Source organism: Danio aesculapii, chromosome 15, assembly GCF_903798145.1.
Source record: "Danio aesculapii chromosome 15, fDanAes4.1, whole genome shotgun sequence".
In the NCBI taxonomy this organism is placed as follows: Eukaryota; Metazoa; Chordata; class Actinopteri; order Cypriniformes; family Danionidae; genus Danio; species Danio aesculapii.
The window spans coordinates 47,536,221-47,672,956 of NC_079449.1; the positions used below are offsets into that span (position 1 = coordinate 47,536,221).

General features: G+C 38.3%; 17 protein-coding genes and 1 pseudogene across 17 annotated transcripts; 12 read left to right on the plus strand and 6 right to left on the minus strand.

The window, feature by feature from the left end:
- Nucleotides 1–2,947: 2,947 nt before the first annotated feature.
- On the minus strand, nt 2,948–3,865 carry LOC130242340 (olfactory receptor 51L1-like). The gene has a single exon (XM_056474419.1). The coding sequence runs from the start codon at nt 3,863–3,865 to the stop codon at nt 2,948–2,950; it is 918 nt and encodes a 305-aa protein (XP_056330394.1).
- A 6,257-nt stretch (nt 3,866–10,122) lies between these two features.
- LOC130242343 (olfactory receptor 8-like) lies at nt 10,123–11,040 on the minus strand. Its single transcript, XM_056474423.1, has one exon. It carries the CDS (start codon nt 11,038–11,040, stop codon nt 10,123–10,125), a length of 918 nt encoding a protein of 305 aa, XP_056330398.1.
- A 4,735-nt stretch (nt 11,041–15,775) lies between these two features.
- Nucleotides 15,776–16,693, minus strand: LOC130242354 (olfactory receptor 51L1-like). The gene has a single exon (XM_056474439.1). The coding sequence runs from the start codon at nt 16,691–16,693 to the stop codon at nt 15,776–15,778; it is 918 nt and encodes a 305-aa protein (XP_056330414.1).
- A 4,132-nt stretch (nt 16,694–20,825) lies between these two features.
- On the minus strand, nt 20,826–21,755 carry or62c5 (odorant receptor, family 62, subfamily C, member 5). Its single transcript, XM_056474059.1, has one exon. The coding sequence runs from the start codon at nt 21,753–21,755 to the stop codon at nt 20,826–20,828; it is 930 nt and encodes a 309-aa protein (XP_056330034.1).
- Nucleotides 21,756–30,668: 8,913 nt separating this feature from the next.
- or64a1 (odorant receptor, family 64, subfamily A, member 1) lies at nt 30,669–31,613 on the minus strand. The gene has a single exon (XM_056474453.1). The coding sequence runs from the start codon at nt 31,611–31,613 to the stop codon at nt 30,669–30,671; it is 945 nt and encodes a 314-aa protein (XP_056330428.1).
- A 12,132-nt stretch (nt 31,614–43,745) lies between these two features.
- LOC130241400 (olfactory receptor 142-like) lies at nt 43,746–45,867 on the plus strand. The gene is made up of 3 exons (XM_056473124.1): nt 43,746–44,660; nt 45,194–45,211; nt 45,841–45,867. The coding sequence occupies exons 1-3, from the start codon at nt 43,746–43,748 to the stop codon at nt 45,865–45,867; spliced, it is 960 nt and encodes a 319-aa protein (XP_056329099.1).
- A 1,757-nt stretch (nt 45,868–47,624) lies between these two features.
- Nucleotides 47,625–48,563, plus strand: LOC130242301 (putative gustatory receptor clone PTE01). The gene has a single exon (XM_056474378.1). It carries the CDS (start codon nt 47,625–47,627, stop codon nt 48,561–48,563), a length of 939 nt encoding a protein of 312 aa, XP_056330353.1.
- A 5,031-nt stretch (nt 48,564–53,594) lies between these two features.
- On the plus strand, nt 53,595–54,533 carry or63b1 (odorant receptor, family 63, subfamily B, member 1). Its single transcript, XM_056473050.1, has one exon. It carries the CDS (start codon nt 53,595–53,597, stop codon nt 54,531–54,533), a length of 939 nt encoding a protein of 312 aa, XP_056329025.1.
- Nucleotides 54,534–59,626: 5,093 nt separating this feature from the next.
- Nucleotides 59,627–60,565, plus strand: LOC130242335 (putative gustatory receptor clone PTE01). The gene is given in 1 exon segment (XM_056474414.1): nt 59,627–60,565. A coding segment is annotated over 1 exon segment (939 nt).
- Nucleotides 60,566–65,002: 4,437 nt separating this feature from the next.
- LOC130241834 (olfactory receptor 10T2-like) lies at nt 65,003–71,139 on the plus strand. Its single transcript, XM_056473797.1, has 3 exons — nt 65,003–65,374; nt 67,020; nt 70,583–71,139. The coding sequence occupies exons 1-3, from the start codon at nt 65,009–65,011 to the stop codon at nt 71,137–71,139; spliced, it is 924 nt and encodes a 307-aa protein (XP_056329772.1). The 5' UTR covers nt 65,003–65,008.
- An 8,922-nt stretch (nt 71,140–80,061) lies between these two features.
- LOC130241921 (olfactory receptor 52E8-like) lies at nt 80,062–89,098 on the plus strand. The gene is made up of 2 exons (XM_056473914.1): nt 80,062–80,075; nt 88,144–89,098. Exons 1-2 carry the CDS (start codon nt 80,062–80,064, stop codon nt 89,096–89,098), a joined length of 969 nt encoding a protein of 322 aa, XP_056329889.1.
- On the minus strand, nt 80,697–81,686 carry LOC130241920 (olfactory receptor 52D1). The gene has a single exon (XM_056473912.1). The coding sequence runs from the start codon at nt 81,684–81,686 to the stop codon at nt 80,697–80,699; it is 990 nt and encodes a 329-aa protein (XP_056329887.1).
- Nucleotides 89,099–102,406: 13,308 nt separating the features above from the next.
- Nucleotides 102,407–103,363, plus strand: or55a2 (odorant receptor, family 55, subfamily A, member 2). Its single transcript, XM_056474096.1, has one exon. The coding sequence runs from the start codon at nt 102,410–102,412 to the stop codon at nt 103,361–103,363; it is 954 nt and encodes a 317-aa protein (XP_056330071.1). The 5' UTR covers nt 102,407–102,409.
- Nucleotides 103,364–107,044: 3,681 nt separating this feature from the next.
- LOC130241401 (olfactory receptor 52K1-like) lies at nt 107,045–108,013 on the plus strand. The gene is given in 1 exon segment (XM_056473125.1): nt 107,045–108,013. A coding segment is annotated over 1 exon segment (963 nt). The 5' UTR covers nt 107,045–107,050.
- Nucleotides 108,014–110,689: 2,676 nt separating this feature from the next.
- or55d1 (odorant receptor, family 55, subfamily D, member 1) lies at nt 110,690–111,634 on the plus strand. Its single transcript, XM_056474559.1, has one exon. It carries the CDS (start codon nt 110,690–110,692, stop codon nt 111,632–111,634), a length of 945 nt encoding a protein of 314 aa, XP_056330534.1.
- Nucleotides 111,635–116,647: 5,013 nt separating this feature from the next.
- or55e1 (odorant receptor, family 55, subfamily E, member 1) lies at nt 116,648–118,379 on the plus strand. The gene is given in 2 exon segments (XM_056474022.1): nt 116,648–116,762; nt 117,370–118,379. Coding segments are annotated over 2 exon segments (1,125 nt in total).
- A 4,703-nt stretch (nt 118,380–123,082) lies between these two features.
- Nucleotides 123,083–124,036, plus strand: or55c1 (odorant receptor family 55, subfamily C, member 1). The gene has a single exon (XM_056473048.1). It carries the CDS (start codon nt 123,083–123,085, stop codon nt 124,034–124,036), a length of 954 nt encoding a protein of 317 aa, XP_056329023.1.
- A 1,429-nt stretch (nt 124,037–125,465) lies between these two features.
- Nucleotides 125,466–127,921, plus strand: LOC130241402 (olfactory receptor 52P1-like; annotated as a pseudogene).
- The last annotated feature ends 8,815 nt before the right edge of the window (nt 127,922–136,736 follow it).

Sequence of the window (136,736 nt, forward strand, 5' to 3'; positions counted from 1 at the left end):
CCTCCCGTATTGTTCTGTCTCCTGGAAAATTCCCGGAATTCCCACCCCCCCCGCTCCTCAACTTTTTTGTACAGTCCCCATGCGCACCAAGGCGCAACCATCTTGATAGCTGCTCTTCAGTTCGCGCGCACCTTCAACCCCGCTCTTCAGTTCACAAGCAACTTCCCCCCGCTCTTCAGTTCGCGCGCAACTCCCAACTGCAACCCGCTGCCCGCCCGCCAGATCTGAATGACAGGAAAGGATGTGGAATTTCTGCCATGAAACTCTATGCACACACAGGTGTATAGGTCACCTAATCTGCTCCTGCGTCATTGTTTTAAGAGTGTTACATTCACTTATTTGATTAAACGCCAGTGTGCTACTTTGTTCATCTAGCCAGAGTATCAATCTCACAATATCCATCCCAGTACTTCAGGAATCAATTTACTATAAGGGTACAAAAATAATTATACTTAGCCTTCCTTACAGCAACCTTAAGATTCTAATGCATACAAGTAAGTTTAATTCAAATCACAAATCACTGAGATTGCATTGGAAATATCTACTGAAGACTCTCTGGACTAATTACATACTGTCAATCTTCATCAGCATCTCAACGTCATCAGCCAATTATCTTGGTGATATATTATTTTTATATGTCGCTTTTGTAAGTATAACTAGTTGACTTGGGTTATTATTATATGGACTAAGTCTACTGATTCACATAAAACCTGGGGCTAAAAGTGCTTACCTGACAGGCGTTTTTGGTAACTATTCATTAGTCTGGCCTTTTGTCCAGTTGGAATTTCTTGCTTCTTTTTGTAGTGATTGGAAGTTTGGATCTTTTGCAAGAACAGGATCTTTTCAGGCATTTTGTGTCAATGAACCGGTCCAAAAACCAGATCACGAGTCCTTTTGTGCTGCAGTGTGGTGGCATCATCCATGAGGATATGGTGGGGGTCCTCCCATGTTGGCACTTAATGTATCAGGAATGTATAGTCAACATAGTTTCAGTCAGTTTAGACATCACAATGATCTGAGGGGTTTCTTGCAATTGGGTTTTGCAACCCAGGTGAAGCATGATTCACTTACTATTTGAATTCCAGATTCTCTCATTTGAGCTCTCGGTTTGTCTGCACTGCTTCTTAATGCTGCTCCGGAGCTTTCGTGCAGTGAGAGGTTTGCGTCTTTAATAAACTATGACAGTTTGCGTTCATTTTACAGTAAGAATGATTAATAAACACATATGAAACAGTCACGTCTCGCTTTCAGTTTCGGGCTTTGGTGCGTTTTGCACTCGCACACAAGCGTACCGCCCCAAAGCCCAAGTGAACCGGGCTCACCTCTTCCAACCAGGCCAGGGCCGGCCAAGTGAACCATGCCTGAGCCCAATTCAGAGTACTCACACTTCTCAAACGATCAGGGAAACGGGCCTGGGCACGGTTCGGATAGCATAGTGTGAGTACGCCCTAAGTCAAAGGTAAGTTCCACTGTCCTGGTTGCAGTGTCATCAGATAGTAGTTTTTTTATACTGTATATATATTTGTCTGATATATCTCCTGTCTCTCCTTTACCTCAATCTCTCTGCTATTACATCTAAACACTCCTTAGCTATCTCTGTATCAGTGAATGGCTTCTTTTTTTGCCTAGTACCCAGGCCGCATGGAAAGATTCATCTGTGGCTCTCTTTTCCTGTCACAGCTCTCACAAGCAACTTATTGGTTGATTCACATGAACAACTTAGCTGTTGTAGTTTTGCTGCCCTCACAACACAATCTCTCTGAAGGCCTTGTCACATCTTTAACAGTAGTAATATGCCTAGCCTTTGCTTTTACCTATATATTTTGTCTATAGAACTTGTTTTGACTGTCAGTATTTCTTGCTTGAAAGGTTTTGTGCAGTTTTGTCTCATATGAATAGAAATGAAAACAGTGAGAATTAGAAAATTAGATAATAAATTGACAACACAAGCAGATACATTGATAAATTGGGCTGACACACTGGACACAGGACAATTATTTAGCGTTTCTTCCCTGCAATTAGCCATGCCCGGCTTGCCACAGCTAAGACAAGTCTCCAACCAATGCATTCTCCCTAAATGCCTGCACCAGTTAATTAAATTGTACTGCTAGTTTTCTTATACACTATTGTAGCTTGTTAATTATACTAGTATTACTCCTAAGGTCTCTTTTGTGTTGTGCTGTTTTTTCTCTCTCACCACCAGTAAGCCAGTAATGCCCTGAACCATCCAGCCTTGCTGACCATCATAAAAGATGCCCTCCTGCCTGAACATGCCAGCAACTCACAGCACCTCATTACCATATGTATATATATAAACTGCTTGTCAATACATGACAAGCTGAAAACCATCAGCATGGAAGCAAAGTCAGCAAAGCATTTTTATTGGTAAGAGTTTATTCAAATGATCTGGTTCTTTTTAGAGTTTTAGACACTAACATCACGGATATAGGAAACTGTCAGGTTTTACAATATTGTGTGTATAGTTAATATAACAACGAGCTACATTAAATGAGGGGATGCAATTCCAATCTAGATTTGTCTACACCAAAAGCCACTAGTCTGTGAGTTTTATTATAATTAAAGTAACAATAATAATAATAATAATAATAATAATATAAATCAAGTGTCACACTTTATTTTAAGGTAAAATTATCGCTATTAACAATAAACTTAATAAACTACACATTTTCTGCTTATTAATAGTAAGGTAATAGGAAAGCAGAATTTGGGTTTAGTTATTGGGTAGAATTTGCGATGTAGTATAAGATCATACTTTATAAGTACTAATAAACAGTCACTGTCTTAATAATAAGCAGGTAATAAGCCAGTAGTTACATGTAAGTAATATGACAATGCAGTAATATAAGTAATGTCACACGAAAGACATAACTTTAATGAGAGTGCGCAACATGTACTGCATCTGAAAGCAAATGAAAAACAAAAATTACTATTTCAATGTCTTTATAAGGCTGATCATTTTTTTGCGGATATCAGGCAGGTTAAATGCATAAACTAGGGGATTGAGTATGGGTGGTACAATGAGAAACTCAAGTGAAAGGAAAACTGACAGACCTATAGGAATTTGCAAATTCACAACCCGACTCAAAGTGACGTCACATGTTACAGCAATTGTGAAATTCAAAAGGACCACTATGTGTGGAATACAAGTTTGAAAAGCTTTGCCTTTAAACTGTGCCGAGCTTTTCTGACAAATGACTAGAATTTTTACATAGGATAATAGTATTAAACCTAAAGGGATGATGGTAGTTATTATTAATAAAAACAAGCCAAAAGCATTATTGATTATAATGTTGTCACAAGAAAGCTTGACTACTTCATAGCTATGGCAGTATACCTTAAATAGTTTGTTACCACACATTTTCAGTTTGGTAGTTAAAAGTGCAGCAACACCAATCAAAATCATTGGAAAAGTCAGGTGTATAACTATTAAACAAGCAAGAAACCTTAGTGTAACTATGCTGTGGTAATGTAAAGGTTTACAAATTGCAGCAAATCTGTCAAACGCCATTATCATCAATATTGAGAACTCATTTGCTATATATGTGAAAATGACAAAAGACTGGGAGAAGCATGCTTCACGGGAGATTGAGTGTGTTTCAGACAGCAAGTCTGTCAGAACTCTTGGGAAAAAGCCAGCTGTACCAAATAGAGAGTTGATAGACAAGCATGAAAGTAGAATGTACATAGGCTGGTGTAATGTCCTTTCCAGAAGTACCGCAAGCATAATAAGGACATTAAATAATATTATAGAAATGTACAGAATAAAACCCAAACTGAAGAGAGCATATCTTATGTACCCAAGATTTTCAAACAGCATGAAGTTAAAACCGGTATAATTTTCCATTTTGCTTTAGGAACCAAGGTTTTCCATCAGTGACCTGAAGAAGAAAGTACAGAAAAATATGCAATTAACTACAGTGTTACAACTACCTGATAACAATGAGGTTACATTTGTTAAAATCAATGAACAATTTACACCATACAATCATTTTGGAGACATCTCTGAATACATTTCTACACAAAATAACATTAGTTGATGGCTTGTTCCCAAACTGAATATTACATCAACAGGCAACCTAACATTAATTTTCCACCTTACACAAATGAAAACACTTTTTTAAATACCATTTGTGATACATCTTGACATGACCATTGCTTCGAAATGTGAGTGAAAAGGGGTTTAGAAGAACTGTGAGTCTGCAGAACTCTAGAGTTTTTATAGGGTTATCACATTTCTCAGGAGCCTTTGGTCTTTTGCATAAAAACACAGGCACCAGTTAGATTTGACTTGAATTATAATATATTACATATTAAATGACATTACATGTTGCACCTCACAAGTCCTCCCTCTGTCAGAATTTTGAAAGAAATTAATAGTAATTTTTGGAGAAATGTTTAAAATAATTTACAGAATCTATCAGCGGGTTAAAAAATCTGTTTAAATACTCATGATGGTCAGTCAGTCAGTCTTTATTCATTTCCCGAAGGCAATTTGGTTGCAGCATACAAGCATATCACACATAATACACAAATGCTGATTTGATTCAGACAGGGCTGGCGCGTCCATAGAGGTGACCTGGGCGGCAGAATAGGTCCTCACTTTCATCCGCGAACCCGCCACTTTTTGCTCCGGCCCTAGATTCAGAAGGTCACTTGTTTGTCAGACGGCTCACCTTTCAGGTATACATCAGCGCTAAAATATCAAGGTGAAAGTCATCATAGCTTGCGTAGAATAGACCCAGCTCCCAACTCCACTTTGAGAATAGATTAACGTCGATATTAGTCTCGCGCGATAAAAGTCTTGCGTTAATGCCAGTAATGGCCCACCCCTAATATATATATATATTAGTTGTTCAAGCGTAAAACGAATTGAAAGACCACTATGTAACCATTAGCGCCGTCAGTAGCAACAGGCTAGCGCAGAAATTTCATTGAAAATATTGGGGTAAAGTAAACTGTCATATTTTAAACACATGCAGCATGGTGGCGCGGTGGGTAGCACAATCGTCTCGCAGCAAGAAGGTTGCTGGTTCAAGGTGTTTGGGTGTATGGTCTATGGGTGTTTCCCAGTACTGGGTTGCTGCTGGAAGGGCATCCGATGTGTAAAACGTACAGAATGCTGGATAAATTGGCGGTTCATTTCGCTGTGGCGACCCCTGATAAATAAAGGGACTAAGCTGAAGGAAAATGAATGAGTTTCAGGATTCTTTCAAGACAAGAGCTTTGGAAAAGACCATTAGGACAAGTACTTTTGTCTGTGATGTACCAGCCTGATCTCACAAGAAAACGTAAGTATTTTACATTTTGTCAGTTTAGTAGCTAATTCGTACGAATTGTACGATTTTAAAAAAGGAGGCGTGGCACCTAACCCCACCCTAAACCCAACCGTCATTGGGGGATGAGCAAATCGTACTAAATTGTACGAATTAGATCGTACGAATTCATACGAATTAGCCACTAAATCAAAAAGTTACGAATTGCCGTGAGATTGTTAAATGTACTGTACCAGCTTTTAATCCAGAATGGTTTATTGTTTACAAACAAAAAGCTTGGCCATGTCAAACCATTCGGAAGATGGATGAAGGGTTTTGTTTCTGAGTATATGCCATGATTGTAAATAAAATCCAAGTTATCACTTTTCTAATCTCTACCATACTGCTACAATAGCTCTATAGATTAAATACAATAACCGTGGCTTTAGCCAGACAACACTGTAGTAAGCATTATACATAAGTAGTAATTGTTGGGACTTACTGCACATACAATGTTTAAATGAATGCAGGTTCTCAATCCACACAATGTCCACAATTAATTCCTGAATGCTGTTATAGAACCACAAGATCCCAATAGAAACAAAAGCGTCTGACTAATTGAATGTTGGTTAAGTCAAGCTAAAAACCTATTGTAAAATGGCTTAACATATATTCAAAAAGGCGACAACACCAAATCAAAAATGACAATTTATTCAATTAAAAAGGCTTTTTCAAAGTGTATACCGTTTCATCAGACAGTTTATCATAATAAGTCGCTCCACATTAATAAATTATACATCTTTGATTTAAAATGGCTTAAATTGATTGCATATTAATATAAAAAGTTGCTAATTATAGTGAAATCGCTTTTACATAAAAGAAAATCAACACATTTAATTCATTGCTTACTCGAATACTCCCACTTGTTTCTTGAAAAACAGTCTCATAACTTGTTGAAGCACTGTTGTCAGATTTAATCCGTAAATAAGGGGGTTTAAAATGGGAGGCATGACTAGGAATTTTAGGGCCATGAAATTTCATACAGCTTGAGGGAGATTCTTTGAGCCATAGCGACTCAACAACACATCAAACAGTAATTCTATAGCCACAATAAACAATAAAAACAGATGTGGTATATGTGTGCATAAATTTGTGCCTAACCTTAAATGACTATATGAACAGTATATCAATACTGCATGCCCAAAATATTCTATAATTACAATTAGGGGTGTCAAAATTAATTGTTTCTTTGGTGCACTCCGATCCAGATGCGGACAATTCGGTATCGGTTCAATAATAATCATTTTCTCTCCTATCTTTTCCTCTCGGCTGTATGCATTCAGGCGCAGGAATAAATTTCCTAATAAAGCGCAGGAGCGGTCGGTAACTCTGGTGTAATTTTAACTAGGGCTGGGTATCATTCCAAAATTTTCGATACCAATACCCGGAATTCGATACCGGTTCCGAACAATACTTTTTTCGATACTTTTATTTTAGGAAATATATGTTAACAAGATTACATAACACATAATCTCAGGGAAACTTTGGTTTTATTTTTTCAGGATGTTTGTGACACTTTTCACAGCAGGCTTATCTTTAAGACCAATAAACAAAGGAACAAAAGCACAAAATGAACAAAGTGTAGTTACAATATATTAGTGCAAACAGTTTTAATAAAGTTCAAGCACTTTTAAGTCAATCAATTTGAAGTATTTGTGAGGCTTACTGCTGCTTAAAGGTTTAGTTCACCCAAAAATTGAAATTCTGAGCGCTGCGTTTCAAGTACAAAGATGCATTCTGCCTGAATGTGTCCTAAATACTTTATGAATTCATCAGTAATATCTTTTTTAAAAATCTGAAAATAGACAATTTAATTTGTCATTACTGCAGACTAGGTAGGTGGGCTTATTTTAATGCATGCCATCACTGTCCATTATGACATTTCATATTTATATAGACAATAATTATATATATTTTTTTACATTTTAATCTTTTAAAATGTTCATATTTAAACCTAATTTTTGCTGCTTATCATGTGTGTGAAATAAGCAACATTTAGGCTAAGCGCATTGGACCTGCCTATCACTAACACGTTCTTTAAATAATCAAATATATCTTGTGTCATTAAGTTTAGACCAGCTTTTAGTCGGTCAATGGTCTATTTTAGTTGTCTCAAAAAAAGCAATGTGCCTTAACATGCCTTTAAACTTGAAGGGATGTGAATTTGGCAGGGTACAGAAAGGGTGGGAGCCATCTCCATCCCCTGTGCCAAATCCATCTGCATTTCCCTTGACTTTTACTTCCGTTCTGCTTCAATGTGCCATAGGCTCCTTCTTAAAGAACCTCCAGGCAGCCGCAGAGTGCAAAGCCACGCTGCTCAAGGGGTGACTGTGTGTGCTTCGCCCTGAGACTCTCAACACAAAGCTCATGTGTGTCTTCGGCAGTGATGAAATGAGGGCACAAAGGAGGACACAGCTCAACTCTTCTTTTTGCCATAATAACAATGCTTTGCAACAATCGATTTGAGAATCAGTTTGAGAATTGTATGCTTGTGAGCCTATAGTATTGGAAAAGGACAACATTCACACACAATGCTTCTTAAAGGCAGATATGTTAGAGCTGATTGATCAGCTCAGTCTTTGTTTCTTCCTGGTTCAACATCATGCATGCAGGGATCACCTATGAATTTCATTGGACTGATTTCACTTGAGCTTCAAGAAGCTTTATTAAAGCTTGAGTTTCCTTGATAAAGAACAAATAATTGCCACACTGCAAATGATTTCTATGTGCCACTACAGTGCAGTTCATGTTATGCTATATTTATTTATATTTTATTTTTGAGGACAGCTTTTAACAAGGTACTAACTGTTTTGCCAACAATCTACATATATAAGTTATATACACATCTCATTTTGATAGGAGTAACAATAATTGTACAGACTGGGAAATTATTAAATTATTATAAGACCTGATTGATAGAACCATCTTCATACAAGCATCCACATTCATACAAAACCAGGAGCTAACATGATTTCAATCATGTGAGCAGTGTCATTTCATATTCTTTACTCACTCACTATCCTTTAGCCTAATCCCTGATTTTTCAGGAGGCATCACAGCGGAATAACCCGCCACTTACTCTGGCATATGTTTATTTGAGACAGATGTCCTTCCAGCCACAAGCCAGCACTGGGAAACACACACACACACACACACACACACACACACACTACAGTCAATTTAGTTTATTCAATTCACCTATACCAGATGTCTTTGGACTATGGGGTAAACCAGAACATCCGGGGGAAACATGCAAACCCCACACAGAAATGCCTCCAGCTGGGACTCCTACTAGCAGCCTTCTTGCTGTAAGGCGATAGTGTTAGCCACTGAGAAAAATAAAATTAATAAAACTACATACTAAACATGTAGATAAAAAGCATGCTCAGACATCTATGGTGTGATAGTCCTTTAAAGGAAAAATATGTTAATTTCTTCTTTTTTTTTTTTTTAGAAAAAGAGGATCTTAATAAAACGAGGTAGACTAGTGGAGACTGGGGATAGTTAGAAATCAGTTAATTCTCTTCACATATACTCATGATATTCATTATTCCACATATGACAATGCGTCAGCCAGAGCAAACTAAATTTGAAAGAAAGAAGTATTTTTGTTGCTTAACTTACTTGTGGGATATTTCTTACTCAATTCTGTGTCTGTGTAGATATTTGGAGGGCAAATTAATGGCTATACAACTCCTGCTTAGTTATACCACCAACCCCAAGCAAATTTAAGTGTATGTTTTACATTCAGTATGTCTATAGATCTTAGAAGAAAAAGACCTTAACAACAAAATAATTTGGGTTAGGTGTTTGCCTGTGGGCTGTTGAAGTCTGCACACACATAGTGCGAAATTGTTGCTAATGCACGTTATATTCAGCATTGCAGCACAGAGACACACACTGATTATGCTGAAAGCTCAGTGATGAATAAACACGCTTTAAAATCCATTTTTGGGGTTAATAATTATTATTTTACCATGTTACATCTCTTACACACCAGACTATGGGGTCAATTGCAACATTTCACTCAACTAGTTTGAAACTAAACTGCTATTTTTGTTCGAGCTGCAAAGATAGAATCAAAACAATTTAGTAGCAGACACTTGTAACTAGTAAAGATATAGAGAGAAATGTAAAACAGTTTTACAACTATCCCCAGTTTCCTCCACTCCACAATTTGGGGCCGACCATAGGAAAAAGCCAGATCTCTTTTTTCCTTTAACCTTGATCTGGGAACCTTTAACAATTTCTGACTTGATGACCTAAAACATCTAGCCGATATGTTAGATATGTTAAATTTAAGATAAATAAGAATGTGCCAGGCTATTTAAGACCTTAAATACAAAGAGCATCATTATAATCTCTATTTCTAAACATCGGCTACTCTGAATGTAGGTTTGAGTTTTGTAAATAAAAAACTAAATGGAGAACACATTATGTTTTTATTTTAGCTTTCATTCAATTCAATTCATCTTTATTTCTATAGCGCTTTTTACAGTAGTGCCAAAGCAGATATAGACAAAGAGACTAAAAAGCCATAACAATATTTCAGACTGGAACATTCCAGCATACAATATGAGGCATTTAAGAAATCTCTTTAATATGCCTGTTAACATATTAATTCAATATGCCATACAGATAAAGGACATTAACATTTCTGATACATTTAAATATTCTACATTGAAATTCATATATACTGTAGCATGAAAGGCATGGCATTATGAAGCTTGGATTTGTTTCTCAAAACTACATTATTAATGCATTGACTTTTTTACAGCCAAACTAAAATTCACCTGGATACATTTCTGAAGCAGATATTTTTTTTTCTTATATCTGACAGACTCAAACCATAAACAAGAGGATTGAGGATGGGGGGTATTAAAAGAAACTCCAGTGATACAAAAATTGACAACCCTACTGACATGTTTAAATTGACAACTCGACTCAAAGTGATCTCAGATATGACAGAAACTGAGAAATTTAAAAGGACCACTATGTGTGGAACAACTGTTTGGAAAGATTTCCTCTTGAACTGTGATGAACTTCTTTGACAAATGATTAGAATTTTCACATAAGAATATATAATTAAACTTAAAGGAATGATTACAGTTGTTATCAGCACATACAAGCCCATAATATTAACAATAATGCTATTTACACAAGAGAGTTTAGCAATTTCATAGTTGTGGCAGAAAACTTTCCACAGTTTGTTGCCACACATTTTCAGCCCTGTAGTAAAAATGGCAGCAATTCCAATACAAAGTATTGAATATGCCCAGTTTAAAAGAAATAAAAGAGTCAGAAACCTCTGTGTAATTATGCTGTGGTATTGTAAAGGCTTACTTATTGCAACAAATCTGTCAAGTGCCATTAACATTAATATTGTATTCTCATTTGTTATGTATGAATAAATGACAAAAGATTGTAAGAAGCATGCTTCACGAGAAATAGAGTGTGTATCAGAAAGCAAGTCTATCAGAACTCTCGGAAAAAAGCCGGCTGTTCCATACACAGAGTTAACAGACAAACAGGAAATCAGAATGTACATAGGCTGGTGCAATGTGCGGTCCCAAAATACAGTAATAATAATAAGACCATTAAATAATATGATAACAAAGTACAGAATCAGTCCTGTAGTGAACAAAGCATATCTTATGTACCCAAGATTTTCAAACAACATGAAGTAAAAGTATGTCCCGTTATCCATTTTCACACAAGCAAATGATAACTTAAACACCTTAAAGATCAATACTTTAGCCTAGATATGATCTTTTAAGCTTTAGTTCATATTTTATATATCAATGTTGTATTAAGGCATACATTATTATCCTTGTATAAATACAGTTAAAAGTATCATCAATGCATTATCAAGAATTTGAAGGAAGTTAGCGCTTCTGTTGCCGAAGAACTCACACCTGTGCATACCAGCATTTTTATAGTATCTAACTTGTCTCAGGAGGCCCCTTTTACTTGTTTTGCATGAAGAACACAGATCCCTTCTACACTTGCTTCAAAATGAACATTTGGGACTGACATTTGTGATTTAAATAAATATTGTTTGTGTTGGTGGAGTGGTTGATGTTCAGAAGAAAGATTGGTTTACAAATTGATCGCCATTGTGGAGAGAATTATTAGAGCAATCATTAGATGGTATTGTACTGACATAAATATAACAGTTTTGTCCAGGCTGGTATACTGGCTAGTATATTAAAATCAGAACTTACACCTATGTTTGGATTTATACTGTATAAGATTTTTCTTTTCTCTTCTTACTGCATTTACAAGAATTTTTTTTTATATAATTTGATATTATTGTTTGAGTCACATAATTTTCTGCACTGTATGTTGTCAGCTTGACAAGGCAAGACGAGGCAGATAGACAGATATCTGGCTTGCAACACATCTGGCCCAAATACCAAGCCAGATCTCTGCAAGATCTGTCTGATAGTGTCTGTGCCAGAACTGGGCCACATAAGGCCATACAATTTTTTAACAGGGAGTGGGCCAGATCTAAATGTATGTGTCAGTTTCTAGTGTATGTGCACTGACTTTGGTCAGAGGACCCAGGTGTACAGTGAGCGGGAACATATGCCAGGTTTTGGTATCTAGGTAATGTACGCTGGATTTTACACTCGCAATGTCCGATTCCATATGAAAAATTCAATGTATTTCATTACGCTTGGATTCTGGACTTTGAACCTTGTTGAACATTGGGAAGTAAATAATGCATTAGTCTGGAATGTATTCACAGTGCTTCACTTTTTTCCCCACCTATTTTTACAGCCTTCTTGACCCGAAATGAATTACATAAATTATTTTCCTCAAAATTCTACAATAGCATCAAAATTAAAAATAACCTTTCCTTCTTCTAACTAACCTATCCCCCCTCACCCACCCCTAAACTTGTCAAACTCTTGATCACATTTGATGATGATTGATGATCCTAGCAAACTGAACAGGCCATTTATTCCCGGTTGCTTTGCACTCGTCCTGTCTTGTTGATATGATTATACACGGGACTACCGGGACATATTAATAAGCGCAGCTGTCAATCAATTCGGTGGGCGGGGGAGTTGCGGTCGATCTGAAAACCGATCCAATTGGTCCACCGTTTATATGTTGTTAAATTGAGAAAAAAAAAACACTGGGTGTGTCTATATCACCCCAATATGATGGTCTATACACTATATCTACACATATGTCTGTCTAAACAGCTTGACAAGTAGATTTTTCACCATAGGTACCCTTTAAGGCTCAATCCCAACTCTACCCCTTGGCCAAAATTTCGCGCGCTTTAATTCATAATCATAAATCCTGTACAGCAGTCCCACAACATTCTGACACTCGAATACCCTGTCAGTGAAGTCTAGTGGCTAGGAATGGGCTTTTTACAGTGTCTGCTATAATGTTAATGTTGTTTTGGTGTGTTAACGTTACATAAGCGAATATGGCCACTGTGTAAATGCACAGTATAATTACGATCTTATTGGCACATTATATCATTATGGTAACGTGATATATGCCTTCAGTGATTTCCTAAAGATAAATACCAAAAAATAAAACAACTGGAATAACTACAGCAGTCGCCATCGTCTGATCTCATATGAAGCAAGAGATCGCGATGACCTATGAAGGCGTGTGCAGGTGCTGTAGTGCTGTCCCAATCCTTAGGGGTAAATGTTGAAGCCCTTCGGAGTAAGGGTAGGGGTACAAAAATAGATTTGTGATTGGGCCTAACACTTACTCCAGCCATCTCTCATTAATATCAGCCAGCCCAGGGAACTGCAAAATCCATTTAGGCACCATGCATCTCAGCCACACCATAAACGCTTGCTCAAAAGACCTTACCCTTACACTCTGCGGCAGCGCTCACGCCAGGAATTGTTGCCCGTACAACCCAACCACCATACCCGAATGACTACTAAAGCATCTCAGCACACCAATCAAGGTAAAGGCCCTAGTTACAGCCTTATCACATCATCCTGATAGACAGTTTGTAAATTTCATTTCCAATGAACTTAAACTCGCATTCCATCCAGGCGTAGAAAACAAACCAGACACTTCCCACGTCTCCCCTAACCTCAAGTCCGCTCTCTCCAAGCCTAACATAGTCGACACATTAATAGCAAAGGAAGTCCAAGAAAGGATTCATGCCTGAATATGACAGCCATTTCTGGAGACCGCGAAATACGTCCCGGGAGGTACGTATTTTTGCAGTTTTTGTTTTCGCAAATCCTACGTTTTCAGAAACAGAGAATAGTATAGTAATATACTATTTATGAAGCTTTTATTGACAGTCTATACTTTTCTCTATACTCTACGCTGACAGAAACTGTCAAGTCAGCTTCCTCAGCAGTAAATACATAGAGAAATTTTAAACAAATGTTATTGTAAGTAAAATAAATAGACCATTATGGTAAATAGAGTTAAAAATTAGATTTAAGACTTTTTAAGACCCTGTAGACACCCTAAGAGAAGTTGACGGCGCTTCTGGACACTGTCAACATAGTGCTTTCTTTTGGCGCTAACTAACATTTGTGGATGTAACTACATATTCTGGTACTTGGAAAAAAAGGTTTCCCAAAGTAGTCTTGAGCCCATGTGGTGATATCGCTTATAGATGAATAATGATTCTTGATGCAGTGCCGCCTGAGGGATTGGAGATCACAGTAGTACAGCTTAGGCTTGCTCCCTTGTCCTTCATGCACTGAAATTCCACCAGATTCCTTGAATCCTTTTAATGATGTTATGCATTGTTGAAGGTGCAATATCCAAATGTCTTCCTATCTATCTTTGAGAAACATTGTTTTTAAACATTTCAATAATTTTCTCATGTATTTGTTGGCAAACTGGTGATCCTCGACCCATTCTTGCTCCTAAAGGACTAGACCTTAGATTCTGCTTTTGTACCAAATCATAATTACAATCACCTGTTTGTAACAGAGGCCAGCTAGTAAGTGCTATGCAGATAAACCTTGCTCCTCTGACCTCTAAAGGTGCTCAAGTGACAGACGCAAGAGGCTGTGGTCTTTAGCTTCCTTGGTAGAGCAACCGACTCCCTTGTGGAAGGTTGCCGGTTCGATCACAGCCTGGAGCTGGTTGGGTGGTGTAGGACCAGCGGGGTTACATGTTGACATTACCTGTTTCTAATCACATCATTATTTAACCAATTTACCTGATTACTATCCCTAAATTGCTCCTGTCCCACCTTTTTTTGGAATGTATTGCAGATCTGAATGACAGGAAAGGATGTGAAATTTCTGCCATGAAACTCTATGCGCACTCAGGCAAGAAATCCCCTTCAGCTGCCGCTCAAGAGAGCAAAAGGAATAAAGGGAACAGGATACCTCATCAGCTCCGACCCGACAGTGTGGGCCGAGGTAAAGGCCGCGGAAACCAATCTGACTCATCTTCGGGAGTGCCTGGAAGTACTCCTGGATCTGCCTCCGGAAAGAGACTTCACCGGGCTAATACAATAATTCCTACAAGCAAGCTGGGGTACTCGAGTGGGTCAAGATTCGGCTCTGGGGTCTGACGGTTCCCAATTTTAGGTTTCGGGTGTGTGTGTTATTGTTCAGCGTGTTCTATGCTGAGGTTCAAGGAACTTGCGTTTAATGAGCATACATGGAGAAAATCCATATCTAGTTTACAATTATTTCATCATTGTTTTCAAAAAAGAGAGAGAGAAAGAAATATTATTGTAATTGAAATATTACTTTGCTGGATTTAACACTAATTAAATTTTTTCATAGTCTCCCTACTGAAAAAAAAAACAGCTTAAACCAGCCTAAGCTGGTTGGCTGGTTGACCAGCCTGGTTTTAGAGGGGTTTTGGCCACTTCCAGGCTGGTTTCCAACCTTTTCCAGCCTGGTCTTAGCAGGAAACTAATTCCAGCTATGTCCAGCTTAAACCAGGCTGCTCAAGCTGGTTTTAGCTGGTCATCTCCCAACCTGACCAGCTAAGACCAGGCAACAATATAACAATATAATGGTCACATTTATTTAAGAAACATCTCTCACTATTAACAAGCCTTCAACTAAGCCTTTTTAAGCTCAATAAAGTACTCATTTGCTGCTTATTAATAGTGAAGATAGTAGTTTGCTTTATGTGCTAGATAGAATTAGGCATGTAGAAGATCTTAATTAAAGGCAGGTAAGGAGCCAAACTAAAGAGTAAAGTAATTTCTAAGACAAATATCAAACTGCTGATATGTGAAAGCAAGTTGTAACAGTAAACCCACACTGTTTATACATCTTTTTTTTTCTTGGCTTTGCAGCATGGTTTTCAAGTAAGCAGTGTATTATGAATGTTGTTTTGGTTGCTTTTGCAAATACTAAAACATGTCAAATGCAGTAATATGACAATGTAACATGAAAGACGTAACTTTAATGAGAATGCGCAACATGTATTGCATCTGACAAGAAATAAACAAACGAAAAAAATTACCTGAATGTCTTTATAAGGCTGATAATTTTTTTGCGAATATCCGGCAGGTTGAAAGCATAAATAAGAGGGTTGAGTATAGGTGGTATAATGAGAAACTCAAGTGAAAGAAAAACTGACAGACCTATAGGAATTTGCAAATTCACAACCCGACTCAAAGTGATGTCACACATAACAGCAATTGTGAAATTCAAAAGGACCACTATGTGTGGAATACAAGTTTGAAAAGCTTTGCCTTTAAACTGTGCCGAGCTTTTCTGACAAATGACTAGAATTTTTACATAGGAAAATGATATTAAACTTAAAGGGATGATGGTAGTTATTATTAATATAAACAAGCCAAAAGCATTATTGATTGCGATGTTGTCACAAGAAAGCTTGACTATTTCATAGCTATGGCAGTATACCTTAAATAGTTTGTTACCACACATTTTCAGTTTGGTAGTTAAAAGTCCAGCAACACCAAGCAAAATCATTGGAGAAGTCAGGTGTATAACTATTAAAAGACCAAGAAACCTTAGTGTAACTATGCCATGGTAATGTAAAGGTTTACTAATTGCAACATATCTGTCAAACGCCATTAACATTAAAATTAAATATTCATTTGCTGCATACGTAAAAATGACAAAAGACTGGGAGAAGCATGCTTCACGAGAAATTGAGTGTGTTTCAGACAGCAAGTCTGTCAGAACTCTTGGGAAAAAGCCTGCTGTACCAAATAGAGAGTTGATAGACAAGCATGAAATCAGAATGTATACAGGCTGGTGTAATGTCCTTTCCAGAAGTACCGCAAGCATAATAAGAACATTAAATAATATTATAGAAATGTACAGAATAAAACCCAAACTGAAGAGAGCATATCTTATGTACCCAAGATTTTCAAACAACATGAAGTTAAAATTGGTATAATTTTCCATTTTGCTTTAGGAACCAAGGTTTTCCATCAGTGACCTGAAAAAGAAAGTACAGAAAAATAGGCAATTAACTACAGTGTTACAAATAACTTACAATTTACAGCATATTATAATAGTTAATGACTTATGAACAAACATGAATAAATAGTATGTTTACAGATTGAACATTACATCAACAGACAACTTAAACATTATAGTTCAACATTACACAAATTAAAACACATGGAGTAAATACCTTATGTAATACATCTTGGCACCATTGTTTCTTTACATAATATGTGAAAGGTTTAAAAGAACTGTGAGTCTTCAGAAATCTGGAGTCTTTATAGTACCCATAACTTGTCTCAGGAGGCTCTGGTCTTTTGCAAAAAAAAAAAAACACACAGGCGCCACATAGATTTGACTTGAATTTTATTACATTAGATATTAAATTAGATTACATGCACATTATAAGTCTTCTCTCATTCAAAAGTGTATAAGACATTAATAGTGAATTTGTTTTTAGAAAAAGATCAAATCATTTACAGAATCTATCAGTATTATAATAAAATCTTTTTAAATCCTGATGAAGGTCATGAATAAACAATACTTGTGAAAGCGCTGTTAGCTAATATTCAATTCAATTCAATTCAATTCAATTCAATTCCCCTTTATTTGTATAGCGCTTATACAATGTAGATTGTGTCAAAGCAGCTTCACATAAAAGGTCACAGTAAATAGTAAATAGGAACTGTGTAGTTCAGTTTGTAGTGTTTAAGTTCAGTTCAGTTGAGCTCAGTTCAGTGTGGTTTAATAATCACTACTGAGAGTCCAAACACTGAAGAGCAAATCCAACGATGCGCAGCTCTACAGATCCTGAACCATGCAAGCCAGTGGCGACAGCGGAGAGGGAAAAAAACTTCACTAATTGGCGGAAGTGAAGAAAAAACCTTGAGAGAAACCAGGCTCAGTTGGGCACGACCATTTTAATTTCTCCGCTGGCCAAATGTCTCGTGCAGAGCTGCAGTCTCAGTGGCGGAGGTTGGAAGCTGGCCTCAGCGAAGACTCGTCTGTCTCTGGAGCGTCACAGGAATCAGTCTCATGTTCTCCACTCCTCCATGACCACCACAGTAGCTGCTCAGGATACGGCCCGGTCCAGGATATGGAAACCTTGGGATCATCTCGTCGTTGGTCTTGGATCGAATCAGTGACTCCGCATAGTCTGAGGGCCTCGGGAAGAGTATCCCCAGGTGGAAATGGAGAATAAAGAAGATAATTAGCGTAGCTGATGTTCACAGTGTATATCAGCAAGATGCATAACCTGTGTGGAAGCCCCCTAAGTGGTGCACTGAGTGTATGCTTTACTGAACAGATAGGTCTTTAATCTAGTTTTGAATTGGGAGAGTGTGTCTGAGCCTCGGACGTTATCAGGAAGGCTATTCCAGAGTTTAGGAGCCATAAATGAGAAGGCTCGACCTCCTTTACTCGACTTTGCTATTCTAATTGCTACCAGAAGCCCTAAGTTTTGAGACCTTAAAGAGCGAGTTGGATTGTAGCGAGACAGAAGATTGGTTAGATAAACAGGAGCTCGATTATTTAAAGCTTTATATGTAAGAAGCAATATTTTAAATTCAATACAAAACTTAACAGGCAGCCAGTGTAAGGAGGATAAAATTGGGGTGATGTGATCAAATTTTCTAAATATTGTTCCATATTCCATATGCAGCTTAATTGAAATACAGTGGCCAATAGCAATAGCATAGCCTATGCTCACAGTACACAGAATATATACAATTCTTAGAGCGCCTGAATCACCGGGAGGCCCCACGGCTATTAATGTTTAAAAATAATGAACATATTTGTCATTGATTTATTTTGTTTTTGGCTTAGTCCCTATAATAATCAGGGGTCGCCACAGCGGACTGAACCACCTTATCCAGCATTATTTTACACAGCGGATGACCTTCCAGCTGCAACCCATCACTGGGAAACATCCATAAACACTCATTCACATGCAATCACTACGGACAGTCATACAGCACATGTCTTTGAACTGTGGGGGAAACCGGAGCATCAGGAGGAAACCCATGCGAACACTCTTTTTGAATATGAAGCCACAAGTTTGGCACACCTGTCTTTGTGAATTTTAGCCCATTCCTCTTTGCAGTAACTCCTAAGCTCTATCAGACTGGATGGGAAGCGACAGTGTACAGCCATTTTCATATCTCTCCAGAGATGTTCAATAGCAGTTAGATCTGGGCTCTGGCTAGGCCACTCAAGGACATTCACCGAGTTGTTGTCAAGCCACTCCATTGATACTTTGGCTGTGTGCTTTGGGTCATTGTCCTGCTGGAAGATGAACCATCACCCCAGTCTGAGGTCAAGAGCACTCTGAAGCAGGTCTTCATTCAGGATGTCTCTGTACATTGCTGCATTCATCTTTCCCTCTATCCTGACTAGTCTTCCAGTTCCTGCTGCTGAAAAACATCCCAACAGCATGATGCTGCCACCACCACGCTTCACTGTAGGGATGGTATTAGCCTGGTGATGAGCACTGCCTGGTTTTCTCCAAACGTAACGCCTGGCGTTCACTCCAAAGAGTTCAATTTTAGTCTCATCAGAGCAGAGAATTTTGTTTCTTATGGTCTGAGAGTTCTTCAGATGCCTTTTGGCAAATTCCAGGTGGGGAGTGTCTTCTGTCTGGCCACTCTACCATACAGGCCTGATTGGTGGATGGCTGCACAGATGGTTGTTCTTCTGTAAGGTTCTCCTCTCTCCACAGAAGAATGCTGGAGCTCAGACAGAGTGACCCTCGAGTTATTGATCACCTCCCTGACTAAGGCCCTTCTCCCCAATCACTCAGCTTAGATGGCCGGCCAGCTCTAGGAAGAGTCCTAGTGGTTCTTAACATCCTCCACTGACGGATGATGGAGGCCACTGTGCTCATTGGAACTTTCAGAGCAGCAGAATTGTTTCTGTAACCTTCCCCAGCCTTGTGCCTCGAGACAACCCTGTCTTGGAGGTCTACAGACAATTCCTTTGTCTTCATGCTTGATTTGTGCTTTGACATGCACTGTCAACCCTGGGACCTTATATAGACAGGTGTACGCCTTTTCAAATCATGTCCAATTACCCGAATTTACCACAGGTGAACTAATTAAGCTGCTGAAACATCTCAAGAATGACCAGTGGAAATAGAATGTACCTGAGCTCAATTTAGAGCCTCACGGCAAAGGCTGTGGATACTGATGTACATGTGATTTTTCAGGTTTTTTATTTTTAATGAAATTGCAACAATTTCCAAAATGTTTTCACATTGGCATTATGGGTATTGTGTGTAGAATTTTGAGGAATAAATTAATTTAATTCATTTTGGAATAAGGCTGTAACATAAAAAAATGTGGAACAAGTGAAGCGCTATGAATACTTTCCGGATGCACTGTAGCAACCTAACACACTGTCTGTAGTCTGAATAGTGTACTTGCATACTGTACATGTGCTCTAATGAACCCATATAATGGGTTACTGGGTTATTTTGTAATTGATTTGTGCTCATAATATATATTTCTATATTTTAGTACAATATTTATAGGTGATTATGTGTGTCCACTCTCTGGGAAATTTACTTCCCTCTTTAAACAGGAGTTTGTGCCCCATTTGACATATACAGTATATATATATATATTGTAAAATGCAATAGATTTTAACTAAATGCCTGCACACTTGGTCCGTCTATGTTGCAATGTAAAAAGAAGCAATTTGTAAAAGAAGTGTAGAAATACTAAAACTGTGAGGGGAAATTAAAAAAAGGTTTATTTAACATTTAATTTAAAAGTAAGCTAGGAGTGTTGGGTCATTTGTTCAGTTATCTAAAGTTCTACTAAATATAGGTAAATACATACAAATCATGGAAAACTTGACAAAAAGTTAATTTCACACCTTAGAGTCTGTGATTTTAAGCTTGCTTCTTTTATTAAATAAATAAACAAATGAAGGAAATTAATCTTAATGACCAAATCTATCAAAATTTGTTCATTGTTTTTTGTATAGTACAATTTCCCTAACACAACCTCAAAAGAGATGCTCGCAAGCAACTTCAATGTTCAAGATGCCAAAATAGATTTTGATTTTAAATGACTCATTCAGTTGTCTCTATTTATTTTTTGAAAAAGCACCTCGTGACTTCCCTTCGTAGTCTTGTCAGATTTAATCCATAAATAAGAGGGTTTAACATGGGGGGAACAAGTAGAAATTCCAGGGACATGAAATTACGCAAATCCTGGGGCAAACTCTTTGAGCCGTAACGACTGTACAACACATCAAACAACAAAGCAACAGTTACATTAAGCAATGCAAGCAGATGCGGCACACACGTCTGTATGAATTTGTGCCTGCTCTCTGTTGACTTTCTGCATTTCACAATCAAATATATGTATGAGCAAAATATTAATACCGCATGCCCAAAATATACAATAATGATTACATACCCAATCACGTTATTCACTGTTGTAGAAAAACAGGAAAGTTTAACAACTGACCAATTTTCACAATACAGCTTTTCAATAGTAGAGCCACATAATGTGAGTCTAGCTGTTAGTACAATAAGGACAGCGATGCAAAAAAAAGGAGTCAGCCAACAGAAGAGGATACATTCAACAATTCTCTGATCAGTCATTATTGAATGATACTCCAGTGGTCTACATATTGCCACATACCTGTCATATGCCATCACTGTTAGTGTTGAAATGTCACATAAAACAGATGAATAAATGACAAAGATCTGAATCAAACATCCAGCATAAGAAATCACATGATCTTGGGCTAATAAATCATACAAGAATTTAGGGTAGAAGCCAGCAGTGCCGTAGAGTGCATTAACACACAGATTGCATATAAAGACATACATTGGCTCGTGAAGCTTCTTATGCGACATTACAGCGTAAAGTATGGTTATGTTGCAAAACACAATGAATGGATAATACAGTGCAGTCAAAGAGAAGAACACAAATCTGTTTCCCATTGTTTCGTTTAGTCCAGAGAGTGTAAATACTAGGACAACTGTCTCATTCTTTAGTAGCGGCAGCATCTGAAATAATATGTAAAGTCAGATGAAAATTATATTATCCATTTATTACAACATTCTCTGTAAGTACATTTTAAATGAAAGTTTGGCTAATTTTAAACATCACTCAGATATACATCTGCTCAATTGCATTGTTTATATTTTAATACACTGAAGATACCATGACACTGTTCAATAAGACAGAGAATGAAATGATTCAAAAATCTTACCACATGCAGTGTGTGTTGGACAATCTCTATGTTTGACAGAGTGTTGTGTAAGCTTGATTTGGTGTGATATATATACATTGAGACTGGTCTCATGCTAATTTTCCTTTTACGAATGCACAAAAGGAGCTCTCTTGAGAAGCTGAAATTTATGTCAGCCAATATTAAAATTGACATGAACATTGTATGTGGGGGGGGGGTGTATAAATAGATGGGATGTGTATCGGCAGATATTAGGCCTATATAGCCTAATTTTTGTGAGTAAATGAAGATCAAATAACAGAACACATATACCCAATTCCTTTTTAAAGCAATGTAAGCTTTATTATCATTGTAAACTTTAACTACACTGCGGATTCATTTTGGAAATCAAAGCGAAAGAATAAATAAATAAATAAATAAATAAATAAATAAATAAATAAATAAATAAATAAATAAATAAATAAATAAAATAATGGAAGTAAATGCATAAATAAATAAATAAATGCATAAATAAATAAATAAATAAATAAATAAAATCATGGAAGTAAATGCATAAATAAATAAATGCATAAATAAATGCATAAATAAATAAATAAATAAAATCATGGAAGTAAATGCATAAATAAATAAATAAACAAATAAATAAAATCATGGAAGTAAATGCATAAATAAATAAATAAACAAATAAATAAAATCATGGAAGTAAATGCATAAATAAATAAATAAATAAATAAATAAAATAAATCATGGAAGTAAATGCATAAATAAATAAACAAATAAATAAATAAATAAATAAATAAAATCATGGAAGTAAATGCATAAATAAATAAATAAATAAATAAATAAATAAATAAATAAATAAATAAATAAATAAAATCATGGAAGTAAATGCATGAATAAATAAATAAACAAATAAAACAAATCATGGAAGTAAATGCATAAATAAATAAATAAATAAATAAATAAATAAATAAATAAATAAATAAATAAATAAATAAATAAAGCAACGTTTGATATTTTAAAGTGACAATATGTCTAAGTGTCACAATGACCAGCGATCATACTCCCAAGATCACTGGATCTCACACACATTCACATGGACTACAACTAATGGACTACATATTCAGTCATGCCACACACACACACACACACACACCTGCTCCAGGTCTCCACTGATTGGACTCCCACAGCTGATGCTGCTTCTGGACTGATTGCACACACTGCTTTAACAGCACACACACTCACTTCCTGGCTGAGTCTTGTTATCTGTAAAGTGACAATACAACTTGTTTCTCCTAGTCTTGTTTTCCCGTGTTTTGACCTTAGCCTAGTTTGTCTTTTTGTCCCTGTCTGCCGCCTGCCTTCCGACCTCTCGCCTGTTATACTGACTACGATTCTGGATTGCCTTTATACATCTGTTTGCATCGTTGTTGACCTTTGCTTGCTTGACTTTGAATAAACCTGCACGTAAATCCAAACCTCAGTTGTCTCTGTCACTCCTCGTGTTACACTAAGACAGCCAATACATACACTTTGTTTTCATTTACATTTTCTTTGTTGATCATATGAGTATACGTGACGTGTAATAGAGCTATTACTGAATGTCCATTCACAGCATCACTGTTGCCAACTATTTAATGCAAAGGCGCTAAGATCTGCACGAAAAGTCACTAGATTACGTCAATTTGCATATTACTGACGTCATGTTCTATCGTTTCTCTTTGTCTAACAGCCTATATTTAATAAAGGGGTATTTATATTTGCACTACGCTTTATGCATGCATGCATGTCAACCCTGCTGAAAAATCCAGCTTAAACCAGCCTAGGCTGGTTGGCTGGTTTTAGCTGGTTGACGAGCCTGGTTTTAGAGGGGTTTTGGCCATTTCCAGGCTGGTTTCCAGTCATTTCCAGCCTGGTCTTAGCTTGTCAGGCTGGAAAATGACCAGCTAAATCCAGCTTGACCAGCCAAATCCGGCTATGTCCAGCTTAAACCAGGCTGGTCAAGCTGGTTTTAGCTGGATTTAGCTGGTCATTTCCCAGCCTGACCAGCTAAGACCAGGCTGAAAATGACTGTAAACCAGCCTGGAAATGGCCAAAACCCCTCTAAAACCAGGCTGATCAACCAACTAAAACCAGCCCACCAGCCTAGGCTGGTTTAAGCTGGATTTTTCAGTAGGGAATTTAACTAAATATATTGCTGTTTGAATACAGTATATCAATATAGATGTGTAGTAAATTTGCAGTAATCTCCAAGATGTAATAAACTCAGAAGTTCTGAAACTGTCACTAAATTATCTGATTGTGAACAAGAAAAGGATTAACGGTCAAATTAAATTGTTTAAATAAAGGAGAAGCAGATCGGTTTGACTGTACAATGAAAATACCTCACACTGTCAGTGCTAAATCATTTGCCGTCCGTACGCAGAGGGCTGATCTGCTCTCAGGCTGCAGGTGGGAAGACTGCTGTATTGGCTCGTTTCCACTGACTGGTACGCTCGTTATTATATGTATTTATAATTCCGCTGTAATCTCTCGCTGTGTATTTCAAACATGGCGGGTTTTTTGTTTTCATTCTGGCTTGTTGCGTAAGCGAATGACGTATCTCTGTAAACCAATAGCGTTCAGCTGCGCGTCTAGCTCCGCCTTTTGGTACCCTTTCTCGTGTTTGGTACCCTTTCGAAAGGGTCCCGAAAAAGTGGTACGGTACGGTTCGGTTCGGTACGCTTTTTGACAGTGGAAACGGCTATAAAAGCGTACCAAACCAAACCAAACCGTACCGTACCACTCAGTGGAAACGGGCCATATGAGGACTGGGCAGCCTGTCAGTGCTCTGAGGCGGGGGATGGGTTGACGGCATCACCCACAGCACGTTGAGAAGAGTAGGGACGGTAAAGTATGGACGCATGAGAGTCTACAAAAAACTCCAGTAACACACAAAGTCGCTAGATTTGTTGCTAGTCACTTTTTAGAAAATATGTCACTAGGGGGTCTCAGAAGTCACTAAATTCACTAAGTTGGCAACACTGAAAAGTATGCACTAAGATAATTATTTTTTCTAAGATGCTGTGTTGTGCAAGTTTAGCATATATAGTTAGATTGACACTTTCAGTTTAATAATATGTTAGCTGGAATGTACACACATGGAACTTGATAGCTCACTTTGTCTGTTCCTTTGAACTGGAGCTGTTTCACAAAAATGAAATCAGCTTGCTGTAAACTGGTCACTTTTTTCCCCATGTAGTCTTCAGTCAAAACTGTGGCTGTGATTTTTGTTTGCAACCAAAGGCCAGGTTGTTTGAATGCCAGATTTCAAGCATCTGCAAAACGGCATTTTTCATCTTAAAAATGGTGTGAAACTTTGACATATGCTAAGCATTAGTGGATCATCCATTTAGGCTGCATTAGATCTTGAAAGTCACTTCTGATATTTTGACTACCATTTTTTTTGATGACCTGCTTACATCATCTTTTAAAAGTGACTTGTTTCTGATGTCTGCAAAAAAAAATCTCTTGCCAGGTGAAAATCCACCTGCTTACACCACAGACATATATATGATTCATATTGGCTAAATTTCCACATATGAATGAGGCCCGAATGTGACTTGAGTAAATCTGAATCCATGTGATATTTTCCTGCTTACACATACATGAGCCATATCCGATCAGAACCACATGGGAGAAATAAAATTGGAATTGGTTCTCTTGAATAAGGCAGTGTAAATTTAGCCTCTGTCTGTCTGTCTGTCTGTCTGTCTGTCTGTCTAGCTGAAAACTTTCTGTACCTGTACAGAATCCCCTTTTGGAAAACAAAGTCAACATTTAAATATTTAACTTAAATGACATTTGCTACCACACAATCTGCACATTTGTTTTATTTAATTAACTAAACAGCAAGGGTGTTGTTTACAGCAAGAAGGTTTGAGATGAGCCAGAAGGCCTTTCTGAATTTACATATGTTTTCTTTTCGAGTTTCCCCACAAGGTTTATACAGTAGTTAACAGAAACAGTTTCTATGATTTTCTCAAATATCCTTCAATTATATTCATCTATGAAGAAAAGTTTTAAAAGTTAAGGGGGTTAATATTTTATAAAGAATAGGTTTGATTGTTCATTTTAGGGCTAAAATCATCATGTGATGGCCCAAGGATGTAAGTCAAATGGGACCTCATATGGCCTAATGTGACCGCTTTAAACATGTTTGTTGAACATCATTAAATATACCCTGAAGGTTTTTACTGACCTGTGAACATATCAAATCAAAAAGTTTATTCTTTAATGGAAAATAGTTTCAAAAATGAGGATATTACCAAATGCTTTATTACAGTCCAAATTAACTTAAAAAATCATAAAAATACCAAACATAATCAGATCCTATTATTTTATGGAATTTAACAAACTTTTTTTGTCTTTTTTTTGTCTGTGTGTTTCAAACCAGTACAGCAAAAAAAAAAAAGTTAGAAATTTTGCAATATAATACAATGAACTGCTAATGAAAGCTTTTTATTTTAATTTAAGGGTACAACATTTTTAATGGTTTCTACAACAACAACAACAACAACAACAAAATCTATCCAAAATGTGTTTTTGTAAATGTTCTTAATCTACCATTTGTCAAATCGGTGTATATATATATATATATATTATAGGTGGGCATAGATACATTTTTTTTTATCTAGATTAATTTCGAAATTAATCTAGATTAAAATGGCTCATTTGAATTTTCCCGAAGGCATTCAGAATATGTGTGCTACCCAAATGATAAGTCTTTGAGAACGGGTTTCTCGAGCCAGGTGGCGTATTAGACCAGGGGCTCATCTCCTCTTTCCAAAATGCATCACAAACTGCTTGAGAAACTGTTCTACTATGATAATTGGTGAAGAAAATAAATGATGTTCAATAAGATCTACTTGTGTTTACTAACTGTTTATTCAGTTAAACATGAATTATGAACTGTAGGCCTACATAAGCTCCAAACAGCCATTTCATACTTGCTTTTGATGCACATACAGAAAATGCTGCTTCTCAATGCCAAGTCAGGCATCCTGCTGATTTGATTCAGAAGGGCACTTGTTTGTCAGACGGCTCACCGGTCAGGTATGCATCCGTGCTAAAATATCAAGGTGAAAGCTTGCGTAGAATAGACCCAGCTTCCAACTCAATTTTGAGAATAGATTAACTGGGATATTTTTTTATCGCATGATAAGAGTCTCGCGTTAACGCAGCAAGGTAACGCCGATAACGGCCCAGCACATATATTTATATATGTTGGGAGAGGAGAGAGAGTATTTAACCTGATCTACACTTCAAACCACTGTTGGTGGTGGCTAGATCGTGCAGTGGCTTAACTTTTCTCCACATACAAACCTTGTGGTTGTTAAAGCTTTCAAAATTTGGTTTGACTTCAATATTTACAGTGTGGTAAAGTTATTTAAGTCAGACTTCTACTTTCAGTGATCTTCTTGTTAACATCTAATAATTCACCCAAAGAGAAGTGAGTCTGGTTGATTTGTTTGTTTGTTTATTTTGAGGGTTAAGTAGGAAGGTGGGTGCCATTTTGTTTTGAATCAGTTTTCTCCTGTTTATGTTAGTAGAGGGAGTTAGTTAGTTTATGTATTTTTGTTTCTTTTTATTTCAGATTAGCAAAAGTTCATATTAGGAGTTGTTTTGGCCTTGCCCCTTCTGAATTAATACCCTGTTTTCTTTGTTATATTTTGATATGTAAATAAACTTCTCTTTTCTTGATTTGACCTTGTGTTTAAGTCTCTAGAAATTCTGTTTGAGGAGATGAGTTATCAATCTCTCTTTTTCCAGCCATTGCACATCACCCACCACCAATCATTCATTTTCTGTTGCGGTCACATCCCTAGACCTAAAAATGTTGTAACAATATATATATATATATATATATATATATATATATATATATATATATATATATATATATATATATATATATATGTGTGTGTGTGTGTGTGTGTGTGTGTGTGTGTGTGTGTGTGTGTGTGTGTGTGTGTGTGTATAAAATGTATGTTCGTGTTTAAAATAGGCTGGTCATAACCTATATAACACATTTAAATACTTTGTCGAATGGCATATAATAATTTTTACAGATATTTAGCAATTTAGCAAATAGGTTGACAGCTATAATTCTCAACATGTTCTGTATCAGTCAGTCATAAGTATCTTTGAACATGAAGCTCAACTGAGGCTAACAATGAATTGGATCGTCCTTCTAAAAATGAGAAACAATTTGTGTGTTTGTTCTCATTTATTAGTGTCTATGTGTTTATAGACATGGAGTCTGGTTCATTCGCCTTTTCAGATACCTGTATAAGCAGTGGGTCTGTATTTCACACCACATCCACCAAAGCATTATGTTTAAACCAGACTAAAATAAACTTTTCTAATAGGCTGCCCTTCAATATAACTGTAAACAAGATCAACCTTTGATTTTTTAAAATTAATTACTACAGTATGGTACTTTCTGTATAGTATATATTTTGAATTGTATATTATATATTTTGATACATATGTTGCATAATGTTTAATCAATATATACACATCCTAATAATCAAAACTTTAAAATGATTCATTTGTATGGCATCCTATTGTGCACCAACAAATGACGAAACACAAAACATGTAATTAGCTGGCTGTTAACTTGTTTTCATTCCTAATACTGTCCCTCGACTATTCCAGAAAAGCATCTTGACCACCACATCTCCCAGTGGGTCTAGATAAATGGACCTTCAGGTTTAATTAGACCTTACAACAATAATAATGTCCCTCTGGGCAAAAGGGTCAACAGCCCAGTCCCAGCAAGGCTTATGACTGATGTTGTGCAAGTAGAATATTGCATCATTGTAATCGACAATGACACAAACAGAGTGATGGAAACCATTGTGTATAATGTTGAAATTTAGTTATGTTACATATGTTTTATTTATCTGGGAATTTTTTAAATGTATTAATATAATAAAATTAGGTAAATGCTGCTTTCAGCGTCTAAAACAAAATCCCCAAAATAAGGGGATTGAGATGTTTGATTCCATCTGATTCACATCAAGCAAAATACAGAAATTGAAATGCATATGATTATTTAACTAATTAGAGTAATTAGAGATTAATGGAAATGTTACTCATAGGTTGGGCCATCCATGTTTGCTATTTCTGCACAGAGTTTTGCAGAAATCAATGAATTTATGTGGAATAACTTTGAAAGTATAGTAACTAAAAACATAAACTTTTAACTTTTATTTAAGGTACACAATGCAAATCCAATCAGATTCAGTTGTTTTGTAAACAAAGCAAGTCTCATATAAAGCATCTACTAATAGACAGAAAATATGAATTTACAAACTTTATTGCAAATAAATCATATAAATTATTTGCAAATGAGTTTGCAAATTGTATTAATGAAATTAGAAAAAAAAAAGAATCAATAATGGGCTAAAAATCTGTGGAAATCCGTTTGGGCAGATTCTGTGTGGGCCTACCAATAAGGAATTAAAGTTTAAAACAAAACTGAAATGCCTGTTCTATTATAGTAATATCATAAACCTACAAAAGCATCCATCGTGCAAGATCTGAGCATTTAAATATGTAATTTTAATTAAAGCTTAATTAAAAAGCGTATTAAAGTATAAGTAGCATGTTTCATTATATATATATATATATATATATATATATATATATATATATATATATAATTTTTTTTCCATTTCAAATGTGGGTAATACTCAGTGTAATGAAGAAAGCTTTAGACTGTGTTTTCCTCTGAAGTGTAAAATTAAATTCTCTTCTATACATGTGTATCATTTCTCAGTGGCAGTATGCATACTGAAAACAGCAAAACGTCTAAAACAGATCCTTACAGCGATATTTAGCAGCACTGAATCAGTTCCTTGTTTAAATAAACAAAATGGTTAACTATTATATCCCTGAATACCTAGTTTGTTAGCTATCTGTTAAATGCAGCACTAAGATCAAGTAAAACTAGTACTTGATACAGTAGTTTTTATGCACACACCGTACAAGTGAGTGCATTGTAATTGTAACACACTTGAATTTAATTTATTTGCAGTTACACAGTTTACTTTATTCCAAATCTACCCATAACACTATTTCTAATTCTTAAACTTAATTCTTCAAACTTAAATGTAAATGTGTAAATAACACATACTGTTGCTACACATTAAATCTGTAGTATTATTGGTATGTAATTTACGTTAAAACGTGACCTATAATTTAACTGGGGTTTTAATTTACAGTATGTTAATTCAACAACAGTCATGTACTAGTCCTCAGGAAAGAAATAAGCCATAAACTCTTGTTGTATGAGGGAATAACAGTTGTATTTATCCAGCACGAACACGATGCATAAAAACAGAAAATTGAAGTATAGATTTTTACAATTTTAGCTATAGGCTACATTTTGTACATGATTTCAAATATTAAACCCCCACATAAACTGTTGCATGATTATTTATGAATATTGTAACCTTATACACTTATAAACACATCTGATTTAAACACAGCTCATGGTAAGATTAACAAACAAAGTACATTTCGTTTTGTTATTTAAAAAAATGTGCACAGTAGAAGGAAATATAATAACTGCTACAATAATTTAACTGAATATTGTTACAGAACATAAACAAGATTATGAAATCAATAGTATGTAATGTTGTCTGTGCAAAGGAAATTAGCATTCAAAAGTTATGTTCTCTTATTCGATAAAATGGGCAATTTTTGACCGTTGAAACAAGCATGCAATTTTTTTGCGAATTTCTGGCAAATTTAGCCCATAAATTAGAGGATTGAGAACAGGAGGAATAACCAGAAACTCAACTGAAAAAATGATTGTCAAAATCTTGATTTGATCTGAATCATTTCGACTTAGAGCAATATCACAAAACGATGCTATCGAATAGTTAACAAAGCTTATAATGTGAGGAAGACATGTTTGCAGTGCCTTCCCCTTAAATTCTTTGGAGCTTTGTTGACAAATAATCAAAATACGGATGTATGTATATAGAATGAAGAAGGCAGGGAGAAATACAGCTGTGATTGTGACAAAAAACCCTATTATGTTGTTACTCAAAGTCGAAGTCCCGCAAGAAAGACGAACCACAGACCAGTTGGAGCAATACAGTCGAGTCACATCAGTCCCACACAAAGGCAACTTGGCTGAAAAGAAAATAATGAGAGCCATGGAAAACACTACACAAACCGATGCCATTGCCATGTACCGAGCTGTTAACTTTAAGCTCATGATCTTGTGATATTTCAAAGGATTACATATAGCAACATATCTGTCGTATGCCATCAGGGTCAATATAGTGTATTCAGACATCGCATAAGAATAAATGATGAAAATCTGTACAAAACATGCTGGCCTAGATATAGCATTTGTATCTGAAACAAGATCAGCAATTAGCCTTGGAAAGAAAGCAGCGGAGCCATACAGATCATTAACAGACAAACATGATATCAGTATATACATTGGTTCATGAAGAGATCTCTCTTTAAACACCACAAACAAAATGATGGCATTGCATACTATAATTGTCAAGTAAACTGTAAGTGTCAGCGTTAGGATGAAATATCTGATGTGTACAAACTCCTTGAACAAAGTGAAATAAAAAGATGAAGACATGGTTCCATTTTCCATTTGTTGCTCAAAACAGTAAAAGCATGACCAAAATAAATATTAGGTTTCAGATTTCTGGTATTTGAAGAATAAAGCATCCGAGTCTATTGTATTGGATCTTCTTTGTTCAGTTTTTCTTTGCTCCAGGTATATTTTTTTGAACAACAATTGAAATGCCCAGACTAGTGAAGGACACTACCTGCCTAGTACCTTAGATCTGAGGTGACTGCTGAATTTGCTGTTTAAATAAGACCAAGAGAACATGGGAATTGGCTTTTTTTTTTTTTTTTTTTTTGTTATTCAATAAGTCTGATAGCAGGCAGTAGTCATATTTAAATCTGTTGTAAAGCACAAGACTGAACGCCCATTGACATTTTGCATAATTGAATAATAAATGTACTATGCAATGACATTAGAAATTACAAAGCAATGCAAAATAAGAGATTTTCCTCACCGTTTCTGTTGAATCAAAATGATTGATTCCTAAAGAGATATTCAAAACCAGTACAATCAATTGTGACATGGCAAAGCAGATTTTCCAGCAAATGTGTAACTTTTGTTCTGTTGCCCAACAATGAAATAGGCCATTCATTTCAATTTGAGCTTTGATTGTGCTCAAATTTACAACCCCAAATCAGAAAATGTTTTCTTTCCTGTCATTCAGACCTGCATCACATTCCATAAAGAGACACAAGCATTTTAGGGCTAGTAATTAGATAAATTGGTTAAATAAAGATGTGAATTGAAACAGTTGATGTCAACAGGTGATTGTAAGTATGATTTGGTAGAAAAGCGGCATCAAAGAATGGTCTAGTCCTTTAGGAGCAAAGATGGGCAGAGGATTATTTATGTGAGAAAATTAATTAAACATTTAAAAACGATGTTCCTCAAAGAAATTTGGGAATACATTTGAATATGTCACCTTCAACAGTGCATAACATAATTAAAAGATTCAAGGAATCTGGAGGAATTTCAAAAGACAAGGGCGCAAGCTTATGCTGAACAACTATGATCTCCGATCCCTCACATGGCACTGCATCAAGAATCGTCCTTGATATGTGATATTACCACATGGGCTCAGACAAACCTTTGTCAAGTACCACAAAATGTGTTACATCCACAATTGCCAGTTAAAAAGTGTACTTTGCCAAATGGAAGCACTATCGGAAGCACAATCGGGCTCTTGGGATAAACCCTCACACAGTGGAAACATGTACTGTGGTCAAATGAGTCAATGGGCATCGTTCAATGAACAGTCAATGAACATCGTTGGACCAAAGGAGAAAAGGATCATCCAGACTGTTACCAGCAACAAGTCCAAATGCCAGGGTCTGTCGTGGTCAAGTGCCCTCGGCAAAGGTAACTTGCACTTTTGTAAGTGAAACATTAGAGATTTTCACAATATGCTGCCTTCAAGAAGGCATCTTTTCCAGGGACACCCATGCATATTTATAATGCAAAACCACATCCTACACAGATTACAAAGTCCTGGGAGGAAGAGGATGCAAGTACTCGACTGGCCTGTCTGCAGTCCCGACCGGTCTCCAACAGAGAATGTGTGGCACATTTTGAATCGCAAAATGAAGACCCTGTAATGTTGCCTACATTACGACTGGTTTGCTGGAAGAATGGAACAAAATTACACCTGAAACATTTTACGATTTGGTGTCATTTAAGTATTGTGAAAAGGAATGGCAACATTACCAAGCGGTAAATGCTTTACTGTTCCAACTTTTCTGAAATGTGGTTCTAGTACCAAAATTAGAATACATGTTTATTTTGGCGGAAAAAATACATAAAAATCATGAGCACTGGACACTTCATGAACACTTTTGTATTGAATACAGGTTAAAGTTCTTTTAGATATCACTACTTCTTTTATTTGAGTTTTCCATACTGTCCCAACTTTGTCTGATTTGGGGTTGTCCACAAAATGGTGTAATATCTATTGTTACACAAAATAGCAAGACGGTTGGCACTAAACAGGGGCGGTTCAACTTTGGTTGGTCATTGGAGTCTGAAAAGGTTGGCAAAAAGGTCAACTGAGAACTGACTGTGTGCATTGTGAGTGCTCTGCTCTTGCTGGACATTTTTGAGGATGGCAGCCAGCTTTGCATGCCTCACAGATATAGCACCACTTCTGATATCATGGGTTTTGGAAATGGATTTTTTTGCAGAATTTAAAACTGTCTTTAGCCTTTCTCTGTTTGGCCTGCTAAATCTTATACTCTGTGTTTGACAAAAGCCCGTTCGGCCTTCCAAGGCTCATTCTGCATTCCATGTCTTCCACCTTGAAGCCGGAGTCCAATGCTTCAGAAATATAACATGAAGAGCTGGATGTGCAAATCGTTGATAAATGTCACGTCATGAATCTGAATCACACATGTCTGAAACATGTCTTACAAATTTATAATGGTTTCTGAGCAACGTTTTAAAAATTAGACCCCAAGACAGGTTATGTTACAAAGGTGCCCGCTATGGTGTCAGGGTCCAAAGTATAGCAGGACTTCTGCTCTAATTTGAACGAGGAGAGGCTTAATTTAGTGTGTCCATTGCAAGCACTTGATGGCTTTGTCCGCCTTATTGAGGAAGATTGAACCAAGTAGATAGTCAAAACTATTTCACATATGACTTCTTTGAGTTCTGGGTTTCTCCCAAGGTCTTTTCCAGATGGCAAACAATGTATACACAGCGAAATTGAGTTTATTTATGTATACTTTTGAAGGAAGGTCAGTTTTGTGTAAAATTGTATAAAATAGCACTTCTAGGTTCCATGTTTTGACCAGTTTTATTTATTTGTTTGTTTATTAATTATTTTTTTGTAGAATAAATGAATTTATGCTTATGTAACAATGACCTTTTTTTCTAATAATTAACTTGATATTTATTTGCATTATTGTTTAACGGTGCCAGTCAAAGGTCACTCTGTGTAGGAAAAGACAGGATGTCGCTATGTTGAACAATTACCAAATGATGTAACTGGACTAAGATAAACATGTTATTAACAGGTCATTAAGGTGTTTTTACTTCTAATATGGTCCCTTGACCATTTCAGCAAAGCAAACTGTTGACCTTGTTTCCCACTGCTCCAAGACAAATGGACCTTCAAGTTAATTAGACATAAATCTCTTTAATTGAGTCCCTTGGTAAAATGGCGAAAATGAGCGCCCATGAGACGGTGTTTGATCAAGAATATTGCATCATTACAAACTAAAGGCCAAGCAGATGCATGGTACTAAATGCAAGAATGGTGGTAAAACAAAGTCTTATTTTAATTTAAACAGAATGTCTAAAAATGAAATGAGCCCAAATATAAAATGTATCACTATAGACAAGACACACTAAAATGAAAAGTGAAATCAATAACTACACTTGTAACGTACACTTGCTTGTAACACAGAGAATCAACCTGTGACACTACTGCTGAATGGTTAGTACAGTTACTGTTGTACTCAAATAAATATCAAATTGATAACTTGAAACTTCAAAATGTGATCAAATCTGACAGGCAGACTTGTGAAAAGTGGATTTGCGACATTTAAATGACAGACAGGGTGCAAGATCTGTTATTGCCAACATACAGTAAAGCCAGACCTTCACAAATCATACATTTCTAAATGCTAAAATTCCAAAGAGAGGGTTTTATAAGTTGTGTCCAAAAACTAATTTCAAGAGAAAACAAAAACTCATCTCATCTTATGCAGTAGAAACATGGAACCAAACTAAAATGGTTCCATACTAAAATGACTGGACCATCAATATAAATGAAGAAGACTAATGTATATATATATATATATATATATATATATATATATATATATATATATATATATATATACCAACCCAGGCTCATTCTGAGAATGTAGTCCCGGGGACATTTCTGGAGACTACGAAATACGTAGCCGGGGGTACGTACGGCTGCATTTCATTTTTTTAAGCGAACGCTGCGGGGCGGTGTGACGGCCTTCCCTTCGGCGCTTGCTGGCCGGCCAGCCGGCCGCTCACCTCCGTGTGGAGGGCTTTCCCGCTGCAACCAGTTTGTCCGGTTAGCTCTTCGTGAACTCTGGCGGACTTGAGGTGCAGAGAGGGGCTGACCACGACGACGACGACCGGGTTCGAGTCTGGGGAAGAGCGGTTCCAGAAATCAGGTAAGAAAACAAAAACAAAATCCAAAAAATGAAGTGAACAAGTTCGTCACAGGGTGAGAATGTGGTCAAAATCCAAAAACGTGGAAAAAATCAGACGAGGGCTTTTCTTTTACTGGACGGCTTTTGTGAATCGTCGTTGGTTGGGTTTAGGGACGGAGGAGGATGGGTCTGCAGATTGGCCGGTCGCACGGTCAATCATTCTGTCATCCAGACAGACAGGCGGAAGGTCGTTCGGCAGCGGCCTCCAGCGGGTTTACGCGAGAACGGCGCGGGGAAAAGCGAGCACAGCAGCCTCTCGCGGACTCGCGAAAACAAAAACTGCAAAAATATGTACCTCCCGGGACGTATTTCGCGGTCTCCAGAAACATCCCCGGGACTACGTTCTCAGAATGAGCCTGGGTTGATATATACACACGCAACATATTTCTCCAGATTGTTCTTTTGCTTACATTTGTGTGTCTCCTTGTTTAGTTTTGTGGCCCTGTTTCTGCTGTAGCTGGTGTATTTAGAGAAAACTCTCCCAGCACTTTGTTTGTAGTGTGGTCCTGAAAATGTTTAGTTTGAGTGGCGTAATGGCTTTTATTTCTAAGTCCCCAAACAAAAGAGAATTGGGACACCCCTACCCTTTCACGTGAACGTCCAAAACTAGGGTTAGGGGTCAGGTGAAGAGCTAAGGGGTAGAATTGGGATTAGGCCTTAATCTTACATGTTTATGCCCAATCCCAATTCTATTTTTCTACCCCTACACCATGGCCATCGAAACATAGTGTGAAGAGGAAGGGCTTCAAAATGTATCCCTAAAAATTGGAACACCACGACAACACCTGCACACATCATCATATGTCATCACAATATTTTGCTTCATATGAGATCGACGATCACGACTGCTGTAGTTATTCCAGTTGTGTTATTTTTTGTTATTTGTCTTCAGGAAATCACTGAAGGCATATATCTTGTTCCCATAATGATATAATGTGGTAATAAGATCGTAACTGTACTATGCATTTACACTGCGGCAATTTTCATCTATGTAAACATACAAAAACAACATTAACATTATAACAGACACTGTTAAAAGGTCATTTTTATATTTTATGTCATTTTTATATATTTTATGTATGATATTTTATTCGAAAATAAATAAATCAAATCAAATCTTTTCTGTTTTTTCTCTTTTGTTTTTTCACGCTTCTCTCGCGCGTTTGTCTCGTTCTGACAGGATATCAGAGTGCTTCAATAATCACGCGCAAGTTATTAATATGAGCTCTAAAAGTTCATTATTACAATAAACACGCGGTGAGCTCTCTGGAGAACCACTCGCGCTTTAGACGGGCTCGTAAAACAGTAACAGGACACAGCAGATTTCGTTCTTCTTGGCTTTGTGTCTGTACATCCAGACGATGACAAGGTTTGTTTGAGCTCGTGTCGACTATGGCTTGTTATTATATGTATATATTATTACGGTGGAATGTCCCGGCTGTGTTTTTAAAAATGGTATTTGTTTTCATTCTCCTGCTTTTGACCCATTGGGCCTGTTGGTACCCTTTGCAAAGGGTGACCAAAAAGTGGCATGGTCAGGTTTGCTTTTAGGTACCCTTTGACAGTGGAAACGGCCATAAGAGCGTACCGAACTGTACCACTCAGTGAAAACAGACCATAACTGTGCATTTGTGCTGGGAAAACATGAAAGAATTGTGTGGAACCCTGCATTTTTATTACTAATATTACTTGACATTGACAATAAACATGGCACGTTTTTTTATAGAAAACTATTTGTCATTTATTTAGCTTTTTAACTACAGTTTTACTATACAAAACATTAAGTTATAAGTATACATTTTACATATATAAAGTTTTCTACACATTCATATGTCCTCCATTTTATAAGGTTCATTTATCTAAATGAGGACAGTAGTATAAGGCCACACAATTTAATTGTATTATTAAGAATTACCATAATATAGAGCAACATAGGTAATAATTTTATAGACCTTTTTAAAAATAAAGGTTACAGACCATACAACACTACAGGGACCACATGTTTATCACCAAATGATGTAACTCAACAGAGATAAACATGCCATTAATTGGTCATTTCTTAATATAGTCCCTTGGCCACCAAAGGAAAGCATGTTGTCCACTATTTCCTCAAGTGGGTCAAGATACCATTAGGTTTAATTACACATTGCGACACTTTAATTAAGTCCCTTTGGTCAAAAGGCTAGTCCCAATGGGATTTACAGCTGATGTTGTGGATACAGAATGTTGCATCATTGCAGTAGACGGTCAATCATGATACAAACATGAAAGGTTAATTTCTAGATTGAGTGACACAAAAAGGGACAATAATTTGTGTAAAAATAAATGATAAATAAATCTATTTATTTATCTTATTTCGTGTGTTCATTAGGGATTTTTTACTAATTCTTTTCACAATTAATTTTTTTTTATGGTATTTTAAATGTCTCATTAACATTCTCATTCTATTTTTAAATGTCATTGCTTATTCTACACCTAAAATTATTATTTTGCCTCACACTTTTTGTCCCCTCATCTTTGAAAATCAGACAAAATAACTAATGGTTTACTCACTTAAGCCTGTGTTACCATTTGCATGCAATGATTCAATGACCACTGAACCAATGAATTAAAGATGTATTAATATATTTATACAAGTCAGGCCTTGGAGTACGGTGAAGTCTCAAAGAGGACTTTTTTCCTCTACTTCTATGACTTCCAATGTTAATTTGAGCACAGTTTATGCAGATGTACATCATCAAGGCCTTACAGTTCACAAAAGCAGAACAATACAAGCCAACACTTTAAAAGCAAGGTTGATCTAAATCATCTTCAGTTCCATCTTGGATAATTAAAAGCAATTCATTCAGGGAAAGCAGGTGTACTTACTAATTTACAAGTAAAAACAATGAATTTACAATGAAAACATTTAGTGCCAGGTTTATGTACAGCATGTGTTAACGACTAACGAATGGCATTTATTGCTAAAATGCTAAATTAAGGCGAGGCTTGTTTAAAATTAACCATTCAACACATAGTGGTAAATCGAAGTGATGATTTTTATGACATTATCATCATTGTTTAATGCCCAAAACTGTGTCCTAATCAAGTTTGTGCACTGAAAAACATTGTGTTGCATGCAAAACTATTTATTTGTGTTGAATTTAAACAAACAAATTAAATTGAGCAATGTTCAACTTAATTTGTTTGTTTAAATTCAGCCCAAATAAATTGTTTACAACCACTTAACGTAAAATAATTGAGTAAATCCAAGGAATCATCTTTGAATATTTTTTTTTCAGTGTGTCTGTGTTGTAACTAAATTAGCTGTATTTGATTATAATTGGCTGTGTCATTTTCATTGCCCTCAGTAGATTGTGCTTGTCATTGAGGAAACAATAAAATGTTCTATTGCCATCATTATGGGATATCTCATGCTAGCTTGCCCTGTTTAGTAAACCTGGCCCTAAGAACTGAGAAACTATTTAAAATGCATCACAGTAATATAAGAACATATGTAAGGAATTATCATCTCTATTTCTGGGACAACATATCTTATTTGTGGTCATCAGAGACCTTTTTTCCCCTAATTACATTTCTTTCAAGCTGCTACTATCCTATTGTCATGGACCATGTGTTTTTTGTCCCTCACCAAAAAGGGTCCTCTTTTGTTGAGACTTTTATAGACTCAAGTAAGAACACAGACAAGACTTGTAAGTTTCCGTGAGCCAATTGTCATCTGGTCTGTGGCACTAGACAGAAGTGACTGGTGTTTTGTGATGGCTTATAGCTCCACGACCCACTGCTATAGCTGGGTCACCACTTCTTCCTCACCTTTACCCACCTGGGCAACTTACCCACTCAACCATAGCCACTCTCTGACTGCCTGAAATAGGATCCATTCCATCCACTCTCACAAATTCCTTGGCCCATGTCTTGCCAATGAGCTGGTATATTGGCATTGTGGGAGTCTGGAACAGTATCTCAACTGGTATCTGGTCATTTATGATTGGACTTTTTTTGTCCTGGATGTGCTTCAGACTGTCCCGGGTCACTTACTTAAAATTTTTCACTAATAGAAAAAACAAAAAAGACAAAAGCAGAAAGCTGAAGGACTGGAGTGACTTGTCAGTATTAGGGTTGGGTATTGTTTGGGTTTATTTCAATATCTGTGCTAAATCGATACTTTTAAAATGGTACCGGTTCCAAAACGGTTCCTTAACCCACTGTTTCCCAACCCTGTTCCTGGAGGCACACCAACAGTTCATGTTTTGGATGTCTCCCTCATCTGACCCATTAACTTCAGGTTTTGGAGTCTCTTCTAATGTTCTGATGAGTTGATTCAGGTGTGTTTGATTAGGGAGAGAATGAAAATGTGTACTGTTAGTGTGCCTTCAGGAACAGGGTTGGGAAACACTGCCTTAACCGATTCTTTTTAGCCACAAAATTATTTGACAAAATATATATATTTAATAATTAAGCAATATAAATATATATTTATAATAAGTATAAAGTAAACATAAATTCATATTTTATATATTTGAATGGCATTAATATATTTCTTTGATCATTTGTTTGTTAGCATGAATGCAAGATTCGCATTATGCTATTAACATTACATTAGCTTACTACTAACCTGTGGAAAGGCTGTCATCAAAATCAGGGAACTCCTTTTTCTGGGTTTGTGGCTTGTGACTACTTTTACATGTACATCGGTGATCCTATGATTTGCCTTAATCTGAAAACGACAGTAATATGATTCAGGTGTTTACATGAGATGCTATTTTAATGTTACATTCCTGATTCCCAGTGTTATACATGTTATAGCACATAGATCAATTAACGTCACTGCGTCACCAGCCTATAAATGTTTCCTTCACAGTTTGCGTCTGTAGTTCTTTAAGATAGTCAAAAATCTCTGTTTACATGGTAGACTCTAGATTAGAGTATTGCCTTAATCATATTAAAATCAGAGTATTGGTGTCCATGTAAACGTACTCACTGAAAGTGCCAGATGATGTCACAAGCTGTCAAAGACAGTCTATTCCTCACCTTTAAGTTGATTCCATGAGCCCTCAAATGAATAAATAAATATAGCCATACTTTAGACCACTTAGTTTAAGCATATTAGATGAATGCGATCATGCGTGTTGATGAAGGGAGTCGCTTACCGCATGCGCCGTACTGCGCGCTTTGCCTTCTATAAGCAATAAGAACATACGCCTGACATTGCGGTGTCCGTATCCATCAAAGCTGTTTAGAATTAAATATTTAGAGATGGTGTGACGCAACGCGTACTTATGTGTGGCTTTGATGCACCCCTTAATGTTTCTTAAGGGCATCACACACCGGATGCACCGCTCAGAGCCGCGACACGGCGCGCACATGACAGTTGAAAGTATCACACACCAGACGCGCACATTTATTTAAAATTAAACTATTCAGATTCCGCTCTATGGCGCGGCAAAAATATGAAGTGTCCTGAGTCGTGGCTGGGCGCTGCGGACAGCTGCCGACTTGGGGCGCCGGTGTGTTTACCCAGCTAGAAACCTATGTTTAAAATTTTAAAAGGCATGGCACGATGCTAAGCTGAGCGGCGCTTCTGGTGTGCGACCTACTTTACGTTCTTGTCGCAGCACCAGTGGCACTGAAATTAGGCACCGAAATTTATATGCTGATTTAGTCCAGTGCATACCAGTTAAAAAGTTACCGGTGCCATTACACTAGTCACTATGTGACAGTAACAAAACATGCTTACCTCATGGGTTGAGGAGTGATTCTTGACTGGCATTTAGCAAACACCATATCTCATGATACTTGCTGTGCCCTGAAATAATTCCTGACACATTTTCTCCTGGATCTCAGTGACAACCATGTGCTTGTATTGTATCTAAGCCCGAGTAGCTACTGGGAAGCTACATGGGCCAGATCCAGATTATGATCCAGATTAAGATTTTCTGACCTAGCGTCTGTCCTAAGAGAGAGCTACATGCAGTTTCTTTCTCTGAAAGGTGAAAAATGTTTTTGAAAAACGTTTTTTTTGAAACCTGCCAGAGTAGCAGCGCATATTAAAGGATCATTGGTCATTTTTAACAGTGCAGTTTTGTTCCAATGACCTGAACAAAAACCTGATTAATATAGATAATTTAATATGCAGAGAGGCAAGAATAAAGCTGCAAGGCATGAAGTTTAGAGACAAAAAGAAGGTACTGGCAGTAATGAAGTTATCAGTATAGATGGGTCAGTATAGATCAAACCAAGGTGATGACAGTCTCAGTCTTCTAAGGGCCCATTTACACAGTCAGGTCTTGATGCCCAATTCCGATTTGCTGCCTATATCAGATTTTTTTTTTTTTGCCTGCCCATTTACACGTTCTTTTAATTGTGACCCATATCCTATTAATGTGTTTACACCTGCTATACAATTTACGAGAATGTGCATGCGTAAAGGTGGGTTCTAGCATCTACGCCACACTAGCCGTGATGGAAGAAATTGTCTTGTTTTTAGCTCTGCGAAATATGCGAAGTTCACCCAACTTTAAAATGATTTTGAAGCGGAGGAGGAGGAGGGAAAGGGCAGTCATTGCAGCTTGCGCCTTTGGTATATATATGGTGTCCACCACCATTCAGAGGAATTTGTGGGTGGGAGAGAGATCTCAGGTCTGGTGGGAGCAAATTGTGGCGACTGATCACTTTACTCCTCCATGTTTCCTCTGTTGTTGTTGTTTACCGCGTCGGCGTCTCCACACACGCTCTTCTTTGTACATCATTAAACTGTGGAGAAGTACCACTTGTCGCAAGTTTAATAATATACAAAACAGAGTGCCTTAATAAGTCCGATCTGCCTGTTAGCATGATTGTCGCATTGTCACATATCTGATTTATTTCCACATATGAAGGAGGCCTGAAACCGATCTCTGACTATCCGAATGTATGTTTTTTTTTCCTGTGTTTTCACGGTCATAGAACAGATTCGATCAGTGTCACATTTGAGCAAAAAATCGGAATTGGGTCACATTTAACTGGCAGTGTAAACAGGGCCTAACAGTGTTGGGTCAGACCCAGAAGAAATGCAATAGTTAATATCAATAACATGGGCTTATATAACAATTAGTTGTGCTAATTCTAGAAATGGCGACGCAGTGGCGCAGTAGGTAGTGCTGTCGCCTCACAGCAAGAAGGTTGCTGGTTTGAGCCTCGGCTGGGTCAGTTGGCGTTTCTGTGTGGAGTTTGCATGTTCTCCCTGTCTTCGCGTGGGTCTCCTCCGGGTGCTCCGGTTTCCCCCACAGTCCAAAGATATGCAGCACAGGTGAATTGGAAAGACTAAATTGTCCCTAGTGTATGAGTGTGTGTGGATGGGTTGCAGCTGGAAGGGCATCAGCTGCGTAGAACATATGCTGGATAAGTTGGCGGTTCATTCCGCTGTGGCGACCCCGAATAAAGGGACTAAGCTGAAAAGAATGAGTGAAAGAATTCTAGAAATACTGATTAAGGAAGAAAACTATACTGTAAGTGTGGTGTCTATTTATGATTCTGTGGAATTTGTGAAAGTGTACGGTCAGGCCTAGTTAACATTGACGTTATTTTAATGAAAATGTAAATGATGCAGTTAATATGTGACAATTCAATGAATACATTTTTTTTATTTTACTATATTTTTTTATTTACCTTCATTTTTTCTATAATGTTTGTATTTCTGAGTCTAGTATACTGAAATTAATTACATGATCAGCCCACGTCAACATTCCCTTGTGTTTGACCTGTACTATAAATTCAGGTGCTTCACCAGAACAACATGACTCTATGTTTCTTCTATTGAATAAGTTTTTCATTCATTAATATTGTATATTAGACAGGTATATATATATTTATTTCTTCATTAAGCTGAGGAAGTTTTATTTGTTCTTTGCATTGGATGATTTCGTCTGCATGGAATGTGTATGTAAGGAAGACGCTGTTCTTCAATTGTTTGAAACAAACCATAATTATGGATAATAGTGCAAATTTTACATCTATCATACTGACTGGATATCTTCAACTGGATCTCAAGATGAAGTACTTCTTGTTTTTTGTATTAACTGTGCTGTATTTGACAGTCGTTTTCGCCAACAGCTTTCTTATTAGTGTCATTTTTTCAGCAAAAACCCTTCATAAGCCAATGTACCTGTTTCTCTGTAGTCTGTTTGTTAATGAACTGTACGGCAGCACAGCTTTATTCCCTTCACTTCAGGTTAACTTGATTTTGAACAACAATGAAATTTCTCTGATTTATTGTTATTTACAGATATTTTGCTTATACACATATGCAATGATAGAATTTTGTAACTTAGCAGTCATGTCTTTTGATAGATATGTGTCAATCTGTTATCCATTACAGTATAACAGAATCATGACCCCTTTTAGAGTGGGTTTGTTAATTTCCTTAGTGTGGACCTACTGTTTTATTCAATTTTTAATATTTCTATCTTTTAATTTTAAGTTGCAACTGTGTGGAAATGTAATGGAGAAAGTATGGTGTGACAACTACTTACTTGTGAAACTTGCTTGTTCAAAAACCTCTCTGAATAATACTTACGGTATTTATGTTAATGTGATGACAGCAGTGATCCCATTGGCACTCATTTTTTATTCATATTCAAGAATCATAAAAATTTGCTTGAGTTTTTCTAAAGAAGCTAAGAAGAAGGCTCTAAGCACCTGTGCACCACACATGATATCTTTGTTAAACTTTTCCTTGGGCTGCTTCTTTGAAACACTCCAAAGCAGGTTTGATAATATTAGAATGCCAGCTCTGTTACGTGTAATTATATCAGTTTATTTTTTGATGTGTCAGCCACTGCTTAACCCTATTTTATATGGTGTAAGACTTAAAAATATCAGATTAGTATGTAAAAACTTGATGGTATCGAAGGTTGGGATTACATAACACAGATGTATTTGGGTTTTTTATGTGCTTTAACCATCATTATGGTGTTTCATTGCATTTTAAGAATGTTTCATATATTAACCTACCATGTTAAATCATTTATAAAGATATATTGGCTGATGACAGATCAAAATTAGTTCCTTTTTGCTTCATATGAACATGGTAGCAAATAATACAAATGTTTGTAGTGAAAAAGCTATATTAATTTGACACTTATTGAAGTATATTTTTAATTATGGCTGTAATAAATGTATTAAAACAGCATGTGTAATTACCCATTCTCAAACCCATCCATACCTCTACTAAATTCTCTCTTAAAACAAATGTATTGAAAACAACACAACCTGTGTTATTTCCTAATGCACATGTGTGTCTAGTTAAGGACAACACATTTTGTGTCTTGTTATTCTTCTTGTTAATTATTTATCTTTCTAACGTGATAGACACTTAAAATTATCCCAGCACACACAATTTGTGTCATGTTCTTTACCTTTTACCTCCTTAAAAAGATAAATGCAATACAAAAAGTAATTTTTTAAATACATATACAGTTTTAAAACATGACAGCAGCATTTACAGTGCTTTTCTTCACAATAATAAGACATTTTAAACAATTTCTATGAATTTTTTTAAAACAAGATAACTGATATCAGAAAACGGATATCTAGCCAGAGAGGAAAGACAAAAAACAAGCCCTTACCAAGAATAACATCTCTACTGACAAACATCTTTTCCTTTGTTGGGGTCTTGTTTGTGATTCATAACACCCAGGGGAATCATTAATTCAACCTTCTCACGTTTACTCTGATTCTTCCAGGAACTTAATCTCACAAGAATAATCAGCTCTATCTGTCTAAAGAGCACTATGACTATGAACTTTCATTACAAACCACTCTGAATCTGCAAAGTTAATGTTTTGAGCTCCAGTTGTGACCCTTTAAATAGGTCTTTTTCATCAAGAGGAGATTTGGTTTGTGACACTGAAGAAGTCCACTGTCAGTATGATCCTCGAATGCTCTTGGTTTGTTTAGCACCCTCACAAGTTTAGATTGAACTCCTTTGATATCATTTGCTGGACCAAGCAATGCAAATCACTAACTTGTTGCAAATCACTGACTTAATGCCTTATCCAACCCTTTGTCTACATATGTTTCAGTCCCTGTTGCTTCGACCCTCATTGTAAGCCCTAAGTCTCTCGAAAAATCTAAAGTTCGACCTGAATGTAGGGCATTCCTGTCAGAGTCAGGGATAGAATCCAGGTCTCCCGTGTGAGATGTTGGTCTTGTAACCACTGAGCCAAATAGGCATTGACCAAGCCAGGCCACAAAAAAGGAACTTGCTCCTTAGGAGGGATTTGTAAATGACAAAAAATAAATAAATAAATAGTTAAAGCAGACAAAAACAGACCAATTTTTAAAAATGTAAAAAGGCAAAAAATCTCAGGATCAGTGACTGCTCAACAAATACCCCTAATGTATATATATATATATATATATATATATATATATATATATATATATATATATATATATATATATATATATATATATATATATATATTCTGGTTAAGGCGTAAAACAAAAAAATGTATCCCGCCGCGTACGCATCACTTTGATTTCTTTTCTACTCGCTGCGTGCAAAACAATAACCACCAACCAATGAGAGTGATTGTAAATGCAGGAAAGATGATTGGTTGAAAATATTTAGCTAGCACATGACTACTGTCATGCGTGTGTGCACACACAATCCACACAGCATTCGCTTCACTCTTTCTCTCTCTCTGCGCACAAGTTCATACCGAATCAATTAAAATAAATACCGGAAAGCAAAACACGAATATCTGACATTTCCCGGAACAGGATCTGGCAAGATCCTGCTCAAATTAAGATCTGATTTATATACATTTATATATTTATAATGTCCTGCTGGGCAGCGACTTTTTTTGAAGTGTTGTGAATGAAGCGCGCTGGGACGAATGTCTGCATGTAGATAGAATAGAAACGAAGCAGCCAGCAGGCATGGGAGAAAACACTCCATGACAACGCTGCTGTAACTTTCACTGGGAAATGTTTCTCTGCCTGCGTCAAGTCCAGCCAATATCCCGCCCCCGAGAGCCATATACCCCACTGTGATTGGTGGGTTCGTTCAGCTCCACACACAAAACTGTAAATTGCCATACATATCAAACTCACGGGCCGCACCAACATCAAACTTTCAAACTTGTCACAAACTTGGGCCGCAATTGGCCCATGGGCTGCGAGTTTGAGACCCCTGATCTAGAGGATGGCATATACACTTTCTGTTTGCACTAACATTGCATAACTTTGTTTTTTCCCACTCTCCATCCCCCAAGATAGGCTTTCCGATAGGAGAATCTTTAATAAAATTTAGTTTAACGATCTTCTAATAGGCCATATTGTGACATCATAAATCTTGAATGCTGTTGTCCAAAAGAGCTGTTTGTTGTACTTGAAAAGGCATCCAACTTCTTTTGGAGTGATTTTTGTGATTTGTAACTAGCTCTAGTTATGCCCAAACATACAATATATGCTGATTAAATTTCTAAAAGTAAAAAAAAAACATAATAGGACCCCTTTAAAATATAGATGATGCATTGAATATTAAATTAAGCATGTATTATTTGGCTTTAATCCAGTAAAAGCTTTGTAATGTTAGTCCAAAATTAATTACGTGAACAACCACGTCAATACCCCCTTGTGTTTTTACTGTATTATAAATTCAGATGCTTCACCAGCACTATTCATCTCTTTCTTCAGTGATGAAATCTGTCTTTGGTTCATTTATATTTGTTAGGTTTAGTCTTGACTGAAGTTATTAATGAGATGAAACATCAACGTTTCACAAATTAATCCTGATATTGAAAGAATCAGTTACACATAACTAGTTTCCTTTCAATCAGTCAGAGCAGAAAATATTAAGATGGATAATAGTGCAAATTTTACATTCATCAGATTGACTGGATATCTTAACCTGGATTTCAAGATGAAGTACTTCTTGTTTGCAGTCTTAACTGTGCTGTATTCAACAATCATATTCGCCAACAGCTTTCTTATTGGTGTTATTTGTTTAGCAAAAATCCTTCATAAGCCAATGTACATGTTTCTCTGTAGTTTGTTTGTTAATGAACTGTACGGCAGCACAGCTTTATTTCCTTCACTTCAGGTTAATCTGCTTTTAAATGACAACACTATTTCTCTAATTTATTGTTATTTACAGATATTTTGCTTGTACACATATGCAATGATAGAATTTTGTAACTTAGCAGTTATGTCTTTTGATAGATATGTGTCGATCTGTTATCCGTTACAGTATAACAGAATCATGACCCCTTTTAGAGTGGGTTTGTTAATTACTTTGGTGTGGGCTTACTGCTTAATTCAATTTTTCATATTTTTGTCTTTTAATTTTAAGTCGCAACTGTGTGGAAATGTAATGGAGAAAGTATGGTGTGACAACTACTTACTTGTGAAACTTGCTTGTTCAAAATCCTCTCTGAATAATATATATGGCATTTATCTTGCTGCGGTGACAGCAGTGATTCCATTAGCACTCATTTTTTATTCATATTCAAGAATTATTAAAATTTGCTTGAGTTTTTCTAAAGAAGCTAAGAAGAAGGCTCTAAGCACCTGTGCACCACACATGATATCTCTGTTAAACTTTACATTGGGTTGGCTCTTTGAAATACTCCAAAGCAGGTTTGATGATATCAAAATGCCAACTCTTTTACGTGTAATTATATCAGTTTATTTCTTGATGTGTCAGCCACTGCTGAACCCTATTTTGTATGGTGTACGACTGAAAAATATCAGACTAGCTTGTAAAAACTTTGTTTTATCAAAAATAGGTTTCGCATAATATATTTTTGTAATAACTGTTATTACGGTATGTCAGTGTTGTTTTTCAGCAAGAACATATTGCAGAACATATTTATTTTATTGAATAATTGTAATTTTATACTGTGTTCTTCATAAAGAGATATAGTATAGCACCATAAGGATTGCTTAATCTTTCCATAATATCAGACCCCGAGAAATGTTATGGAATTCCATGAGGCAAGACCACGAGATTTGTCGGGCAATATAACAATAAGCTTTCTAATCTGAGAAGAAGATCAGCTAGGAAACCAGTTGTTCAACTGTCTCAATCACCCATCCTGAGCCCCCCCTCTCTCTGCCCCTCTACTTCACCTCCATCAGAGCAGGTCACTGACACTCCACACAGAATGTCCAAGTTTTTAATATGGTGTATCTTGTGGATCTAACACTGCATCCTCTGACTAACTTAAGAACTTACAATAATCTGTCATCCGCAGATAAATGAACATATTTTACAATGGTTAAATTGAATGGCTGCAGTGATGTTGGTGATATTAAGTATTTGTGATGTGTTGTTTTAAACAGAATGTTGAGAAACACACAAACCTGGGGCGTGAAAACATTGGATCCCTAATGCAACATAGAGTTGAAGAGTATGGGATCATATATAAATTAAAACTCTAAATTGATTCATGACTGACAAATGTGATTTGTTACTAAATAGAAATACAGTTTAAATTTGATGGTCACTTAAAATTGGAGTCAGATTACATTTGGCTCTGGAAACAAAGATGAATAAATTCTAATAAATGACAGAAATCTTTTTAGAAGCACCAGAAAAGGCTTACATGCATTTAACCTTTGATCATTCATTGAATTCCATCATCGGGCTGATAGAATGGAACCCTACACATTTCCCCTAATCAATCATTCAACATAACTTGTAGTGATTAACTGATGGTGGACATCTTGGTTACTTGTGTACCCCTTGTTCCATGAAGAAGGGAACAAAGACTTTAGGTGCCCTTGCCACAGGATCTGAATCACCAGCTGAATGCCTGTTCGAGTTCGGCTCTTCAGCGATAAGGCCAATAAGCTAGCCTGCATCCACCCCTTATTTACTCTATGAGCTGCACTCACCAAATTCATACAAATCGGCATGATTAGTATGGTGGCAGAGAAGTGCAAAACAAATCACAATTCTGAATTGAATAATAAAAATTGAATTGATGTCTTCCATCTGATTGGTCAGGACAATCAAATACAGGAAGTGATTGTGTGACTGTTTTAGAGATTCAGTACTTACCTACTGCTCAAATGTAATGAGTGAGCCGCTTGCATTTAAACAACCTTTAATCTTGTTGTATGCTTCAACAGCTAAAATAATGCTTAAGTCTGTATAACTGACTGTATTTAAATTAAATAACATTATTGATGCTGTAAAAGGAACCTAATGAAACAGAAAATAGTCACATCAACCTTCACAGGAATGTTATTAGTGACTGTTTTATGTAAAGCACTTTGAATTACAATTGTCTATGAAATGTGTTGTATAAATAAACTTGCCTTCCCTTGAAAAACCCCTGTGCATATGCACGACCCATTGTAAAAACTTTTTCATTTCTCAATTAATGCATATTGGATTGTTGGTTTATTTTTGTTATCTTCATATTAGGAGTGGTGATAAAATTAGTAAAATATTTTTGAAAAATAACACTTACTTTTAGGGTTTTATTGTAAGGTTCCATTCTATCGGCCCAACAACAGATTCTGATGAATGTTTGAAGGTTAAATTTGTGTAAGCCTTTGTCACATGATAATAAAGATACTGAGAAGGATCCAAAATGCAAGTAAAAGTTTATTTGACGAAGTCAGAATAAACTAAACAGGACAGGGAAAATAAGCAAGGACACGAGGAATATAGGGCTGTAGCAAACAGGAAATAGACAGACGAACCGGGTCCAGCAGCCACTCCTAACAGTCCTGAGCACAGACAGACACACATGAGCAAACAAGGAAACATAGAAGCGTTGCCCAGATTTAGAAACGGTAATAAACTTCAGCTGCCGAGCTAATCAAAACAGCTGAATACCGTCATAACACGTGACCTATCATAACAAATACACGCGGACGACCAAATCAAAACAAACCCATGTGACAAAACAGACACTCTGGAAGACAAACAAACCTGCAACCGTGACAGTACGCCTCCTCTTAGAAGCACCTCTTGGTGCTCCCTGAAGAGCTTACCTGGCGATTGTAATCATCGATAAGAGAGTGATTCAATATGTCCCTAGCAGGAACCCAAATTCTCTCCTCTGGACCGTAACCTTCCCAGTCCACCAAGTACTGAAATCCTCGCCCCCTCTGTCTCGAGTCCAGAATGTACTTAAACAAAAAACGATCTCCCCATCTACGAGACGCGACGGGGAAGGGACCGGCGTAGACGGATTAATGGCTGCATGACAAACGGGCTTTAATTTGGAAACATGATACACGGGATGTATTCTCCTGTACGCTGGAGGAAGTTTGAGGCGGACTGCCACCGGACTAATAATCTTGATGAAAGTGAATGGGCCAATAAATTTAGGTGGAAGTTTATTCCACACGGAACGCAAGGGAATATTCTTGGTTGAAAGCCACACTCTTTGACCGACAACGTAAACGAGAGGCTTAGACTGGTGGAGATCGGCTTTAGCCTTGGTGCGGGCACCCACTTAGAGGAGGGTCTGTCTGGCCCTGTTCCAAGTGCATCGGCACCTCAGGACGAAGGCGTGGGTAGAGGGGACTGTGACTTCGGATTTCAGACTGGGAAAAGTTGGTGGCTGGTAACCTAGACTACACTGAAACGAAGAGAGGCTCGTGGCTGACACTGGTAATGAATTGTATGCGTACTCCACCCATGGGAGCTGCTGACTCCAAGAGGTGGGATTCTGGGAAACCAAACAACGTAACATAAGCTCGAGATCTTGGTTGGCCCTCTCTGTTTGTCCGTTACTCTGAGGATGGAAACCAGAAGAAAGACTTACAGTCGCCCCAATAAACAACAGAATTCTCTCCAAAATTTAGAGACAAACTGAGGGCCCCTGTCAGAAACCCCGTCCATCGGGAGGCGTCCGTTCTGGTTTCACTCGAACAACGGAGTCCTCAGTCTGGGCACCTTCCAGCACCCCTCCCAAGGACTCCAAGAAGGCCGGGTACTCTGCACTGGTGTTTGGCCCGTAGGCACAAACCCCAGTGAAAGACCGATCCCTGACCCGAAGGCGCTGGGGAAAACTCCAACACATGGTGGCTCAAATGGGAGCTATAAGCAAGCCCACACCAGCCCGCTGCCTCTCACCGTGAGCAACTCCAGAGTAGAAGAAAGTCCAGCCCTTCTTCCAGAACCCCAGCTGTGCATGGAGGTGAGCCCAACTATCTCTAGTCAGTACCGTTCCACCTCCCGCACAAGCTTGGGCTTCTTCCTTCTCAGTGAGGTGACATTCCATGTCCCAAGAGCCAGTTTCTGTGCCTGACGATTGGGTTGTCGTGGTCCTAACCTTCGACCACCACCCGTTCCACAATGCACCGGCCCCTTACGGCTCCCCCTCCAGGTGGTGGGCCTGCGGGAAGATGTTCCCATGATGCTTCTTTGGGTTAAGCCCGGCCGGTTTCCGTGGGAAAAAAACCCGGCCACCAGGCGCTCGCATATGAGACCCAAACCCAGGCCTGGCTCCAGGGTGGGATCCCGGCTGTGCCACACCAGGCGACGTCACAGTCCTTGATGTTTTTTTACTCATAAGGGTTTTTGAACCGCACTTACTCTGACCTGTCACCTAATTTGCCTTGGGAGACTCTACCAGGAGCATTAGCCCCCGACAACATAACTCTTAGGATAACTCAGGCACTCAAACCCCTCCACCATGATAAGGTTGATCTGCAACTTGCCAGATCAAAAATGGTCAGTAATTAAAAGGCCTACGATAAAGGGGTCATTGCTCCATTCACTCCATGCTGGCCGTAAAACACCAATAGTCAACAAAAATCTCCTTTCTTGTTTCTTCAATTTATTTAGTTTTAACAATTGCGATTTGCTTTCCACTGCTCACCACAGAGCAAATCCCTTAGTCAATCATTTCACATAATGTCTCAGTTCAATCCTTCAGGTAACAAGTTACGCCAGTAACTGAAACGTTAATTATAACTTTTGCTTGGAATTACATGATCTAATCCTGATTTTCAGTCATTTTAGCCCAGGGGTGGGCAAGCTCGGTCCTGGAGGGTCGGTGTCCTGCAGAGTTTAGCTCCAACCCTAATCAAACACACCTGCTTATAGATTTCTAGTGATCTTGCAGATACTGATTAGCTTGTTCAGGTGTGTTTGATTAGTGTTGGAGCTAAACTGTGCAGGACACCGGCCCTCCAGGACCGGGTTTGCCCACCCCTGTTTTAGACCCATGTTGAGCAGCAGAAGGTTAGTGTCACAAAAAAAAAGAGATTTTTATTCAAAATGTAATGAACAAAAACCTTTTTAAAAAGGATCTGTGATGAAAAACAAGTTTATTGAGTAATTCCTGGAATACCAAGAGATTATATTAATTTATTGCAAAGATACAGAAAATAAAATAAAATCCGTCTGGTAACTTTAGACATGTGCAGTGCATCAAAGGGTTAATTACATGAGTCAACAAAGCATAGTCTTGGGTATTTGTCTTGTCTTATAAATGCAGAAGCTTCACCCCAGTGCAAGTCAATTCTGTTTCACTTATGATGACTTGCCTTCTAATGCCTTCTTATGATGACTTTCACATTTGGTAGATTGATAGTTTAGTCTTGATTGCAGCTGCTACCGTTTAGTTCTACTCATGTAAGATTTATTACCAACTTTTCATTGTCAATCTGCATTCTTCAAAACATCATTAGTAACATTTAATTTCAGGAAGCTTTTTATTGACTTTGCAGCTCACATACATGCATTTTAATGTTGTTTTCTTTTAATTTACAGGTGTTGATTTGATTTATTTCACCTTTCTGAATGAACTGTATACATGGTGATTGCCAGACTTGTTAATTTATTGAAGTTACATCTGTCATGGATCTGTCATCCATGGATAATTCAACATATTTTACAACGGTTGTATTGGCTGGCTACATTGATATCGGTGATATGAAGTATTTGTGTTTCGTTGTTTTGATCTTGTTGTTTGCTGCAATCATAGTAGCAAATCTGTTCATTATTGGAATAATATATAAGGAGAAGTCTTTGCATGAACCCATGTATGTCTTTTTATGTAGCTTGTGTGCAAATCAACTGTGCGGCAGCTTTTCTTTATTCCCATTTGTTTTAGGCAACATGCTACTGTCAAAAACCCCAGAAGTTCCTCTCACTGTTTGTCATGCTCAGATATTTGCTTTGTACACGTATGCACAAGTAGAATTCTGTAACTTAGCCATGATGTCTTATGACCGGTATGTAGCTATCTGTCACCCTTTGGAATATCACAGAATCATGTCTCCTGCCAGGACAATTACATTAATCGCTCTTGGTTGGTCATTGGAAATTATCATATTATCCTTTTCTTTCTCTGTCAATGTACAGCTGAAATTGTGTGGAAATGTTCTGGATAAAGTGTGGTGTGACAACTACATGCTTGTGAAAATGGCATGCTCAGACACGACACCAAACAACATCGCTGGCATGACCGGTATCGCAGTCACCATCGGTGCGCCACTGCTATTAATTTTGTTCTCATATGCAAAGATTTTAAGAGTATGCCTTAAGTTCACAAGACAAAAGGCCAAGAAGTCTCTGTACACATGTATTCTGCATCTCATCTCGCTGCTGAATTTCGCTGTTGGCTGTTCGTTTGAACTGATTCAAAGCAGATTTGGCAAGCTTCCCATGCCTGCTGTAGTGCGTGTGATTCTCTCACTTTATTTCCTAGTGTGTCCACCACTGATCAATCCTATCATGTACGGCGTAAGGCTTGCTAATATAAAAAAGGCACTTAAAAAATGTATTTGCATGTAGGGTAGAAAAATATACTGAAGAATTTATGAAATTCTGTATGTAAAAAAAAGATTAACTAAAGATTTAGATAATAATATTATTATTAAGAATATGTGCTAAATGTTTGATTTAATATATAAAATCATACAACGGTGATTTCAACTTGTTCTGCGTGATCTTTTGGTGTACTACAAAATATTATGTTAGTTTCGTGTCTGTGTTAAATCTACAGGCTAAGAGTTCATGGATCAAAGTGGCTTCTATAAGTAAATAATTCAGAAGTTTTGAATCTCTGTAAGAATATAATTCTTATTTTTAGGATTAGAATTAAGGAGAGGATTTTATTTTATGTGTTAGAGCAGTGGTTCTCAAAGTGAGGGTCAAGGGACAATGATAGGGGGTCGCTTAGGGGTTTCCAAAAGCCAAATAAATTGTATTAAATTATTAGAATTGCCATATTTTATCCATAACCCACAGATTAAAATAGTAGTTAATAGTTATACATTTAAAAAGCAACAACATGGAAATAAAAGCCATCAGCCTTTTAATAGGATACATTAGATTAACAACACAGCAGTAGCGTCAGCTGCAGCAGACTGATCTTATAGCAGCAGTTTAAACTTTCTGATACTTTTATGGCAATCAAAAACATAAAAAATAAATACAGGCCACTACTATGGCGACCCCGGATTAATAAAGGGACTAAGCTGAAAAGAAAAGAAATGATTGAATGAACAGGCCACTACTGAACATTGAGGATGATTGTGGCGGTCTCCAAAATTAAAGCAAGAATAGACTTGTGCTAAAAACACATTGTGCCCACCAGTCTCATTGGGTGAGGTGAATATTAGATAAAATATTAACAAAAGCACGCACATTACTATAAACGGGTGCTCAGACAAACAGCAAAAAATGCAAATATATATATTCAAAAAAGGCGGCAACATCAAAGCTCCAAAAATGCCAATTTCTTAAATTAAAGAGGCTGATACAGGACGTGGGCATTTTTGTAGCTTTGGTGTTGCCGCCTTTTTGAATATCTAATATTAAACAAATTGATAAATGACTATATAAATTGTAGCATATCTTTGTTAGACTGTTGCACTTTTTTGTGTTGTCAGTATGCTCGTGTTTTTATAGGCCTATTGTTGTGTGTGCAACATTTTGTTTATAACCACCTCTGAGGAATGTGGGAGTCGCATGTCACTGACATTGTTATTTTGGGGGTCACGGGCTGAAAAGTTTAAGAACCCCTGTTATTGAGTATAGCTTGATTTAAAGTTTGGATTTCTATCATGATTTTTCGATATAACATCCAGTAAAAGAAAATAGTTGAAGGCTATATAGTTTTTTCTTTATAAAATTGGTTTAAAACAAACACTTTTCTCTGGAAGTACAGTATAAGAGGTAAAACACATGAGGCCTTGCAAAATTGACTGGAGAAGGAGGTGACCCACGCCCCCTACCCCCCGATTGTTTTTAACAATAGCTTTAATGACTAAGTTCTAATAATGAATCACTTTTGTCTTTTGCAATGAGAACAGTCCATAATATTTTATGTTATATTTCACTATTTTAAAGTGAAATATAAAGGGTTAACTAGTTTCATTAGGATCAGAGACAGTGAGGTTAACTAGGTCAGTGACAAAATCGTGCATTCAACAACTAGGCCTTCAGTATCATCCTTACATTAATTAATCCACCTCTTAATAACATCATAATGACGCCATGACAATAATACAGAAAAAATACAGTCTAACAGAGCATTTCATCACAAACAAATAATTAATGCAGCAAGAGTAAATGCTATTACTGTGCAATGCATATCATCACAACTGAAGCTTCTAACAATACTCAGCGACATAAAATATAGGGCAAAATATAGTTGTTCTTACCACCATATAACCGATCCAAAACATGTACTGCACTGGTATAAAATAAATACGGTGATTACATGGAAAACTTACAGGAAAGTGAGCAGGCAACATTAAAATAAGTTAAATCTAGTCTCCAGGCACTGTTGTGGAGAATTTCTACTACCTATGGCAAGTCGTTTTGACATCTAATCTATAACTCGTACTAGTATCTATTTTCATGTCACTAGTGCTTATATTTTTAGATACTAGTATCTTTTACTAGTATTTATTCATTAGATACTAGTGCTTATATATTAGATTCTAGTGCTTTGTCATGGTTGCAGGTTGTGCGCACTTTCTAGTGTGTCTCTGTTATTGTCACATGGTTTTGTAGTAGCATCCTGTTTTGGTCACATCAGCTGTGTTTAATTATCATGTCAGTTCGTTATCGTTCATTGTACTCTGTGTTTCGTCAGGACGCTCTGTGTTTTTGGGTCTGCCAGCTGTTTCTGGAGAGCTACTCTGATCTGGACTTCACTGGCTTTTCCATATAGCTCCACGTTTATTTTTCTGTTTTTGATCTATTTTTCACAATGTCTGTCTTTCACCGGTCATTAAAGACCTTGCATCTTGGATCCTTGTTGTTGTTTTTAGTTTTTTTTTCAAGAAGCATGACAGAATGATCTGACCAAATATGGATCCAGCAAGCGACACTCAAGTCACTAACTTTATTTTACATAGTAGCGCACGGATCGAACAACAAGAAGATTTAATGGCGGCTACTAATCAGGCCATTCAGAGCCTGGTCACACAGGTAACAACACTTACTGCACAGATCCTGTAGCTCCAGGGGCGTAACAGCCATTTTAAAAGTGGGGGGACAGCTGTATGGTCACCCAAAAGTGATTAATAATTTATTAGCAATAAAGTTTATTTAATAATTTTTTAACCAAAATTCTAAAATAATTACAAAATATTAATAATAACAATAAATAAACAGGACCACACACATTTAAATTAAGCATTACTCTGTGTGAAAATATTTTTAAATTCTACAATGCAATTGCAAAATTGCAAGTTGATACTACACATATAACGTGAGATGGACATCGCCATGTGTACTTGCGGCCGATGCGTCATTCATAAAAGCAGAACACGCAGGATTCAACAAGTAAATTCACCAATTACTCCCCAAATACATGCAAGTAAGTGGTTGGTGAACTTGGAGAGGAGTAGATTCAACTTTATAGTTACTTTCAGTATGTGTATCTGATATGATTAAAACATTTGCAAATTATATTTTAATGGATTCTTAGACTTCCTTGTGTGTTTTACAAACGGTAAAGTTCTTGTTTTACTAGTACTTGTGTGTATTTACATGTCTAAATCATAAATTAAGCAATAGGCCGTAAAAAAGGATGCATAATTGTGAAAATATAACACGTCTTTCTCAGCAGAGTTAAGTTGGTCATTCTTTTCTGTAGAGAATACAGTTTAGATCTTTTTAGGGTGAGAGGTTTTTTAGTTAATGCCGTCTGTCACTGAATGTGTCAGGAATACCGAAAACAAAACCAACTTAACCCCGCTGTCTTTCTCTGGCTCAGCACCAGACAAGACACCAGCACCAGGTACTTTACGGTTCTCACTTCGAAACGGAACAAAAGTAGGATTCTGTAACGTTAGTGATTTACCGTGATTTACCCAGCTGTAGCTGTTGCTCCCTTCTGCATCATCCCTGTCTTTGACTGCAAAGTGAATGAATGAAGCTCGTGGCAGATGCTCAAGAGATTCGCGCTGTGATTGGCTGAGTGATCGTTCACTCAAATCAAGTAACAAATCAGAGAACACTTGCGGCCGCTAGGTCAAATAAAACGTGTGGGCCAGTCGGGGGACAGAATAACCTGTTTCCAAAAAGTGAGGGGGACGTGTCCCCCCGTCCCCCCCCCGGTTGCTACGCCCCTGTGTAGCTCACAGGGGAAATCATCACACAAGTAGACACATCCAGTGCACTGACACTTCCAGCACCGGAGGCAGTGAGTCAACAATCTGAACCCCATCTTCCTCCACCAGAATTCTATTCAGGAGAACCCCAGTTATGTCATTCCTTTCTAGCGAAATATTCCCTGTACATAACTTTGCAGCCATCATCTTGTCCCACAGAGCAAGCTAAGGTTGATTTCGTCATCACCCTCCTTTCAGGTAAATAATAAAGGCCTTCGACTGTGCTGGACGTTTAGTCAGACAATGTCCTAATCTAGCGGGGGACCAGGGAAACGGCCTGGGGTCTGCATGTGCGGGGATGTGTGGACCCTCTACTCTCCTCCCGACCATGTGACTTTTCCATCAGGATTCAAATGAGTGGGACAATCAAAGAGAAAACATGTTCAGTTGGGGGAGGGGAAGTTGTGGTAGGTCGAACATGTGTTAGGGATTTTTTGCCAAGTACCAATTTTAGTTCATGGAGTTCCATGTGTGGCATTGGTAGATACAGTCTCTACTGTGTCGGCCATGAGACTAGATTTGGTGCCAACCAATACCAGACTGGAGCGCACCACTGTTTGGTTAAGCACAGTGACAGGATCTCCTGATTGGTTAATGCAGTGCAAAAGTCCGCTAAAGTTCAGAATTTCCAATTAAAGCGATTCACGCATCAAATGCTCAATTCGCACGAATCGTGTCATTTGCGCGGCCTCATTTGCACCACAGGATGTCTATTCATGTCTTTGCATTGACTTAACATTTAAATCACTCGTGCTAAATGCTTCATCCCAGTCTGGTGTGAACGCACCATTAGAGTGGATTTTGAGATTTGTAACCAGACCCTTTTATGCCCAAACAAACACAATACAACACAATGCTGCCAACATTTCACAGTGTGAAACAAGCATAATAGGACCCCTTTAAAAATATACATGATGCATTCAACATTACATTAAAAATGTATTAGGTATTAGGCTTTAATCCCATATAACGTTCAATCTGAAATTAATTATTTGAACAGCTACGTCAATACCCCCTTGTGTTTTTACTGTATTATAAATTCAGATGCTTCACCAGCACTATCCGTGTCTCTTTCTTCAGTGATGAAGTCCATCTTTGGTTATATTTCTTAGGTTTTGTTTTGATTGAAGCAATTGATGAAATGAAGCATCAGCATTTCACAAATTAAGCCTTTATTAAGCCTGGTATACATAGAAAGAATTAGTGAGGTACAGACACCTAGTTTTCTTTCTATCAGTCAGAACAGGAATTATTAATATGGAAAATATTGCAAACTTTACATTCATCAAATTAACTGGATACCGTAACTTTGATTCCAAGATGAAGTACTTCTTGTTTGTTGTATTAACTGTGCTGTATTCAACAATCATATTCGCCAACAGCTTTCTTATTGGTGTTATTTGTTTAGCAAAAATCCTTCATAAGCCAATGTACATGTTTCTCTGTAGTTTGTTTGTTAATGAACTGTACGGCAGCACAGCTTTATTTCCTTCACTTCAAGTTAATCTGCTTTTAAATGACAACACTATTTCTCTAATTTATTGTTATTTACAGATATTTTGCTTGTGCACATATGCAATGATAGAATTTTGTAACTTAGCAGTTATGTCTTTTGATAGATATGTGTCAATCTGTTATCCATTACAGTATAACAGAATCATGACCCCTTTTAGAGTGGGTTTGTTAATTGCTTTGGTGTGGGCTTACTGCTTAATTCAATTTTTTATATTTTTATCTTTTAATTTTAAGTCGCAACTGTGTGGAAATGTAATGGAGAAAGTATGATGTGACAACTACTTACTTGTGAAACTTGCTTGTTCAAAATCCTCTCTGAATAATATATATGGCATTTATCTTGCTGCGGTGACAGCACTGATCCCATTAGCGCTCATTTTTTATTCATATTCAAGAATTATTAAAATTTGCTTGAGTTTTTCTAAAGAAGCTAAGAAGAAGGCTCTAAGCACCTGTGCACCACACATGATATCTCTGTTAAACTTTACATTGGGTTGCTTCTTTGAAACACTCCAAAGCAGGTTTGATGAAATCAGAACTCCAGCTCTGATACGTGTAATTGTTTCACTTTATCTCTTGATGTGTCAGCCACTGCTTAACCCTATTTTGTATGCAGTAAGACTGAAAAATATCAGACTAGTATGTAAAAACTTGGTTCTATCAAAAATAGGTATCGCATAAACTTTTTTCTCACTTAAAAACTGTCATTATGGCATTTCAGTGTTTTAAAGAACGTTGCAGAACCATGTTTCTTTAAAATATATTTATTTTATTTACTAATGGTCATTTTAAACTGTGTTCATCACAAAGACATATATAGTATGGCACAATTCAAACCATTTTTTTTCAGAGCATATCAATGTGTGAATGACATCGCAATATTACTACAAATCAAATGTTTAATTCTTTGTTAAAAAGTTTGCTCTTTATTTTATACGTATGTATATCAATTAAACATTATTGAAGTTATTTCATTTTAACATAATATACATAACTTAATTTGCAGCCTACATAAGCGTCAGTTGATAACATTTTTATTATGTAAATGCATACTTCAATTGTGCATGACTTTCAACACTCCTATGCATCGACCCTCTAATGCAGGGGTCACCAAACTTGTTCCTGGAGGGCCGGTGTCCTGCAGATTTTAGCTCCAACCCTAATCAAACACACCTGAACAAGCTAATCAAGGTCTTGCTAGGTATGCTAGAAACACCAAGGCAGGTGTGTTGAGGCAAGTTGGAGCTAAACTCTGCAGGGACACCGGCCCTCCTGGACCGAGATTGGTGACCCCTGCTCTAATGCATGAATTATTTTTTGCATTTCTGGAAGATAACAGATTAGCAAAGTAAATAACAATAACAAATCGCAGAGAATTACAAAGAAAGTCTAACGTTTTTGATGTTTATTGGGAATATCAAGGAGAAACTGGTCCCCTTTTAATTGGAAATGTGCTTCAAATATTCCATTACATAGCTGGACTTCCTAAAATATGTCTTACATATTTTATTTGACTCAAATATTTTAGTGTTAGTATCCATACACATAAACATCTGTGGTGGTTTTCTTTTAAAAACACTGAAGACCATCTTAACGATGATCAATTTTTTTCTGTGTCTCTCTGTGAAACTTCAAGTATCAGTTGGCAGTGCTTGTGATGAAGTGGTGGGCATTAGGCCAGGCATACACTGTGCAAGTTCTTTGCCATTTCAGCATGGTATCAACTTACGGGAAGATCACATGTGGTGTCAAGCCAAAGCTTACAAATCATGTGCTTAAACTATATGGTCCAATTCAGAGGTGTACAAACTCGGTCCTGGAGGGCCAGCCTGATCTCACGAGAAAACGTAAGTATTTTACGTTTTGACAGTTTAGTGCAGGGGTCACCAAACTTGTTCCTGGAGGGCCGGTGTCCTGCAGATTTTAGCTCCAACCCTAATCAAACACACCTGAACAAACTAATCAAGGTCTTACTAGGTATTCTTGAAACAATCAGGCAGGTGTGTTGAGGCAAGTTGGAGCTAAACCCTGCAGGGACACCGGCCCTCCAGGACCGAGATTGGTGACCCCTGCTTTAGTGGCTAATTCGTATGAATTCGTACGAGTTCAGTCGTACGAAATTGTACGATTTTAAAAGGAGGCGTGGCACCTAACCCCACCCCTAAACCCAACCGTCATTGGCGGATGAGCAAATCGTACTAAATTGTACGAATTAGATCATACGAATTCATACGAATTAGCCACTAAATCAAAAAGTTACGAATTGCCGTGAGATTGTGTTGGGAGGGCTGGTGTCCTGAAAAGTTTAGTTCCAACCCCAATCAGACTCACCTGAAACAGCTTATCAAACTCTCACTAGGCTTTCTAGAAACATTCTTGCAAGTGTGTTGAAGCAAGCTGGAGCTGAAATCTGCATGACGCCAGCCCTTCCGGACCGAGATTGGACAGCCCTGGTCTAATTGCTTAGTCGTCTCTTGACTGCTAACACTGTGCATATGAAATCAACAGGTCACACCCGCTTCTTAAGGTGCAGTCACACTTGACTTTTCCTTCCATAGACTTCCATTCATACGCACGAGAATGCGTCAGACCGGAAACGCGGGGTCATGCGTCGAGTTTCGCAGGTTGCTGCGGTGCAAAGTTCAAGCTTGGTGAACTCTGACCTGCGAAATCGCATCACTTGACTGCGTGAGATGAATCGAGCATCAAAACAGGACCTCTCTGGGCAGAAATGTAAAACATGGAGCAATCGCTCGCTTTATTTAATGTCTAATCATCTTGTTTAATCCTGCCCCTTTTCGCAGCGCAGCACGACAGAATTTCGCACACACAAAGCCCAATGTGACCGCAGCTTCATTCTTTTTTAGTTAATGGTGGTTGGCAAACCAGTATATGCAACACAGTGGCTAATTCGTATGAATTCGTACGATCTAATTTGTACAATTTAGTACGAGTTGCTCATCCGCCAATGACGGTTGGGTTTAGGGGTGGGGTTAGGTGCCACGCCTCCTTTTTAAAAATCGTACAATTTCGTACGACTGAACTCGTTCGAATTCGTACGAATTACCCGCTAAACTGACGAAATCTAAAATACTTACGTGTTCTCGTGAGATCAGGCTGGTATATGGTATAGTTCCGCCACCCAATGGGAAGGAGTGTAAAGCTCGGTGGAAAGAAAGAAATTAAAAACCCACAACAAATGATTCATTTTTTCCTAATCAGTTCTGTTTCTCACAAATATAAGAACAGAATATCATACGCTTTTAACTGTTTCTGTGCATTCTGGAATACTTTCATCAAAATTGCACCAGTGCACCCCCCTGAACCTGTGAAGTGTGTGTGTCTGTTTCAGTTTTCACACAGGTGCAATGAGGGCATGAACACAATGGAGCGATTCCCTTGCAAGGGCCGAGCAAAATTTCTTACATGTTAGAAAACAATGCTATTGCCAATTGGGAGAAAAAGTTTTTACCTATCTGTTTTGTAGGTTTATTTGTTTTGTGTGTGTGTGTGTGTGTGCGTGTGTGTGTGCGTGTGTGTGTGTGTGTGTGTGTGTGTGTGTGTGTAGACTCATTACTGAGTCTATTTATTTACTTAGAGTGTGTAAATTTATATTTATTCAGTTTTAGCCTGCATCTAAACTATTTTCAGTAATATTATTGACTGATATGTAACATTTTCTGTCTTTTAGTAGAGATATTATATGAATAAACTTGCTTTGTTTACCAAATAAGTGGATTTAATTAGATTTGCATTGTAAAATCATTAAAATTAAAAAGCTATTATTTTTTATTTCATATATTACGAGTTTAGTTACGATACTCCCAAAATATTTCCACAGAAATCCACAGATTTTTTACAAAAATCTCAGCAGAAATAGCAAAAAATGTCCGCAGATTCTGTCTGGCCCTGCTCATAGAATGAGCAGAATAAAATAGGTAAAACCTCAAGAAATCAACTATTGTTACATCAGATAAACATGGTTCGAGCCTCGGCTGGGTCAGTTGGCATTTCTGTGTGGAGTTTGCGTGTTCGCATGGGTTTTCTCTGGGACCTTCGGTTTCCCCCTGCAAGACCAAAGACATGTGGTATAGGTAAATTGGGTAGGCTAAATTGTCTGTAGTGTGAATGGGTGTGTATGGATGTTTCCCAGTGATGGGTTGCAGCTGGAAGGGCATCCGCTGCGTAAAACATATGCTGGATAAGTTGGCAGTTGATTATGCTGTGGCGAACCCAGATTAATAAAGGGACTAAGCCGAAAAGAAAATGAATGAATGAGATAAACATAAAATTTGATAATGAGGAAAATAAAAAACTTTTAATATGTCGAGATCACGAGAAAACAACTTTTGATCTGTAAAATCATGAGAAAATTAAGTCATGATCACGAGAAAACAAGAAAGAAAAATATAATAATGCATTGCCTCTAGGAACTTCCATAAATAACCCAGCCTCCAAGAAAATTTGAGCTACCAGACCTGTTGCTATTCCTTATTTTGTTGATAAAATAAGAAGTTTAAAAATAAACCATCAACCATTAAGTCAAAAACAAAATATATAAAGAACATGTGGAATAATACATTTTATTTTAGAGACCCAGCAAAGAATCAGCAGTAGATAACATAGGAAATGAATATGGGTCATTTTAGTGCCTGAGTTGTGCAGTAAAAGGTTATTGTCGCAAAAATATTTTTATTGAAAATGCAGTAAAGAAAAACTGTGTTAGACATGTGTAGTGCATCAAAGGGTTAATTACATGAGTCAACAAAGCATAGTCTTGGGTATTTGTCTTGTCTTATAAATGCAGAAGCTTCACCCCAGTGCAAGTCAATTCTGTTTCACTTATGATGACTTGCCTTCTAAACAGTCACTTTTATATTTGTTAGATTGATAGTTTAGTGTTGATTGCAGCTGCAACCTTTTGTATTTATTTATGTATTTATTATAAACTTTTCATTGTCAATCTGCATTCTTCAAAACATCATTAGCTAAATGTCATTTTCAAAAGTTGTTCGTTGACTTTGCCACTTTTACAGGTGTTCATTTGGATTTTTTCACCTTTGTGAATGATTTGTATACATGGTGATTTTAGGAGCTGTTAATTTGGTCAACAATCTGTCATCCATGGATAATTCAACATATTTTACAACGGTTGTATTGGCTGGCTACATTGATATAGGTGATATGAAGTATTTGTGTTTCGTTGTTTTGATCTTGTTGTTTGCTGCGATCATAGTAGCAAATCTGTTCATTATTGGAATAATATATAAGGAGAAGTCTTTGCATGAACCCATGTATGTCTTTTTATGTAGCCTGTGTGCAAATCAACTGTGCGGCAGCTTTTCTTTATTCCCATTTGTTTTAGGCAACATGCTACTGTCAAAAACCCCAGAAGTTCCTCTCACTGTTTGTCATGCTCAGATATTTGCTTTGTACACTTATGCACAAGTAGAATTCTGTAACTTAGCCATGATGTCTTATGACCGGTATGTAGCTGTCATGGATTGGTCAGGCTCTCACGACCCCCACTCACGAAGATCACCATCACCTGACTTCTAATGAGCACACAGCTGCATCACATTCACGAGCACCAGATAAAAGCACAGCACTCCAGTCGCTCATTGTCCGGGCTCGTCTCGACGAAAGCGGACAACTGAGCGACCACTCAGCGTAGTCATCCTCAGCTAAAACAAACGATTTACTTACCTGTTCTCTTTGTATTCCTCCTAGTCTTCCTGGTCCTCCCGAATCGTCCTGTCTTCCAGTCCTTCCAAGTCTGTGTCATCCTCTGTCAGCTGTATCTGGTGTGTGCTGTCCATCCTCGTGTATTCCTGTTACCCAGCCACGGAGGAAAAGACCCCAACATCATTCCTGATCCTCCTGGCTATCCTTCATGTGCTCCTTGTTGTCATTTAATAAACACCCTAACGTTTCCTTACCTCTGTCTCCTGTCCGCTTCATAACAGAAGCCCGGACCCATAACGACGACAACATGAGCACCCCCGATCACCTTCAAGAGCTGGTGGACCAGTTGAAGCGGATTCTACAGCCACCAGCTCCACTTTCCAACGCACCACCAGCACCGAGCACTTCCGCCTCCACAGTTTCTTCTTCGGCCCTTCCTCCCAGTCCCATGGCCCGACCAGCGCCCTACTCAGGCGGAGCGGGGGAGTGCAATGGTTTTCTGTTACAATGTTCCCTCATATTCGAAATGCAACCTTCTCTATATCCCACAGATAAGTCGAAGATCGCCTACATCGTATCTCTACTCTCTGGACCTGCACTTAAATGGGCTGAGACGATCTGGAACCAAGCCGGGCCGGTCATGAATTCCATCACTACCTTCACGGAGTATTTCAAAGAGGTGTTTGGACGTTCTGATGGGGAAGTAGCCGCTGGAGAGCAGCTGTATCATCTAAAGCAAGGTACTCTATCTACACAGGAATATGCTCTCCGGTTTCGCACTCTAGCAGCTGCAAGTGGATGGAATGAGAGATCGTTGTTGACCACGTACCGGCTCGGCTTGGAACCCACTCTCCGAATCCAACTGGCCACATTAGATGATACAATGGGTCTGGAGAGATTCATCCAACATTCTCTCCGATGTTCCGATCGTCTCCGTTCCTATCAACAGGACACCATCACCCCCTCGTCTGCACTCCTCCAATCGCCTGAGTCAACAGCCTCTCCAGAACCAGAACCCATGATAATAGAGTCTGGAAGACTGACATCAGCGGAACGACAGAGGAGGCTGACCCGGGGTCTGTGTCTATACTGCGGTGTCAGTGGACACACCCGTATGGAGTGTCCCCTTCGTCCCATTCGGACTTCAGTGAGTGTATTCAGTACGAATATTGAACAATGTAAACCACTTACTACCACCGTACAAATAACTACTGCCTCTATTTCTCTCCTTGTCACAGCCCTCATCGACTCCGGGTCAGCAGGGAACTTCATCTCCCAATCCCTCTGTCGTCAACTCCACCTCCGTACTGAGGCGTCCTCGCATATATACCAGATACAACCGATAACCCAGTGCACTCGATCTTCGACCCGTATCCATCGACAATGCGAAGACATCCTTCTTCAAGTGGGGTTGTTACATCAAGAGAGGATTCAATTTCTGGTTCTGGAGGGTGCAAATATGGACATCATTCTAGGGCGCCCGTGGCTGGTGAAGCACGATCCCATCATCTCTTGGGGCACAGGAGAGATAAAGAAATGGGGATCTGGATGTACACCTGCCTGTTTTCCAAATCTCCCTCTTCAAGGTCGGAACCCCATTTCTTTGTTTGCAACATCGGTCGAGAGCCCTCCTGAGAAGCAGTCTATCCACATTCCTAAGGAGTACAGCTCCTTTCATGATGTCTTCTGCCCCAAGAGAGCTTCCCAGCTACCGCCGCATCGGCCATGGGACTGCGCGATCGACCTAGTTCCAGATGCCCAGTTGCCAAGAGGTAGGATCTACCCGCTCTCGCTTCCAGAGAATCAGGCAATGGAAGATTACATAAGGGAGGCTCTGAGTCAGGGGTACATACGTCACTCAAAATCACCAGCCGCCTCAAGCTTCTTCTTTGTGGCCAAGAAGGACGGAGGGCTGCGTCCATGCATCGACTACAGGGTCCTAAATAACGGTACAGTAAAATACCGATATCCCCTTCCTCTGGTACCAGCCGCTTTGGAACAGCTCCGAGAAGCTAAAGTCTTCACTAAATTGGACCTCCGCAGCGCGTATAATCTGATAAGAATACGTGAGGGGGACCAATGGAAGACAGCATTCGTGACCCCTACTGGCCACTATGAATATGAGGTCATGCCTTACGGTCTGGTCAACGCCCCCTCCGTATTCCAAAACTTCATTCATGAAGTCCTCCGGGAGTTTCTTCACCACTGTGTAATAGTGTACATAGATGACATCCTCATTTACTCCCGGAGTGAGGCCGAACATCGCCAACACGTTGCGGAGGTCCTACACACATTGAGAGAACATCACCTCTACCTCAAAGCGGAGAAATGCTCATTCCACCAGAAGTCGATTCATTTCTTGGGATACATCATTGACCAAACCGGTATACGTATGGATGGGAAGAAAATTGAGGCTGTTCTATCCTGGTCAGAACCCACTTCCATTAAGGAGCTCCAGAGGTTTCTTGGGTTTGCTAACTTTTATAGACGGTTTATCAAGGACTACAGCAGGATTACATCACCTCTCACTAATCTCCTCAAGGGTAAACCCAAAGGACTGGAGTGGACCAAAGAAGCAGCCGCAGCCTTCCGCCTTCTTAAGAAGGAGTTCACAAGGGCCCCACTCCTGACTCATCCTGACCCAAATCTTCCTTTCGTGGTGGAAGTGGACGCATCCACCACCGGCGTCGGGGCAGTATTATCTCAACATCATGATACACCGCCCCGACTGCATCCCTGTGCCTATTTCTCTCGGAAGTTGAGCCCGGCGGAGCAGAATTACAGCATAGGAGACAGGGAGCTTCTAGCAATCAAGCTAGCCTTGGAGGAGTGGCGTCACTGGTTGGAGGGAGCCAAACATCCGTTCCAGGTGATCACAGATCACAAAAACCTCCAATACATCAAAGAGGCCAAGAGACTATGTCCACGTCAAGCCAGATGGTCACTTTTCTTCTCACGTTTTGATTTCTCCATTTCCTATCGTCCAGGACCCAAGAATCTAAGAGCAGACGCTCTCTCTCGTTTACACGAGCATCACGATCATGAAGAACTCCCAACGAAGATTCTTCCCGAACACATCTCCATTTGTCCGATCATCTGGAACGCTCCTCCAGTCGTTGCCACTCCGGAAGCCCCTGCTCCGCCGGGATGCCCTCCTCATCGGCAGTTCATACCACCTGAACACCGGGTAGATCTGATCCACTCCTTACATACCTCGCTAGGCACTGGACATCCAGGGATCAACAATACTCTCTCGCTAGTATCCCAACGATTCTGGTGGCCAAACATGGCAAGGGATGTGAGGCAATATGTTCAGGGCTGTAAGGACTGTGCCCAATCCAAGAGCCCACGTCATCTACCCGCTGGAAAGCTCCATCCCTTGCCGATTCCGAACCGTCCCTGGTCACACCTAGGAGTGGACTTTATCACTGACCTCCCTTCGTCAGAAGGTAATACCTGTATTCTAGTCATAGTAGATAGATTCTCAAAGTTTGTCAAACTAATCCCTCTGAAAGGTCTTCCCACAGCCTTTGAAACTGCCGACAATATCTTTAATCAAGTCTTCAGGTCATTTGGTATTCCAGAAGATATTGTGTCGGACAGAGGTCCACAGTTCATCTCACGTCTATGGAAAGCCTTCTTCAAGCTCCTAGGTGTGGCCGTCAGCCTCTCTTCTGGATATCATCCCCAAACCAACGGGCAGACAGAGAGGAAGATTCAGGAGGTGGGACGGTTCCTGAGGACCTTCTGCAGTGGTCACCAGAACTCCTGGAGCCAGTATTTGGGCTGGGCAGAATATGCCCAAAATTCACTGCGGCAACCCTCCACCGGACTCACGCCATTCCAGTGCGTCCTGGGCTTCCAACCACCGCTCTTTCCCTGGGATGGCGAACCATCTGATGTCCCCGCAGTGGATCACTGGTTCCGGGAGAGCGAGAGAGTCTGGGACGAGGCTCATCAACATCTGCAGAGGGCAGTCCGTCGAAGCAAGGTAACCGCCGATAGGAGAAGGTCTGAAGAACCCAGATACACACCCGGACAAAAGGTGTGGCTATCCACCCGGGACATACGCATGCGACTGCCCTCTCGCAAGTTAAGTCCCCGATTTGTTGGTCCCTTCACCATCGTGGAACAGGTTAACCCCGTCACCTACAAACTACAATTACCCTCTCACTACCGTATTCACCCTACATTCCACGTATCACTCCTGAAACCCTATCACGATCCTGTTCCTCCCTCCACAGAGCCTGACCACGAAGAGGAACCCCCTCCTCCACTGCTCCTAGAAGAAGGAGCCGTCTACGCAGTGAAGGAGATCTTGCGTTCCCGACGTCGTGGTGGCCAGTTGGAGTACCTGGTGGACTGGGAAGGGTACGGCCCCGAAGAAAGGACATGGGTTCCCAGAGCTGATATTCTCGATCCTAGTCTCATGGTGGAGTTTCATGAGAGCCACCCTGAGTTCCCAGCGCCTAGAGGCAGAGGGAGACCACCACGGCGTCGGAGGTGTCGGCCCTCAGGAGCGGGCCCTGGGGAGGGGGGTACTGTCATGGATTGGTCAGGCTCTCACGACCCCCACTCACGAAGATCACCATCACCTGACTTCTAATGAGCACACAGCTGCATCACATTCACGAGCACCAGATAAAAGCACAGCACTCCAGTCGCTCATTGTCCGGGCTCGTCTCGACGAAAGCGGACAACTGAGCGACCACTCAGCGTAGTCATCCTCAGCTAAAACAAACGATTTACTTACCTGTTCTCTTTGTATTCCTCCTAGTCTTCCTGGTCCTCCCGAATCGTCCTGTCTTCCAGTCCTTCCAAGTCTGTGTCATCCTCTGTCAGCTGTATCTGGTGTGTGCTGTCCATCCTCGTGTATTCCTGTTACCCAGCCACGGAGGAAAAGACCCCAACATCATTCCTGATCCTCCTGGCTATCCTTCATGTGCTCCTTGTTGTCATTTAATAAACACCCTAACGTTTCCTTACCTCTGTCTCCTGTCCGCTTCATAACAGTAGCTATCTGTCACCCTTTGGAGTATCACAGAATCATGTCTCCTGCCAGGACAATTACATTAATCGCTCTTGGGTGGTCATTGGAAATTATCATATTATCCTTTTCTTTCTCTGTCAATGTACAGCTGAAATTGTGTGGAAATGTTCTGGATAAAGTGTGGTGTGACAACTACATGCTTGTGAAACTGGCATGCTCAGACACGACACCAAACAACATCATTGGCATAACTGGTATCCCACTTGCCATCGGTGCACCTCTGCTAATAATTTTGTTCTCATATGCAAAGATTTTAAGAGTATGCCTTAAGTTCACAAGACAAAAGGCCAAGAAGTCTCTGTACACATGTTCTCTGCATCTTATCACACTCCTGAATTTCACTGTTGGTTGTTCGTTTGAACTGCTCCAAAGCAGATTTGGCAAGCTTCCCATGCCTGCTGTAGTGCGTGTGATTCTCTCACTTTATTTCCTAGTGTGTCCACCACTGATCAATCCTATCATGTATGGCGTAAGTCTTTCTAATATTAAAAAAGCACTCAAAAAATTGATTAGCGTTTAGGCTAAAAAAATATACAGAATAATTTATGAAATTCTGTACGGTTGTATGCATGTATACCAATTTTTTTTTTTAAAGATTGAGTTAATAGTGATATTATTATTAAAAATATGTGCTAAATGTTTGATTATTATATAATATGGAACAACAGGGATTTTGACATATTGTGCATGATCTTATGTGTACTTTTAAAAACCCAATAAAAATATAAAAGGTACCTATAACAAAATGGTATGTTAGTTTTGTGTCTGTGTTAAATCTAAGGACTGATCAAAATAGCTTCTATACGAAAATAATTCAGGTGTTTTGAGTCTCTGTAAGAATATAATCATTGTTTTTACAATTAAACAGAGGGTTTTCTTTATAAGTTATAGACTCGTTTATTTAAAGTTTAGTGGATTTTGAATATTACTTTTTGATATAACATCTAGTAGAAGAATAATAGTTGAAAGCAAAATGGTTTAAAACAACTTTTCTGGAGGCACAGTACAGTATAAGTGCTAATACCAGGCATATGAGGCCTGCAAAGAAAAAAAAAGATAAGTAATAGCTTATATGATAGTTTTATGCTCAATATAAATGGTAATAAAAGCTGTTTTTAATTAGGTTTAATTAATTTAAAATATTTCCCAAGTGCTGTTTAACCAAGATATTTTTCAACATAATAGTTTTAATGACCAAGTTCTAATAACTAACTACTTTTATCTTTTGCCATGATAACAGTGCATAATATTTTACTTGATATTTTGCAAGATTGAGAAATGGCTGAAGGACTGAGATTCATTCATTATTTTGGTAACTCATTTCGACATAAGGTCACTGAGATGAATGAATGAGATTAAGTGTGTTATTGTATTTAGTATCTACCGTTGGACAATGTTTTGCTCTAATCTTTATGACCAAATTGACAAGAAATTGAAAGGTTTTTCCTGCAAAAAACATATATACTTGCAAGTTTGTCGACATTGCGGGTTGAATCATTAATGCAGTGAATATTGCATACTTAATAATAATCCAGCATTTAAGTCAAATTAATAAATGCACATCACAAAGTTAACCTCAGGATCACAGATTCAGGAATGTCTCAGAAGTTATACATTTATCAGTGATCACTGTCATCAATATACAACCACAAATAAGAAAAGGTTGAGACAGTATGGAAAACGCAAATAAAAAAAAATGAAGTGATTTCTAAATTTACATTGACTTATATTTCATTGCAGACAATACAACAGCTCATTGTTTAATGTGTTCCTCATGATTATTATTATCATTTTAAATAAACATGTGTTCTAACACCCTAACCCTAACATGTTAAAAAAGTTTGAACAGTAAAGCATTTACCACTTTGTAATGTTGCCTTTTCATTTCATAACACTTTGAAGACGTTTAGGGACTGAATGTGCCAAATTGATGAAGTGTTTCAGGTGTCATTTTGTCCCTTTCTTCCTGCAAACAAGTCTTAATGTTGGCAACAGTATGGGTCTTGCATGGGTCTAGTATATGTTTCCATTCTGTGATGGTCCATTCCAGACATCTCCAAGCACAGAGTGTGTCTGGACAGTGAACATAAGACTTCCTTTTGGCACTATACAGTTTTAACTGGCATTTGTGGATTTAACTATTATCTATTTAGCTTAAGCTTGCACCCTTGTTCTTTATGCACTGAAATTCCTCCAGATTCCTTGAATATTTTAATTATGTCATGCACTGTTGAAGGTGTAATATGCAAATGTATTCCTATCTTTCTTTGAGGAACATTGTTTTTAAACATTTCAATAATTTTCTCACACATTTGTTGGCAAACTGGCGATCCTCTGCCCATCTTTGCTCCTAAAGGACTAGACCTTTCTTGGATGCTGCTTTTGTACCAAATCATAATTATAATCACCTGTTGACATTTCGTATTGTCAAACTCATACCGTGACCGCAGCTTAAGAAATCTTTTTGATGCTCGGCTGCTCTCGGTGCTTTTTCCTCATCTTTTTCTACATTGGCCAATTCATTTGAACTCATCAAAGTACAGGAGCATGGCTAAGCTGTGTGAACTGTTGTAATCATATATTCATCATCATTAATCATGTAATATGCAGTTATTGCCATTTATTACAGGTCCCTCTATGAGACAGAGAAGATACATTGTTGAAAGATAGTGTTGTGCCTCATGCCAAACAACAGGATTGCAGTTCCTGAGGAGTCTTTGTTCTTAAAGTATCTATGAGGCAACTTCATCGATGAGCCTAAAATGTCATAGCATTGTGAATATTGCTTCGGGACCTTCGGTATAGCATTGAGACAAATTTAAATCATGAATGAGCAGGACACATTGTCTATATCTGTTATGAAGCGGACAGGAGACAGAGGTAAGGAAACGTTAGGGTGTTTATTAAATGACAACAAGGAGCACATGAAGGATAGCCAGGAGGATCAGGAATGATGTTGGGGTCTTTTCCTCCGTGGCTGGGTAACAGGAATACACGAGGATGGACAGCACACACCAGATACAGCTGACAGAGGATGACACAGACTTGGAAGGACTGGAAGACAGGACGATTCGGGAGGACCAGGAAGACTAGGAGGAATACAAAGAGAACAGGTAAGTAAATCGTTTGTTTTAGCTGAGGATGACTACGCTGAGTGGTCGCTCAGTTGTCCGCTTTCGTCGAGACGAGCCCGGACAATGAGCGACTGGAGTGCTGTGCTTTTATCTGGTGCTCGTGAATGTGATGCAGCTGTGTGCTCATTAGAAGTCAGGTGATGGTGATCTTCGTGAGTGGGGGTCGTGAGAGCCTGACCAATCCATGACAGTACCCCCCTCCCCAGGGCCCGCTCCTGAGGGCCGACACCTCCGACGCCGTGGTGGTCTCCCTCTGCCTCTAGGCGCTGGGAACTCAGGGTGGCTCTCATGAAACTCCACCATGAGACTAGGATCGAGAATATCAGCTCTGGGAACCCATGTCCTTTCTTCGGGGCCGTACCCTTCCCAGTCCACCAGGTACTCCAACTGGCCACCACGACGTCGGGAACGCAAGATCTCCTTCACTGCGTAGACGGCTCCTTCTTCTAGGAGCAGTGGAGGAGGGGGTTCCTCTTCGTGGTCAGGCTCTGTGGAGGGAAGAACAGGATCGTGATAGGGTTTCAGGAGTGATACGTGGAATGTAGGGTGAATACGGTAGTGAGAGGGTAATTGTAGTTTGTAGGTGACGGGGTTAACCTGTTCCACGATGGTGAAGGGACCAACAAATCGGGGACTTAACTTGCGAGAGGGCAGTCGCATGCGTATGTCCCGGGTGGATAGCCACACCTTTTGTCCGGGTGTGTATCTGGGTTCTTCAGACCTTCTCCTATCGGCGGTTACCTTGCTTCGACGGACTGCCCTCTGCAGATGTTGATGAGCCTCGTCCCAGACTCTCTCGCTCTCCCGGAACCAGTGATCCACTGCGGGGACATCAGATGGTTCGCCATCCCAGGGAAAGAGCGGTGGTTGGAAGCCCAGGACGCACTGGAATGGCGTGAGTCCGGTGGAGGGTTGCCGCAGTGAATTTTGGGCATATTCTGCCCAGCCCAAATACTGGCTCCAGGAGTTCTGGTGACCACTGCAGAAGGTCCTCAGGAACCGTCCCACCTCCTGAATCTTCCTCTCTGTCTGCCCGTTGGTTTGGGGATGATATCCAGAAGAGAGGCTGACGGCCACACCTAGGAGCTTGAAGAAGGCTTTCCATAGACGTGAGATGAACTGTGGACCTCTGTCCGACACAATATCTTCTGGAATACCAAATGACCTGAAGACTTGATTAAAGATATTGTCGGCAGTTTCAAAGGCTGTGGGAAGACCTTTCAGAGGGATTAGTTTGACAAACTTTGAGAATCTATCTACTATGACTAGAATACAGGTATTACCTTCTGACGAAGGGAGGTCAGTGATAAAGTCCACTCCTAGGTGTGACCAGGGACGGTTCGGAATCGGCAAGGGATGGAGCTTTCCAGCGGGTAGATGACGTGGGCTCTTGGATTGGGCACAGTCCTTACAGCCCTGAACATATTGCCTCACATCCCTTGCCATGTTTGGCCACCAGAATCGTTGGGATACTAGCGAGAGAGTATTGTTGATCCCTGGATGTCCAGTGCCTAGCGAGGTATGTAAGGAGTGGATCAGATCTACCCGGTGTTCAGGTGGTATGAACTGCCGATGAGGAGGGCATCCCGGCGGAGCAGGGGCTTCCGGAGTGGCAACGACTGGAGGAGCGTTCCAGGTGATCGGACAAATGGAGATGTGTTCGGGAAGAATCTTCGTTGGGAGTTCTTCATGATCGTGATGCTCGTGTAAACGAGAGAGAGCGTCTGCTCTTAGATTCTTGGGTCCTGGACGATAGGAAATGGAGAAATCAAAACGTGAGAAGAAAAGTGACCATCTGGCTTGACGTGGACATAGTCTCTTGGCCTCTTTGATGTATTGGAGGTTTTTGTGATCTGTGATCACCTGGAACGGATGTTTGGCTCCCTCCAACCAGTGACGCCACTCCTCCAAGGCTAGCTTGATTGCTAGAAGCTCCCTGTCTCCTATGCTGTAATTCTGCTCCGCCGGGCTCAACTTCCGAGAGAAATAGGCACAGGGATGCAGTCGGGGCGGTGTATCATGATGTTGAGATAATACTGCCCCGACGCCGGTGGTGGATGCGTCCACTTCCACCACGAAAGGAAGATTTGGGTCAGGATGAGTCAGGAGTGGGGCCCTTGTGAACTCCTTCTTAAGAAGGCGGAAGGCTGCGGCTGCTTCTTTGGTCCACTCCAGTCCTTTGGGTTTACCCTTGAGGAGATTAGTGAGAGGTGATGTAATCCTGCTGTAGTCCTTGATAAACCGTCTATAAAAGTTAGCAAACCCAAGAAACCTCTGGAGCTCCTTAATGGAAGTGGGTTCTGACCAGGATAGAACAGCCTCAATTTTCTTCCCATCCATACGTATACCGGTTTGGTCAATGATGTATCCCAAGAAATGAATCGACTTCTGGTGGAATGAGCATTTCTCCGCTTTGAGGTAGAGGTGATGTTCTCTCAATGTGTGTAGGACCTCCGCAACGTGTTGGCGATGTTCGGCCTCACTCCGGGAGTAAATGAGGATGTCATCTATGTACACTATTACACAGTGGTGAAGAAACTCCCGGAGGACTTCATGAATGAAGTTTTGGAATACGGAGGGGGCATTGACCAGACCGTAAGGCATGACCTCATATTCATAGTGGCCAGTAGGGGTCACGAATGCTGTCTTCCATTGGTCCCCCTCACGTATTCTTATCAGATTATACGCGCTGCGGAGGTCCAATTTAGTGAAGACTTTAGCTTCTCGGAGCTGTTCCAAAGCGGCTGGTACCAGAGGAAGGGGATATCGGTATTTTACTGTACCGTTATTTAGGACCCTGTAGTCGATGCATGGACGCAGCCCTCCGTCCTTCTTGGCCACAAAGAAGAAGCTTGAGGCGGCTGGTGATTTTGAGTGACGTATGTACCCCTGACTCAGAGCCTCCCTTATGTAATCTTCCATTGCCTGATTCTCTGGAAGCGAGAGCGGGTAGATCCTACCTCTTGGCAACTGGGCATCTGGAACTAGGTCGATCGCGCAGTCCCATGGCCGATGCGGCGGTAGCTGGGAAGCTCTCTTGGGGCAGAAGACATCTTGAAAGGAGCTGTACTCCTTAGGAATGTGGATAGACTGCTTCTCAGGAGGGCTCTCGACCGATGTTGCAAACAAAGAAATGGGGTTCCGACCTTGAAGAGGGAGATTTGGAAAACAGGCAGGTGTACATCCAGATCCCCATTTCTTTATCTCTCCTGTGCCCCAAGAGATGATGGGATCGTGCTTCACCAGCCACGGGCGCCCTAGAATGATGTCCATATTTGCACCCTCCAGAACCAGAAATTGAATCCTCTCTTGATGTAACAACCCCACTTGAAGAAGGATGTCTTCGCATTGTCGATGGATACGGGTCGAAGATCGAGTGCACTGGGTTATCGGTTGTATCTGGTATATGTGCGAGGACGCCTCAGTACGGAGGTGGAGTTGACGACAGAGGGATTGGGAGATGAAGTTCCCTGCTGACCCGGAGTCGATGAGGGCTGTGACAAGGAGAGAAATAGAGGCAGTAGTTATTTGTACGGTGGTAGTAAGTGGTTTACATTGTTCAATATTCGTACTGAATACACTCACTGAAGTCCGAATGGGACGAAGGGGACACTCCATACGGGTGTGTCCACTGACACCGCAGTATAGACACAGACCCCGGGTCAGCCTCCTCTGTCGTTCCGCTGATGTCAGTCTTCCAGACTCTATTATCATGGGTTCTGGTTCTGGAGAGGCTGTTGACTCAGGCGATTGGAGGAGTGCAGACGAGGGGGTGATGGTGTCCTGTTGATAGGAACGGAGACGATCGGAACATCGGAGAGAATGTTGGATGAATCTCTCCAGACCCATTGTATCATCTAATGTGGCCAGTTGGATTCGGAGAGTGGGTTCCAAGCCGAGCCGGTACGTGGTCAACAACGATCTCTCATTCCATCCACTTGCAGCTGCTAGAGTGCGAAACCGGAGAGCATATTCCTGTGTAGATAGAGTACCTTGCTTTAGATGATACAGCTGCTCTCCAGCGGCTACTTCCCCATCAGAACGTCCAAACACCTCTTTGAAATACTCCGTGAAGGTAGTGATGGAATTCATGACCGGCCCGGCTTGGTTCCAGATCGTCTCAGCCCATTTAAGTGCAGGTCCAGAGAGTAGAGATACGATGTAGGCGATCTTCGACTTATCTGTGGGATATAGAGAAGGTTGCATTTCGAATATGAGGGAACATTGTAACAGAAAACCATTGCACTCCCCCGCTCCGCCTGAGTAGGGCGCTGGTCGGGCCATGGGACTGGAAGGAAGGGCCGAAGAAGAAACTGTGGAGGCGGAAGTGCTCGGTGCTGGTGGTGCGTTGGAAAGTGGAGCTGGTGGCTGTAGAATCCGCTTCAACTGGTCCACCAGCTCTTGTAAGTGATCGGGGGTGCTCATGTTGTCGTCGTTATTGGTCCGGGCTTCTGTTATGAAGCGGACAGGAGACAGAGGTAAGGAAACGTTAGGGTGTTTATTAAATGACAACAAGGAGCACATGAAGGATAGCCAGGAGGATCAGGAATGATGTTGGGGTCTTTTCCTCCGTGGCTGGGTAACAGGAATACACGAGGATGGACAGCACACACCAGATACAGCTGACAGAGGATGACACAGACTTGGAAGGACTGGAAGACAGGACGATTCGGGAGGACCAGGAAGACTAGGAGGAATACAAAGAGAACAGGTAAGTAAATCGTTTGTTTTAGCTGAGGATGACTACGCTGAGTGGTCGCTCAGTTGTCCGCTTTCGTCGAGACGAGCCCGGACAATGAGCGACTGGAGTGCTGTGCTTTTATCTGGTGCTCGTGAATGTGATGCAGCTGTGTGCTCATTAGAAGTCAGGTGATGGTGATCTTCGTGAGTGGGGGTCGTGAGAGCCTGACCAATCCATGACAATATCATTGTCTATATGTGTTGTATTCGGTAAGTGATCATGTACATTGTAAATAATCCAGCGTGTGCATAATTGAAATCCGGTGTCCACTTGAATTTTGACATTTCTGTTGATGGTGCCTATTCATTAACAATTTCTATTACAAAACATTAACAATTGCTTTTAGTTTCCAAAATGCATCCTGGAGGATGAACCCCTACAGTTTATACAAGATGTGAATGGGAAAAGCTTCTTGTCTTTTACAGAACACTGGTCAGCATTAAAAACCAAACATCGTTTCCCATATTCTGATCTTGCGAGTGAGTTTTGAAATGTTGTAGTTCATCCAAAGTAAGTGCAATGCGTGTTTTGGTTTTTAATTATAACTTAGGATCATTTTATGATTACTTGCCATCCTTAGAGCACTTGACAAAGCTGTTTTCTGTATGAGGAAAGTAATTTTATTGACTCCCTGAAACTGATATTACATGGCATAACATGTATTATGCATTTAAAAATAATATTCTATTACATTATTCATGAATATTAGATTGACTGTGATATTTGTCCACGATGGTTCCACTGTCCATGCATACAAGAGACATGGCATTAACCCATCCTGCTTGTAAAAGCATATCATTTTATTTCAATGATTCAAGTAATTGATTTGGTTCTATGGTGTTTGTTTTTGTTGGCTGTGTGAAGTTTATTAAATGCTCAGTTATATACATTATTTTATTGGAGCTAATAATATTGACCATAAAACTTTTTTACATTTCTTTATAACTGCTTATAAAGAAACTAACTATATAACTATATATATATATATATATATATATATATATATATATATATATATATATATATATATATATATATATATATATATATATATATATATATATATATATATATATATAAAACTATATATGAACAAACTAAAATAAATAGGACCTTCTCCAAAAGAAATAAAAAACATAGTATAGGAAATACTGTGAAAATGCCCTGGGTTTGTTAAAAGTTACTTGTGAAAGATATGAAAGATTCTATAAATAATATAGAAGCAACAATTCAACTGTTTGGGACAAATAAGCGACTCGTGAGCAACCGTATATCCCTTTTAAATAACACAAATTGTGCATGACATTCAGCATAATGTGGAGATACATATTGTCTAAAGCACAATCAGACAAACAATACAACGTTAATCACACCAAACAAGCTTCTGGATAAATAAAATACCTTGGTGTACGTTTTTATGCTCTTGTTGACTGACTGTCATTGGGCATTGAAATTGGCATGTTCCATGACATGCGTCAGACGTGATGCACCATTGAATGTCCTCAAATTTAACTATAGTAGCAAAGTATGTGTAATTACTGTATAATTATTATCATTGATTTGTTGCATGATTATAACATAGTTCCACCTACTCCTGCTGTCAGAATTATAATGACCAATAAAATGGGGCAAAAAGTATATATATATATATATATATATATATATATATATATATATATATATATATATATATATATATATATATATATATATATATATAAACATTTTAATCTTCAAATTCCCAAACTGCATTTGTGCTTTTCATAATTAACTGATTCCACACTCTATCAAATCACTAAATACATATTAAAATGCATATTGCATGAACAAATGTCTTCAAACCAAGTTTTTAATACCCTTTCTTCTGGCTAAATAAAAACATTAAAGAAAAAAGGACAAGGTAAGTACATAAATATGAATATATAATTTCAGATCATTGAATTTTATGCTCAAACAATCATTATACCACAGAATATGTGTATTTCTGCTGAAACATTGTAATAGAGAATAAGAAAAATAATATGAAAATGCTTTTGTGTCAAGTAATGGCCATTATTTTGACAGACTAAAGTATTAGTTCTGTAAACATCAGATACACATACGTTGTATGTAATTTTTGTATACATACATATAATGTACTGTAAATAGAGAGTCCTCATAAATAAATAAGCAATCCCAATGTTTTTATACGGTCATAAACATTTATTTAGAAGTAGTAAACAGTGCTTCATTACACCTTTGTTCAGTCTTTAAATTAAAACCAAGAGCAAATATTTGTCTTCTGAATATTTTTGTAATGCTATTGTTTATCTCTTTTGTCCTAATTCCATATATAAGTGGATGTAGAAGCGGAGGGATCAGAATGAAATGAACCGACATGAACACATTGACTTCTTTAGAGAGACTGAAATTAAATCGATTGTATATCACAGAAAAAAGAGAAGCCAATGAAAAATTAATAAAAGTAATCAAGTGTGGCGTGCATGTTTTTAGAGCCTTCTTCTGGGCGCTTACTGATGCTTTCAAAGAGACAAACAATATCCGCACATATGATAAAATGACAAAGATTAGAGGTAGACCAATAAAAAGAATTACCAAACATATGCCATAAAGGTCTGCCCAGGGATTTTTGGCACAGGAGAGATTAACAACGGCCAGATTGTCACAAAACAACTTGTTTATTGTATACCTGCACACAGGCAATCTTGATGTAAGATACACCTGTATGCCCAAAGAGCAGATAGGAAAGAAGTATGCAATAAAAAGCAGAAGTCTAACTTTACCCGGAGTCATAATATTGTGATATTGCAGAGGCTTACAAATTGAAACATACCTATCATATGCCATTAGAGTCAATAGTACATAAGCACATGTTCCATAAACATTGATACAAAACACTTGTATAATGCAATCAGTATACAGCATATCTTTTATATCATCCACAAGATTGTCCATTATTTTAGGAAGTACAGCAGAGGAGCCGATTAGCCCATTAATAGCCAGGTTAAATAAAAATACATACATGGGCTTATGAAGAGATGTGTCCAAGCAGATCACCAGCATCAATGTTACATTCGCAAGAACTGTTGTAAGATAGACTACAAGAGAGATTACAAAAACACCGTAATTGAGTGCACTAGGAGGTCCATAACCGGTAAAAAACAGAGTAATGTTCAGACTAGAAAGACTCATTTTCCTGTTGGAGAGAAAGTTATTTCACAAATGTGCAGTGTACAGTATATTGACTCATGCATTTTACTCTAAAAACAGCCTTTTACCTGCTAACTCCAGACTATCTTGTCATATGAGATTATCAGTTGGTGTACAGTAGCTTTTTATTATGTTTTTTTTATAAAGACACACCTCCACTTGATATAATTTGCGTAAACAACCTACCCACTTTTCCCCTCCTAAACAAATTTCAGGTGATACTTGGTACAATAAGATATATGTTATGCATATATTATAGAACTCTTATTAACCAATACATTTCTGCTGACCGAACGAATGAACTTGTGAATGTAGCTTTAAAATATTAGTGATATTAATAATATTTACTAAAGGTGCTTGGAAATTAAACAGCAGTGATATTAAATCAGGGATATACACTCATTGATGACCTGAAGTACTATGAGCAGTCATAGGTGAAGTGTAAAATCAATGATCATCTCCTGATTCAACCTCAGTACCTGGATTTGTTTGAGGCAAGACTATATTAGACCAATTGGAGGACGGATCAGACCACACACATATAAAAAAAAACCAAAATCTAAATCTTGATACCATCAACTAGACATGGTCCCACCATGGAGGTTGAATAATTCTACCCCTTAGCCCTACCCCTTACTCCTCGTTTTGTACATTCACGTGAAGAGGTCGGGGTGTCCCAATTCTCTTTAGCTTGAAGGCGTAGGGCTAAGGGAAAGGGGTAGATACACCTTCGAACTGAGATTTTTCAGGACCACACTTGAAACCAAGGGGTAAAAAAAATTTCCCAGAATACACCAGCCACAATGGCAGCATAGCTGCACCCGGAAGTAGGGAGATCCAAAAATTAGTAGGTAGATTTTGAAGCCCTTCCCCTTCACACTCTTTGAAGAGCCACGGGGAAGGGCTAGGGGTACAAAATAGAAATGGGATTGGGCCTTTATCTGGAGAGACTTCAAATTAAATATTTTTAAATGTGAATCTTTCCCCAATTGTAAAATTTCTATCAAAAGTAAACCTTAAAAACGGTTTTAGATTTATATTTTATATATTATTATTGTCATTTATGTATTTTATGTATTATTTATTGCTGTTGATGAATTTTAATGGCTAGGATATTTCTATAATAATAGAAAAGTTATATTTATATAATGGTAAATGGTTAATCTGTTGTTTATTTATTTATTTATTTTTTTTGGCATGACATAACCAGAGAAGCTGATTTGAAGCTCTCTCTACTTCAAATTACGCTCTATAATCACAGATTAATGAGAGTGCCAATGATCACCCATGTCCACTGTTGTTGACAGATCTTAAAATGGACATGTATGGATCAGAACTAGAACTCAGAGCTTCTTGCTTTAACTGGGGTCTCGTTTGTTCTATTGGGGGACTTCATCCCCCACATGGGCAATGACAGTGATACCTGGAGAGGCCCAGGACACCCTAGTCCAGGGGATGAGCGAACTTGTAGTGATTTCATCTGATCTCTGACTATATGTTTTGACACTCCGGTAAAGAGAGGGGCAGAGCTGTCAACTGATCACCACATGGCCTGGCCCATATCAGTGGGATTTTTAACTCTCACCTCAAGAAGAGGGTGGCTGGAGACTGAGTAAAGCTGAAGGAGTCCTACCAGACCTGGTTAGCTATTGCAGCCTAGGCAATCATGGAAGCAACTTGAAAGCAATCCCGGAAGCAACTTGGACCTGGGAAGAGATTGGGGAGACCATTTAAGAGTAATGTCAATCAGCCTCAATGAGATTCTGGCTAACTCTCTGACATTTCAGGAATGAAAGTTAGCTTTTTCAACAACACTGTTGAGAGTGGCAGTGGGGAGCTGTTGTTGACTGGAAATGCTGTCAGACAATAGATGGATCACCTTAACCTGTGACCTGATGGATCACCGTAACCTGATTCAAAAGACCGAAGAGTCGCTAGATAGAGAGACAAGATTGATTAAATATCACGTTTATCAACTATAGTGAGACGGACATCCTTGATAAGCTGTCCGACTTGCACTGCTCTCTGGAGCTCAGATGAGCGAATAACAGTGTATGTGTGTGTGTGTGGTCATGTGATGTGCGTTTTCAGCGGACAGAGGGCTGTTTAGAAATGCTAGGTAAAACACAGTGTAGATGTGGATCATTTTCATTCTAAAATGCCATTTTAAAACTAAGACGTATCCGTGTAAATGGGGCCTGAGTGTGTATTTTTCGCAAGCGGGTTTGTGACAGGGGTGGGGCGAAGGATCGGCGATGCCGGCTCAGCATCGTGTTGTCTATCAGCCATTGGCAATGGACGTTGGCATTGTCTATCAGCCCAACCCTATCCTGGATAACATGTTGTTTTGGCAGGTCTAATGAGACAAAATCATCTTTTTAAAGCATGATTTAAATGTGTTTACAGATATTCAGACCCAGTTCAATTCTGTACCTTTTAATATATATATATATAATATAAATATATATATTTTAATATATATTAATACTCACACAAAAACGTTATATATTTTACATAATTAAATGTCTGTCGACAAATGGACAGAACCTACCCATTTGAAGAATAGTGACAAAGTATTAAAACAATGAGTAATTATTTCTAACAATATAATCAATTGTAGCATAAACATCGAGTAGCATTTTACTTCTGTAAATGAAGGTAAAAATGTACAGTAGTCATATTATTTAGTTCTGAATAAATAACTAATAAATTAATAATGCTGATAAATAAGGACACGTGTAATGTATGATAAATAAGTACACATTGACACTTATGCACAATTATTTCCAATCTGTGTTAAAAAAAATCTCAATCTCAACTCAATACTGACAAACAGATGTCACTTATAAGTGGTGATTTGTCACCATCTGGTGTTATCTTTGGGATAGACTTTATCACTATACATAATTAGCAAAATGTACTTCTTTTATATTTCAGGGTCTTTACAAAAAATAAAACTAAGGACTCACCAGTTTAAAGCTTAATCACTCTCATATTTGAGATCTAATTAAAAAGCAGGCAATCAATATAACAGCAGATAACAGAAATAAACATACATGTTTTAATTTTCAAACCTGGTGAATGCAACTATCATCGTGTCCACATGGTGGACCACATGTATAAGGAATAGAAGCCCAAGACATTTTCTGAGAGTAATACTACTGTGCCTGTTTATACTTGAGCAGAGAATATGTTCAGTTTTTTTTATCATGAGTGCACAAGTCACACATGCAGTGCTGTCTGATTGTTAATAACTAATAAAACAGTTAGTAAGCTATATCCCAAGTCCAGTTATCAGATGAAAGTGGCTCAGCTGGCATTTAATTGGCACTGACATAATGCATGTAAACTATACTATAGGCAATATATTTTGGTTCAAGAGTTTGCTCACATTATATCATTAGCAAAAGAATGCTACAATATTTCAACATTTTTTTTTATGTTTCTCTTATTTTTTCTTGTTTACAAAATTTTATTTAATATTTTACCTTAACATGCAGTATTCATTTAGGTGTACTTATTTTTGGCCTGTGATCATAAAGGTGCAGTAGGTGATTGTCTTCAGACACATTTTTTAGTTGTGCCGGTTGTAAGTCTCTTTACATTCCAATACTAATGATTAAAGTAAATGATCTAAATGTATATATGTATTTTTATATTCAGGGTAAGACTAAAAAGTGTTTATCCAATTAAATAGATTCGGGCCGACAATTCCCATAATTCTGAAAAGTAGCCCAAACTGGGACAGCCAATGCAGATTTGAACTACTGTGCAGCTGTTTACGCAGATCCGCCGTTTGTGCATACACGAGCTGCTGCGAGTTCATGTGCACACGACAGAGAGCGGTAAAAACATGCTGAATCAAAACTTTTTAAAATCCTGAATCAATATTGGAGTTAGTTTTCTATGCTGGAGGAAGGATGACACCATGGCTAAAGTATTTCTTTTAGACAAGTTCTGTTTTAAAACTCTTTTAGCTTCATACAAAGCTGATGTAGATGTTGTTGTTAGAAATGGGATATATGCACAGTAGTGTTGTTCAGCAACTGGAATCTTCTGGCAATAGATTGATGTGACTATTTTCAGTTTCATAAGGGACCTTTAACAGCATCCATAATGTAGATACTTATTTCCACCTAGCCTGCTTTACTGAGTTGGTTTTATATTCACATTGGTTCATTTTTGATCAATGACAGCCTGTGACGCGCTCCCTATATTGTTTACCGCTACTCTGAATATTCAGTCAGAAATAGCATGTAAGTAGTATGGCTTAGTAATAAGTGTAATTCCTGCAAGATGCCGTCCAAGCCCTAGTCGCTTTAGCTCAACACATGAGTGAGGGTTCTGCTGTCATCTTTGAGGTGCGCGCACTCGTTTTTTTTTCAGGAGGCTTTATTCTTAATCATAACCCCAAGTAATAAAAACCATACACATTCAGTTTTAATCCACAGCGGCTTAAGTTGAACTATTTCGAAAATTGACCACAACACACATTTATAGGAACAGCTGATGGTGGCAATAGCGATGATAAACAGCAGGGAATCACACACTCAGAAATGCATTTAAATCAGTAAAGGAAAAAGCATGCGTCTCATTCTCAACGTAGTTTTAGATGCAATATGTAAATAGCCCCATAAAGATTTAACCTGAGAGATACATTACAAGCACTAATCTATAATAGATAATTACAAGCCGCACGGAGCAATTACAAAACACACAATTAAATACATATTTTGCAAACTACAGTGTAATGAAGTTAGATGGCCACCTGGCCATCGGAAAGAAGGAGGTGGAAAACCGTAGACATTTAAAATAATTTAACAACAAACTAAACAAAACAAACAGGGACCAGCTCCAGAGTGTGCTGTCAAACTGAAAGCAACAGTCACATAATACCATACATAGCTGTATGGTCAGCTTCTTTAGCAACAAAAGCTGTGTGCTGCCAACTCATAGGCATTCATTAGCCCATTTTCTTCAGAGTGATTGGTTATCTATCGACACCCCCAAAGTGTCATCCCGACACGACATCTCCATTCTCTCCTTTAGGTAACGTGGGTCACATCTGTAACTAGGAAGTTCCATATTCAATTCATCTTTATTTCTATAGCTCTTTCCTGACCTGTGCTAGGAATGCTATTCCAGAGTTTAGGTTCCAAATATGACAACCTAACAGCGGATATCTGCAGCATAGAGTCAATTTTAATATTCTAGGAACAATCAACTGTCCAGAATTAAATAAGTATAGTGAACATGAGGGGCAGGAGCTTCCTCAAATACTGGGGAGCTAAACCATTCATGGCTTTGTAAGTAAATGCAATGGTGACAGAACCAGAGTAATATGATCATAATTCTTAGTTCTAGAAAGCACTCTAGCAGCTGAATTTTGAGCCAGCTAAAGTTTGTTTATTAGGCCTACAGGGCAACCACCTATTTAATTATGTGGCAGCCTGAAAATAACTTATCCCATTGTTATTCTTTGTATCTAAATATTTAATGATGGATTCAACTGATAATTGTAACTCATTTCTATAAGGGTTGGTTTAGGGCAGGGGTCACCAATCTTGGTCCTGGAGGGCCGGTGTCCCTGCAGGGTTTAGCTCCAACTTGCCTCAACACACCTGCCTGGATGTTTCAAGTACACCTAGCAAGACCTTGATTAGCTTGATCAGGTGTGTTTGATTAGGGTTGGAGCTAAAATCTGCAGGACACCGGCCCTCCAGGAACAAGTTTGGTGACCACTGGTTTAGGGGGTATAGGTAGGCAATAGTCAGTATTATTAACCTCAGAGAAAAACAATTGAAGTCTATGTCCTATGATATGAAAACAAAGCTTTATGTGTGTGTGTGTGTGTGTGTGTGTGTGTGTGTGTGTGTGTGTGTGTGTGTGTGTGCGCGTGTGTGTGTGTGCGTGTGTGTGTGTGTGTGTGTGTGTGATCCCATATTTCCTCTGTAAACTCTTTTAAGAGGTATGCATTGCATTTGTGATTATCTTTGATTGTTGTTCACAGAATGTAAGAACCCGGAAAACAACTGGACACAAATTTAATCCTGTTTGACACCATTAAAAAGTACTCCTCTATGGGAGTAGTTCACACACTCATGGGAACACAACACTGTGTATTTATAATAGAGATGATTACATGCCAAGCTTTTATTTCACTCTAACACATAAGACAAGACGTCTCGTCTGGAAATATAAAGGGTTTCTATTTAGCAATGCTATGTGGAGAGCACAGCTTGATGATTGTTGGTAGATTTAGCATGTCTTGTTTACTCCGATATACATTTTAAGGTTGTCATATCAGGATTTGATTTATTTATTTACTTGTAACTGAATGCATGTCAAGTTTTTTTATTCTTTTACATACATTGGCACAATACAGTTGATATGACACCTGATCGACCACTACGTTAATTCTTTTGTAAGCTTTTTTTAGCATGAAGGATCTTACTGTACAAAATACCTCATTCACTGAGTTCAGGTTAAATGGTTTCTACAGCCTAGGAGAATGGAGGCCTTTATTATTCATCCCATTCTTTCTGATGTTTATGTTGGCAATCACAGCAAACTCCATTCTCATTTATTTAATCAAAACTCAGAGGTCTCTGCATTCTCCGATGTATGTATTAATAGGTATGATGGCTGTTGTAGATTTGATCATGCCTTTATCTTTTGTTCCTAACATGCTTCTTAGCTTTTTATTCAACTGGAGTGGGATATCTCTAACTGGTTGTTTGATACAAATGTTCGGCATTCATTTTGTAGGATCATTTCAAGTTACTCTGCTTTTTTGGATGGCATTAGACCGTTATTTTGCAATATGCAAACCTCTTTACTATCATAAATACATGGAAGTCTCTAACTTTCTGAAGTTTGTTTTTGCACCAGTAATCAGAAATGCACTTCTGATTGTCACCATGGTCTCTCTGGCTGGACGACTGTCATTCTGTGCAACAAATGTGATCGATCATTCTTTCTGTGAACACATGGCACTGGTTCAGTTAGCATGCGGAGATATATCTGCTAATAACATTGTAGGACTTCTGTCTGCTTTTCTCATAGCAGCTACAGATTGTATTCTTATTACCGTCTCATATATTGTGATGTTTTTTTATGTTTTGAAATCTGGAACGGCTAACATGAAGGCTTTAAACACCTGCGTTACTCACTTAATTGTGTTGTCAATTAGTTTGACATCTGCCTTGACTGCATTTCTGTCATACAGAATACGAAATAATCTTTCTTCTAACAACCGTATATTTATAAGCACAGTATACTTATTTTTTCCAAGTTGTCTACATCCGTTAATCTATGGATGGAGGACGAAAGAAATAAGACAAACGTTTCTACAGTTTATACACAAAGCACACATATTTCCTTTGGAAAAATAACGGATGCACAATTATACAGTGAAAATGTACAATTATTTATAAACAGTAAATTGATTATACACTATATTGATTATACAGTGAAAATGTACACATACAACGTGTTGTTCTGATGATATAAAGCATGAATGTCTTTGCAAGGACCTATAAAACATCTTAATAGCGATAGGAACATATACAATGATGTAAAAATGTTATCTTTTCCTTGATATTAGTAAATGATTGTTTATTTCATTTTATGAATGCTAATCAAAACACGAGCTGTATGCTTTGTCTGTAATGCGCATATCTTATGTAAACATTGTATATAGTAATATACTGTTACCCTGTTGAGTCTTAAAATGTCATACCTACCATATACAGTAGGCCTTTTGAGCAATGCTAACAAAAATATGTACTGTATTTTAATATGTGTTATAATCAAAATATTTAAGCTCTTGAGTAACCTCTTAACATTGTAAGATCTTCTGTCAGTGAAACAACTAAACAAATCCACGGATTTAATAAACTGCAATTTTTAAATATGTGATCCACAATGAGCAGCTTCAATGATTCCCTTTCCCAAACTATGAATTTCAAAGTATGTTTTTATTATTATTTTATTAATGGGATAGTATTTAAGAAATACAGAAAATAGGACTTTACTGTGCGAAATGAGCAAATGTATTTATTTATATTGCGTTTATAAAATAGGAAAACATAGCAGGTAAGGGACCACCTTTAAAATCCATACACTGTGTTAAAACCATTGGTTCTCAATAACAGGCCTTGCATCTGCTTTGCATATTTTGAACGTCTTTCTTATTTAACACATCTAATTCAGAGAAACATCAAAAAGATGCTCCATGCATGAACTGTATTCCAACTGACAAGGTCACTAAACAAGTGTTCATTGCTTCCTACTCCCTGAGCACAGCAAATCTTGGTATCCCTTTATTTTGACGGCCCCATTAATACATTGTTGATTTAAAGTTACATTGCAGCTACATGTCATCTATTTTACATTTGAGTATTAGTATACTGTCAGGTTAGCGTTGGGTTCAGGGCTAGTGTAAGTTGTCATGTTCTTGCAAAGTTTCTCATAGAGAGGAGAGTCTGTAGTCTGTTGCACCAGTGTCAGCAGATATTAAACAGACAGTCTACTAATATTCTAATGAGAATAAGTTGGCATATGGCTGGCGACATCTAAAAATCATGTAGTGATTATCACTTTAATAAATATCTCAAAATCTGATTACATCATCTCTGCCCACGTCTGTCACGAGACGCACCCACATGCCACTGCCAGCCCACACGCATGCATATACTTTCATATTAAAAGTGAAAGAACAAGTGAATCGTGATTGCATCTCAGCGAAGACTCAGTGCAGCTTTCAATATAAAGGAATCTGAAGCTGAGCCTTCTAACCCACTGGGTTTTCTGAACTGCCAGTGCTTCCTGAACCAAAACTTCCTGACCCGCTGGGGTTGTCTGAATTGCCATTGCTTTCTGAACCAGAACCTCCTGACCCACTGGGGTTGTCTGAATCGCCAGTGCCTCCTAAACTAAAGCCTTCTGACCCACAGGGGTTAGTCTGAACCACTGGTGCCTCCTGACCCACTGATGTCGTCTGACCCATCAGAGCCTGCTGATCCAGAGCCCTCAGAACTACTTCAGCTTCACGTTCTAGGCCCTCCACAGCTCCACACTCCAGGCCCTCCTCAGCTCTACACTGCAGACCCTCCACAGCTCCACGCTCCAGGCCCTCCGCAGCTCCACGCTCCAGGCCTACCTCTGCTGTATGGACCTGGCCCTCCATCCCTCTCCCTGTTCCGCCTACGCTCCACCACAAGCGATACAGGCTTGCAGAATATCAAATCCCATCATGCACCTCACACACACACACCTGTTCCAGAATCACAGATGATTACACACAAACAGCTGGGAGTTGATTAAAGACTGATTACACAGACTAAATACATTGATCACGTTCCCACACAGTTTGCTGAATCTTGTTGGTTTATTCCTGTAACATTACGAAGCGTTTTCTGTGTCTAGTCTTTCCGTTGTTCTTGACCCTTGCATTGTTTATTTGTTTTCGTTATTCGTTTATTGCTTGTGACCTCTACTACGCTTCTGGATTGCTGCATGCGACTGCACATGTTGACCATTGCTTGACTGACATTTCTAAAATAAAGCTGCATATGTATCCTCACTCTGTTGTTACCCATCTTCCCATACCCATTCTCCTTAAATCTGAAAGGTTTTGAATTTAAAATGCAATTAAATATTATCTAGATAGCCTACATTTGCTTACTAACTTAATATATAAATTTTGATAATTCAATATCATAAGCAACATTGCCATGCTCGTTAGACATCGTTGATATATGATAATGTCGTCTTATCCATCCCTGGTACACAGTCCAGTCAGTAACAAGGGAACAGTCAAAAATCAAGGAGAAAACACTTGGAATTCCCTTTGAACTGAATGACTGATGAGAGTGGCTTAAATGTGTGTGGAGGAGCAAGCACCAGGTGGAGTGTAACCAGCGTCAGTAAAGAGCTGGGAGGAAACAGCGGAAGCACTCAACGCTGGCTGGGGGAACAGGTGAGGGTGATAGGTGAGGCGTGATAGCTCGTGTTGACTCTTGCAGAAGTTTTAGCTTAGGTTCCGCGGTAGCTGATTGCATATTAGGACAAAGAGATAATCGAAGGGAGAGCTTAGACGCCTGGGTGGAATCCGTGGATTAGACCTGAAGTGAGAAAGTCAGAATAAATAGTGTCAGGGTGAGAACGCAGTTCTCTAGCGAGGTGGGGGATAATTACAGGAATCGACAGGTAATATTTTTTTGTTGTGGACATTGGTCCCCCCATGGTGGAAGGATGGAGAGCTGAGGATATGGAGCATGGCTTGGCTGGTGGTGCTAGATGTACCTCTTGAAGGCGGAGTAAATGGAGGGATGGTGGAGTACAGTTTAAACCCCTTCGTAATCTTGAAATTTTCTTAAAATACAAATTTATATCACAGAGTCAATGGATGAAACATTACCCCATTTGTCAGAATTGTCCTCCTCCTATTGGTAGCAGTAAAGTGGGAAATTAGTTTCTTTGCCATTTTTACATCCAACTGACTTGCCATTGTAAGCTTGCTTATGACACTTTGTGTATGGACATACAAGTCACTATGGCATATTACGATCTGACTTCTATGTTCGAGGTGTTGAATGTTTTTCACTAGCTGTGTAATTTCTGACCAAAAATCGGATGCGGTAGAGTTTATTTATGTCATTTATTCATTTCATTTATTTATTTATTAACTGCCATCATCAGACCCTGAACTTCAAAAATGTCAACATTTAATCTATACTTGAACCGTACTGAGTAGAAACTGTGTCAATGTTTGCTAACATTAGGTTTGGAATCTTTACATGATTAAAATCAGAAGCATAACTGGCCTAATTCATTCACAAAGACTTTGCAACTGGGTCATTCATGAACTATTGAGAGAGAGAGGGCGGAAGCATCTCTTGTTATGAGATCCCTTTGGACGGTGACTCTCCTGGTTTCAGCTATTGGCTCAATAAAGTGTCAGTCAAAAGTGCAAAAGGTCGGCGGCCATTTTGTTGATCAAAAATGAATACTGGCTGTTTTTCAATTCCAAGAACGCAGAGATCGGACTTGCGTTCTTGTGGAGATGGGTATTGCCAGGTGTCCTCACAAGAAAGAACTCGGGAGACCGCAAGAACAGAGAACGCATCCTCTGAGAAATGAGATGCAGCGTTCTTCCAGATGGTCACGTGACCTTCGTGCATTTTTAATGGAAAATTATTTAAACATTACAGCATTCATACAACGATTTATTGTTTTTCCCCCGTTTTAATATATATACTATGCATAAAGACAAATATCTGTTGCACACTCTAAATAAAACAGATTTTAATACGAATTTCAGCAAACAAACACCCTTAATGTGTTTACTCCTTTATTAAAACTTTCATGGTAATGTTTATATTCACCGTTTCATTTAGGGAAGCTCCAGAGGTAAATAAGTTATATCTCTGAACTTTAAATATAAATCTATATAAACTGCTGCGCTTCCCACCTCCAGTCGCAATGACTTCTGGGACTTCTAGAGCGAGTTTGCTACTCAAGTCTGCATCGGTGTGTCCTCGATATTAAGAACACATCCGGGAAGTTTCACGTGTCCTCCGTTCTTGCAGTCTTGAGTATTGGAACTAAACTTTGGCAGTTGATGATGACGTTGCACGAGGACGCAAGATCGCTGATGAACGCATATTGAGAAACAGCCAATGTTTATGTCTAAATGTGCTACACTGAATGCACTTCAGTGACTAATTTGGATGATAGCAGTGCATTCCATGGATGTGATTGGATTACTTTGACCCTTGCAGTTGAAATAGTCCAAGCTATTAGAATGTTATGGATCTGTGGATAGGCGGGAGGCTTGAGAGGTGAGTTTATTTCGTTTGTTATAATCTCTGTTGTTGACAGTTCGACGGCAGACACAAATGTCTGTTGTGTTGTGTTTTTTAAAAGTAGTTAAAATTATTCTAGTTTCATCTTTTGAAAGATATACAAAATGTTTAGTCCTTGTTGTAGAATAGTTATTTTTTGCGAGGCTTCTCCTTAAAGCATGCTATGTACGTTACCGCAAGTGGACCGTTAAGAGAGCGGTGAGAGTTTGGCTTCATTGCAGTGGCTGCAGCTGAAGTCTTGGGGAGAGCGGGGCTCTGGCTGTTTCACGTTTCTTTCCATATTCACCTTTTTACTGTTGCTTTTAACTTAGATTGATTATTTTTGTTAGATTTATCATCCAATTGTATTGAATCGATCACATTTTATTGTGGTCTTTTTTTTTTAACTGATTTAATTGTTCTGCTTTGTTTGCCTTGCATGCCTGTTAGCACTTTGGGTCTGAGAAAAGCGCACTATAAATAAAATGTATTATTATATTGATAGGCTAAATAGTGTAAAGCTGTAAAAGCTTTTTGGAGCTGGAGCATTTTTGTAGCAGGAAGCATTCTTAAAGACGAAGACAGTTGTAGAAAGAAAATGAGAATATATATATATATATAGAAACTTAGGATCCTTTAATTGGAGGATCGTGATTAGCTAATGTGGGCCAGCTGGGTCAATCATGATCACGTGCTCCTGTCGAAATTAGTTTAATATTAAACTTCACTTAATATTTTCTATGGGATGCTTTACAAAAATGCATGTGTGTATATACACTTGATTGGTCAGTACCAAAGCCAAAACTGGAACTAATCAAGCAGCAGCAACAACAACAACAAAAAACCTTAAGATTAGAGTCAAAAAATTACTATGCCAAAGTTAATTTGTTGGAGAAAAATATTAAATAAAATGTTAATAAACAGGACAAAATCAAAAGAAACATAAAACATTTTAAAAAGTTAGTTGAAATTTCGTAGTTTAAATAATTTTCTCATTTTAATCTAATTGTATTATTTTTCCATTCCGAAAGATGTCCGTTGATTAACTAAATTTTTTATGGACATAACTAATAAAACTGTTTTGTTTAATTGTACCAAAATATATTGCATGCCAGGATGGAAGCCAAAGACAGACCTTATAATAGAAAGTCAGTTAATTCAGGGTCGGGATGTTAAAACTATTGAACTGCCATATGGGACACGTTCACAGGAATCGATAGATCCTATTTTGCTTTTTTATTTACAGGTTTTGCACAAGGCATATACATGTTATTAGTTACACCTTACTAGTACTAGGTTGGACCCCCTTTTGCTTTAATCCTTCATGGCATAGGTTCAATAAGGTACTGGAAATATTCCTCAGAAATGTTAGTCCATATTGACATGATAGCATCACGCAGTTGCTGCAGATTTGTCAGCTGCACATCCATGATACGAATCTCCCATTCCACCACATCCCAAAGGTGCTCTATTGAATTGAGATCTGGTGACTGTGGAGGCCATTTGAGTACAGTGAACTCATTGTCATGTTCAGGAAACCAGTCTAAGATGATTCGTGCTTTATGACATGGCGCCATCCGAAGATGAGTACACTGTGGTCATAAAGGGATGAACGTGGTGAGAAACAATTCACAGGTATGCTGTGTCATTGACATGATGCTCAATTGGTACTAAGTGTGGCAAGAAAATATCCCCCACACTCTTACACCACCACCACCACCACCACCAGCCTCAACCATTGATACAAGGCAGGATGGATCTGTGCTTTCATGTTGTTTCACCATCCGAATGTGGCAGCAGAAATTGAAACTCATCAGATCAGGCAATGTTTTTTCAATCTTCTATTGTATAATTTGGGTGAGCCTGTGTGAACTTTAGTCTCAATTTCCTGTTCTTATCTGACAGGAGTGGGACCCTGTGTCTGTTGCTGTAGACCCTGTTCTGCTGCTGTAGCCCATCCACCTCAAGATTTGACATGTTGTGTGTTCAGAGATGCTCTTCTGCAGACCTCAGTTGTAAAGAGTGGTTATCTGAGTTATTGTTGCCTTTCTATCAGCTCGACCAGTCTGGCCATTCTCTGCTCCATCAACGAAGCATTTGCACCCACAACTGCTGCTCACTGGATATTTTCTCCTTTTTGGACCATTCTCTGCAAACCATAGAGATGGTTGTGTGTGAAAATCCTAGTAGATCTGCAGTTTCTGAAATGCTTAGACCAGCCCGTCTGGCAGCAACAACCATGCCACTTTCAAAGTCACTTAAATCACCTTTCTTCCAGTGATGCTCGGTTAAAATTGCAGCAGACTGTCTTGACCATGTCTACATGCCTAAATGCATTAAGTTGCTGCCATGTGATTGGCTGATTTGAAATTTGCGTTAACAAGCAGTTGCACAGGCATACCTAATAAAGTAGCTGGTGAGTACCCTACTGAAAAAAACAGCTTAAACCAGCCTAGGCTGGTTAGCTGGTTTTAGCTGGTCGACCAGCCTGGTTTTAGAGGGGTTTTGGCCATTTCCAGGCTGGTTTCCAGCCATTTCCAGCCTGGTCTTAGCTGGTCAAGCTGAAAAATGACCAGCTAAAACCAGGCTGGTCAAGCTGGTTTTAGCTGGACTTAGCTGGTCATTTTCGCATTTTTGTTTTCCGCATTTGATGTGAACCCAGCCATGTTGTCCAATCAGAAAGGAGAAAACAGCATGCACGCTGACATCATGAGGTAAAATCCTATGGAAAATCTTTACCCTGATAGGAGTTTTCAGAGAGTTTCAGTTTCAGTCAGCTGACACTGCGTTGCTAGTGTGGACAAACAGCGAACCACATAGAAAAAGTGCAGTTTTGAAAATACCCGTGATTGTGTGGTCAGGGCCTCAGTTCCAACCCTGTTCCAACATACTTACTTGTTGCTTTCAAAGAAACCTGAAGCACTCTATTTATTTGTTCAGCTGTGCCTTATTAGGGTTGAAGCTAAACTGTGCAGAGCAGCTGCAGAGTTTGATACCTGTGCTCTAGACAGTTCTGGGAGATAATAATACAGAACCACTTTAATAATTTGGCTAAAGGATTTTAGAATGACTGAAACAACATTTCACATAATGTGGTTGATCCTCTGGCCTGTCCATTGTTACTGTCCCATTGTGCCTATTTTTGTTACCACATGATCAGTTAAAACAAAATCACATTACTTTTTTGATGCACATGCAGGAATTTATTCAGTAAATATGTTTCCATCGTAGTCTATGTAAATTATTTCTTATTGGATAAAACATTTTTCCTAATAAGTTACTACTTATAATTAGAGTTGTGGTTCAAGTGCAGTTTTTGGGGCAAAATGCAGATACGATGTTACAACATCAAGGTCAGCTTTTATCCATGACCTTTCCCTTTCTTTTAATGTTGCTCAGTTTTATCATTTTTTAAAAAAATAAGCCGTGTTAGGCTCTAATTTTTTAAATTATGTACAATTAATACACCAAAAAAGGATGTATTAAACTTGACAAAGTGTTCAGTAAACAGAAGCTGTGATTGGCCATATGTATGACATCACTTGTGACAATTCACGGACAAACAAAGTCTTAATAACAGAAACAAGATAATTGGGCCCTTGGTGACACCTTATGTTATTCTAAGTCCACTCTGGCCTTGCTCCTGTGTCCCTTGAGTGCTATTTGAAAGGCTTATTTCCAAGATAGGTCTGACCCTAGTTATTGTAGCTAAAGCCATTGGGACCGTTGAGATTACTTGTCAAATAAACAGTTTAGTAATGAGTACCTTTAAAGCTATGGAGACTTTTTTCCCCCAAAGCTGACAGCTAATGCATGATGTTGTGTGTTCAACAAAATGTACTGTTATGATTATAAACAGGCCTATAAGGCATTGTGTATGCTTACTTATACTTGTATATTTATTTTTGTTTTGTTTTTATTTATAAAATAACATATTCACCATTCTGAGATTTTAAAATATGCATGCTTAGAACTACATTATGCAGTTTATTGAAAAATATAGTGCCTAGATATATCAGTGTTCATGAAGTTGTCAAGAACAGACTTACTTTTAACTCTTTTTCTGGGAAATCTACCGTTGACTGTGATCTATTTCTATATAAAGGTTAAAGATGAGATTAAATTAATTTAGGTTAATGATGTTTTCTATAATAATAGTGGGTCATAAATGTATTTTGCATTGTAATACACAATTGTTAGCAACATAGTTAGGAATGGAGGCTTTTAAAGCTGTGAAACGGTAAACTTTGAACTTTGGACATAGTTTCACCAATGATTTTTATCTATTTGTTTTAAACCCAAATTTGGGTAAAATAAAGACAAAGTCAATTAAACATATTAAATTGTTAACCCAATAGCTGTTTTGTCCATATTTTACTCTGATGTTTTAGAGTGCAGGACAGACAATGCCCTTAAAAATGACAATCTACAATGTAATGAGTTAACGTCATGCTTGCCATGCTACTATTCACAACAGACCATAACATAATTATGGTTTTGGAATTCTGAATAAAAAAGCCATATATCATTTGACGGATAGACTGTTTGAATAGTGCCCCACATTGTACCAAGTTCTTATTTACACTGATTGTTTACATTTCTACAAAGCATGAACTTGTAAGTGCACTAGTTAGGGAGTTGAATGCTATTAAATGGCTCATACTGTCAGGGTTCAAATGTGTGAATGACAAGGACCCTAAAACAGAATTAAAAAATAGATTTATTAATAAAAAAATTAAATCAAAAAACGAAATATAGCTGTAGCTTATATCAAGAAGACCTAAAGTCACGTCACTCATTCCAATCAAATCTAACCAATAGCCACTCGACACAAGGAATAAATAAGCTTGTCATTCATGATCCATTTTGTTTGCAGATACTAATGTAGATGTTCAAATGACTCAGTATTAAAAAGCCTCAACAATGTCGCAGCAAAATTGTTGCATTTATTCGGACTCTGACAACATTGTCCCACCATCTCCTTCAACTACAAGACACAGTGCCTGTATTATAAACTGAGAATCTCCATGGTCTCTTTGGTCCCAGGAAAAAATCATTGACATTCTTCAAGCAGCCGGAATTCCTATTAATCCCAACCTTTCAAGAGAAGATCTGTAGCTCCTGGTTTTCGCCACTTTGGGCACTCCACCTAACTTATTTTTTTCAGACCCAACTCAACACAAGCAGTTTCAACAGCGCCAGCCAAGACCAAACAAACAGGCAAGAAGAGAGCTGCTAAATCTTCTTTACCACAACAAGCAAAAAGAATCATGTCATCAGCCCAAGCGCCTCCACAACCCTCACTGCATGAGAATGACGATACGAACATACAGCTTTTACAAGTTGTTAAAGATCTTGCAGAAGGATTCGAAACCAAGATGTCACATCTCGAAAACTTGTTAGCTGGTTATGCTTTAACAGACTTTGCTACTCCAAACACTCTCCCAGAAAATGCTCCAGTGTACGGATTTACTGACCCAACAAGTGTTCCTTCTATTTGAGGCATCAATGCTTTGCACTTCAACCTGGCATTCGCAGTCCCATTCCAACAGTTTGGCAGACATTTTGTTCCACAAGCAACGGTAACAGTGTCACCTCAATCTAGACAAAATATCACGCAAGGCAAGGATATTAACCTAGCTAGTTTACTGCTTTACTTTTCCAGCAGTAGACCGGCAAATGGTTGACAGTGGTGATATGACAGTTTTCCTCAGAACATCCGATTGCAGATTGCAACGCAACTTAACTTTTAGTGAATATGTCATTGCTTTCAGCATATATACAGACATATTGTGTCAAACTTTTCCTGAATAAAAAGAAGAACTCAATCTTTATCTATGATAGCAGACTTTAATCAGCGTTAAGGGGGTACATTATACTATAAATATAATTTTTTTCTCTGCTAAATCTGCTTGATTTATCACCCACTACAATTCAAGGATCGACTGGTCTATTACAGACAACAAGCTTTTAATTTGGCACTTCGGATGGCAAAAGTTTTTTAGCTTGTGTAATTTGTAGCTTGCATGGCCATAATGCCTCCTTTTGTCCCAAAGCCTTAGAGAGCAAAGCATCAAGTGCTGTCCATGGTGCTGCTCAAGTAAGCAAACCAAATTTAGCCAGGGTTATGCAAGTAGGATACAAGTGGGGCCATAGGATGATCTCGTTAGGCTGTAATATTGTAGGATAAAGGACACGACATTCAAGGATAGAGCCACAGGAGGCAGTAATGTAAGCCTTGACAAGCAACACCATGTGAGGCCCTGGTGGGCCGAACGTGAAAGACCCTGTCGGGTCCATTTTATATCATATCTTCTATGCTGGTCTTCCTGGTCGAACCAAAACTACCCTGTGGGCGAAAACATTAACAAAAACTTAATTGGTCTGAACTAGCAAGGAAAAGCAGGACAAAACAAGGCAGGAACATGACACAAGCAGATAATAATCAACTACACACACACTGCCACAGGACAGCCAACATGAGGAAGTTATAACAAGAACAAATCAAGAAACAAACAGGTGAACAGAATACACCAATAATGGGATATCAAGATGGGAGGGACTAGATAATAGATGCGAACACATGACACAAACAGGAAAACACGTGCTCATGTGCTCACATGAAACAGAACTAAAACACAAAGCCAATGAGAGCACTTATTAACCGTGTGTTCACACAGAACAACAGCATGCTGTTGAGCACAAGACACAAACACATGATGAATTAAAAAACCTACCGTATGCTCACAAATGCAGCGTGAATGCTCAGATAACAGCGCCAACTGAAACAGAAACCAACTCGACTTAAGCGAATGAGACATCATGCCACAAACAAACAACAAAACACACCAGGAGCGAGCACACATGGTCTGAGCCTCCTCAGGAGTGAGCGCACACTCACTACATAGACGAGAATGAGCAGCTCGCCTGTGCATTCAGAACAAAGACAAGAGAGGCATAAATGACAAGACATGAGCAGTGCCTTGACTCCGCCATCAAAACAAAAATAAACATGACCGAAGTGGCAGAGTCCTGACACTAGCCTGGGCTTGGGCTGGCAGGGCAAGGAGTCTAGGCACTGCAGGCAGAGTAAGGAGCGGGGCATGCAGTCTGGGAGTTGCAGGCAGGGCAAGGAACCTGGGTGGTGCAGGCCATGCTCTGGGGCTGAATCTGATTCTAGTTTAGCGCTCTGGGGCTTGAGCCAACACTGGTGGGTGCTCTGTGGCCGAGAAACCCTTTCTTCTCCTATGCTTCTGTGAATTAGATGGTGGAAAGCTGGCCACCTCTACCACCTTTAGGAATGCTGCAGTGTCTGTTGCAGGCATTTCAGGAATTGGTGTTGCAGCCAACAAGGTTGCTGGAGAGCCAGTTCAGACACCTCTGGGTGGGTGACAGGTGAAGCAGACCCATTCTTCCTCCTCTTTGGCAGTCTGTGAGTGGGAGGGATAGTGGATCAAGGGAATGCAGGCCCCTTTGCTAGATGTAAGATCTCCGAAGCCTGAGGGGGGCTGTTGAATCCAGCGTTGAAAGCCTCCTTCAGTGCTGCAGTGGTAAACTCAATCCCCTCTGCGGCGTAGATGAACAGGAAGGCAAGCTACCTGGCCCGAGCCAGTTCTTACTATCAGGGTTCAGGTGTGGGAAGGACGGGGACTCAAATGCAGAATTAACAGATGGTATTTATTAATAATAAAAAAGAACCAAAACTGGAGAGGGGAAACACATTAACGAAACAAACTTGACTGGGCTGGACTGGCAGGAAGAGCAGGACAAGACAAGAACATGACAGAAAAAGATGATAATGAACAACAACATACTGCCACAGGACAGCAGACATGAGAAAGCTATAGCAAGAACAAAACAAGAAACAAACAGGTCAACAGAATAAACTAATAATGGCATAACCATGATGGAGGGGACTAGACCAGGGGTCACGAACCCTGTTTCTGGAGAGCTACCTTCCTGCAGATTACAGTTGCAACCCTGATCAAACACACCTGTCCTATCAAGTGCTGCTTTAGGTCTAAATTACTTGGTTCAGGTGTGTTTTTTCTTTTCAAGGTTGGTGACCCATGGACTAAATCAGAGGTGCCCAAACTGAGTCCTGGAGGGCCCCTGTCCTGCAAAGTTTAGTTCCAACCACAATCAGACACACCTGGACTAGCTAATCAAACTAGGCTTTCTAGAAACACCGTGCAGGAGTTTTGAGACAAGTTGGAGCTAAATTCTGCAGGACACTGGCCCCCCAAGATGGAGTTTGGGCATCACTGGACTAGATAATAGACAAGAGAACACTTGACACAGGTAATGTACATGAAATGGGACTAGAACACAAAGCTAATGAGAACAAAATTGTGCTGAAAACTGTAGCTAAAGTTTTTAAAAAGTCAAAGTTAAGTCTCTCTCTCTCTCTCTGTGGGAATACTACACTGTCATGGGACCCTGACAAAGAGTATTTAGATCCTATGATGTTTGTCTGTAGCCTCCACTACACCAGTAAACATTTAACACAGCTTGTCTAAAAGAAGGCACTGTTTCTAGCACAGACTAGAAATGGCAAGATTTAATATCCCATCTTGATTATTGCAGTTATATTTGTTTTTCATGCTGAATATATGACGACTGATCCATTGTTCAGTTTTTTTACTCGAAACCTCAAATGTAGCTTTTTAAATTTAAATTATTTATTTATTAACTTGTTTGTCATTTTATGCACATCAACAATACATAAACAATGATTTGGAGTGACACTACAGACATTATACTGATTTCCATTGTATCTTTACGCTTGAAAAGTCAACTTGATCAACTGCTGTGACATTTCTCATCTCAAAAGGGTTTGCAGAGTAAGTGTCCAACATGATGAACCTTACTGTACAAAATATTTCATTCAAAGACTTTAGATTAACTGGATTCTACAGCCTAGGAGAATGGAGGCCTGTTTTATTTATTCCTTTCTTTCTGATGTTTATGTTGGCAATCACAGCAAATTCCTTTCTCATTTATTTAATCAAGACGCAAAAGTCTCTGCATTCTCCGATGTATGTATTAATAGGTGTTATGGCATTGTTAGATTTGATCCTGCCTATATTTTTTGTTCCTAACATGCTTCTTAGCTTTTTATTTAACTGGAGTGGGATATCTCTAACTGGTTGTTTGATACAAATGTTTGGTCTTCATTTCATTGGAACATTTCAGTCTACTTTGCTGTTTTGGATGGCTCTGGATCGTTACTTTGCAATATGCAAACCTCTTTATTACCACAAATCCATGGAAATCTTTAACTTTCTCAAGTTTGTTTTTGCACCAGTAATCAGAAATGGACTCCTGACTGTCACCATGGTCTCTCTGGCTGGACGACTGTCATTCTGTGCAACAAATGTGATCGATCACTCTTTCTGTGAACACATGGCATTGGTTCAGATAGCATGTGGAGATACATCAGTTAATAATATTGTAGGACTTCTGTGCGCTTTCCTTATAACAACTGTTGATTTTATTCTCATTGCTGTTTCTTACGTTGTGATTTTTTCCTCAGTGTTCAGATCTGGTAAGGCTCACTTGAAAGCCATTAATACCTGCATCACTCACATCATTGCTATGACACTTAGTTTGATTTCTGCCTTGACTGCATTTTTGTTATACAGAATAAGGAATAACATTTCTTCTAGTAACCGTATATGTATAAGTATTCTATACTTACTGTTTCCCAGTTGTCTGCACCCGTTAATCTATGGATGGCGAACAAAAGAGATAAGACAAACATTTCTGAAGTTCATAAACAGTGCAAATGTCTTCCCTTTAAAAAAATGAGTGAGTTTTCTGATGGGGAAAAGGCTGTAACTTACTTTTGTACATTAATTGAAAATAGAGTCAAATTAATGTCTTTATATATATATATATATATATATATATATATATATATATATATATATATATATATATATGTTCATGTATATATAATACAGTACTGATGCAAACATTCGCTTTGTATTGTATTTTTAGGTATCATGTCCTTATGCAACAAAAATATTTTTGTCACTATATATTATGTGACAATATATTTTATGTGTCTCCATATATTGTAAAATTTACATAGTAATATATATATATATATATATATATATATATATATATATATATATATATATATATATATATATATTTATTTATATATATATATATATATATATATATATATATATATATATATATATATATATATATATATATATATGTAAGTTATATTGTAATATTTACTGCAATTATGGCTGTTTTCATATATTGAAAAAATACATATTATTTTACTATTTAATATATTGTTATGTATATTGAAATAATATATCCCACATTATATGAAATTATATACTGGAAGAGACATTGTATGTATATATATATATATATATATATATATATATATATATATATATATATATATATATATGTATATGTAAAATTATATGAGATAATATACCACAATGTACAAGATAATCAGATTTATTTGAAAACAACATATGTCTTAAATATCTTGAAAAATACATACATTTTTATTACATAATATATCATATATAATTATTATATTATGTATTGTAGAATATTGAACTTGTATGAGAAGTTCAGTGCTAAATTTAGAAAATGTAGTTGGCTTGAAGAGTGTTACAGGGCAGGAAAAAGGTTTTGATGTGATGCAATTTAACAGGAAATGTATTTTAGTTTATCTGCCACATTACGCCAAGCTTTATGCATGTATACCTCCCCGTTTCAATGTGGAGGACTGAAGTGTCATGTTGATGATGAAATGTCTGACATGTGGAGGAAGAAAATGTGGACTCAAAAACAAAATGTAATTGCTCCGGTTAATGATAATTTAATTTATAATACTCTCATCTAACATTTTACAATAAATGAATCAATACATAGCCATATATGGTCCATCGATATGGCTATATAATGTAAAATATAATGAAGATCATGCAAAAATCTGATGTGGACTATTGGTAATCAACCTCTCTGTAAGCCTATGCATGAGCTTGCTTAACTCATAAAAAATACATGCAATAATGTAGTACAGTTTTGTTTGTAGATCAGTGTATTTTAATATATGAATCAATATATAGAAATAAGATTTCCATCCAGATTTTGCTGTATATTTTCAAATATATGAAGAAGTTGCCGATACATTGAAATATATTTTTTTATGTATTGCAATATAAATTCTAGTATATTGCACTATATTTTTGTTTAGTAAGGGTGATGTCAATTTAATAGAAAAGTTCATAGATTTTTTTTTTTTTTTTTGCCTGAATGAATAGTTTTGAAAAACCAGACATACGCTCTGTAAGCATTGCAAAATTAAAACAGCTACTACTTTTTGATATTTTAATACAGTGTTATGAGAAGCGAGCATATGAGCAGCATATGTACAGTAGTTGCACACGTCTCTGTAAGACCTTCTGGCTGGCAGTAACAAGAGTTAAATAAATTAGTTTCAGTCCAGTATGTTTTATTAAATGTGTGATACAGTTTGTTTCTATCCAACAGTGTTGATAACCGTTCAATGATAGGTGAGGAAAACAGATCTCTGTATGCATCATAAAATTACTGAAAATGTTAAACTAACAGCTCAAACCCATCCAAACAAACATTTTGTCTGAGTTAAGAATTAGTTTTTAACTCTGAGAATTGGAAATGCCTGTCTGTTTAATGTAAGAATCCAACACAATCTCACGGCAATAAGTAACTTTTTGATTTAGTGGCTAATTTGTATGAATTCGTACGATCTAATTTGTACAATTTAGTACGATTTGCTCATCCCCCAATGATGGTTGGTTTTAGGGGTGGGGTTAGGTGCCACGCCTCCTTTTTAAAATCGTACAATTTCATACGAATTAGCCATTAAACATTAATATGGCTGAAGATAAGGCTGACGAATCACAGTCCTGTTCTCAATGCCTATTTTGTCAATCTCAATGCCTATTTTGTAACCTTTGACCGCCTAATTTTCCCTATTTAATACACTTTTCCTAGCTAACATGTAATGGGAAACAGAAGGAAAGTTTATTATCCTGAAGACTTCAATTGCAACCAGTTCCAGTAACCCTGAACAACTTTATGAGCTGGTTTCTACAGTTGTGGAATAATGATTAGAGAGCGTGACTTGCTTCTATTTCGAATACGAGAGTTGTAGAACCTAAATCCACACATGCTCACTAGATGCTGCAACAAATGACAAATGAATGCATTCAAGTCCATTTAATGCATTTTTTGTTATAAAATACATACGTTTTTCAATTCAATTCAATTCAATTCAATTGCCCTTTATTTGTATAGCGCTTATTCAATGTAGATTGTGTCAAAGCAGCTTCACATAAAAGGTCATAGTAAATAGGAACAGTGTAGTTCAGTTTTCAGTGTTTAAGTTCAGTTCAGTTTAGCTCAGTTCAGTGTGGTTTAATAATCACTACTGAGAGTCCAAATATTGAAGAGCAAAACCAACGATGCGCAGCTCTATAGATCCTGAACCATGCAAGCCAGTGGCGACAGCGGAGAGGGAAAAAAAACTTCACTAAAGGCGGAAGTGAAGAAAAAAAACCTTGAGAGAAACCAGGCTCAATTGGGCACGACCATTTTAATTTCTCCGCTGGCCAAACGTCTTGTGCAGAGCTGCAGTCTTAGTGGCGGAGGCTGGAAGCTGGCCTCAGCGAAGACTCGTTTGTCCCTGGACCATCACAGGAATCAGTCTCATGTTCTCCACTCTTCCATGACCATCACAGTAGCTGCTCAGGATACGGCCTGGTCCAGAATATAGAAACCTTGGGATCATCTCATCGTTGGTCTTGGATCGAATCAGTGACTCTGCATAGTCTGAGGGCCTCGGGATACAGTCGCACTTAGTGATCACACTACTCCAGCATCTTCAACCTGATAAATATGACAACATTATGAAAGAATATTGTTATTGATAATAACTATGAAACAAATACCAGTGGTACAGTTGTGTGTTTCTCAGCGATGCGGGTTTTGTAGTCTTTGGAGATATTTTCACCTGTCAGAACTGGTTAAAATATAAATTTATGACACAATAAATTTATTCCTATAATACCCACAAAATGATATGGGAGTTTCTTCTTTGGGAGTCACTCACTTTCTCATGGGAACACAACACTGTATTTAGGGCAAGCAAAACATGCGAGAGCACAGACTAAAGATGTGTGATTTGATATAACTTTATTCAGTCACATATGAATTTCATGCCTGTTATTTGAATAATAATTATAACACATCTGACCTGAAGTGTAGTTCATGTATTTATTGTAAATTAGTTTGACTCAATTTGCCAAAAGAATGCTTTTGCGTCACATTACACAGATTTTATTTGTTGGCACACTACGATTATACGGCTAATGTATGTGGTTAAGCGAAACTGAACCACTGTACAGTCTCTCTTCTCAATTTCATCTGCAAACACTTCTCTTCTGTGCACAGAAGGTTTTGTTCAGCATGAAGGATCTTACTGAACAAAATACCTCATTCACAGACTTCAGATTAAATGGATTCTACAGTTTAGGAGAATGGAGGCCTTTTTTATTCATTCCCTTTTTCCTGATGCTTTTATTAGCCATCACTGCAAATGTACTTGTCATATATTTAATAATACATTATAGGTCTCTGCATTCTCCTATGTATGTACTAATGGGTGTTATGTCAGTGTTAGATTTGCACTTGCCTATGTGCTTTGTTCCTAACATGCTTCTTAGCTTTTTATTCAACTGGAGTGGGTGATCTCTAACCGGTTGTTTGGTACAAATGTTCGGCATTCATTTTGTTGGATCATTTCAAATTACTCTACTATTGTGGATGGCATTAGATCGTTACTTTGCAATATGCAAACCTCTTTACTATCATAAATACATGGAAATCTCGAACTTTCTAAAGTTTGTTGTGGCACCAGCTATCAGAAATGGACTCTTGGTTATAACCATGGTCTCTCTGGCTGGAAGACGGTCGTATTGTTCAACAAATGTCATTGAGCACTGTTTCTGTGAACACATGGCTTCGGTTCAGTTAGCATGTGGGGATATCTCAGTTAATAATATTGTAGGGCTTTCATGTGCTTTCCTTATAGCAGCCGCAGACTTTATTCTCATTACCATCTCTTACATTGTTATTTTTTCCTCTGTGTTGAAATCTGGCAGAGATCACATGAAGGCCTTAAACACCTGTATCACTCACATAATTATCTTGTCAATTAGTGTGACCTCTGCTTTGATTGCGTTTTTGTCCTACAGAATAAGAAATAACCTTTCTTCCAGCAACCGTATATTCATTAGCATTATTTACTTATTTTTTCCAAGTTGTCTCAACCCATTAATTTATGGATGGAGAACAAAAGAAATAAGACAAACGTTTCTATGGTTCATAAACAAGGCGAAAGTCTTCCCTTTTAAAAAGTGGAAGGCATAATAATGTTTTTTTTAAATATATATATTTTTATAATAATATACACTTTGAGCCTTTATGTTTTAAGACTTTCTTAAAGTTTACTAAAGCTAATAAATAATTTATAAACCATAATAAAAAAAGCCCACTTAGTATCTTGGTTTGAAGGAACCAGTACTACCATGACACATACATAAAATACTACTAAATGCTCAGTTAAGAGTCAAACCTGTGAGCTTATTGCCGTAACATTATATAACAAAGCTATCCATTTTTTCAATCTCTATGCAGCAGAGATGGTTACTCGCCAAAATAAACTTCTTCATTCTGTTCTTTACTCCAGTTTACATGTTTTCCATCACAGTTTGTCATTTTTGGCATGAAACTACATCACACCACTAACTGAAGAGCACAATTGGCTGTCTGTTGCTAACAAGTGGCAACCTCCTGGCCTCATGAAGCCACTACGAAAGTGAGTAAACTACAGTTCACTGACTGACCACTTGAGGTTGGTTCCAAATAGGAGTTGATTCCATAGACTCCTTTTCTTAAAATGCCCATCTTTGGAGCAAAACAATATAAATATGTAGTTAATATTACCCATCCTGACAACTGTGAAGCGATGATTTGTTTTTATAACTCCTGCATTTAATTTATATTAAAGTCTCTGTGTTAAAGTTTTGCTAGTTCACATTATTATTCTTTACATGATCAATTATTACTTGCAAGTTAATCCACTGAAATGTTTTGTTTTGGTAATCTTCAGTCAAATTAAGTAACATTTAGGCTTTAAATTTGAGAGACTGATATCTGCTACCAACAGTCATGTCACTTCAACTTGGTACTGTAAATCTGTCATATTATACTACTGATCCTGTTAAAATGTAAAATTTAAAATATTTGCATTTTACATATTAAACAAAAACATTAGCTGATCAGAGACATGGTACATGGGTAGTGTTTAGTTAACACAATAATTGAATTTTTTCACTAATTATTAATCTTTTTAAAAATTAGTTCATAGTAATACCGCTATACAAGTTCATGTCAGCTCAGCTTGATTAAATGTAAAAAGATAAAAGCTGAAAACACTAGTAAATTAACATTAACTTCAAAAGCTTTATATTGTATAAGAGTTTTACTCCAACCAATAATAAACATAGCTGTAAGGTCTTCAGGCTCACTAGAAACTTCGAAAGTGTGTTGGAGCTGCATTCTGGATGAAACTAACTCTCCAGGACTAGATTGGAGACCCCTGGTCCTTGTTAACTACTGTAGTGGATAATATCAACAGTCGAAACATTGCTGAAAAGTGTTTTGTTTATTTCATTTAATAGATTTCTGATCATATTTGATTCAGAATACAAGCTGAGAAGCTAGTCATTTTGAATTACATCATCTAACCAACACAAGCTCATTTTGAGAACGTAGTCCCGGGGACGTTTCTGGAGACCCCGAAATACGTAGCCGGGAGTACGTACGGCTGCATTTAATTTTTTTAAGCGAACGCTGCGGGGCCGGCCGCTCGCCTCCGTGTGGAGGGCTTTCCCCCTGCAACCAGTTTGTCCGGTTAGCTCTCCATGAACTCTGGCGGACTCGAGGCGCAGAGAGGGGCTGACCATGACGACGACGACCGGGTTCGAGTCCGGGGAAGAGCGGTTCCAGAAATCAGGTAAGAAAACAAAAACAAAATCCAAAAAATGAAGCGAACAAGTTCATCACAGGGTGAGAATGTGGTCAAAATCCAAAAACGTGGTAAAAATCAGACGAGGGCTTTTCTTTTTCTGGACGGCTTTTGTGAATCGTCGTTGGTTGGGTTTAGGGACGGAGGAGGGTGGGTCAGCCGATTGGCCGGTCGCACGGTCAATCATCCTGTCATCCAGGCAGACAGGTGGAAGGTCGTTCGACAGCGGCCTCCAGCGTGTTTACGCGAGAACTGCGCAGTAAAAAGCAAGCACAGCGGCCTCTTGCGGACTCGCGAAAACAAAAACTGCAAAAATACGTACCTCCCGGGATGTATTACGCGGCCTCCAGAAACGTCCCCGGGACTACGTTCTCAGAATGAGCCTGGGTTGCATCTAACAATGCCAATAAAGTTGCTACTTTACTTTTAATTTCCAAAGTTGAAGAATTTACATAGGAGCGAGTTAAAAGACTAAATGTTTTTATCCTATCATATACATTCAACTGAGTTTTAAGCACCCGTTTGACCTTAAACAGTAAGGTCTGTTGAGATTGGATGACTTCTTTTGTCCTTCCAAAAAGGAACTCTGCCTCAAGCCAAACCCATTTTGGATAACTACAACAAACCGCTGGTAAAATAATGGTAAGTCATTGTCCTAACCCTCTATCAGGGGAGGGGAGTTTGGGATATTTAAGGCAGAGTGGCTTGACCCAAATTAGAAGAGGGGTAAGCAGTCGAAATACTGCTGGTTAAAAGAATACAATTTAAAAAAGCATGTCAGCATGTGTTATAGAGTTTAATTTTACAGACATGAAAAACAATAAGAGAAATATATTTGTTGATCTAATACTGAATTAATCACATCAATGCAACAACACCTCAAGTTTAAAGGACACTTTGAAATGTAATTATAAAGTCTTGCTTAACTTTATCTTAAATAGTTTATTTCTGTAGGCATGTTTTCTGTGCATTAACTGTGACCATTTTTGTCTTTACAGTGACCTTTGAGCTTAGAAATGGATGACAAAACGTTCAACATCTCTTATCAGGAATTCTACTTGATTGGGTTCACGGATCTGCAGGACTATCGACGATATCTTTTCATTCCCTTTTTCCTCATCTTTGCTTTCACGTTGTTTACTAACTCAATTATAATCCTGGTGATTGTAAAAGAAAGCAAGCTGCATGCACCCATGTACATTCTGATTGGGTTTGTCGCAGCTCTTGGGTTTTTACAGCCAATATTTGCTATTCCAAGAATATTAATCAGCTTTCTCTTTGGTAGAAATATGATTTACAAAAGTGAATGTCTTGTTCAAATGTTTTGTCTGCATATGGCAGGTTGTTTCCAGTCGACGGTTTTGGTTGGGATGGCAGTCGACAGATTTTTCGCCATTATTTTCCCCTTGCAGTACCACTATTATGTAAACTTGAAAACGTCGTTGATATTCTGTTTGGCTCTTTTTTTGCGCAACTTGGTGGTTGTCGTTTCAATGGTGGGCTTGATCGCGCCACTCCAATTTTGTAAAACAAATATTATTTACCATTGTGTTTGTGAGCATACATCAGTTGTCAGTATAGCCTGTGGGGATGTGAGCAAGAACTATGCCGCTGGAACCGTGGCCTTCAGCATAGTAACAGGTGATTGTGTATTTATTATGTGCTCTTACATTGTTATTTTTGTCATAATATTCCGCTCTCCTCCTGGTGAGTCACGACAAAAAGCCATCAATACATGCAGCACACATTTAATGGTCATGGCTGTGGCCTATTTTAGTTGTGTGGTTGCATATGTTGGCTATAGGGTGTCTTCGATACCTAGAGATATCCGTGTGTTATGCACCATGTCATATCTTCTTTTTACAAACTTCTTTAACCCTGTTATTTATGGAATAAGAACAAAGGAAATCAAAGCTCAAATTGGTAAATATTTATCCAGAAATAAGGTCGATTCATATTAACTTTTCCTCTTTCATTCCAATTCATTGTACATTAAATGTATGTATTAGTTTGTATCATATACAGTACCTGTGTAACTTCAGTATGTGTAAGCATTGTATTGTGTTTGTTAGATTTAAGTTTTGATCTATAGATCAGGGAGCCTTTCTACCGAAAAATAAATGAATAAATAAATAAATAGAAAACCTGATTTGTAGACAAAGGCCATTTTTATTGTAATCATTGTGGATGTAATTGTTATACAATCCTGAAATGATATCCAGACATTGAAAACAAATTATATCACTGATTTTCGATGTGAATACACTGATCTATTGAAATGACCGCAGCTTTACTAGGCTTTCTAGAAACATCCTTGCAGGTGTGTTGAGGCAAGTTGAAGCTAAAATCTGCAGGACACCGGCCCTCCAGGACTGAGTATGGATACCCCTACACTAAATGGAAGGTATATATATATATATATATATATATATATATATATATATATATATATATATATATATATATATATATATATATATATAAAAGATGTAGTAGGAATAATTAACTGTTGTGAAGATAAGTGCATTTTACTAAATAAAAACTACAGACATTTTTGAATATAATTTTATTTTCTGCATTTGTATAATTATTTATCACTGAATGTGGTTTTGATTACAGTACTGACATGTCATTATCTACTTTATTTTAAAACATGTTGTGATTTAAACAATCAACAGCTGACCCAAAACACAGGTGCTGTATATTATTTTTGATCGGCCAAAGTTTTAATTATCACAAACATAAGATAATTGGCCCTCAGTGATGTCAGTCGTATTTAATGGTCCAATTTAATCTCAGGCCTGTGCCCCTTGAGTGCTACTTAGTGTGTTTACTGGAAAGGTAAACTTTGAACTCTGTTATAACAACAGAAAACATTGAGTGCCCTCGAGATTAGCCAAGCCAAATGAAAGTCCAGCAATTAGTGACGAATTTTGGCCCAAATAATTATAAAGATAGCTATGGTGGTTACTGTATCAGTGATAACATCTTCACTTATTATATTTGACAGCGCACAATCCAGTTTTGTCACTGCTGCATTGCTTAGATTATTTTACCCCTTTAAGACCTGCCATGGAACAATTCTGCTAGAGTATATCTTAGACATGTTTTATGCCGTACTGTCTTTCTTTTGAATATTATCAAATGCCATATATCAATAAAATCCTTATACTCCAAATTTGAAGGATATATATGTGTAAGATATGAGAGCGTACAACAGGGGTTGTATTAGCCTGGTTTTAGAGGGGTTTTGGCCACTTCCAGGCTGGTTTACAGCCATTTCCAGCCTGGTCCAAGCTGGTCAGACTGGGAGATGACCAGCTAAAACCAGCTTGATCAACCTAGCCAGGCTGGGAGCCCAGTCAAAACCAGCTATGTCCAGCTTAAACCAGGCTGGTCAAGCTGGTTTTAGATGGTTTAGACCAGGCTGGAAAGGGCTGGAAACCAGCCTGGAAATGGCCAAAACCCATCTAAAACCAGGCTGGTCAACCAGCTAAAACCAGCCAACCAGCCTAGGCTGGTTTCAGATGGATTTTTCAGCAGGGTTCATTCCTTTATTGAAGAATGGTCAGACAGCAAGGGGTCAAAACAGGAGCAAACAACTTTGTCAGGGGTAATCCACAAAGAGTATCCGAAATCAGGCAGTTCTAGTAAACTGAAACTGCATCAGTCCAGTTTTCTGAGTTCAGATTCAGTTTAGTTCAGCGATTAAACTAAACTTGGTCACCAAGCAAGCCAGTTGCAACAAACTTTGCAGCTACTGAGTGTGTGTGAGGTGCTTTTATGTGTGTGAAGACTGGCTGCAGGTACTTCAATTTTGTGGACTGGAGAACTGGCAGCAGCCATCTTGGAAACTAATAAACTGGTGACAGGCAGGAGTACAGGTGAGGCCAGTGTTACTGTGGTGGTGGACTGAGCAGCAAGCCCTAATGACAAAAAAAAACAAAAAAAAAAACAAGTGTATGGACCTACTCGTTTTTAGCTTTCAAGGTTTTTTTTTTCTGAAGGTTTTGGACAGTTTAGGGTGGAAACATTCAAATGCATCTGACAACATTGACCGACATGTTCTCATTGTAATATTGTCGTGTGTGTTCATCTGAGGTTCTTCTCAGATACCTACTTCTTGGGTGACTTCAAGATAATAATTTTATTTATTTAAAATAAGTAGTGTGGTACGGTGGATCAGTGGTTAGCATTGTCGCCTCACAGCAAGAGGGTTGCAAGTTCGAGTCCTGGCTGGGCCAGGAGGCATTTCTGTGTGGGTTTGCATGTTCTCCCCGTATTTGTGTGGGTTTCTTCTGAGTGTTCCGGTTTCCCCAAAAAACATGCGGTATGAGTGAATTGAAGAAACAAATTTGCCAGTAGTGTGTTGCAAAAGCCATGTCCATTATACTTGAATTCTGAAGTTTTATCAACATCAATCTTAATTATAACAACGTATTTATTTAAGTAAAAGACCATGTCCATTACACGTGTATTGCCAATTCCTGTCAACTTTAACCTGAGTTAAGACAACTTCACTATTTAAGTGAAGTAAACTTAAAATTTTAAGACAGCACAAACACTTTTTTTACAGTGTTCTCAGACACATGACTGTTAACTGTCCACTAAATAATAGAGAAAAATAGGGAGTCTTTAATTACAGATCTTACAGAATAGCAGATCTCAGCTGAAGCTAAAACATCCTGGGGAAGGGGTTTAATAAGTTTTGATACGGAGAAGCTTCTCTCATGATGTGTTGATGTGTTGCTCACTTGTGTGAAGAGAAATCTTACAAAGTCAAAATAACTCATGATACATTTCTTTATAAGGTTTCAGAAACACAACAAATTTAAGAGATTAGATGGTGTCACCTTAACCTCAAGAAGCTGCTTGGTCTGATGCAGTTTATGTATGAGTTTTTTAAAATTTGTCTCATATAACTATGCAAATGCGGACAGAGGCTCCTCATCTAAGAATGTTGAACTCTTTGGGTTGATAGACTGGATCCTAGGCATAATCCTACAATTAGTTTCTTTTTTTTTTCTTTTTTTTTGAAAATGCCTCTGCAGTTCAGCTGCCAAGCACCTGATACAATAAATTAATTGGCAGCTCTCACTATCACCATGTCATAAAGTCTTAAGCTTGTTTTAGGCTGTCTTTTACATGCTGTTTGTACACATCTTTCCATAGTATTGCAAAGAAACCCTTACTTATGTAGTTCTGCAATGTGTCAGTAAGGGCACCTATCTGACCTACATCCCTTGCCTATGTCAGAAAGATACTTGGCATCACCAAGGACCTTACAAAAGGTAACCTACCAATGAAATGTACAACTACTGTATCTATTTGAGAAAGAATGCCTCTTGCATCCACCGATCTATCCTCACTATTTTCAAGTGCTATTTCCTGCAGCTCTTTCAAAACTGCTGGAAGCCTGCCCATCAGATTATGGCATGTCATATCTACCTTATACTCGGCTGTGGATATAGGGCTTTCTGAACTGCAAGCCACTTGATATGCCTCATACAAAGTTATAAAGCTTCTGCACAAGAGCAAAAAACTGCACAAGGCACTGATTTTACAGCACTGACAAGAATCAAATGCAAACTATGTGCATTACAGTGCAAAATGTTTTAATCCATGTAGAGATATTAAAATGCTTACCACTCATCACATGAGTCATTGCTTTGCACCACAAGATTATTTCTGTAGTCCAGGCCATATTTCTCAAAGCAACCTATTATAATTTTTTATTTTTAATTTTATTTATTTTTTATTTTTTTTATGTTTTATTTATACATTGTGAAACATTACAAAAATTTACAAAGACATAAACATGTAACAATAGGCAAATACACTGAAGAGTATTTTGAGCAAATAGTAATAATATAAATAAATAAACAATAATAAATAAAAATAAGATAATGAAAATAAATAGATAAATAAAATAAAAAACAACAACACTAGTGCAATCTTATATAGATAAAAAAACAAGTCTACAATGTGTTGACCAGAAGTAGTTTCCCATAAAAGCTGGGCATTAGGGGGTGGGGATTCAATCAGAAGGAGCAGGGTCAAGCTGAAGAGTTTGGACATATTTGCGAAGGGGTTCCCACAAATGAATAAAAATAGTGCTAGTTCGGTGAAGAGAGTACCTAATTTTTTTCTAATTTCATAAAATAAAGAACATTTCTTATCCAACAAGAGTGAGAAGGAGGGAGAGGGCTCTTCCAGTTCAGATGAATTAATTGCCTAGCCAGAAGTGTTAAGAAAGCTACAAAGTCTACAAAATGAGAGGGTAAAGTGTGGTCGGGTGGAAGAACCCCAAATAAACCAATAATTGGACATGGTGGGATATCAACAGTGGTAATAGCTGATAGCGAGAGAAATATTTGTCTCCAAAAAGAAAGCAGGCCTATTATAATTTTTGAAGCTTGCAGCATCTAACAGTTTTTTTAGGTAGCAGTAAATTTGGTGATGTATGTAAATGTAACAGCCTACCTTTTCCTTGATTTCAATGTAATATTTGTTAAAATTCCAAGTCATTAAAGTTGAAATTAGAACACGTACTAATTGTGGTAACATGCACATTTAACATAGTCTTTCCCTTCAATACTCAAAGGAATGCTTGTTTTATTTTTGTTTTGTTTTCAGGAAGAATATATTTAAAAATGATCTTTTTTACATTGTCTTGCAATGTTGCCTTACTGCACAGTTAAAGCAAAATCCCAAAATAAGAAACTAATTACTTTCTGCTAACTCTTTTTACAAAATTCTAGCTAATTATTCTGCTCCAATTAAACTAACTATGCTATCGCAATTAAAAACAAACATAACCGCCCTCAGCAGAACTAATTAACCCAGTCAAAAATGATCAAGTAATTGCTTCATTCTTCCTGGAACAATACCTTCATCAGCTTGTCTGAGTGGATGGAGTGTGAGGTCATTAGAACGTAGAAGAGGTCAATGGCTGTATAGTTTGTTGTATCCCTATGGGAGCAGAGATCAAATGTATAAATGCTTCCTTTCAAATGGCTTCAAATGTTAATGGGGTGCAGCTCTATTGACGAAAGACCAAACAACAGAGAAACCAAGAGACTCTGGCAGGTATGTTTCGCCATGCAGAAATTGTATATATTTGTATGTAATTGTAGAAACTGACCAATAATCCTATGGAAAATAGAGTGGAATTATTAATAAAATGAAAATACTTCTCTTTGTTTTTGATAGTTGCCGATGTTGAGGAGCATTGGTTAATCATTGGTTGAATGTTGATTGTCCAATAATAATCTTCAATATTATCTTGTAGTTGTTTTGAATTTGCATTGGTTTTACTAAATAGTACTTTTGGGGTCAAAGACTGACAAATAAAAATATTTAAAATAGTTGTCAAACAACCCAACAGTTGGGTTTGTCTATTTAACCTATTTTTTAATAGACTGTACTTCATCTAAGAGGCAGTTTGTTGAGGAGAATTTACTTGTTGGAAGCGGTGGTGAAGTCAGAGATGACATTTTTCTAATTCTGTGTAAGCTACAATAATTTCGTCCACACTCTACAAAATGGTGGGTTGTTTCAACCCAAAGTTGGGTAACATATGGACAAACCCAATGGTTGGCTGCTATATTACAATCTATATTTTGTTTTTCAGTCATATGGAAAAAAACGAATAATTCTGCTCTTACAATCACTGACATTTTGTAATTTAAAATAGGTTGTGCCGACCACATTCAATGTGCCATGGTTGAGGAACTCCAAGGAGCAAACTTCTCACATACAAAGTTTTTATTAATGGGATTTCCGGAGATCTACAAATACAGACGTTTTCTTTTCCTGCCATTCTTCCTAGTTTACCTTTTGCTTTTGGTCGGGAATTCTTTGCTACTTCTTGTGATCAAAAATACAGAGAGTCTTCACAGTCCCATGTACATTTTTGTGTCTGCTTTGGCAGTTGTGGATCTCATTGTTCCCACTGCCATTATTCCAGCGATGCTTCTTGGTTTCCTGTTTGACTTGAATGAGATAACTTTATCCGGATGTTTGACGCAAATGTTTGTTACTCATTTCTTCTCTTCTGTAGAGTCCACCATACTTTTAGCCATGGCTTTGGATCGCTTTGTGGCCATTTGCAAGCCGTTACATTACAATGAAATCATGAACTCGTCCATGTTTCTGAAACTGTTTCTTTTCACACTGATCAGAAGTGGCACTATAATGTCCGCACTGGTCGCTTTGGCTTCACCTTTGTCTTTCTGTAGGTCTAATGTGATCTATCACTGTTACTGTGACCACATGGCTCTTGTCAGCTTGGCCTGTGATTCAATAGCTAAAAATCAAACAATGGGATTACTTGTGATTATCTGTTTTGTGGGGATTGATACATCTGTTATATTCTTCTCTTATGTTAAAATCCTGCATGTTGTGTTGGGGACTGCAGCTGGAGAGGATCGCTGGAAAGCTTTTCATACCTGTGGTACACACTTAATGGTCATGATGTGTTTTTACTTTGTCGGTAGTGTTACCTTTCTGTCAAGAAACCTGAACATTCCAATCCCAATTGATGTGAATACGTTTCTGGGTGTTATGTATATAGTATTCCCTGCAAGTGTCAATCCAATCATCTATGGTGTGCGGACAAAAGAAATAAGGACTGCTTTGTTGAAAATGTTTAAAAATAATATCAACAAAGTTTCCATTGTAAAGGTTTCAACTATAAAGAATTGAGTGTCTGAGAAGTCTTTCAAGTTGACAATTTCATTATTAATCTAATCTTTCTAAGCAATGTATGAAGGCATATTTTAATGTTCGATTATAAACAAATAAACCATGCTGTTCTGCTCACCCAGCGGAACTGAAGTCTCACTATGAGTATCAATCTTGGTACTAATTTTGTTAATTATGGTCTTGATTTACAAACCTAGTGCAGCTCTGTTTGCTCTGTTTTGAGAAGAAACGGACTTATCTGTAAAAAATAGATTTTTCTAATGACATGTCTATGAAAATAAAAGATTTCAAAGAATCACAAATCAGTCATGATAAAAATCTAGTTATTATTTCACTCCTAAAACAGGGTTAGATACTAGATTAGATACTTGAAACTGTAATGATAGTATTGTCTAAAATTTAAGAGCAATCCAAAATGTAAAATGATTTGTAATTGTTGGACTTTTGCTAGTCCTCCCAGGTTAAAACATCAGTCAGAGGCTTTAAATAAGTTTAAACAATTTAATTAATTAGATGAATAAAGCATTACGGAGCTCCGGGTGTCAGAGAACAGCAACACAGGCAGTCTGTGTCAGCTGTCCACACACACCCACTGTAACACGGGGAGTGACGGAGACAACTGAGGTTTAGGATCCACATGCAGGTTTATTCAAAATGAGGGAAGCAATGGTCAACACCGGTGCAAACAGATGTATAAAGGCAGTCCAGAATCGTAGTCAAATACAGGCGAGAGGTCAGAAGGCAGACAGGGAGAACTAGATAAACAAGACTAGGGTCAATACGCAGGAAAACAAGACTAAGGGAACCGCGTTGTTATGTCACTTTACAGATAACAAGACTCTGCAATGGAAGTGAGAGTGTGTGCTGATTAAATAGTGTCTGTGATCAGTCCTTGACGATCCTTAGGTGGTACGAGTGTAATCAGTAGAGACTTGTAGCAGGTGTGAGTATGTGTGTGGCATGACTGAATATGTAGTCCATTAATGGCGGAATTGTAGTCCATGTGTGTTTGTGTGTGAGATCCAGCGATCTGGGAGTTATGGTCGCTGGTGATCGTGACACCCACACCCTCTTCCCCCCATATTTATCGTCGTCTCTCTTCAGCCGTGCCCAGGGGCGCTTCAGTAAGAAAGATCATCCAGTCAGTTCAATCATTAGTTGTTAGGCAGAACAGCACATCTGCGCAGAAAAAGTTACAAATACACATAACAGAGCCTGCAAGAGAGTGAGTTTGAGCCCCTCCCGTCCATGATTGTGTCTCTGAAAAAAGATATGTAACATTCCATTGATAATAAGTACAGAGGAGTACACAACGCCACAGCTGTTATAGAGCAAAATGATATGTGGTTAAGCACATAAGGTTATATGAGGATAAACACATCAGCATAAGTTCAGGTAATTAGTTAAAAACAGAATTAATCTATTAATGTAAGGATTAGTCTAATAATGCATAAGATGAAGTTAAAATCATCAAAAATTCCTTTATACTGCATAATGTATTTAGTAAGTTAATTTAGAACCCTATTCAGTCATTACACTAATACTCTAGTCCTACAGCTTTTCCTAAGATGACAGCATTTGAATTTGCAATGTTGCATTTTCGATGAAAGCAGCCTCCAATAAACTTCTAATATTTTTCGGTAATTTATTAAATTTAGTAATTTTTTAAAAATAAAATAAATTACCAATATATTCATTTATAGATTGTTAACATAAGAGGGCACGGAGCGATAACATGTTGAAACACATTACACTTATTATCCTTACTCCAACTCTAAACCAAGCCGTAACAACAGATTAACGAGCTTGGGGATCATCAGAAATTCCCAAAGGTGATAAAGTGTGTCAACTTCTCCATAACTAATTAAATAACCATCTACTGGACACATCTGCTCATAATTAGACACTGAAGGTGAGCTGCTCAGACAGTAAAAGTTAATGAACAAACTAAATTGGCAAATAAACAGAAGAACAATTTACATGAAGGTCTCCATGTGTACACATGTTTTCAGGTCTGAAATAATGTCAAATGGGGAGTAGCTTTTCCATAGTTAGGTGTTAAAACAACCCTTAAATTATTGTTCTATGTTGGTGTGGCGTGGATAGATGGACAAAGTACAAATACACACTAATACACAAAAAGTTTCACAATTTGCAATAAGGTTTCATTAGTTAATGTATTTGCTAACATGAAAACACAAAACCTGTACAATTTTTTTTTTTTATCATTTCATCATTTACATTATTAAAATTCAAATCAATGATTGTTGATAGTTAACTATATTTCCATTAACAAGGATGAATAAATACTGTAATAAATGTACTGTTTCCATTATTATAAAGTGCTACTATAAAACAAAGTGCTAATTATATACAGTGCATCTGGAAAGTATTCAAAGCGCTTCACTTTTTCCACATTTTTTTACATTACAGCCTTATTTCAAATTGGATTAAATTCATTTAACCCCTCAAAATTCTACACACAATACCCAATAATGACAATGTGAAAAAAGATTATTTTTTTTAATTGTTGCAAATTTATTAAAAATAAAAAACCTGAAAACTCACATGTGCAGAAGTATTCACAGCCTTTGCCGTTAAGCTCTAAGTTAAGCTCAGGTACATTCTGTTTCCACTGGTCAAGCTGCGGTCACACTTGACTTTTCTTCCCATAGACTTTCATTCATACGCACGCGAATGCGTCAGACCAGAAACGCAGGGTCATGCGTCAAGTTTCCCAGGTTTCTGCTGTGCAAAGTTCAAGCTTGGTGAACTCTGACCTGCTAAATCTCATCACTTGACTGCATGACACCAATCGAGGCTCAAAACACGACCTCTCTGGACAGAAATTTAAAACATGGAGCAATCGCTCACTTTTTTAATGTCTAATAAGCTTGTTTAATCCTGCCCCTTTTCGCAGTGCCGCACGACAGAATTTCGCACACACAAAGCCTAGTGTGACCATAGCTTTATTCTTAAGATGTTTCAGCAGCTTAATTGAAGTTCACCTGTGGTAAATTCAGTTGATTGGACATGAATTGAAAAGGCGTACACCTGTCTATTGTAATGGGTAGAAATGAGTACTAGAATAGGATCCAATTTCAAGTAAAAACTTAATTGACAGAGTCAACGTATCAAGGGGAAACAAGTCCAAATGGAAATAAACAAACAAAGCATGAAGGAATTGTCTCGAGGCACAAGGCTGGGGAAGGTTACAGAAAAATTTCTGCTGCTCTGAAAGTTCCAATGAGCACAGCGGCCTCCATCACCCATAAATGGAAGATGTTTAACCACCAGGACTCTTCCTAGAGCTGGCCGGCCATCTAAGCTGAGTGATAGGGGGAGAAGGTTCACACTCTGAGCTCCAGCGTTCTTCTGTGGAGAGAGGAGAACCTTACAGGAGGACAACCATCTGTGCAGCAACCCACCAATCAGACCTGTATGGTAGAGTGGCCACAGGGAAGCCACTCCCCACCATCTGAAGGACTCTCAGACCATAAGAAACTAAATTCTCTGGTCTGATGAGACTAAAATTGAACTCTTTGGAGTGAATGACAGGCGTTACGTTTGGAGAAAACCAGGCACCGCTCACCAGGCTAATACCATCCCTACAGCGAAGCATGGTGGTGGCAGCATCATGCTGTGGGGATGTTTTTCAGCAGCAGGAACTGGAAGACTAGTCAGGATAGAGGGAAAGATGAATGCAGCGATCTACAGAGACATCCTGAATGAAAACCTGCTTCAGAGTGCTCTTGACCTCAGACTGGAGCGACGCTTCATCTTCCAGCAGGACAATGACCCAAAGCACACAGCCAAAATATCAATAGAGTGGCTTCACAACAACTCTGTCAATGTCCTTGTGTGGCCCAGCCAGACCTCAAACCTAAATCCTTTTGAAAATCTCTGGAGAGATCTGAAAATGGCTGTACACCGCTGCATCCTATCAGACCTTATAGAGCTTGAGAGGTTCAGCAAAGAGGAATGCGCAAACAATCCCAAAGACAGGTGTGCCAAGCTTGTGGCATCATATTCAGAAAGTCTTGAGGCTGTAATTGCTTGCCTAAGGTGCATCAACAAAGTATTAAGCAAAGGCTGTGATTACTCTTATACTGAGCATATTTATTGCAATATCTATGTTTAATATTAAACGATATATCAGGTAACACAATAAATAATTCATAAAAGAATTTTAGTTCATATATAAATCAAATATTGTCACTGAATGGTTCAGGGTTCAGTTTACGGCACAATGATAATACTTACAAGCAAAGAGCAGTGTTTGAAAAAAGGCTGTGACTAAATGCGCTCCAATTTAACATGTCCCAATTCCCCATGGAATGCTGGTGGAGGGATAGACAAGAGTATTTAAGAGCAATGAAGAGCTAGCACAGTGGGAGGGAGAAACAGAACACAGGATAGATATAACACTAAGACTTTTTGGTATTTTCAAAGGAGTAGCTTTAAATTTAACATGAAGAACAAGCATTTCTCTGACGTCCACCTTAAGACTTAATACTGTATATTCGGAGAGGTAATTATGGATTTTCTGTTGTTTCATTAAGCTAGGGTTTTGTTTTGCATTATTGTCTTTAAGAAGTTTTCCAGTTGTGATTAAATGTATATGGAGGCAATGATCAATAACTGATTTTTATTCTTGCCTTTTTTTTGAAGGTCTGCACTGCACTGCACTTTAAAACAGCAGGATGGCTGACCAACCAAATAACTCTCTTCTGGTCTCTTTTACTGATTTCCAGTTAATTGGATTCACGGACCTTAAAGGTTACCGTCCGCTGCTCTTTATTCCTTTTTTCATCATCTTAATTTATACATTACTTGCCAATGGCATTTTGATGACTGTCATTGCAAAACATAGGAAATTACATGCCCCCATGTATATTTTAATTGGACTGATTGCTGTTTTGGGGTTTTTCGTGCCAATATACTTTATTCCAAGAATGTTGGTTGGATTTGCGTGGGAAATGAATACAATTACTCGACATGAATGTCTAATACAGATGTTCTGTCTACATTTTTCCGGTTGTTTTCAGTCCTCCATCTTACTGGGAATGGCTGTGGATAGATTTTTCGCAATTGTTTATCCTCTACGCTACAATGACTTTGTAAATTTGACAAACTCTCTTATTTTCTGTGTAGTTCTCAGCATTCGGAATGCTATTAGCATCATTGCCATGGTTGGTCTCGTTGTGCCTCTTACGTTTTGTAGAACGAATTTGATTTACCACAGTTTTTGTGAACACACATCAGTCGTCAACCTAGCTTGCAATGATATCACTAAAAACTATTTAGCTCTTACAGTAGCTTTTGGTATAACATCTGCTGACTGTGTTTTGATATTTTGCTCATATGTCATAATTTTTGTCGTAATATTCTGCTCTCCTTCTGGTGAATCGCGCCATAAAGCCATTCACACATGCACCACACACTTGATGACCATAGTGATTGCCTATATCAGTGTTACTGCTGCTTTTGTTGGGTATAGAGTATCTACAATACCCAGAGATGCTCGTATTGTAACTAGCACGCTGTATCATCTCGTTCCTGCAATATGTAACCCTATTATTTATGGTCTCAGAACCACTGAAATAAGAACACAAATTGTGAAAAGCTTCAAATGTAATAAAATGACTTCACATTGACTGACGAATGCACTGCATATGAACAAATCTATATCATTGAAATGTTGCGTAAGATGATCAATTAAACTTGTCCAATATTTTGTTACTGGTTTGTTGCTCACCACATGTGCCTGAATCCATATTAAGACTTTTCTGTTGTAAAAATCTGATAAAATACTTGGATAAGAAAGTACATATTCTCCAATGAACTCAGTTCATACATTGTGTACTGTAGTTAATTTCCACCAAACTGAATATAAAGTGAAGACAATGCACAAATCAAGGTATTTTAGACAACACTGAATGATTGCATGTCTACATATATGCTTAAATCATTGGCAAAAGAAGAAAATGACTTCAAATGACCCTTTGAATTGACCCCGTCAGACATTGCCAGGGATATAATTAGTCATTTTTTGATGAGATATCTGAGAAAGCCAGACAAAAAAAAAGACTGCAGTATGCATTACAGGGGTATATTCACCACATAGGCAAACCGATTAGAAAGTAATTGAATTTAAAATTGAAGCTAGGTTAGCCTAGCCGCCTCATACGCTAAACATTCAACAGCTTAGTTCATGCACAGCAGGATAGATGAAATTTAAAAATGAGCTAATAATAGCAAATTAAACCGTGATTTACCTGTTTTAGCCAAAAAGCCTGATAGACTAATGTTGTGCGATGAAATATAGCATCACTAACCGACGAGGAAACACGCATGGACAGTGCTTCTACATAATTCATAGAAAGAACAACTAGAAAGGCGAACTTGATGGATTTGTGCTGAATATTCAGCCTGATCTCACGAGAAAACGTAAGTATTTTACGTTTTGACAGTTTAGTGTCTAATTCGTACAAATTAATAGTTCAGTCGTACGAAATTGTACGATTTTAAAAAGGAGGCGTGGCACCTAACCCCACCCCTAAACCCAACCGTCATTGGCGGATGAGCAAATCGTACTAAATTGTATGAATTAGATCGTACGAATTCATACGAATTAGCCACTAAATCAAAAAGTTACGAATTGCCGTGAGATTGTGTTGGAATATTAGCATCATTGACCCATAACAATGTACAGTAGCTATAACTGTCAGTATGTTTGTGTGCTTTATATACCGTTTCTACTCTAATTTGCAGTTAAGTGGAAAAAGTATAAAAAGCAGAAGCGAACAAATAGATTTTCCCTACCAGCAAATATTAATCAGACACCAAATATAAAAGCAGACACTTACCCGCTTTAATAAAAGTCTGTATGGGTGTTTCCTAACACTGGGTTGCAGCTGGAAGGCCATGTGTAAAACATATGCTGCAATAGTTGGCCGTTCATTCCGGGGACCAGAATTGAGAACCACTGCCTTGAAGGGAGAGGTTATTATGTGAGTGTAGGTGACTATAGGTTGAGGTGAACACCCAAGTGAAGGGCTAAGCGAAGAGTTGGGGCCAATGCAGATGGTTGTTATGGTCATCGGTGAGTTGAGAGCGCAAGACTGCCAAGACACCAGTGACAGAAGAGTCTCTGCATTAATCCCATCAGCAAGTCTGAATGCCCACCCGGAGACATACTTGAACCTGCACCTTCTCCACAACAAATGCTCATTGCTCTCAAGCCTTCAACATCCAAACTGCAGCTCTGCACAAGACGTTTGGTCAGAGGAGAACTCTGAACTCAGAGGAGAAGCTCTGGCCTGGTTTCTTCCAAGGTTTGTTCTTCACTTCCGTCAATAGTGTTTTGGTTCCTTGCTACTGTCACCTCTGGCTTGCCTGGTTGAGGCTGGTGTATCTTCAACAGTGACCTTTGCATTACATTTATGTGAATAAACAGATTAGATTTATTACAATTACATTTGTACCACACTGATCTGAAGCAGTTTTAATTTAACTACAACTACCCCAGCATTCTATACTACTCTCCTTCCTACCTGACTTGCTGAAATGTTTTTATTATATATTCTGTAAATCATTTGTGATAAATCTACTTTAGCATGATTATTCTAATGCTATTTTTGAAGATATTAACAAATGTGTATAAGAATAACTCAGATAACCCATATGTTGTTGTGGCGGTCATGTTTATAAATCCTGTTGAATCAATGAGAGCAATCTTCTGTTTATTCTCTTACTGCTTTAACATTTCTTTATTTTTGTTCTGCACCTCACAAGAGCACCCTCTGGCTTACAGAGGAGATTTACTATGATCATATCACCACACTTTCCTCACACGATGAGCAAAATAATCACAGCTTTCGATAAATCACAAGTTTGATTTTCATATGTATTGACAATTATAACTATTAAAAGCAAGACAAAACATCTTATCCAGACATTTAAGAAGAATATTAACAGGAAATATGTTTACCACTAGATGGTCTCAAATACAGTGCAGTTTCACAGAGATAGCTAGTGGCGCAGTAGGTAGTGCTGTCGCCTCACAGCAAGAAGGTCACTTGTTTGAGCTTCAGCTAGGTCAGTTGGCGTTTCTGTGTGGAGTTTGCATGTTCTCCCTGCGTTCGTGTGGGTTTTTTCCGGGTGCTCCGGTTTCCCCCACAGTCCAAAGTTGTCCGTGGTGTGTGAGTGAGTGTGTATGGATGTTTCCCAGAGATGGGTTGCGGCTGGAAGGGCATCCGCTGCATAAAACATGTGCTGGATAAGTTGGCAGTTCATTCCGCTGTGGCGACCCCAGATTAATAAAGGGAGTAAGCCAAAAAGAAAATGAATGATGAATGAATGCACAAGACAAGTGCAAAAAGAAGGCCAGGCCCTAACCCATTTGGCACCCTAGGCAAGATTTCTGGTGGTGCCCCCCAGTAAATTCTACTGCTAGTGTACATATACTCATAGCAAACTCCAGTCTCATATGTTTAATTATATGTCAAAAGTTTCTGCATTCTCCTATGCATGTACTAATAGGTTTAATGGCTGTTGTGGACTTGCTGTTGCCTATATTTTTTGTTCCCAACATGCTTGTAAATATCCTACACAATCTCACGGCAATTCGTAACTTTTTGATTTAGTGGCTAATTCGTATGAATTCGTACGATCTAATTCGTACAATATAGTACGATTTGCTCATCCTCCAATGACGGTTGGGTTTAGGGGTGGGGTTAGGTGCCACGCCTCCTTTTTAAAATCGTACAATTTCGTACGACTGAACTCCGAATTCGTACGAATTAGCCACTAAACTGACAAAACGTAAAATACTTACGTTTTCTCGTGAGATCAGGCTGAAATATCTTATTTAACTGGAGTGGGATATCGCTTGCTGGTTGTTTGATACTAATGTTCGGCATCCATTACGTTGCTTCATTTCAGTCTACCTTGATTTTGTGGATGGCAAAAGACCGTTATTTTGCAATACTGATTTTGCAATACATCATTACATGGCGATACCTAACTTTCTCAAGTTGATTACTCTCCCTGTAATCAGGAATGGATTCCTAAACATTACAATGGTTTCTCCGGCTGGGAAATTGTCGTTTTGTTTAACAAATATGATCGATCACCGTTTCTGTGAACACGTGGCATTGGTTCAATTAGCATGTGGAGATACTTCTGTTAGTAACATTGTAGGACTTTCGACTGTATTTCTTATACCAGTTGCAGATTTTATTCTAGTAGCCGTTTCTTCTGTTGTCATTTTCTTCTCTTTGTTTAAATCTGGTAAGGCTCAAATGAAGGCCATAAACACTCACATTATTGTTATGTTAAGTAATTTGATCTTTGCCCTGATCGCGTTTCTGTCGTACAGAATAAGAAGTCATTTTTCTGCCAGCAGTCGTGTGTTTTTCAGCACAATGTACCTACTTTTCCCAAGTTGTTTGAACTCGGTTGTTTATGGAGTGAGAACGAAGGAAATCAGGGAAAAGTGTGTTCAGTTTATGAGTGGAGGAAAAGTCTTTTCATTGTGAGATGCCAGCTAAAACTAACATATAAAAGGATATATTGTTTAACACCATTAGCAACTGTTAAATGTGTAGTGATGTCAATAAATATGCGCATATGAACATTCACAGGAACAAAACAAAGTGGTCATATTTTTGTTTGCAAGTAAATTAAGTAATTATTGTAAATAAACGGGTTGAGAATGGGTGAAGAAATCATCAGCCGAAAGGCACCAAGGCAAACTATTAATACAAGAATACTCGACACATTCTCTGTTGTCAGAAACAATGCTTTAATACAGGATTTTGCTACAGTTTACAGAACATCATACTGTATTTGTGTGTAGAGCCATGGCGCCATCTTGTGGTGTCATTCACTGTAATGAACGGACATCTGAAGTTAAAGTGAAGAGATATACTGCTACTGTACCAGTGAACGAGTGAAAACTAGCCTTTTGGCTAATTCTGCTGCATTTGCAGCAATGATAATTAATGTAAAGGGTCCCTGCCAAATAAACAAAATAATATAAAAATAAAGTATGAAGACCCATACTCAGATTATGCGCTCTGCATTTAACCAATCAAAGTGTGCCTACACACCAATGAACACACTCTTGAGAGCGGGCAGCCTTTGCTAGGTGTCCGTTAGAAGTTCAGTGCCCTGCATAAAGGACTCACCTCAGCCTGGTATTAAGGGTGAAGACAGTGCTGGTTGTTCTCTCCCCCATCTATAATCCTTGCTAGTGCCATGATTTGAACATGAAACTGTCTAACCATTAGGTTTTAAACTCTGGAGTTACTGGAGGGCCACAGTCTTGCAGAGTTTAGTTCCAACCCTGCTTCAACACTCTTACAGGTCTAAAGGACTCAATTAGTGTGTGTTTAATTAGGGTTAAAACTGAACTGTGCCGAGCAGTGGCCCTCGAGGAATTGAGTTTGCTCATGTTATGCCATGTGATGTGTATTAATACAGCGCATTAATTGTGTATGGCCCTACACCCAAAGAGCTTCACAATCATGAGGGGGTCTTTTCACACCACCACCTGTGTGCAGCATCCACTTGGATGATGCGACAGGCAGTCACATGATTCACCACACACTAGATATTGGTGAAAACTGATCAAGTTTGGCGGGGATGATTGGGAGGGCATGAAGGTGGGTATTCGGCCAGGACACCATGGTTACACCCCTACTCTTTACGAGAAGTGGCATGGGATTTTTTAATGACCACAGAGTCAGGTTTACCCTCTTCTCCGAAGGATGGCACTCACTGGCAGCATAGTGTCAATTCACTATACTGGGGCGCCCCTTGGTGGCCTCACTAACACCACTTCCGACAGCAACTTAGTTTGTCCCGTGTGGTCTCCCATTCAGGTACTGACCAGGTTCAGCCCTGCTTAGCCTCAGTGAGTAACTGGCCTTGGGCGATAAGGCTGTATATTAGTGGACTTTAATAGAGAGTGGTTTGCTTTAGTTTATACTCCTGTGGCCATGGTAGTGATTGAAACACCTGAAGTCAGTGATTTAGAGGGTTTTTCCAAAACATTTGACATTTTAAGTGTATTAGTAATTATAAAATACATGAAGACTTCAGTGTTTGTTTTCTTATTTTGATTTATATTCTGTTCCCATAACATTCACAATCTTATAAATGCGTGTGATGTTTCATTTAATGCCATTTGCTTTCTTACCACAATGGCATTTGGAACATCAAGAGCTAAACCGACTGTTGGATCTGTGTTCATTGTTTATAATGACTATATTTATTATAATTTGTCAGCAGTATTTTTCTTTATCATTTTAAATGAGTAAAATTGCTGACAAATGGGTAAAACATTGAGGATGAAAGAGTGTCAAAACAAAGATTTAAAGTTACAATTAATAATACTTAAAGCAGGGGTCACCAATCACGGTCCTGGAGGGCCGGTGTCCCTGCAGGGTTTAGCTCCAACTTGCCTCAACACACCTGCCTGATTGTTTCAAGAATACCTAGTAAGACCTTGATTAGCTTGTTCAGGTGTGTTTGATTAGGGTTGGAGCTAAAATCTGCAGGACACCGGCCCTTCAGGAACAAGTTAGGTGATCACAGACTTAGAGGGTGTAACTTTAACACTTAAATGGAGTATTTTAATATTTCATTAGCCGCATTTCCACTATCGGGCCAGTGCGAGCCAGGGCTTTAATCGGGCCAGGCCGGGCCAATAGCCCGGGAGGTTGAGAAATGAGGCCGAAATCATGTCGCGTTTCCACTGTCGGGCTAGTTGCTCGCAGTGCGTCACGCAAACACCGCCCCCAGAACGTCCCCCGAATGAAACGTCACACAACCCGTCACACAACCCGCCCACTTCAGCGGGAACAAAAAACTCAAATTATAACCACAAACACAACCTGGCATCACTACGAGAGCTGGAAGATGGAGAACACCGAAGCGATTGCTTTTTTACTGTTTGTGGTCTGTTGGTGTAAGGCCAGACAGCGATCCCTGGATAAGGACATTCGAGTTCGGCGGCATTTACTTCGAACACAGATTTTGGCTGCAAGGCGCAAATGAGCAGCCGAGCGACGAGAACGACGATAGCAAAACAAATGTAAGGGAAGAAAGCATCTTGTCTCCTCTTTACCTGACAGGAAAACTCCGCCTTTGTACGTAACCCCGCCCCGAAGCCCCAGTTGGCACTCCTTGGCCCAAGGCATTCGGCGGGCCGAAAAAGGCCGGACGCTGGCCCCAAGGAAGCCCCGCTTTGGCCCGATTACGCCCCGGAAGTGATAGTGGAAACGCGACTGGCCAAAGGTTTTTATTGTATATAGACTCTTTTATTAGGAGTCGGAGTCTTCTGTAAATAATGGTAAAAATGGTACAATATATATATATATATATATATATATTTTAAATTAATTATTGTAATTAAATAAATAAAGCTTGTATATTATTATTATTATACATATTTTAATTAATATTTTTTACCAATTATTAAGTTATTAGTGCACAAACATGTAAATATAATGTTATAGATAAAATATTTGGCATTTCATGTGAGCACACACACAATACACACAATAGAAAGAAGAAACAAACACCTTGATATATACAACGTAATATATATTTAATATATTGTCATTTCTCCTTACATTGAATCATAATACCATTACTTTGTCAATAATTACGTTTCTTTATTTGATAATCATCGTTTATCCAACACAAATTATAATATATCAGTTCACCGAACAATCCCTGTTCATTTGTAATCTTTCTTGCTTCCTTTAGGTCTTTTTTACAAAATGTTTCATACACAAAACATACAAATTATTGACATGTTTCATGCAGTAAATCAAGGCCTCATTCATATAGAAAGCACATCGTTTTGCAGTGTATGAACGGCTACATTTCTGATCGTGTGTGATTTGGTGTTTACTGGCTGAGCAGTTCTGACTGTCTGAATGTGTGAAATTGTCCATAGAGGATTTAATAAAGGAATCGTTTTTGCAAAATGAACATTCTGTCATCATTTATTCACATTGATGTTGTTTTAACCCTTTGTGACTTTCTTTCTATTGTATGTCAAAATGGGAAAACTGAAAAAATTAACTTGGTGTTCTTCAGGAGACTAAAATTTCACAGGGACTGGAGCTTTCAAGCTTCAAAAACAATCATATGGATAAAGCAAATCTTAAAAGTATAAATGCAAGTCAAGTCTGTGCACTTGCGTAATCTTGCTTTGCTAAAGGAACTGAGTAACAGTTAATTGACCAACATCATCTTGATTAGTTCATAAGAGTTTAAAGTCAGCATGATGGTGTCGTTTTTCCACCATCGTGATGTACATACTAATAAAACTCTGAAAAGAAAAACGAATGTAAGGTGATGCTTTGTCCTTTAGGAACCGATTGGACCGTGAGGGAAGATTTGAATAACAGTTTGATTCTTGATTTAATAAGTTGTTCTTTTAAGTCAAATCTTTTCAGTCAATTGAATTTCAGTTGGTTTGCTCAACTGAATAAAAAGTGCTGAATAATTAATTTAGACAACAGCATTCTGTGTGCTTTAAAGCATATAATGTGTCTACTTTAATATTTCAATTAAATTAAGATGTCGGAATATGGGGCAAATAATGTTCCATCCTCATGCAGTGTAAAAGATATCTAAAAATCAGCCTGATCTCACGAGGAAATGTAACTATTTTACATTTTGTTCGTTTAGTGGCTAATTCAAATGAAAATGTACAATTTTAATAAGGAGGCGTGGCACCTAAACCCAACCATCATTAGGGTATGAGCAAATAGTCCTAAATTGTACGCAACCCAGGCTCATTCTGAAAACGTAGTCCCGGGGACGTTTCTGGAGACCGCAAAATACGTAGCCGGGGGTACGTACGGCTGCATTTCATTTTTTTAAGCGAACACTGCGGGGCGGTGTGACGCCGTTCCTTTCGGCGCTTGCCGCCGCTCGCCTCCGTGTGGAGGTCTTTCCCGCTGCAACCAGTTTGTCCGGTTAGCTCTTTGTGTACTCTGGCGGACTCGAGGCGCAGAGAGGGGCTGACCACGACGACGACGACCGGGTTCAAGTCCGGGAAAGAGTGGTTCCAGAAATCAGGTAAGAAAACAAAATCCAAAAAATGAAGCGAACAAGTTCGTCACAGGGTGAGAATGTGGTCAAAATCTGAAAACGTGGTAAAAACCAGACGAGGGCTTTTCTTTTTCTGGACGGCTTTTGTGAATCGTCGCTGGTTGGCCGGTCGCACGGTCAATCATTCTGTCATCCAGGCAGACAGGCGGAAGGTCGTTCGACAGCGGCCTCTAGCGGGTTTACGCGAGAACGGCGCGGGGAAAAGCGCGCACAGCGGCCTCTCGCGGACTCGCGAAAACAAAAACTGCAAAAATACGTACCTCCCGGGACGTATTACGCGGTCTCCAGAAACGTCCCCAGGACTACGTTCTCAGAATGAGCCTGGGTTGCTTGTACAAATTAGATCGTACGAATTCATACGAATTAGCCACTAAATCAAAAAGTTACGAATTGCGGTGAAATTGTGTTGCTAAAAATGAACATGTACATGTATGTATGTATGTATGTATGTATGTATGTATGTATGTATGTATATATATATATATATATATATATATATATATATATATATATATATATATATATAAAATAACAAGTGATAAGTGTATTAAATGTTATATTAGGTCAGAAGAAAAGTGGCCAAGTATGAATTAATGTAAAAAATGAATAATTTACTGAATGAATAATATTTCGGTATTGCACTGTAATAATACATAATGAAATAATAATATCAACTATATATTTATATAAAATGTTATTAAAGGGTCACGAAACACCAAAAAACATTTTCTGAGATGTTGAGAGTCATATATGTGTACCACGCTGCTATAATTGGTTCAATTCGAGCAAATTCGTTCTTCCGGTTTGAAATTAATTTTTGAAGCTGCGTCACGGCGATTAGATCCTTGCATGTAATCCAGCATGGAGAGGGGATGTCTGCACCAGCGAGTACATTGTGATGTCTCTGAGTGTGCAGCATTAATTCATAAGAAAGACTTGGTTCAAACCAATTAGCGCGCTCTATTGTGAATGAGGTGCGATTTCATTAATACACATGATCACTTCGAAGACCCCATTACAGTGTTCAGACGGTGTTGCCAAAACAAGCGGAAGAGCAAGAATTGTTTGGAGACGTGGGTCATCAGTGTTTTGTTTATAAATGTGCTGCAACGAAGGTTTTGTTTTCATTTCCTGCTATGAGAGCGCAGCTGGACTCACGTGTGGACTACAGTGCACGCAACAGTAATATGTTTGTAAGGGACATTTTTTACCTGAGAGCTTTTCGCATCTGGAAATAGTGAAATCCCGATTTGCTGCTCGTCTCCTTTTAAAAAAAGACACGGGTGTTGATTGTACTGCCTCTACAGATTTGGTAAGTGAGCGTTTAGTGGTCTTTGTTTGTTTAGTCAGAAAGTTAGTTAGTATCGTCAGCAGTACTCAGTTCAGTTCAGTTTTTAAAGACATACCTTAGTCAAAATGTTTTAGTTACTCAGTTTACAGTACGTTAATATCACTACAATATTATGGACTGAAAGATCCACTGTAAATGCTGCTCTCCGAGTGTAAACACCTTAATCAAACTATCATTGTCATGTCAAATTTTTGCCGCATTTTGCGACAGCATAATCTATACACACACGGCTTTCTGACGCTACCTACCGAGTGCATCTAAGTTTCCAGGAAATGTGGAGGTTTTTTATTTACCATTTGCTGTGCCGTATCAAATATTGCATTAAAACTACACTCTCCCAGAAGTTCCTCGCATTCAATATCTCGTTTGTCACAGGGGGCATGCATGAAATGTACCTAAATAAAAGTGAAAGTGGCAAACTGCAGTTAAAGTTAATGAGTTGGCAAATAATTCAATTACTGATGTCCATGTAAGCACAGTCACTGTCTCCCCTGCGTCTGTGAAAATGAGCGCATGCAAAAAAAAAAACTCCCATTTTTATGCAAAACCTTCCTTCTTTCCCTCCCCTGACACTCCCACCTAAACAGACACACCCACTTTCCTGACTTTTTTTAAACTGCTGAGACAGGGGGGGTTTCGTGGGCCTTTAAATATTATATTCATTTATTTATTAATTTGCAAACGCTTTTCCGGGGCCGGGTCGCTGGGGCAGCAGTTCTAGGAAAGAACCCCAGACACTTCCTCCAGCTCCTCCGGGGGGATCCCGAGGCGTTCCCAGGCCAGCCGAGAGACATAGTCCCTCCAGCGTGTCCTGTGTCTTTCCCAAGGCCTCCTCCTGGTGGGACTTCCTGGAACACCTCCCTAATTAGGTGTCTAGGAGGCATCCGAAACAGATGCACAAGCCACCTCAGCTGACTTCTCTCGATGTGGAAGAGCAGCGGTTCTACTCCAAGCTCCTCCAGGGTGACAGAGTTCCTCACCCTATCTATAAGCCACTCTGCGAAGGAAACTCATTTCAGCCACTTGTATCTGAGATCTTGTCCTTTCGGTCTTGACCCAAAGCTCATAACCATAGGTGAGAGTAGGAACGTACATTGACTGGTAAATCAAGAGCTTTACCCTTCAGCTCAGCTTTTTCTTTACCACAACGGATCGGTACATCAACCGCATTACTGCTGCCGCTGCACCAATCCGCCTGTCAATATCATGTTTCATCCTCTCACTCGTGAACAAAACCCTAAGATACTTGATCTCCTCCACCTGGGGTAAGGACTTCACCTGCTATGCTGGATTCCAACTAAATAAACCCTTTTTGCATTATTTTATTCTATAATTTTTGTTGCAATTTAAATTTGCCCAAAAAGGCAATTTGGAATTAAGCATGTGCCTTTAAACTGCATTTAATTATTATTTTTAACTGCATATTCCAATTATCGAAGACAGTAGATGGCCGTTTACATTATTTATGTTGCAGCCCTCTTTCATTGCCCCAAAACAGCTGCACAGCTAGCTGAATGCTAGTATGTCATTACTATTATTATTGTAATAGTGTCATTACGTTTGTCTTTTTTTGTTTAAATACAGACAATTTTATAACACTTGTACTGTTTTGATGCATTGAACGACATACTTATCTGATCCAGTTCTTAAGTGCTGTAACGATTATGAAAACATGTGAATTTCTCCTTCACAAAAATCATTTATTAACACAAAACAAGCATTGGGATGACTCTCAAAATATGTCTGTGCTTTTAAAGCATAATGAAAGCTGCAGTCCCTCATAATTGTGATAGCATAAGAAAACACACCAGTACATTCTTCAAATCCTCGTTTTTGAGGCTTAGTTCACTTAAAAATGCTAATTATGTTAGTAATTAATCACTCACCCTCATGTAGCTCCAGACCCTCAAGACCTTCGTTCATCTTTAGAACACAAATTAATTCGCCAATCCTCCATAAACAGCAAAGATTACGAGGCGTTCAGAGTCCACAAAAGTACCCAAAACCTCCAGACCATAAGCCTTCAGTGCTTCAATCAGAATATTATCAAGCTACAAGAATCATTTAGTATACATCACTGCACGGTAGCGTTGGGCGATGTCGACCAATTTGGCATCGTACAATGTCAAACGTGAAACACCGCGATGGACAATGGCACCATCGTCATAGGCGTCAGTGAATTAATTATTCATGAATAATTAATTAATTCATAATGTATTAATTGTTTGTAGCCTACCGTTTTAAATGCCTGACCCACATGGTCTTAGTTTTACCCATAACCAAATCATAAATAAATAAAGATGAGTTACACGAAAAAAATTACCACCTGTCAATCACTTTTTTCGCAGGACTCAGGCATGAATCTGTGATCGGTGTCGTTATAATGGCGTCGACAAACTTCGTTGGAAAAAAGGTGCACAACCAACAGGAACCAACCAACAGGAACCAACCAACAGTATCTGAGGTTTTTGCTAAAATGACTAAACACAAGCATGAAAGTGAAAGATTGAAGCAGTGTACTGAAGCTGTGACACATTAGCAGATGCATTTAAAAGACCAAAGAGTCGTTAGATAGAGACAAGATTAATTAAATATCTTATTTAACAACTATGAGACTCGATCCAGCGGTACATCCTTGATAAACTGTCCGACGTGCAATACTCAAAGCATCCGTTGATCTGAAGCTGCAGCTCAGACGAGCGCATGACAGTATGTGTGTGTGTGTGTGTCTGTGTGGTCATGTGATGTGCGTTTTCAGCAAGTGGTACTCGTATAGTGTGGACGGAAGGCTGTTCAGAAATGCTAGATGAAATGCCAATGTGGATGTGGATCGTTTTCGTTCTAAAATGCCATTTTAAAACTAAGAC

What these genes read in the sequence shown, in the direction of transcription:
- or64a1 (XM_056474453.1), bottom strand. Translation starts at nt 31,613, where the DNA reads ATGGAAAATGGAACCATGTCTTCATCTTTTTATTTCACTTTGTTCAAG.
- LOC130241834 (XM_056473797.1), top strand. Translation starts at nt 65,009, where the DNA reads ATGGATAATTCAACATATTTTACAACGGTTGTATTGGCTGGCTACATT.
- or55a2 (XM_056474096.1), top strand. Translation starts at nt 102,410, where the DNA reads ATGATGAACCTTACTGTACAAAATATTTCATTCAAAGACTTTAGATTA.
- LOC130242354 (XM_056474439.1), bottom strand. Translation starts at nt 16,693, where the DNA reads ATGGAAAATTATACCAATTTTAACTTCATGTTGTTTGAAAATCTTGGG.
- LOC130242343 (XM_056474423.1), bottom strand. Translation starts at nt 11,040, where the DNA reads ATGGATAACGGGACATACTTTTACTTCATGTTGTTTGAAAATCTTGGG.
- or55c1 (XM_056473048.1), top strand. Translation starts at nt 123,083, where the DNA reads ATGGCTGACCAACCAAATAACTCTCTTCTGGTCTCTTTTACTGATTTC.
- LOC130242340 (XM_056474419.1), bottom strand. Translation starts at nt 3,865, where the DNA reads ATGGAAAATTATACCGGTTTTAACTTCATGCTGTTTGAAAATCTTGGG.
- or55d1 (XM_056474559.1), top strand. Translation starts at nt 110,690, where the DNA reads ATGGATGACAAAACGTTCAACATCTCTTATCAGGAATTCTACTTGATT.
- LOC130242301 (XM_056474378.1), top strand. Translation starts at nt 47,625, where the DNA reads ATGGATAATAGTGCAAATTTTACATTCATCAGATTGACTGGATATCTT.
- LOC130241920 (XM_056473912.1), bottom strand. Translation starts at nt 81,686, where the DNA reads ATGAGTCTTTCTAGTCTGAACATTACTCTGTTTTTTACCGGTTATGGA.
- or62c5 (XM_056474059.1), bottom strand. Translation starts at nt 21,755, where the DNA reads ATGCTGCCGCTACTAAAGAATGAGACAGTTGTCCTAGTATTTACACTC.
- LOC130241400 (XM_056473124.1), top strand. Translation starts at nt 43,746, where the DNA reads ATGGATAATAGTGCAAATTTTACATCTATCATACTGACTGGATATCTT.
- or63b1 (XM_056473050.1), top strand. Translation starts at nt 53,595, where the DNA reads ATGGATCTGTCATCCATGGATAATTCAACATATTTTACAACGGTTGTA.